Source organism: Phocoena phocoena, chromosome 20 (assembly GCF_963924675.1).
Source record: "Phocoena phocoena chromosome 20, mPhoPho1.1, whole genome shotgun sequence".
In the NCBI taxonomy this organism is placed as follows: domain Eukaryota; kingdom Metazoa; phylum Chordata; class Mammalia; order Artiodactyla; family Phocoenidae; genus Phocoena; species Phocoena phocoena.
The window spans coordinates 11,751,243-11,890,398 of NC_089238.1; the positions used below are offsets into that span (position 1 = coordinate 11,751,243).

General features: G+C 52.3%; 7 protein-coding genes across 9 annotated transcripts in view; 2 read left to right on the forward strand and 5 right to left on the reverse strand.

The window, feature by feature from the left end:
* Positions 1–2,018: 2,018 nt before the first annotated feature.
* On the reverse strand, positions 2,019–4,884 carry TMEM91 (transmembrane protein 91). Its single transcript, XM_065898499.1, has 3 exons — positions 4,675–4,884; positions 2,716–2,865; positions 2,019–2,177 (listed from the first exon to the last, which is right to left on the reverse strand). The coding sequence occupies exons 1-3, from the start codon at positions 4,882–4,884 to the stop codon at positions 2,019–2,021; spliced, it is 519 nt and encodes a 172-aa protein (XP_065754571.1).
* Positions 4,885–14,774: 9,890 nt separating this feature from the next.
* Positions 14,775–21,973, forward strand: B9D2 (B9 domain containing 2). The gene is made up of 4 exons (XM_065899332.1): positions 14,775–14,907; positions 15,392–15,483; positions 18,398–18,523; positions 21,373–21,973. Exons 2-4 carry the CDS (start codon positions 15,396–15,398, stop codon positions 21,684–21,686), a joined length of 528 nt encoding a protein of 175 aa, XP_065755404.1. The 5' UTR covers positions 14,775–14,907; positions 15,392–15,395; the 3' UTR covers positions 21,687–21,973.
* Positions 21,974–23,044: 1,071 nt separating this feature from the next.
* Positions 23,045–37,492, forward strand: TGFB1 (transforming growth factor beta 1). 2 transcript variants are annotated; one of them, XM_065899502.1, is made up of 7 exons: positions 23,045–23,847; positions 26,877–27,037; positions 29,106–29,223; positions 31,028–31,105; positions 31,268–31,418; positions 36,546–36,699; positions 37,203–37,492. In XM_065899502.1, the coding sequence occupies exons 1-7, from the start codon at positions 23,493–23,495 to the stop codon at positions 37,359–37,361; spliced, it is 1,176 nt and encodes a 391-aa protein (XP_065755574.1). In that variant the 5' UTR covers positions 23,045–23,492; the 3' UTR covers positions 37,362–37,492. The 2 variants fall into 2 exon arrangements, with proteins under 2 accessions (XP_065755574.1, XP_065755575.1); XM_065899503.1 differs by having other exon boundaries at positions 23,082–23,847; positions 31,271–31,418.
* A 7,157-nt stretch (positions 37,493–44,649) lies between these two features.
* CCDC97 (coiled-coil domain containing 97) lies at positions 44,650–53,752 on the reverse strand. Its single transcript, XM_065899596.1, has 5 exons — positions 53,695–53,752; positions 49,563–50,020; positions 47,315–47,591; positions 46,723–46,852; positions 44,650–44,770 (listed from the first exon to the last, which is right to left on the reverse strand). The coding sequence occupies exons 1-5, from the start codon at positions 53,750–53,752 to the stop codon at positions 44,650–44,652; spliced, it is 1,044 nt and encodes a 347-aa protein (XP_065755668.1).
* A 2,679-nt stretch (positions 53,753–56,431) lies between these two features.
* Positions 56,432–90,904, reverse strand: HNRNPUL1 (heterogeneous nuclear ribonucleoprotein U like 1). Its single transcript, XM_065899604.1, has 15 exons — positions 90,590–90,904; positions 86,738–86,863; positions 84,572–84,725; positions 82,553–82,626; positions 80,883–81,022; positions 78,725–78,824; positions 76,856–76,968; positions 71,437–71,703; positions 70,186–70,308; positions 69,960–70,088; positions 62,103–62,271; positions 61,192–61,473; positions 59,763–60,052; positions 58,166–58,360; positions 56,432–57,582 (listed from the first exon to the last, which is right to left on the reverse strand). The coding sequence occupies exons 1-15, from the start codon at positions 90,882–90,884 to the stop codon at positions 57,466–57,468; spliced, it is 2,574 nt and encodes an 857-aa protein (XP_065755676.1). The 5' UTR covers positions 90,885–90,904; the 3' UTR covers positions 56,432–57,465.
* A 2,967-nt stretch (positions 90,905–93,871) lies between these two features.
* Positions 93,872–124,008, reverse strand: AXL (AXL receptor tyrosine kinase). Of its 2 annotated transcripts, XM_065898440.1 has the most exons (20): positions 123,945–124,008; positions 122,617–122,839; positions 122,188–122,288; positions 121,438–121,614; positions 116,233–116,313; positions 115,986–116,101; positions 112,031–112,241; positions 111,589–111,728; positions 110,742–110,892; positions 110,501–110,527; positions 108,291–108,423; positions 107,906–107,997; positions 105,312–105,407; positions 105,074–105,151; positions 102,904–102,996; positions 102,398–102,519; positions 101,681–101,790; positions 97,590–97,749; positions 96,930–97,066; positions 93,872–95,176 (listed from the first exon to the last, which is right to left on the reverse strand). In XM_065898440.1, exons 1-20 carry the CDS (start codon positions 124,006–124,008, stop codon positions 94,825–94,827), a joined length of 2,664 nt encoding a protein of 887 aa, XP_065754512.1. In that variant the 3' UTR covers positions 93,872–94,824. The 2 variants fall into 2 exon arrangements, with proteins under 2 accessions (XP_065754512.1, XP_065754513.1); XM_065898441.1 differs by lacking the exon at positions 110,501–110,527.
* A 9,338-nt stretch (positions 124,009–133,346) lies between these two features.
* The window catches only part of LOC136140580 (cytochrome P450 2S1-like), a 12,065-nt gene continuing 6,255 nt past the window's right edge, over positions 133,347–139,156 (reverse strand). Inside the window, exons 6-9 of the mRNA XM_065898737.1 lie at positions 138,238–138,379; positions 136,537–136,724; positions 133,622–133,763; positions 133,347–133,528 (exon numbers count right to left, since the gene is read on the reverse strand). Coding sequence (XP_065754809.1) covers positions 133,347–133,528; positions 133,622–133,763; positions 136,537–136,724; positions 138,238–138,379 — 654 coding nt within the window. The remainder of the gene's footprint in view (positions 133,529–133,621; positions 133,764–136,536; positions 136,725–138,237; positions 138,380–139,156) is intronic.

Consider the following 139,156-nt stretch of genomic DNA (forward strand, 5'->3'; position numbering starts at 1 on the left):
GCAGTGAATGAGGCCCACATCCCAGGTTCGAGGAGCAGTGATGTAATGGACAAATAAAATTGGTGTTTTTTGGATGATGGATGCTATTGAAAAACAAACAGGGAAGATGGGTTTAGGTGAGTCGGGGGAGGGCAGATTTAATACATCAGTCGAGGACACCTCCATGGAGAGGGGAACATCTGAGGGAAGCCCAGGAAGAGGCCAGGGACGAACTCAGGGACTCGTGGACATGTTGGGGGAGGACCCCCTGGCAGAGACGGGCAGAGGTTCAAGGACCAGCAAGGTGGCCAGTGGGAGCAGAGGACTAAGGAGAGTAAGGAGATGGTCAGGGAGGCAGTGGCCTTCGTGGGCCTCAGAGGGGAATCTGGCTCTGAATGCTGCCTTTACCCACACGACAACCCTGTGAGGTGTGGCTGTTGTTACAGTCTGTTTTAAGGTAAGGAAACAAGGGACTTCCCTGGTGGCGCAGTGGTTATGGATCTGCCTGCCAATGCAGGGGACATGGGTTCGAGCCCTGGTCCGGGAAGATCCCACATGCCAAGGAGCACTTAAGCCCGTGCACCACAACTACTGAACCTGTGCTCTACAGCCCTTGAGCCACAACTACTGAGCCCACGTGCCACAGCTGCTGAGCCCACGTGCCTAGAGCCCGTGCTCCACAAGAGTAGCCCCCGCTCGCCGCAACCAGAGAGAGCCTGCGTGTAGTAACGAAGACCCAACGCAGCCAAAAATATAAATAAAATTCAAGAAAGAGGGCTTCCCTGGTGGCGCAGTGGTTGGGGTTCTGCCTGATGATGCAGGGGGCGCGGGTTCGTGCCCTGGTCCGGGAAGATCCCACATGCCGCGGAGCAACTAGGCCCGTGAGCCACGGCCGCTGAGCCTGCGTATCTGGAGCCTGTGCTCTGCGGCGGGGGAGGCCACGGCAGTGAGAGGCCCATGTACCGCAAAAAAGAGAGAAGAATAAGGTAAGGGAACAAGCTCAGAAGCCAGTTAACTGCCAGAGGTCACCAGCTAGTTAAGTGGTGGAGCATGGGCCCCACTCAAGAGTCCAGACCCAGGGACTTCCCTGGCATTAAGTGGAATGACAAAACTAAACCACTCTCTGTTTATTACTTGGTAATATCAGGCTCCATTTACTGTACCTCTGATAAGCTCAGAACCAGGGCTGTTTTGCCTGCCAGAGTGCCAGCACTTTGAGGCCTGAAGGCCCCATCCCTCCCAATCTCAGGCTATGTGATGGGGCTGCCTCCTAGCCCGGGTGGGCCACTGAGAGGGTGCCTGGGGAAGAGGACCTTTGGGGTACCAGAGCTGCCTGCTCCATTTTCCTCCCCCACGAGGCGGAGCCTGTGCAGTGAAGCCAAGAGATGGGGAGACCAGACTATTTTATCTGAGGCCCTCAATCCAGTTCTCCCTCAGCTTCCCTTTTGTTGTGTAAGGCAGTCTGAGTTGGATTCTGCCATTTGCTGGCGAAGGAGCTCTGGGGGAGGCTGCTGTTTACACTGTACGACTCATTTAGTCTTCAGAACTGCTCCAGGTGTGGGATAAATTAGTCCCATTTTGCAGATGAGGAAAAGTGAGGCTCAGGAGGTGCGTGGGCAGAGGTTACACAGTGAACTTGGAGGAGGAAGGCCTTGGAACCTGGCTTTCTCTAATTCCCTACGTATCACCCACGTCGTGAAGAGACTATTTTGCAATTTGGAAGCCCGCCGAGCTTCCTCGGATTCCCTCTTCTCTGGCTCCGAGGTGTCCGGAAGCACCCCGGGGGGCACCCTGTCACTCCGGCCCGTCCCTTCCGCCTTCCCACACAGACAGACACAGGTTTGGCGGCAGGAGTGTCTGGTGTTTAATCGCTGTTTGCGGCCTCCAGGAAGGGTGGTGCGGGGGAGGGGGAGAACCGACTCACTCCCCATTTTTGGACGCTGCTGCCGCCGCCGCCTCATCCACCTGGATTCTCCACTCCGACCGCGGACGCGCTGGGCGGCCGGCCCCTGGGTTCACAGTGGGGACCGCAGGGGCAACTAGGGCGGGTCCCGGCAGGCGAGGTAGGCGGCCAGGGTCACCAGGGCGGCCGCGTACATGCACACGCCCAGCCCGACGGCCAGGACCCCCAGCAGGAAGGCGCGGCGGGAGGCGGCCCCTGCCCCCTGGACGTCCCCCTTGGCCCAAGCCTTGTTGGTCTGTGGAGGCGTTGGGCAGCGGTGACTCAGGTATCCCCTCATCCCACCCTGCTTCCCACAGCCCGACCCTCCCCCACCCAACACACCCATGTATTCATTCATATGTTCCAAAAACATAGGGAGCAGCTACTGTGGGTCAGGCACAGTTGGGCACTGGGGATACTGGGTGATTAATAAAAATAGGCATATATTACTATATGCCACAGTTCTAACTCGCTGAGCCTCACAATGACCCTGAGGCAGGAATTATTCGTTCCCATTTTACAGATGAGGAAAATGAGGCACCAGGAGTTTAAGTGGCTTGCCCACAACCTTACCAGAGGGTGGCAGGCCTAGGATTGGAGCTCAGGTTCTTAACCACCACTCTGGGCTGCCCTCTGTGAAAAATGCCTCATTTTACCCCTGAATGTTTCTATGTAAATCCTTTCTCCATCACTTTTTTTTTCCCCCCAAGTATGCCTCCTCTTTTTTTCTTTTCTTTCGAATGCATTTTTCTCTTCTCTATCCAACCCCCTCCCAGCTCCACCCACAGACTGACCTTCTGGGCCAGGCAGAAGGCGGCAATGCCCACGGGCCAGAAACAGCACAGCATGGAGAAGACAGCCAAGCCAAGGTGGTCGTGGGGTAGGAGTGGGGAGAGAAGGCCGCCCCCATCCCAGTCCGAGTCACTGTCACTGGATGACACATCCTATGGGCAGGAGACAGCCTAAGTGGTCATCTCCACCCATCCTCCTTGCCCCACTGCTCCACTCCCCATGCCCCCAAAGACACCAAGAGAGAAAAATGTTCCAAGACGTAGGCCCTTCACTTGCCCACATCCTGGATCCCTCTGACGGGAAGCTCTGGACCCTGTCTCCAGAGAAAAGCCTCACCCACACTCAAAAGCTTTGAGTTCAATTTCAAGCTCACAGGTCCACTCATGGATACTACAGCTGCTTATAAGCTCTGAGTTAAAAACCGCTGAAGTGGAGACTGGAACCTGCAAAAAGATGGCGATTAGGGGAGCCAGCTCTGGTGGCCTAAATTACTAGGACAAACCTGCCTGCTGAAACTACAGGTTCTAGGTTAAAAATATATATTTTTAAATCTTGCATCAAATAGCTCACAAGACTTTAAGGAGTTACTGTAAAGCCAAAACTGAAGTGAAAATCAAGGTTAATTTAACAGAGAGGTCAAATGAACAGAGAAGGCCCCTTCCGCCCTGCAGGCATTTACCAATCCCTGAATGAAAAATTAACCTTTCATTCAGACCTTGAACTAGATTAAAAATGATCTTTCACTGGTAGTACCCCCAGACAGCTGACAAAAGCAAACCAAATCCTCTCCTGAGGAAGGTACTTTCATTCTCAAAACAATTTTTCAAATACAGTGACCAGCATGCAAAGATAACCAGGCAGACAGGAACCACGGAGGAGAGCTAGGTAATAAGGCCCTCAAGGTCTTCAAATAATGGGATTCTTTGACACAAACCATGTCAAAGTGAAGCTTACTGCCACAGTGGGGCAGACCCGTGTTTCCCAAAATGGCCACACTCATCTCTCCCCTCCCACATGCTCTTCTTACTGATAATCTCATCAGGGGTGAGGTCTATGTCCACTTTCCTTGAGTCTGGGAAGGCTATGATTCATTTGTAATTGATAGAATGTGGTGGAAGTAATGCAGTGCGACTTGCAAGCGTAAGTCAGAAAAGGTGAGGCAGCTTCTGCTTTGCTGAAACACTCCTGCCGGAGGCTGGAGGCACATAAGGAGTCTTGGCTGCCCTGAAGGCGCCGTGCTGTAAGCCCAAACCAGCCCACATGGGGAGACTCCTGCAGAAGCCCTGAGACTACATAAAGAGAGAGTTTAGTCAACCAGACCCCAGCTGCTTCAGACCCTGACTGTTCCAGCTCTAGCCACTGGCTGACCGCAACCTCATGAAAGACCCTGAGGCAGAAACACCCAAGTCCTTCCCAAGTTCCCAACCCGTGGAAACCATGAGCCATGATAATGATTGTTGTTGTTTTAAGCTACTAAGCTTTGGGGTGATTTCTTATGTGGCAATAGCAACTGGAAAACCATGTTTAGCAGATAAAAGACAAGCTTGACAATACGCACAAGGAATAAGAAATTATAAAAAATGACATTAATTGGAAAAGAGAGAAAGAGAGAGAGACCAGGGCAAACAGAGGCACAGAGATGCATCAGCTTTGGAAAGACATGGACTGATAGAGAACAGGGGGGTCAGAAATCAGAGGGAAGACAAACAGACACAAAGGGAACAAAGATGAGAGATGAATCTGGAGAGAAAAAGGTAAAGAAGCCAGGGGGGATGGAGAACAGGAAAAACCACACCTGGAAACCCAGGAAGGCCAAACGCAGTTGCGAAGTGAGACTCCTGGCCAGCAGCTGGCAGCTGGAGTTGGCCAGCAGCCTGCCGGATGTTGGCCACAGCTGGATTCACCTCCAGCCCCTCCCCCAGCTCCCACTAAGGAGCCTACCTTAGTGGTCCTGCTCCTACCTCAAGGTCAGGGAGCCCTGGCTCCCCAAGTACAGCACTCACAGAAGGAAGAGATGGTGGCAGGAACTGCCAATCCCTCAGTGATTCTGCAAAGGCTGTCTCTCGAAAGGGAGGCCCTGGCTCAGGCTCGCCAGGCTTCTGGACAGGGGGCTCACCGCCTACACCCACCAGCAGAGGCTGTTGGAGATCTGGAAGACTGGGGTTGTCCATGGCTCGGGAGAGGCTCCCAGAGGGGCTTCCTGGGAGTAGGGGAAAGAAAAAGACAAGTTGTAAAAGTCTCACTTTTATCCTTCCCCTGACTCCTGGCTTTGGAGAGACTCCAGGCAGAGACTAGGTAGCTGAACCATCCGCAGACCCATTTTACAGATAGTAAAACCGAGGCCCAGAGAGTAACAGAGGTTGGTCTAAGTTGTGACGAGAACTCAGGACTCTGGACATTCAGTTCCAGGGCTTCTCTCTCCTCAGGCAAAAACCACATACCTGTTGCACATTTATTCCAAACCATGCCTTACACACTTACTTGGCCCATGAACTACACACCCATCCTGGGTTGACACTCTCATCCCTCTCCCCCACACCCATCCCCAATGATGCTTAGTTCACACACCGCCTGTGCCCCCAAGCCTGCACACTCTCAATACCTGCCACACATACCCATCCAGACAAGCCCAATCCCCACCTCCACCTGTGCACATTCACATCCCAAGGGACTGTTTGCATACTTGCCCCAAACAACACGAGCTCCCAAAGGTCTTACTCACTCACCCCAAATAACTCCTTGCACATTCATACTAATCCCCCCAGCATCAGATTCTCCCCAGATGCACATATATGTACAGGCTTCCCACACATGCAGCCTGGACACTCTCCCCTGTCCCCATCACTTCCCTTGCACATCTGCCCAAACACCCGGGGCCACACACCCCTCTTTCTCCACCCACATCCATGGCCCACACTCACCCGCTCCGCTACAACCTCCTGTTTTACCAGAATCCACCTTTGCACACTTCCCCCATAACACCACCAACCGACCACACAACTCAACCACGGAGACTATTCTCGCCCTCACAATCCCCCTGCGGGGGTCCCCAAGTCTCCCGCCCTCAGTCCAAACCTGGCTTGAGCCGATTTCCTGGCCAAGGTTTTGCCTCCCTGTCCCCAGCGCCAGGACCCGGGAGAAGAGCGGTACCCCCACCCCCCAGCTGCGCCTCTCACAGCCCACGGCTATAGGCCGGGACCTCCTGGGCTCTCCGCACCGACACCCTCCCCGATCCTGCCGCTCAGGGTGGGGGAACTCAGCGAGCCCCGCGCTCCTAGGGGTCTGGGCCTCGGGGTACGGGGTCTGAGAGCTCCGCTGCGCGCCCCTCTCAGCGCCCCGGGCCCGCGGCGCGCAGGGGCGGGGCGGTGGGCTCCCGGGCTCCGCCCTCAGAGGAGGCCGCGGTGGGCGGGGTGGGGGGAGGGGAATGGGGCCTTGAAGGCCGACGTCAGCGCCCGGCGCTGGCCCTTGCCATCCTGGGTGCGGAGGAGCAGGCGGAGGTCTCCGAGGTCAGCGGGCCCTGACATCCCGAACCTAGACCCAAACGCTGCAGGACGGAGGACGGGGCGCCCCGATTCTCCAGAGCCTTCCTGGCTTGGCCCTGCTTCCATCCCACTGCCCTCCCCCGTCCCCAACAGTAAAAACAGCAACCCCGGCTAACTGTGGGCACGGTTCTTAGTGCTTTACATGTACACATACACGTTTATTCCCGAGAACGACCTAAGAGGCACTATCATTGATTGTCTTGTCGTGCCAGGACGAAACGGGCGCAGAGAGTTAGAACTTGCCTAAAAGCGTGCCGCCGGGTCACTGAGTGCAGACTACGCCCGGCGCGGGGGTTAGATACCCTAAGTTCATCAACGCACGGACTCCTCTCAGTAGCTCTATTTCTATCCCTATTAGGCAGTTAAGGAAACTGAGGCTCAGAGATGTGTGCTCACTTGGCCAAGGTAAACAACTGGTACTAGGACCGACCCGCAGATTGTAACCCAGGGCTGTATTTCTTGCCGGCCCAAGTGGAGGGGAGAAAGCAGAGGCAGAAGGTGTGGCGGGGGCTTCCAGGGAAAGGGGCGGTGCTGGGAGTGGGCCAGGGATGGCTGCTTAGCAGGTGGTACAGGTGGTGGTTATGAGTTAGTGTTTGGACCCACACAGACCTGAGTTCCTTTACAGGCTCTTCAAAGCACTCGCTGTGTGACCTCTGGAAAATGGCATCACCTCTCTGAACCCCAATTTCTTCATCTGTGAAATAGCGTAAATACCCCCTGCCTCTTAGCTGTGATAACATATATAAAGCACTTAGATTAGATGCCATAACAAATGTCCAACATTTGCCCCAAACTAGGCACTCTGAACGTGTTTGATGGTGTTAGGAATATAATTGTTTACATCCGTCTTCAAATTAAGGAACTCTTCTCGCCCGGCAGTCCTCCACCTCCTTCAGGGAGGCCACCCAGCTTGCACTGGCTTCTCTTTCTCGGAAGCCCTCCATCTCACCAGTCCCAGACAGCCAAACTGGAGGATTCCCTTCCTGATGTGGGGCAGGCCAGCGTTCCCTCGCTCCAGGGCTCTGGGGCTCCGTGCCAAGAGTCCAGACGCTGAAGCTGGTACAGGCCCCACTCCTGGGGAGAACAGACAGTGTCTGGAAGTGACCTTGGCTCAGCCAGAGTTTCTGGCAGACAACAGGCAGGGAGACCCACAGGAGCATAGATGAGAAGGAGAGGAGGCAGAACTGTTTAATGGGGAGAGACACACTTGTTACTCTGTATCTCCTTAACCTCGCTCTTATCACTATGAAACATATTACATATTTCTGCTGGTTTGAATCCTCCCACCAGTGCCAGCTCCAGCTTGGCTGGGATTTGATCTCTTTTGTTTACTGCTGTGCCTCAGGGCCTAGAACAGTGCCTGGCCCCAAGCAGGACTTTGATACATATTTGTAGGGTGAGGGCATGAATTCTCACCAGCCTCAGTTTTTTACCAAATCCCTGAGCAATGTGGGTCCCTTCGACCCCCTAGGCCACCGTAGAGATTTATTCACTTCCAACAGATCTCTCTGGCCACCATCAGCCTCGTACAGTCTCCCCACCCCTTCCAGGATGTCACTAGAGGCCCAGGCCTCTTGGGGTTTGTGATGGTCCTGGAATATTAAACACAAAATTCCAGCCAGGATCATCAACAGAAGCCTAAACCACTGAGTGAAAGTTTGATGAGGAACAGGATATTTATTTATCTCAAAATATCCTCCCACAGATTACTTAATTACAAAGGGAAAAAAAATAGTATTAACGGACAACACCAGCAGACACCACCTAAAACCAGGTGATAGAAGTTAACATCACCAGTATCGGGACAAATGAACATCGTGTGCCTCCTGATATGCACCGAAAAGGACACAACATCATCTCTGTGATGTTTTTCTGCCAAAAATGCATCATCCGAATTGAATCATGAGAAAACATGGGTCAAAGCCCAACTGAGGGACACTCTATAAAGTACTTGGTCTGTACACTTTAAAAATGTCAGTGTCATGAAAGCCAAAACAATAACAAAAATTTAAAAGCTGGCAGCCAGTTCTAGATTAAAGGTGACTAAAGAAACATGACAGGGCTGCCCTGGTGGCGCAGTGGTTGAGAGTCGGCCTGCCGATGCAGGGAACGCGGGTTCGTGCCCCGGTCCGGGAAGATCTCACATGCCGCGGAGTGGCTGGGCCCGTGAGCCATGGCCGCTGAGCCTGCGCGTCCGGAGCCTGTGCTCCGCAACGGCAGAGGCCACAACAGTGAGAGGCCCATGTACCGAAAAAAAAAAAAGAAACATGACAACTAAACAAAGTGTGATCCCGGATGGAAAGCAGATGGTGACAAGGTATGTTATTGGGACAATGGGAGAAATTTGAACATAAACTATAAATTAGATGATAGTTTTCTATCAATCTTAAACTGATACTTGGGGAAATGTTAAATTGGTATTATGGTTATATAGGAGGATCCCCTTGTTCTTAGGAGAATTTTACTAATATAATATTATGAATTATATTTACGAATATAATATATGTGTGTGTGTGTGTGTGTGTGTGTGTATGTATGCAGAAAAGCAAGCAAAAGAATTGAACACAACTTCACAGAAAGAGGAAATCCAAGGGAGAGAGGAACATTTAAAAAGTTACTCAAGGGCTTCCCTGGTGGCGCAGTGGTTGAGAATCTGCCTGCCAATGCAGGGGACACGGGTTCAAGCCCTGGTCTGGGAAGATCCCACATGCCACGGAGCGACTGGGCCCGTGAGCCACAACTACTGAGCCTGTGTGTCTGGAGCCTGTGCTCCGCAACAAGAGAGGCCACGACAGTGAGAGGCCCGTGCACGGCGATGAAGAGTGGCCCCCGCTCGCTGCAACTAGAGAAAGCCCTCGCACAGAAACGAAGACCCTACACAGCCAAAAATATAAATAAATAAATGAATTAATTTAAAAAAAAAAAAAAAAAGTTACTCAACTAATCATTAGGGAAATGCAAATTAAAATCACAGTGCGATACCAATATACACCCACCAGAATGGCTAAATGAAAGAAGACACCACCAGGAAGTGTTGGTGAGGATATAGAGTGGGGAAACTCTCATACACTGCTGGTGGGCATCCAAATTGGTCCAACCACTAGGCAAACTGTTGGGCAGTTTCTACTATAGCTGAACGTATCCTATGACCCAGCAATTGCAGTCCAATCAGATATGAACATATGTCCACCAAAAAACAAATTCCCATCAACAGATGGATAAAGTGTAGCATCTTCACACAGAGGAAACTACATAGCAATGAGAATGAAAGAGCTACAGTCACATGCAATAGCATGGGATGAATTTCACAAACAAAACACTGAGCAGGGATTCCCTGGTGGCGCAGTGGTTGAGAGTCCGCCTGCTGATGCAGGGGACACGGGTTCGTGCCCCGGTCTGGGAAGATCTCACATGCCGCGGAGCGGCTGGGACCGTGAGCCATGGCCGCTGAGCCTGCGCGTCCGGAGCCTGTGCTCCACAACGGGAGAGGCCACAACAGTGAGAGGCCCGCGTACCGCAAAAAAAAAAAAAAAAAAAAAAAAGCACCGAGCGAAAGACAGCAGACACAAAACAATGCATATTGCGAGATTTCATTTATATAAAGTACGAAAACATGCAAAGTTAATCCATATTTTTAGAAGTCCAGTTAGTGGTTTCCTTTGGGGGCATCCTGGAACAGGCATGAAGGGCATCCTGGAGGGACTGGTCATGTTGTTTTCATGAACTGAGTTCTGGTTACCAGGTGTGTTCAGTTTATGAAATTTAATTCAGCTGTTCACTTATGATTTGTGCACTTTTCTGTACACTTCAAAATATTTATTTTTGAAAAAGAGCGAGTTAGATCTAAAGATATGGATAACTTTCCAAGATGTATCACTGAGTGAAAAATGCAAGGTGTGGGAATTCCCTGGTGGTCCAGTGGTTAGGACTCAGAGCTTTCACTGCCGAGGGCCTGGGTTCAATCCCTGTCAGGGAACTAAGATCCCACAAGCTGTGCAGCGCCGCCAAAAAAAAAAAAGCAAGATGTAAAAGAATATGAACAGTCACTCTGTTAATCAGTACAGCACTTCCTCAAAAAATTAAAAATAGAATTATCATATGACTCAGCAATTCCACTTCTGGGTGTATACCCAAAAGAACAGAAATCAGGGTCTTTTTTTAAAAAAATAAATTTAATAAAATTTTAAAATAAATTGATTTATTTTTGGCTGTGTTGGGTCTTCGTTGCTGTGTGTGGGCTTTCTCTAGTTGTGGTGAAGGGGGTGTTACTCTTCATTGCAGTGTGCGTGCTTCTCACTGTGGTGGCTTCTCTTGTTGCAGAGATGGGCTCTAGGCGCACAGGTTTCAGTAGTTGTGGCATGCGGGTTCAGTAGTTGTGGCACGCGGGCTTCAGTAGTTGTGGCACGTGGGCTCTAGAATGCAGGCTCAGTAGTTGTGGTGCATGGGCTTAATTACTCTGAGGCATGTGGGATCTTCCCAGACCAGGGATCAAACCCATGTACCCTGCATTGGCAGGACGATTCTTAACCACTGTGCCACCAGGGAAGTCCTGAAAGCATGGTCTTGAAGAGACATGTGTACACCCGTGTTCATAGCAGCGTTATTCACAATAGCCAAAAGGTGGAAGCAACCCAACTATACATCGACAGATGAATGGATAAAGCAAATGGGGTGTATATATACAATGGGATATTATTTAGCCTTAAAAAGGAAGGAAATTCTTTGATGACCATTTTGTAGTGTATAGAAATACTGAATCGTTATGCTGTGCACCTGGAACTAACATGGTGTTGTAGGTCAATCATACTTCAAAATAAATAAATAATTGTCATACACTTAAAAACAACAAAAAGGAAATTCTGACATGCACTACAGCATGGATGATCCTTGAGGACATTATGCTAAATTACTCTAAATGAAATAAGCCGGTAATAAAAGGACAAATAATGATTCTACTCAGATGGGGCACCTAGAGTAGTCAAATTCATAGAAATAGAAAGTAAATAGGTGGTTTCCAGGGGCTAGAGGAAGGGAGGGATGGGGAGTTTTTGTTTAATGGGTACAGAGTTTCAGTTTTGTAAGATGAAAGGAGTTCTAGAGATTGGTTGCACAATTATGTGAACGTACTTAATGCCACTGAATTGTACACGTAAAGATGGTGAAAATGGTAAATTTTATGTTATGTGTATTTTATCACAATTTTTAAAACTTTAAGAATAAAAAGTACAGGGACTTCCCTGGTGGTGCAGTGGTTAAGAATCCGCCTGCCAATGCAGGGGACATGGGTTCCAGCCCTGGTCTGGGAGGATGTCACATGCCGCGGAACAACTAAGCCTGTGCGCCACAACTACTGAGCCTGTGCTCTAGAGCCTGTGAGCCACGACTACTGAAGCCCGTGCGTCTAGAGCCCGTGCTCGGCAACAAGAGAAGCCACCACAATGAGAGGCCTGCGCACTGCAACTAAGAGTAGCCCCCGCTCACCGCAACTAGAGAAAGCCCGCGCGCAGCAACGAAGACCCAACACAGCCAAAAATAAATAATTAAGATCAATAAATTTTTTAAAAAAGCATAAAAAGTACATATTCAGTGTGCTCGTAAAAAAAATGTAAAATATGCCATTTCAGTAACAACAACATAAACAATAAAAACCATCAATAATAACAAACATTTATAGTGCCTCTTATGTGCCAGGCCCTGCTCTAATTTCATTAGGCATTTGTATTCGTTATTATTTCTGCATAACAAATTATCCCCCAAAACTTAGTGGCTTAAAACAACAAACAGGGACTTCCCGGGTGGCGCAGTGGTTAAGAATCCTCCTACCAATGCAGGGGACAGGGGTTCGATCCCTGGTCCAGGAAGATCCCACATGCCGCGGAGTGACTAAGCCTGTGTGCCACAACTACTGAGCCTGCGCTCTAGGCCTGTGCTGTAGAGCCCGCGAGCCACAGCTACTGAAGCCTGCACGCCCTAGAGCCCGTGCTCCGCAACAGGAGAAGCCACCCCTCGCCGCACCTAGAGAAAGCCCGCACGCAGCAAAGAAGACCCAACACAGCCTAAATAAATAAATAAATAAACAAACATTTACCGTCAGACAGTTTCTGTTGGTTAGGAATCTGTTGATGGCTTACCTGGCTGGTTCTCGCTCAGGGTGTCGTGAAGCTACAGTCAGCATGTTGGCCGGGTGCAACAGTCACTGGAAGATTTGATGTGGCTGAAAGATGTCCTTCCAAGATGGGTCACTCACAGGGTGCTGGTTTGTTGGCAAGGGGCCTCGGTTGTTCTCCATTTGGGTCTCTCCGCTGGCTGCTTCACTGCTGTCACAAATGGTGGCTGGTCTCTCTCAAAGTGAGCCATTCAATAGAGAGGTGGATGAAGAAGCCTCAATGCCTTTTATGGCTTAGTCTAAGAAGTCACACAGCAACACTTCTACCATATTCTGCTGGTTAGAAGCAAGTTACAAAGTGCAGCCTATACTCAAGAGGAGGGAAATTAGGCTCCATCTAGTGAAAGAAGGAGTGTCAAAGAATCTGTGGACATATTTTAAAACAGCTTCATACATTCATTAAATCCTGACAATAATCTAACAAGGTGGGTACCATCACTCATTCTCACGTTACAGATGAGGAAACTAAGGTACAGAGAGGCTAAAGGTCACACAGAAGAGCTAGAGCTAAGACTTAAATCCAGGTAGTTGAACTGGGAAGCATTGTCTTAATCACTAATGTCAACCAGTGGGAAAGAAAACAACTGAAGAAAAAAATATTTAAGAAGGAGCATGGTGTGAGACTTTTGTTTGTTTTTTGGCCATGCCACGTGGTATGCAGGATCTTAGTTCCCCAACCAGGGATCGAACTCCATGCCCGCTGAAGTGGAAGCGTGGAGTCTTATCCACTAGACCACCAGGGAAGTCCCATGTACGGGACTTTGATGACTGGTTGGACGTGGTAAGTGATGGAGTTGAGGATGACACCCATAACCTCCATATTCCTTTGATACTGGGAGATGTGTATCCAAGAGAGGCAGGACAGCAGGAAGTTAAGAACATAAGGTGTGGGGACGGAGTGAGACAGAGCTATAATCAATTTGGGTTTTTTAAAAATAAATTTATTTTTTATTTATTTTAATTTTGGCTGCGTTGGGTCTTCGTTGCTGCGCGTGGGCTTTCTCTAATTGCGGCGAGCGGGGGCTACTCTTCGTTGCGGCGCGCCGGCTTCTCATCGCCGGTGGCTTCTCTTGCTGCCGAGCTCAGGCTCTAGGCACGTGCGGGCTTCAGTAGTTGTGGCTCAAGGGCTCTAGAGCGCAGGCTCAGTAGTGTGGTGCAGGAGCTTAGTTGCTCCGCGGCATGTGGGATATTCCTGGACCAGGGCTTGAACCCGTGTCCCCTGCAGGGGGATTCTTAACCACTGCGCCACCAGGGAAGCCCATCAATTTGGTTTAAGGCAAACGATTTTGCCCTAATTTCTTCATCTTAAGTAAGGCTGATAATTACCCACCCTGTGGGATATCTGTGAGGATTAAAGGAGATCATGCATGCAAAACAATCAATTTACAGCTGCTGGCACGGAGAAATCACTCGATAAATGGTAGCTTTCAAATATACCTATTAGTGAAATATTATTGAATTGTATACCTATTGAATTATTTTATCTATATAAATACCATCCTACTGAAACGTTGCCCTCTCCCTATAATTTTCAGCTGGTGACTCTAACTTTTGCAGTCCCCGTTTTGCAAAAAGGAGAGGAATAAGTTCCTTTTGGACTCCCGGTCTGGGCTGGAGGAATAAGGCACGAACTACGGTGGGGAAGGCACCGGCTCAGGAAATCACAATGTGTGAGTGCCTCTGACTCAGTCATTCCCCTTGTGTCCATTACATGGATGCGATAACTGAGACCTAGAGCTGTGCAAGGTCACAAGTCACTGACAGAGTCCAGTCTTCAAAAACAGGATTTTTTGCAGATAAAGAGGCCTCAGTTCCTCGTTTCTCATACCCCTTCCCCCAACCCACCCCCTGCTTGCTCAGAATCAGCACCAACAGTGAAGGGAGTTAAATTTATCAGTTCTTGAGGAGCTTGGAGGAATTCTAAAAAGGAACCCCCTCCCCAACTTCTCTGAATGAGGGTTTTTTTTTTCCAGTTATGAGGCAGGGGGATGCACACAATGACGTGAGGGAGATTTCCCCCCTGGCTCTGGCTCAAGTCTCTGACTTGTGGCCCCGATTGAGAGAGAGTTTTAGGGGGGCACGGGACATCGATGGATTTGCTTATTCTGTTATGAGAGTGTCTGGGACAAACAGTTGGTGCACAAACTTCCTCAGCCACGCTCAAGATGGCCACATAAGGCCACGCCGCAAATGGCTGAACCGTGGTTCGCGGTTGGAGAGACGCCTTTCCCAAAATGGAGAGGGGGGAGATAAAGTGTCCATCACAGGTTAGCCCCGCCCCCACAGATTGCTAGGGCCAATTAGCGACCCGCAGGGCGGGGACAAGGCCAGGGGAGGAGGCTGCCGTTGCCCCAGCAACAACCAGGGAGCCGGGAGGCGGGCGCGGCTTCGGAGGGATTGGCGTCTCAGCAATCTTGCTGCCGGGAAGGTCCTGCGAGAGGCGCGAGCTAGGCCTGGGAAGTCAGCGCCTGCGGAGAGAGGGACAGGTCAGGTCCATGAACTCCAATCCCCGCTTTCGCCTCTCCTAACCGTTAGACGCTCTGAGGTAGGAATAACGCATGCGCGGGCTCAGAGGTGGAGCTAAGGCGCCCTGCACTTAGAACGCATGCGCCTCATGGCGGTGGGGGGCGGAAATCTGACCCGAGGAGGCGGTGCTTTGTGTTGTGGGCGGAGCCATGTGCCCCTGGGGCGGGACTTTCTGCTGCAATGAGCGGGATGAAAAGGTTTCTTTAGAGGCAGGCAGAGTTAGATGCCAGCTCCTTGGAGCGTCCGTTTCTCGCCCCTCATTTTTCTGCGGCTCTCCTGGAGAGGCAGTTAGTATCATGGTTAAGACCGCAGCCTCAGTGGTTTGACGAAACTAGCTTGGAATCCCAAGTACTGCTCCTTACTTGGTGGGCCTCAGTTTTCCCATCTATTAGGTGGAGATAATTGTACACTTTTCTCATAAGGCTGTGATTATATTTTCCCCAGGGCCATGGCTGAGGTGCACGTGATTGGGCAGATCATGGGGGCCACCGGTTTCTCGGAAAGTAGCCTCTTCTGCAAGTGGGGCATCCACACAGGTATTCCCGGGCATGGTTCATTTCCCCACCAAGACCCCGCAGCCTAGACGCCTCCACCTACTTTCCTTGATCCCCTGACCTCAGTCCCTGATCCTCAGCTTCCATGGGCTCTCAGGACTCCTAACCCTGACCACGCTTTGTTCATGTGAGTCTCAGGCTCCCTTCTTCTAATCCCTTCCCATCCCATCTCTGGGGACTCAGACTCCCACTCTCTCAACACACATTCCCTAAGGATATGAGACTATAGGCTGGACCCACCCAGCTACCCCAGCACACACTCCCTGTCCTCAAAACACTTGACAGCGGTAGCGACACTGCTTGGACTTCATTCACTGTCTTAGGGCTGCTCTGGTGCCTCCCCCATCTTAACTCTTTGCTTAACCATCTCCATGTATTGAGCTCTTAATGTAAAATGGAAGTTTCCATGTTGAAATGAAGAGGAGAGGCCACCTTCCTGTATTCCTATTTCTCTGTGAGAATGTAGGAACCCTGTTCTGACAGTTATCCAAGTCCATCCACACAGGCCCAGGAGGGACCTTGGAGGTCTCAATGTTCATGCCTCTCCATCAGAGGCAGTATAGTGTGGTGGGTGGTGTGACGGCTAGGGCCACAGGCCACCAGGTGGCCACCAGGTCTGGGCTCAAATACGTACTCCCTTGCCTATTGATTGGAAGCCTTTGGGCTTGACCTCTCTGAGCCTCAGTTTCCTTGTCTGAAAATAAAGCTAATGGCGGCCGAGGCAGCAGAGTGCCGAGGTTAAGAGCACAGACTGCCTGGGCTTCAAAACCAGCTCTTGCTTATTAATTATGTGACCCTGGCCACTTGTCTCTGCCTCGATTTCCCTGTCTATGAAATGGGAATAATAGCACTACCTCATGGGGTTGCTGTGAGGACTAAATGAATATCAGTAGCACTTAGAAGAGGGCCTAGACTTGTAAGTCCTCAGTAAGTGTTTGCCTGGCTTGTGTAAGAATTGGATGGGCTCTTGTTCCTAAAGCCCTAGGTATGTTGCCTAGCACAGATAAATGCCCAAGAAATGAGTGTGGCCATTGCCATCGTCATCTTTTCAGGCCTGGGGTTCTTTGCGATTTCACTGGTGGGTAGGTTGGTGGTTGAGAAGCAAGGCCTGGAATCAGACTTGGTTTCCAGTGCCCTCCTCCACTCACCTGCGCTGTGACCCTGGCAAGTGCTATTCCCTCTCGCAGCCTCAGTTTTCTTATCTGTAAAGCGTGACCATTTGTCCTTCATAGGGGTGTTAGGAAGTCTTGTATGTGAGGACCCTGACTCAAGGCTTGGTGCTTTCCTCACCTGGCCCGCAAGGGAGCAGTAACCGACGTGATTTTTATTATTTCAGGGGGCTCTCGGTCAGGGAGAAGCGGGGTAGGGGGCAGTTAATCCAATAGAGAGCCAAGGCGCGGTCAGACAAAGGGCTTGGTCTCTGCCGTCAGTCAGAGCTCCATTTGAGGGATTTCCCAGGCGGTCCAGTGGTTAAGACTCCGAGCTTCCCCTGCAGGGGACACGGGTTCGAGCCCTGGTCGGGGAACTAAGATCCCACATGCGGCGTGGCACAGCCAAAAAAAAAAAAAAAATAACGAAAACCTAAAAACGAAAGCAGAGCTCCATTTGAATCAGCTCCACCATGGGACCTTGGTCTGCTGCGGTCCTGCTGTAGCCCCAGCATGGAGAACAGTGCTTGGCACAGAGTAGGTGTTCAGTAAAGGTTTGTGGAATGAAAGGTAAAGGTTTCTTTACCTGCAAAATGGGGATTGTATTGGCCCCCACCTCCTAGGATCATTTATTTGTCCAAAACAAACATTTATTGAACACCTTCTGTGTACCAAGATCTGGGTTTGAGGTTCTAGGGATCCAGTAGTTTACAACATCCCTGCTCTCTCGGGGCTCACAGCAGAGGAGACAGAAAAGAAATAAGCAGGTAAAGACGTGAGTGCAATGATTACAGGTAGTGTACTAGGTACTAGGAAGAAATGAGATGAGAGATGATGTGAGAGGGACTGGTTAGTTTTGGGATAGGAGGGTGAGGGAGAACCCCTCTGTGAAAGTGGCACTTGAGCTGATCCCTGAAGGATGAAAAAAAGCCAGGCATAGGGACATCCAGGAGCTGAGTTTTCTGGGCAGAGGGAACAGCCAGTGCAAAGGCCCTGAGGAGGGGAAAGAAATAGGACCATTGAGGCTAGAGGGTGGTGAGGAATGGGGAAAGTGATGGGAGATGAGTTCAGGAAGGGGTTGGGGGGGGCACAGGCCGGGCCATGTAAGGCCTTGTAGACTCTCCTGTGGAGGAGAGTCTGTAAACTGGGGGTGGGGTGGGGATTAAGAGTCCCAGAGGGTGGATTAAATGAATTCATTACTAAAGCGCTTAGCGCAGCGTCTGGCATTTAGTACGCAGTCGGTGCATTTTTGCTATTATTATCACCCTCAGTAGGATTGCTATTACGACGCACCGTTCACGATTTGCTCTGTGCTTCTGCTTGTGAAGGACTGCCTCAGCTCCATCTTAGTCCTTGGACTAGGCCTCTAAACGTGGGGTGAGAATTGTAGTAGAATGATCCCCAGCACTCATCCGGCACTCACTGTGTCCCAGACACTGTTCCCAGTGCCTCGTGTGTATTAACTCATTTAATCTTCTCACAAGCCTGGGAGGAATGCATTATTATTACACCCACCTTACAGATGGGAAGACGGAGGCAGAGAAAGGTAACTGGCCCAAGGTTGCATGGGCAGGAAGAAATAGTGCCAGGATTTGTACCCAGACATTTGGCTCCAGGGTCCATGCTTTGCAACCCTCCACTCCCCAGTGCCAGGGAGAAATGGGGTCCTATAGCCACAGTGGGATCCCCTTCCTGATGGCTGCCTCCCACCCCGCCCTGCCTCATCCGTGTCCTGGCTCTCACTGCAGGGGCAGCATGGAAGCTCCTGTCAGGCGTGCGGGAGGGCCAGACACAGGTGGACACCCCCCAGATAGGGGACATGGCCTACTGGTCCCATCCCATCGACCTGCACTTTGCCACCAAAGGCCTACAAGGTGAGTTCCCGGCCTGGGCCCCAGGCTAGACTAAGGGGAGGTGGGTTAGAGGCACTCAGTGCTGCGGAGACTGGAAACATCAAGTGCTGTTCCTGCCCCCATGCCGTTTGGGTTCCTTTCCTGACCAGGCTTGGCCCTGGAGAGGGTGAGCTGAGGCCTCCCCAGGCCGGCTCTAGAGTGCATTAGGAGTGGGGCAGAGGCAGGGGTGGACGGGGCAAGGTCAAGGGGAGAGCCAGGGGGAGAGGGAGGTGGCTTTCACAGAGACAAAGCAAGAGAGTCTTCAATCAGCAGGAAGCTGGGAGGGGTTATGAGAGAGAGAGGTGAGGGCTGGTGGCTATTCTGCAGGTAGGGCCCCTCAGCTGCTCAGAGGGGAGGTGAATACGTGGGGGAGGAGGGGTCAGAACACCTCTTCTGGCAGAACATTTGGGTCATTAAAGAGGGTGGGGCTTCCCTGGTGGCGCAGTGGTTGAGAGTCCACCTGCCGATGCAGGGGACGCGGGTTCGTGCCCCGGTCCGGGAAGATCCCACGTGCCGCGGAGCGGCTGGGCCCGTGAGCCATGGCCGCTGAGGCTGCGCGTCCGGAGCCTGTGCTCCACAACGGGAGAGGCCACAACAGTGAGAGGCCCGCGTACCGCAAAAAAAAAAAAAAAAAAAAAAAAAAAAGAGGGGTGGATTCCAGGAAATAGCCTAGGTAAATATGCCATATATTTTTACCATATAAATAATAGTTACTGAGTGCCTGCCCTGTGTCAGGTGATGCCAGGGAGATATCAGTGATTGAGACAGCTCCCCAGCCCTATCCCCACACAGTTCATCATCCCTTGGGAGAGACAGAGCTGCCCTCAGACAGTGGTAACCCAGAGTGGGCAGGACTGGGATGGGGGATCTTGAAGGGCTATGGGAGGCCAGCGGAGGTGCCTGACCCTGCTGGGGGGTTCAGGGAGGGCTTCCTGGAGGAAGGGGATGTTTGAGCTTTGCTGTGAAAGGAGAGTAGGAGCTATTAAAACAGAAAGATGAAAGAGGGTTCTGGGCAGAAAACCATGTGCGGAAGCCTCAAGGGGGAAAGTGAGCCAGGGGCGTTTGGAGGACCCGCGGAGAGCAGGAGGACTGCGGGGGGTGAGGTGGCAGGGGACAGGGGACAGGGGACAGGCCATTGCAAGGCCTTGAATGCCAGGCCGCATAGTGGAGGCCATATCCTGAAGGCACTGGGGAGCCAGAGCAGGTGATTGACAAGTCAGGTTTTGCTTTTAAGAGATCCCTCTGGCTGCCTGTGGGTTATGGATTGGAAAGTGAGGCAGGCAACAGTCCTTTCAGCTCTTAAGGACCCCGAGTCTCTGAATGTGGGCATCATCCTTGCCTCCTCTTTTCTCCTACCCGCCCCAATTTTGTCCATCAGGAAATCCCATTAGCCCCACCGTTGAAATGAATCCTAAATCCCACCACTCCCCCTGCCCTCTTCCCAGCACCCTGATCTGTCCACCCTCACCTCTCACTGGGCTATTACAGTAGCCTCTTTACCGGTATTCCCACCTCACCCCGTAAGTCTGTCCCCCCGTGAACACCTAAGTTAGGTAACATTCCTCCTCTGCTCAGAACCCTCTGTGGTCCCCATCTCACTCAGGGTAAAAGGCAAAACCTTACCATGGATCACAAGGCCCTGCTCAATCTGATTCTGTCACCTCCTCCCCCTCTCCGCCATCTCACTCTGCTCCAGCCACATCGGCCCCACCAGGCAGCTCCTACCTCAGGGCTTTTGCACTAGCTATTCCCTCTGCTGGGAGCGTTCTTCCCTAGATATCCACATAGCCCCCACTCCCTCTCCTCCTTTAAACATTCACCCAGATGTCACCTCAGGAAAGTTTTGCTTGATCACCCCCTTTCTAAAACTGCATGCCAGGACTTCCCTGGTGGCCCAGTGGTTAAGACTCCACGCTCCCACTGCAGGGGGCCCGGGTTTGATCCCTGGTCAGGGAACTAGATCCCACATGCATGCCGCAACTAAGAGTTCGCATGCCACGACTAAGGAGCCTGCCTGCTGCAACTAAGACCCAGTGCAACCAAATAAATAAATATTAAAAAAACAAAAACTGCATGCCTACCCCAACCGTACCCAGCTTGTTTGTCTTCAGAGCAGTTATCACCATCTGACGTACCCTATAATTTGTGTATTTACTGTGTTCGTTGTTTAAGACGTCAGCTGCACAAGGGCAGGAATTTTTGTCTGCTCTGTTCACTGCTGTGTCTCCAGCTTCTAGAACAGGGCTTAGCACAGAGGGACTCAGAAAGGAGGGTGAAATGGAGCTGGGTCTCCAAGGGCTTTGCCTACGGGCTGAGGAGCTGAATTATATTCTGAGTGAGGACACTGGGAAACCTATGGAAGGGAGAGAAAGATGCTTCCAGCTGCCAGGTGAAAGTTGGATTGGAGGGAGCAGGAAAAAAGGCCCTGAGGCCAGAAAAGAGGACAGGGTGTGGCCACGGGGAGGGAAGGAGGGAGGCATCGAGGGAGGCATCGAGGGCAAGGCCCAACATACTCACCTGGGGACTGGGCTCCCCTGAGATGGGGACACAGAGGAAGAGGCCACGGAGAGGGAAGTCAACAGATGCCAGACCTAAATGGCGTTGAATGTTCAGGTCGGACTTTATACTGAGTGCACTGGGGAATCATAGAAGGGTTTTGAGCAGGGGAGGAATACGGATTCAGAAGGATCCCTTTGGTTGCTCTGTGGGGGTAGGAGTCCAGAGAGGAGGCTGGGGCAGAAACCTGGCGGGGAAGGACGGGCCTGGGATCTTCAGGAGCTCCTGCTGGGCTGTACCCATCCCACTTTGCCTCCCTTCCTCCTATGCTGCAGGTTGGCCCCGACTCCATCTCCAGGTATGGTCCCAGGACAGCTTCGGCCGCTGCCAGCTTGCAGGCTACGGCTTTTGCCATGTGCCCAGCAGTCCAGGCACCCACCAGCTGGACTGCCCCACATGGCGGCCCCTAGGCAGCTGGCGGGAGCAGCTGGCAAGGGCCTTCGTGGGTGGCGGGCCTCAGCTGCTGCATGGAGATGCCATCTACAGTGGGGCTGACCGCTATCGCCTGCACACTGCTGCCGGTGGCACCGTGCACCTTGAGCTGGGCCTGCTGCTGCGCCACTTCGATCGTTATGGCGTCGAATGCTGAAGGACCCTGTATGGACCGCTGGCCCCCAGCCATATCTCTGGACACCCGGTGAGGGGCAGGATGGCACAGGGGTCAGAAGCATGGGCTCTGGAGACTGTCAGACCTGACCCCAGCCAAGACTGGTGTGGCTTCTATCCTGACTAGCATCTCAAGCCCAGTGGCTGCCCCTCCCAGGTCCAGTTTCCCCATCTGTAAAATGGGGGCAGTAAATGTGTGGGCTCACAGGGGTTGGGTGCAGAGAAGCTGTTGGCACATGGAAGGGCTCAGTAAAGGAGAGCAGTTCTTTCAGATGTGAGTGCTTTTCTGACCATCTGTTGGATGTCCAGTGCCCCATCCTCTCACTGTCACCCTCCTTCCTCAGGCCCCCTTCCCCTGTCCTCTGCCTCAACCTCTGACCCGCTCCACACTCTGGGTGATGCTCTTATGGCCCCCACTCCTTGGGGGTCCCCCTCCTCTGTGCCCCTCTCCCCACTGGCTCCCTGTCTTCTGGCTGACCCTCTCCCCCACTGCCCCAGCTTCCCACTCTCCACTCGGGGTGGTCGTCCTCGGAGTCCCTGTACCCTGCGTCCCCATCCTCTGATTGAGCCCTCCCCGCCGGGTCTTTATTCCCTCGGTGACCCTCGCACAGTCCTCAAAGCCACACGCAGCACAGCCGCCCGCTTTGGTAGCGCTCAGCCGCCAGGAGGCAGCACCCTGTTGGTGGGGCGGAGCCGGGTGCCCGCCCCCTCCCCCCAGGGCTTAAGGGACCCCCCTCGGAGCCCGCCCACGCGAGATGAGGACTGTGGACCGGCCCCCCCCATGCCCTCCCCCTGAGGGCCGCCTCCGCCCCGCGCGCTTCCTGGGTGGGGCCGGGGCGGCTTCAAAAACCCCCCGCCGCCCCAGCCGGTCGCCGCCGCCGCCGCCCTTCGCGCCCCAGGCCGTCCCACTCCCTTCCTCCCGCCGCGGATCCGCCAGACAGCGAGGCCCCCGGCCGGGGGCAGGGGGGACGCCCCCTCCGGGGCACCCCCCGGCTCGAAGCCGCCCGCGGGGCCGGCCTCAGCCGGGAACGGAGGAAGGAGCCGCCGAGGAGCAGCCCAAGGCCCCAGAGTCTGAGACGAGCCGCCGCCGCCGCCCCCGCCGCCGCCGCCGCCGCCACTGCGGGGAGGAGGGGGAGGAGGAGCGGGAGGAGGGACGAGCTGGTTGGGAGAAGAGGAAAAAAGTTTTGAGACTTTTCCGCTGCCGCTGGGAGCCAAAGGCGCGGGGACCTTCGCGCAGCGCTGCTCCGCGAGGCAGGACTGGGGGACCCCAGACCGCACCTCCGCCCTGCACCACCTCGGACGCTTGCTCCCTTCCTTCCCCCCACACGCCGTTCCCCGGGCGCCCCCATTCCGGACCAGCCCTCAGGAGCCTCATACCCGACTCCCGCGAGGACTCGACCCCAGACATCGGTCGCACCCTTCCGCACGGCCCCCAACTCCTAGCCTCTCTCTTGAGCCCCCGCGCATCCAAGGACCCTTCTCCTCCGGGATCCAGGAGACGGGATTAATCTCAGACCTGCCTCAGCTTTCCTATTCAAGACCACCCACCTTTGGTACTAGATCTCGCTCATCTCGGTTTTTGCCGTGGGATACCGAGAACACACCCATCAGAGCCGCCCCTCCAGCTCCGCTCCGTCCTCCCTGAGGGCCTCAACTCCCTCCCTCCCCAGACCCTCCTACCTTTCCTCGGGAGACCCCCCCCCCCCCAGCCCCTGTAGGGGCTGGGCCTCCCTCTTCCCACCCCAGCCCGGCTCGCGCTCTCGGCTGTGCCGGGGGCGCCGCCTCCCCCATGCCGCCCTCGGGGCTGCGGCTGCTGCCGCTGCTGCTGCCGCTGCTGTGGCTACTAGTGCTGCCGCCTGGCCGGCCGGCCGCCGGACTGTCCACCTGCAAGACCATCGACATGGAGCTGGTGAAGCGAAAGCGCATCGAGGCCATCCGCGGCCAGATTCTGTCCAAGCTTCGGCTCGCCAGCCCCCCGAGCCAGGGGGAGGTGCCGCCCGGTCCGCTGCCCGAGGCCGTACTGGCCCTTTACAACAGTACCCGTGACCGGGTGGCCGGGGAAAGTGCCGAACCTGAGCCTGAGCCAGAGGCGGACTACTACGCCAAGGAGGTCACCCGCGTGCTAATGGTGGAAAACAGCAACGGTGAGCTCGGAGGGGCAGGGGACAGGGGGCGCCGGAGTGCAGGGGTCACGGGGAGGAAATTACCGGTAGAGGAAACTGGCTGGGGGAAGAGGACCCCCGGGGGCGCCGGGAACTTGGGAGGGGGAGTCTCAAAGAGGATAGGGCTGAGCTCCCTACCCCCCAGGTATCTGGTCTTGAAGAGGAGATAGTGAGCGGAGTGGACCGCTTTTGGAGGGCTACAGGAACATGCGAGATCGTGGGCGGGGGGAGTCCCTAAGAGGGAGAGAAGCGAAGCAGTTACGGGGTGGGAGTGTAGAAAAAGACTTCCCCTTGCAGGGTGCACTAGAGTGCAGGGGTCGTGGGTGGGGCCCGCAGAGAGGGAGCTCGCTTTGGGAGAAGCGAGGACCCCGGCATTGGGGAGAGGAGAGGTAGTGGGGAAAGCTGACCCAGAGCTCAGGGGTCATGAGGCAGGAAGATTCAAGAAGGACAGAAAAACTAGGTGAAGCGAACCCCAGAGGTTCCAGAAAGTGGAGAGTGGACGCATTTGCACACGGTGCGAAGAACACGCGGGATTGGGGAAGGGCTTAGAGAGAGAGGCGGGGAGGGGGTGATCAATGCGAGGTCAAAAGGGGGCGCGAGGTCGTAGGGTGGGGGAAACTGGCGGGAGAGAAGCGGAGACCAGACCCCAGGGGGATGCCAGGGATGCGCCGGGAGGTGCTCTATTTCGCAGACGGACGTGAGAGGAGGAAGCCCAGCGGAGGAAGCGAGCCCCCAGGAAACCTAGAATACTGGGTCGTGGGAAGGGGTATACAGAGCGGAGAGACAAGCGTGGGAAAGGTGGACCTGGGAGCGGGCAGAGGAGAGATGGACGGTGCCATGCTGGGAGCAGCGAGCCTCCGCCACGCCGCGGGATGGAAGGGAGAGGGCTGAGTGAGGAGTCGAGCCGTAGAGGGAGAGGTGGGTGGGTGCGACTCTACAATACCCGGGTGAGAAAACCGAGCTGGTAGGGGTGAGGAAGCCCCACGTGTGTGCCACGCGCGGGGGGAGGAGCCTGCGCTTCCGGAAGGGGACAGGAGAACCCCAGCAGAGCTGAATGCTGAGAGCCTGGACCCCAAACTCCTAGTTCCTCTCTAGGAGGCTGGGGAAACCCCAGCGTCCGGCCGCCTAGCCCTCCCTCCCTTCCTTTCCTTCCCGTGCCTCGGGGGGCGGGGATCGCGCGCGGAGCCTGGGGCGAGACGAGGCAGGTCCGGTCCCCGCCCTCGCGGTGGCAGCGGCGCCTCCCGCCCCCTTCACCCCCAGCTCAGGGCGGCACTACCGCTGGGCCCGCCCCATCGGCGCCCGCGGAGACCCAGGCGTCCCGCGTGGCCCAGAGGCTTGGGGGCGACCCCCCTGCTTTCACTTTCCCTCTTGGGCATTAGACTTGTGGGTCTCTGGCCCATTTGTGTACCCAGTTGTCGCTTCAGCCGAATGACACCCCTACCCTCCCACATCTCCGTCTCACCTTTTCCGTCGTAGCTTCATACATAACTTCTAGAAAGTGATAACTCGGGGCTTGGTTGTAGAGATTTTTCCAACACTGATACCTTCAATCTCTCTTCATTCCTCTTCTGCCTCCATCTCGCTCCCAAACCCTGTGTCTCTCTTCCCCGTGTGTCTGTCTCCCATCTCTGCCTTTCCATCTCTCCCGCATCACCGTTACTCTCTCTGTCCCAGTCTGGGTCTCCCAGTTTCTGTCTCTCCATCTCTTCCCTCTCTCTCGCTTTTTCTCCTCCATACCCTACTCTCCATCTCTCCCTCTGACTGTTCCTGCCCCTTCTATCTCTCTTCTTCCCTATCTGTCTCCCAGGCCTGGGCTCTACCCTTCCTTTGGGGTCTGCTGAGTAACTCCTGGGCCAAGATAGGGCTTTTTTTTTTTGTGCGGGGCAGGGGCTGGCCCGGCTAGAGAGGGGAGGAGTAGGGGAAGGAGACCCACAGAAGGGGCTTCCTCTGTCCTTTCTCATCGGATGTCTCCACCATTTCCATGCCCCCACTGCAGAGGCCTAAAGCAGCTGTCCCAGTTGATCCAGGAGTTCATGGCTTGCCCCGCTCTTTCCCAACCCCCACCTTTTCCTAGACTAGAAAACTTCCTAATTTTCTCTGTTCCCCTTCCCCCGCCCCCGCAGCCATTCTTACCTAGAATGAACTTTGTCTTTTCTAACCAGCTGGGGAAGGAAACAATAATAATACAACAAGAGTAATGTCTCATTAGCAGGGAGGCAGCATAACCTAGGGCTTAAGAGCACAGTCTCTGGAATCAGACTGGCTGAGTTTGAATCCCCACTCTGCAGCTTCCTGGCTGCGTGATCTTGGGGCAAATTGTTTCATCTCTTTGCCTCAGTTTTCCCATCTATAAAACGGGTATACTAGTAGTATCTTCCTCATGGGGTTGGTGAACACACACATTAGAGTAAGCATTGTATGCAGACTCTGTGCGACATACTTTATCTGCATCATCTCGCTTATTTCACACTAGCGACCTGTAATCAGTCCTTGTCTTACAGGTGAGAATCTGGCACACAGAGAGGAATTCACTTGCCCAAAGTTCCCGCGCTTCAGTTAGGAGAGCCTGGGTTGGGAGGCAGAGGACTTGATGTCAGGTTGATCTTTCCCCAAAGAATAGGAAACTGAGGCTCCGAGAGGGCTTGTGACTTGCCCAAGAAAGAAGGCAGTAGAGGCACAGTCCGATTCAAATGCCCTTGATCCCTGTGCTGTGACATAACTTGCGTTTGAGGCTCCAAGTGCTGGGGAGGCCTAAGCAGGTAGAGCAGTGCCCAGCCCGGTGCCAGCTTTGTACTGAGGGGGCACTTCCCAGTTGATGGGAGGGAAGGGTGGATAAGATCCCGTTTAAAGAGGTGGAAACAAACCCAGAGAGGAGAAGCCAGTCACCTAAGGTCACACAGCTAAAATGTGTCAGGGTTAGACTCCAACCCAGGGCTCTTTGACTTGGGGTGCGCCAGCTCCCCTGCCCCTGTCAAACCCTGACATCCCCCCTCTCGGCTCCTTCTGCCTAGAAATCTATGGGAAAATCAAGCGTAGCCCACACAGCATGTATATGCTCTTCAACACGTCGGAGCTCCGGGAAGCGGTGCCCGAACCTGTGTTGCTCTCTCGGGCAGAGCTGCGCCTGCTGAGGCTCAAGTTAAAAGTGGAGCAGCACGTGGAGCTGTACCAGGTGGGGGCGAGGGCCCCAGAGGTGGCCTGGGCTGGGGCGGCTGGAAGGCTGGTGGCTTCAGGGTCCACAGTGACGGATCCTGAAGGCACAGACTGTGGACTCACAGGACTCTGAAGCTTTCAGACTCCTAGAGCCCTAGAAGGTTAAACGTTTAAAAGGCCGGAATCTTAGGAGTTGGATTCTAAGAACTCAGGACTTTTTTTTTTTTTTTGCGTTACGCGGGCCTCTCACTGCTGTGGCCTCTCCCGTTGCGGAGCACAGGTTCCGGACGCGCAGGCTCAGCGGCCATGGCTCACGGGCCCAGCCGCTCCGCGGCATGTGGGATCTTCCCGGACCGGGGCACGAACCCGCGTCCCCTGCATTGGCAGGCGGACTCTCAACCACTGCGCCACCAGGGAAGCCCAGAACTCAGGACTTTTGAAAGTTTGAATCTCTGTAAAGGTTGCAGACTTTCAAAGTGCTCTGTCCCCACACAGTAGCCACTAGCCACATATGGCCATTTAAGTTGATCAAAATTAAATAAAAGAAAAAATTCAGTTCCTCAGTCTCACTGACCATAGTTCAAGTGGCCTGTAGTCACATGGGGTTAGCAGCCGCTATTTTGGACACCACAGATAAAGAACTTTTCCATCATCACAGAAAGTTCTCTTGGTTAACTCTTTTCTAGAAGAGTCTCCAGGAAGATTGGAGCCTCAAGAAGTTCTGGATTCTCTTGAAGGTTATGTGACCCAGAATCCTTGTCATGTGGAACGTTAGATTCAGTAGTAGGTGTTAGACTCTTACAACAAGGGAACTTTGGGCTTCCCTGGTGGCGCAGTGGTTGAGAGTCTGCCTGCCGATGCGGGGAACACGGGTTCGTGCCCCGGTCCGGGGGGATCCCGTGTGCTGCGGAGCGGCTGGGCCCGTGAGCCATGGCCGCTGGGCCTGCGCATCCGGAGCCTGTGCTCCACAGCGGGACAGGCCACAGCAGTGAGAGGCCCGCATACAGCAACAAAAAAAAAAACCAAAACAAGGGAACTTTGTCTGATGTTAACTTCTTGGAGTCTAGAGAATTGGCTTTTATCCTGCCAGCTCCCAGGGGATCATTCCACATGGATGTCAGGCGTCTGCAAGGTCTAGGTTTGTGGCATGTCAGACTCGTGGGTTTGTAGAACATGAGTCCTCTGGAATGTCTCAGGCTCATTGAATGTGTAATTCTTGGGGTGCCACTGAGCACTGGCGTTACGGAATGACTTCTAACATAACTTCTAGAAAGTGATAACTCGGGACTTCCCTGGTGGCGCAGTGGTTAAGAATCTGCCTGCCAACGCAGGGGACACGGGTTCGAGCCCTGGTCCGGGAAGATCCCACATGCCACAGAGCAACTAAGCCCATGTGCCACAACTACTGAGCCTGCACTCTGGAGCCCGCGAGCCACAACTACTGAGCCCATGTGCCACAACTACTGAAGCCCGTGCGCCTAGAGCCCGTGCTCCGCAACAGGAGAGGCCACCGCAATGAGAAGCCCGCGCACCGCAACGTAGAGTAGCCCCCGCTCGCCGCAACTAGAGAAAGCCCGCGCGTAGCAACGAAGACCCAAAGCAGCCAAAAATAAATAAATAAAAAATAAATACATTTTTTTCAAAAAAGAAGGAACGTGATAGACTCTCAGAATTTGGGGGGCCAAATTTGCAGAACTGTCTATAGTCAGTGACCCCTGCGATGTCAGTAGGAGAATTGTGGCATCGTGGGCTGTCCAAGCTGAAAGGGGCCGCCTGGCATTTCATCAGTTAGGAAACCAAGGACAAAAGGGGAGAGGAATTTTCCATGGCCACGCCGGGGTCAGGCATAGAGGATGAGCTGCCCAGGTGCCTTGACCCCCCCAGCCTGGGGTTCTCTCTCCCCTCTGGGCTGCTGTGGGGTGGGTGGCTCCTGTGGGCCCCTCGGTTTGGGTGTCTGGGAGGGGACAGTCTGCAGGACTGTGTGGAAGCCCTTTTCGGGGAGGAGATGGATTCAGGGGTGCAGTGTACATGAGGGGTGTGTGGCAGCATCTACCCACTGTCTCTCCCCCCAATTCATTATCCCCCAGAAATACAGCAATGATTCCTGGCGCTACCTCAGCAACCGGCTACTGGCCCCCAGCGACTCGCCGGAGTGGCTGTCCTTTGACGTCACTGGAGTTGTGCGGCAGTGGCTGACCCACGGAGGTGAGGACTGCTTGTCTGCCCCACCCCTATTTTTTTTGTGTTTTCTGGCCGCACTGCGTGGCATGTGGGATCTTAGCTCCCCGACCAGGGGTCGAACCTGCAGTGGAAGCGTGGACTGTTAACCATTGGACCACCAGGGAAGTCCCCCCCAACCCCTGTTTTGTAATGGGGTTGACCCCATTGTTTGTCCTGGGGCTCCCCTGCCTAGCACCGCCCACCCCGTGTTGGTGCCAAAGAGCCCAGACCTGGGCCTCCTTCCAGGCACTCAAACCTGAGTGATTAATGGTAAATCCATTTCCTGAGCACCTGCCCTGTGCTGGGTGATGCTGGGGACACAACAGTAACCAAAACAGCACCATACTTGCCCTCATGAAGCTTATCATCCATTGCTCGGGTTAAGGGATTTGGGGGAAAGACCTGAAAACCAGGTAATAATGTCCCAGAGTGGGCAGGGTTGGGAGGGGGAGCCCAGAGGCGGTGCCTGACCCAGCCTGGGAAATCAGGGAGGGCTTCCTGGAAGAGGGGACATTAGAGCAGTTGTCTGAGGGATCAGTGGAGCCAGCCTGGGAAAGACGGAGGGGCAAGAGTGTTCAAGGCGGAGTGATAGGCTGTGCAGAGCCCTCAAGTCCAGGGAGAGCCTGACACACCTGATCTGTCCAGAATAGGACTGTCTGTCCTGTCCCATCTGAGTCCACAGTACCCACATCTCCCTTCCTAGTCTCCCTCTCATTCATTCCTTCACTCAGTAGGCTCCTGCTATGTGCCTGGCCCTGTGCGGGTGGTGTAGGGGACACAGTGGTAACCATGACAACTTCTAGGCCTGCCCTCGTGGGGCCCACAGTCACTTCTAGACACCTAGGAAATCTTGCTAAAGCCCTAGCAGGGAGCCCGCCTGACTCCCATTGTGATGGCCACAATGACCAGGGCCGGGATGGGGGAGGCCATAAGTGCTGTGGGAGCCGAGAGTGGGCATCCAAACCCATCTGGAGGGGTCCAGGAGGGCTTCCTGGATGAGGATGATGGTGTTGAGACTCATGAGATAAGTGATGGTTTGGCTAGAGGAAAAGATGGGGGTTAGGGAGCAGATGAGCGCTGGGACAAGTGTCCTGGGCTGATTGCTGAGTCCAGAGCCCCCAGCACAGGGTCCAACACATAGTGGGAGCTTAGAAAGGCATTCACTCATTCATTCAAGAAAACTTTCTTCCACACCGGCCCTGGGACAAGAGCCCAGGCACTTGCATCCCAGCCCTGCCTTTTCCCACTTTGGGCAAGTCACCCCCTCTCCGTGGGCCTTGGCTTCTTCATCTGTAAAATGGGGAGCTTTGGTGAGGATTAAAGGAAATAACGCACAAAAAGTGTTTAGAACAGGGTCTGGCACCCAGTGCGAACTCAGGAGATGTTTGTTTTTACGACTGTGGGCCAGGCCCAGTGGGGAACAAGAAAACAAGGATCCCTGCCCCCACGTATCCTGCTTTGCCACTGAGAACAAAGAGGGGAATAAATAGCCAGATACAAACGTCAGGGTAAGTGCTATGGAGAAAATGAAGTGCTGTCATAGTGGGGGAGGGGCTGTGTCCTGGAGGGCTTCCAGGAGGAGGTGGCCTTTGAGCTGAGACCTGGAGGAGGAGGAGGCTGCAAGGCAAAGGACTGGAGCACGAGGGTGCAGTGAGAGGCCAGGCAGGGGAAGGGGCAGGAAGGAGGTCCCCCCACCCCCCACTCCGGGGGTTTGCTACTTCCTTTCTCCTCCCCCAGGGGCTGGGTGAGCCGCCCCCTCACACTGGCTTCCCTCTCTCCACTCCCACAGAGGAAATAGAGGGCTTTCGCCTCAGTGCCCACTGTTCCTGTGACAGCAAAGATAACACACTCCAAGTGGACATTAACGGTGAGGCCCACCTCCCCGGCCCGGCCCCATGCCCACCAGTGATGTGTGTGTGTGTGTGTGTGTGTGTGTGTGTTTCTTCCCCTTGACCATCTCCCATTCATCCATCTGAGAGTGTGTGTATGTCTTCCCGACCCTCCCTACCTCCTGACTCCCAAACCAAAGCAGGGTTCAGTTCCGGCCGCCGGGGTGACCTCGCCACCATTCATGGCATGAACCGGCCCTTCCTGCTCCTCATGGCCACCCCGCTGGAGAGGGCCCAGCACCTGCACAGCCCCCGGCACCGCCGAGCCCTGGACACCAACTACTGCTTCAGGTGAACCTTGCAGCCTTTCCCTGACGCCTTCTGGGCTGGGGGCCTCCTTGCCGTCTGCTGTGCAGGCACCGCAAATTGGGCACCTGGCTGGTGCTATGCTTGGGCTGGCATCTCCTTCAGCCTGGAGCGTTCAGGGGATGAGGTGTGAGGCCTAGGATGCTGGGATGTGGGAACTGGGAGTCCTCGAATGCTGAGATCAGGTGGCTCTCTTGCTGGTGGGTTGCAATCAGAGACTATTAGAATGTTGAACACTGAGAATGTGAGAATTCAATATTGGAAGGTCGCCACGTTAGATTCCCGTCCTGCTGGCAGGTTGGGGTTCGAGCATGTGGGGATTCTAGGATGTGAGAATCGGTATTCATTACTGAAATCTGAGAATGTTGGACTCAAGGGACGTTGGGATCCTAGAACTTGGGAATTCAGAACTGGAAGATTGCCCATGTTGGATTCCTATACTGTTGACAGACTAGAGTCTCCCGTATCGGCAGATTGGAGTCCTTGACTATTGGGCCCAGAATAGTGGAATCCTGTGTTAAAATATTTGCATCCACAAATGTTGGAGTTGGAGAAAGCCAGAGTCTCGGTAACCTAGAATGTTGGGACTCAGGGCTGGAATCTTGTGAGAATCTTGGAAGGCTGTGATCTTAGAAAGTGGCAGCTTGGACCTCTTGAGTGACAGGCTCAGAATTGTGGAATGTTGGAATGCAGGTTTTTTTGTTTGTTTGTTTGTTTGTTTTGCCGTACGCCGGCCTCTCACTGTTGTGGCCTCTCCCGTTGCGGAACACAGGCTCCGTTGGCACAGGCTCAGCGGCCATGGCTCACGGGCCCAGCCGCTCCGCGGCATGCGGGATCTTCCCGGACCGGGGCACGAACCCGCGTCCCCTGCATCGGCAGGCGGACTCCCAACCACTGCGCCACCGGGGAAGCCCTGGAATGCAGTTTTGAAATATTGGAATTCAAGAATGCCAAGATCTTGGAGAGCTGGAATGTGGGAATCCTAGAAAGCTGGAAAGCTGTTGGTGTGTTAGAATCTTGAGAGGCTGGTGTATTGCAGTCTAAGAAAACTGAAAAGCTGTAGTCCTAGAATGTTGAAGTTCAGAGTTAGAATGTTGCCGAGGGTAGAGTGATAATGTGACCTTGGCCCTCCCCTGCTTGATATTTTGATGGTGCCTTTGGGCTTTGTTACATGCAGTTCTCCTGCTGGAAAGTCAGCTCTGCTCCCAAACTCCTTCACCACCAGATCCCACCCTCTGCCCAGCAATCCTGTGGATGAATGAATGGATTGAGGTCTTGAGTGCCAGCAGCTTATACTATTACAGTGAGAGAGTGCCAGCCACATGAGGGACACAACGTCACTCAGGAAGTCTTCCCAGAAAATCAAACCTGAAGCTGATCAGTGTGGTAGATCCAATTTTCCAGAAATATGAGAACAGGGAAACATGTTAGACAACACCATGGTCGTGCAGTCAGCAACATCTAGATCGTGGGAAACCTGACCCAGTTTCTTCAACAAATACAATACAAAGTGGGGAAACAGAGAGATGGTTCTGTAGACTTTAAAATAGAATATTAAAATACGTATCAAATAATTGCCGCGTATAGACCATATTTGGCTCTTTTTTTTTTTTTTTTTTTTTCTTCTTTTTTGACCCGAGCCACGCAGCATGTGGGATCTGAGTTGTTCCCTGACTGGGGATCAAACTGTTGCCCCCTGCAGTGGAAGTGCAGAGTCTTAACCACTGGACTGCCAGGCAAGTCCCCCAAGTGGGTTTCTTTTACTCGTCAGGCCCTGTTGGGTCCTGGTAGACTGGAGGGCAGAGTTGCAAGGGCCTGGGCTGCGTGTATCACAGGACCTGGAAAGCAGCAGGCCCCAGGCATGCACCTCAGGGTCACCTGGAGGACTTGTTAAATGTGGCCTGCTGTCTCTCACCCATCCCCACCCCCAGTTTCTGATTCAGTGGGTCTGGGGTGGGGCCTGAGAATTTGCATTTCCCACAATTTCCCAGGCGGTGCTGCTGCTCCAGGGACCCTACAGGGAGAACAGTTGAGTTGGATAATAGAATCACACACTTCAAGTCTTAGGACCTCAGCACCCTGGCACAGTTGGACCAGAAATGAAAGATTATTCTGGACAGTGGTTCTTCCCCTTTTGTGAGTCCGGGAACCCCTTGAGAAGTCGAAAGCCAGGAACCTTTTTTCCCCAGAATATGCCTATACATACACACGTAGGTGCATATGGTTTGGGGGGCTCAGGCCCCTCCCTCAGCCCATCCATGGATTTCCTGACGCCTCCTGGGCCCTTAACAACATCTTATTTGATCCAACATCCCTTGCATCTTTGTACAGATGAGGGAACTGCGGCCCAGCCAGACTGGGGAGGCGCCAGGCTGAACTCACAGGAATCTAAGTTTCCTAACTTCCTTCTCAACGTCCTGTGGCTCTTGGGAGAGGCCTGCCTTGCCCTGGGTGATCCTGTCACATTGCCTCTTCCCCCTCTGCTTAAGCTGACATGGTTGCCCTGGGCAGATGAGGCCACAGACTCCAGGGCCGCACAGAGTTAGCTGTGAACCTGGCCCCAAACTCCACCACGTGTAGGCTACAAGTGAACAGACAACATCCCCCTTTCTCTGAGGCTCAATTTCTTCATCCTGCAAATGGGAATAATAATAAGACCTGCCTTGTAGGGAATTCTCTATTGATATTTTTTTTTGGCCGCACCACACACATGCGGAATCTTAGTTCCCTGACCAGGGATCGAACCCGTGCCCCCTGCAGTGGAATCATGGAGTCTTAACCAGTGGACCGCCAGGGAATTCCCGCTATTGATTTTTTTTTTTTCCTCTATTGATTCTTGAGTAGGAAAATGCATGCACTTGGATCAAACCCAGAAAGGATACTCAGAGACCCTCCAGCTCCGGCCCCCAGCCCCTCTATGAGGAGGCTTTTATTGTATTTCTGTCTCCTCCCAGAGAGTCTCTGTATGAGACACTTACACATAACCATGTATATGTTTTTTATTTTGTCCAAATGGTATAGTCTTTTTTTTGGGGGGGGGGGTACTGCATTTTCTTTCTTTAAATTTTATTTTCTGATTCTAAAAGTAACACATACCCACTATCGAGAATTTGGAAAACACAGAACGATATCCCCCATCACATTGCCACATATGAAATGTCACTGTCAACATTTTAATATATTGCCCTCCAGTCCTTCTATTCAAAACAGAATTTGGATCATACTGTAGCTGTAACTTTGCATAGTGTTTCTTTCATATGTTATGAACACGGAATTTAAAGTGTTCTCAGCTGCCCATGAGTCAAGCTTTTTAGTTAAGTTCCCAGCCCATCTCAACCATGGCCCCAGGGGCCAGCACAGAAAATGCCCCATTTCCTTCCAGACATGAAGGAGCCAGGGCCGCAGACTGGGGAGGACTGACTTTTGCATCCGAGCCTGGGACAGAGATCATGAGTCCAGGGCAGTAGAGTCTTACATACCACCGCTCTCCAATGTGCTTTTATTTTTTATTTTGTTTTGTTTTTTAAAAAGTATTTATTTTTTTTAGCTGCATTGGATTTTAGTTGCGGCACACGGGCTCTTTGTTGCGGTGAGCGGGCTCTTCGTTGTGGTGCGTGGGCTGTCTTCTCTCTAGTTGTGGCGCCTCAGTAGGCTCTAGAGTGTGTGGCCTCAGTAGTTGCGGCGTGCAGGCTTAGTTGCCCCGCAGGATGTGGGATCTTATTTCCCCGACCAGGGATCGGACCCACGTCCCCTGCATTGGGAGGAGGATTCTTAACCACTGGACCACCAGGGAAGTGCCTCCAATGTGCTTTTAAAAGACCTAACATATTGATCAATTATTTTATACAGCCAGTACTTGCTAAGCACCTGCTATATGCCAGGCAGTGTTGCAGGGACACATTTAGGGACAAAATAGACAAAAAGTCCTGTCCTCAGAGGAAGACAGCAAACGAACAGATAAATAAATCAGTATCTAATAAAAGAGTAGGTGGCAAGAAGGAAAACAAATCTGAGGAAGGGGAAAGAAAGAAGTCATTGTGATGATTTATTTTTCCTCTTCTGATTGAAATTTTTTTTATTAGGGGAAACTTTAAATGTATTCATAAGCAACCAGGATGGTACAAGGAACCCCCGTGAACTCTCATCCAGCATCAACAAGTATTAAGATTTGCCCCATTTCAGCTGCAGTCATTTTCATGTTTTCTCACATAACTGAATGCGGTTAATACACTGTATGGAATTAACAAACATTTGGATTGGTATTTTGGGTAGGATGGTCCAGGAAGGACTCTGAGGTGACGACATTCATTTGTTTGACTGATACTTATTGAGCACCTACTGCATGCCAGGCAGTGTTCTAGGAGTTAAGGGTCCCTGAGTGAGGGATATTTGAGCGTACATACAAACGGAGTGAAGAAACAGAGCCAGAGTGGGTATCTGTGGGAACAGCAAGCCAGGCAGAGGGAACAGCACGTGCAAATGTCCTGAGCTGGGACTCAGGAACGGCGAGGATGGTAATGTGGCCGAAGGAGAGTGGGAGTGGGGAGGGAGTTGAGATCAGCCAGATCTGGTAGCGCCTTGTGGTCCATGACGAGGGCTTGGGCATTTGCCTTGTTCAGAGCAGAGCGACAGACAGTCTCTAGTATGTGGCCCCATAAGGCAGGGATTTCTGTCTGTTTTGTTTGTACTGCGTCCCCAGTAGACCACAGCCCAGCACATGGTAGTAGCTCAGTGAACATTTGTTGCACACGTAGAACATATCGGTACACGTGGAGCTGCATTGTGTTTTTTATGTTCCAGTGTGTGGATGTGCTGTGGTTGGTGTAGCCCCCTCTGGACGTTCATTTGGCTTCTTACAGGCTTGAGCATTGCCTGAGATAATGTTTATGAGGATGCCCTTAGCGCAGTGCTGGACCAGAGGAAGTGCTTTATCAGTGTTAGTGATGATCAGTACTATTACTGTTAATGCTGTTAGCATCACAGGGGTTGCAAGGGAGACCAAGATGGAGACCGTGCTGGCGGGCAACCAGGGTGAAACACATGCACAGCCGGGGGAGGGGGGGCATCCCTCTGCTCTCCTGACTCGGGTTCCTCCCTCCCTCCGGCCTGCAGCTCTACGGAAAAGAACTGCTGCGTTCGGCAGCTCTACATTGACTTCCGCAAGGACCTGGGCTGGAAGTGGATTCACGAACCCAAGGGCTACCACGCCAATTTCTGCCTGGGGCCCTGCCCCTACATCTGGAGCCTGGACACGCAGTACAGCAAGGTGCGTCTGGAGCCCTGGCTGGGGGTGGGATGAGGGTAGCAGGAACCGAGGGAGGAGAGGGAGAAAAAGAGGTAAAACCAGATGAACTGGCGAGATAGTAGTCAGAAAGAGAGGAGACAGGGAGATTGGCGGGGAGGTGGCAAAGGGATGGGAGAGAAACTAGAGGCAGGGTCTGAGCAGTTAAAGACGCGAGGCAGAGGGAGACAGAGATACGGGGAGACCCATGGAGATGCATAACTTGGGCTTGGGAAGAGGTGGGGAGATGGAAGGAGAAAGAGAGAAACGGAGGGACGCAATGAGAGAGAAAAAGGCAGGAGGATAGAGAATTAGGAAGATGGAAGGAGAAAGACAATGAGACACAAGCCAAGAGTGGAAACTGGGGAGAGGCAGAGAAACAGAAAGAAACGGAATGAGATAAGACAGAGGGAGATGGGGAGAGGCTGGCGGGGTGGGGGTACCCTCCCCATGACCCCCGACCCTGACCCCGCCCACCCGCCCCGCAGGTCCTGGCCCTGTACAACCAGCACAACCCGGGCGCGTCGGCGGCGCCGTGCTGCGTGCCGCAGGCGCTGGAGCCGCTGCCCATCGTGTACTACGTGGGCCGCAAGCCCAAGGTGGAGCAGCTGTCCAACATGATCGTGCGCTCCTGCAAGTGCAGCTGAGGCCCCGCCCCTCCCGACAGGTCCCGCCCACCCCGGCAGGCCCGGCCCCGCCCCCCGCCCGCCTCATCAGGGTTCTATTTAAGGACACCGCGCCCAAGCCCACCTGGGGTCCATTAAAGGTGGAGAGAGGACTGGGTCTCTGTGTCGTTGGGTGCCTAACTAGGGTTTCTCTTCCGACGTTCCCCGACCTCCCCCCCCAATGCCCCCCCGCATCTCCTTACATTTACACTTACATCTGCCTCCTCCTGTCTCTGCCCATCATTCATTTGCCCCTCCTCACACAAACACTTCTTAGCGCTTGTTATGTTTCTTACTCCTGGTGAACAAGGGTTAGATTTACTTATTGAGCACCTTGGACCCTTATGTTAATTAACTCATTTAACCACCATAACAAAGCTCTGAGATAGACTCTGATAACACCCACTTTAAATGTAAGGAAATGGAAGCCCAGAGAGGTTAAGGGAATAGTTCCTGCCTACCAGGAACCTACTTTCTGGGGAGGAGACAGACATAGTAAAGTTGTGCGAAAACAAGAAAGCAGGATGGGTAAGAGATGGCTTTGGGGAGGAGGGAGGGCTTCTTGGATGAGGTGGCATTTGGGACTTGAAGGAAGCCAAGAAGGCAGCGTGGGGGAGGGTGTTCTTGGTAGGAAGACAAAAGCAAAGGCCTGGAAGTAAAGATGAACTTGGGGTGAGCTACACAGGCAGGAAAGAGGCCAGTGCGTTTGGAAGGGAGGGGCAAGGGGAAGGGTGTTAAGATCTGAGTCAGAAAGTAACACAGGCCAGAGAATAATAACAATTCTCCACTCCAGGTATGGAGCTACTAGCTCACGGCATTCTCCCCACAGCCCAAGAGAGCATGGGTTGGCAAACTATTGCCTGCAGGCAAATTCTGACTTGCTGCCTGTTTCTGTAAATAAAGTTTTTTTTTTTTTTTTCCTTTGCGGTAAGCGGGCCTCGCACCGTTGTGGCCTCTCCCGTTGTGGAGCACAGGCTCCGGACACGCAGGCCCAGCGACCGTGGCTAATGGGCCCAGCCGCTCCACGGCATGCGGGATCCTCCCGGACCGGGGCACGAACCCGTGTCCCCTGCATCGGCAGGCGGACTCTCAACCACCGCGCCACCAGGGAAGCCCTGTCAATAAAGTTTTATTGGAGCACAGCCATGCTCACTTGGTACTGTACTGTCTGTGGCTGTTTTAGTGCTACTGGGGCAGAGTTGAGTAGAAACGGTGCAAAGTCAAAAATATTTACTATCTGACCCTTGACAGAAAATGTCTGCCAACTCCTGCTTTGGAGATCATTTGCTCCCCACTCCACAGATGGGAATACTGAGGCACAGAGAGGTTAACTTATTTGTTATGGTCACATAGTTAGCAAACGGCACAGCTGGGATTCAAACCCAGGCAGCTAGAGTTGAGGGCTTATGCCCACAATTTCTGCACTGGTCCTGCCTTCCAGACCACATCAGGCCTGTGGGGACCTGTGAGAACTTGTACTCTGAGAGAGGAAGGCACCATGACAGGGTTTGGAACAGAAGAGGGATGTGATTTGACTTAAGTGCTCAGAGGGTCCCTCTGGTTGATGGTTGAGAGTAGACTGAACGGGTGTGAGGGTGACTGCAGGGAGACCAGTTGTCCAGGAGAGAAATGACAGCACCCTGAGCTGGGGTGAGTTTCCCTCTGCTGTGTTTCTTCCCATCTGCTGGGGTCTTGCTGATGAACTCTCTCCCGCTTCCTCTTTCTCTGGCTTCTCAGTTTCCCCTCTTCCTCCCTGGTTTCAGTTCCCCCTCTCTCTCCCCGGCCCTTCAGGTCCAGGTCCGGGGCCTTGACCTGCTTTGCTCAGTGACTGCCCTGGGGGAGGATGGTGTGAGTGCTGAGCTTCCTTTGCAGGTGGGTCAGTGGCACCAGGTCTGGATGAGTGGGCCCCGGGGCCTGCCCAGCCCAGCCCAGCGGTAGAAATGTGGTCACTCCTCCTGGCCCAGGTCTGGGAGCCACAGAGGGCTGGGGGTGAGGTGGGGGCCGGAGGAGTTCCCTATCCAAGGATGTGCTTCCATTGTCACCAGCCGCCCCATCACGTGCACACAGCCCAGCCTCGGAGCTTGGCTGGGACACAACATAAGCAGAGACTTCCATAGGGACGCAGCAAGATGGAATCACACAAATACATCCTGTAGGATCCTAGGCGCAACCACCACACTGCGGACACAGATGCAGAGGCCGTGCCATGCACAGACACACTCCTCACAGCATCAGAGCCCCGTCAGGAAATGAAACAGAGACTCCGGCCCCGACCCACCGACAGTTATACAAACATCCTCCATGGTGTCACGGTCACAAACAGGCACCGTGTGCACGCACAGGGCCTGACACGTCACAGTCCCACCCAGACACATACCACACACGGAGATCTGACACGTCAGTATCTCGCAGACCGCCAGGCGGTCGTGCCCACTCGGCCTGACATCGGCTGGCCCCACACGCTCAGGCCTGGGGAGTCCCACACGGCCCTACGGACGGTAGCCGACCCGTCATACTTAGACGCACTGTCACACCCCAGGTCCCAGACGGAGAGTCCCGCACACCCAGACACACCCCCGGGGCCGTGGCCCTCACACGCCCAGCTCGCGCCTCGGCCCGGGACAAGTCCCGGCCGCACACCGGGCCGCGCGCTCCCGCGGTCGCCGAGCCCAGGCCACGCCCTCGGGCCACACCCCGCCCACTCGCCCGGGCGCCGGGGACGGGGAAAGCCGCGGGCTCAGCACCTTCCCGGCCGCGGGGGCGGCTCCTGCCCCGCCCCTCCCGGCACCTGGCCCCGCGGGAAGGCCGGGCCCGGCCCCCAGCCAGCCGCAGGGGCAGGCCCGGGGGTTCGGGGCGCCCCGCTCCCCTCCCCCGCCTCTGCAGGCAGGCCGGGCGGCGAGGGAAGTCGTTGGGGGGAGCCTGGGTTCCGGCTGGAGCCTCGGCTTCCCGTCCTGCCCCCAAGGGGCAGGAAGCAGGGCCGGGGGTAGGCCAGCTCAGGCCTTCCTGCCCCCTCCCTCAGACAGGCCTGGGACCTGGGACGGGGTCAGCGTGAGAGGGCGAAAGGGAGGGGGGAGCTGGGGGGAGGGAGAGAAAGCCCCCTTCCCCCTAGATCTCTGGACATCCAGCGCGTTGGTGTCTTTCGTGTTTCTAATGTGAATGTGTGTGTGTGTCCCAGCAAGCTTTGTGGTGTGAATTTTGTGTGTCCAGCATAGGGGTCTCTAACACACGGCTGGGTGCCTGACGGCTGTGTTGGATACGGACCAAGGGGGATTTTCACCCGGTGTCCCCGCACGGGTTCAGCTGTGAGACTGCTGCATTTGCTGTGCCTGCACCTGTGTTTTGTGTTTCTGCTGCACAAGCCAGTGTGCACGCTGGGTTCCGTGTCCGGACACCGCGTGACTCGGCTGGTCTGCGTGTGAGTTGGTTGTATCCCTGGGGCGTGTTATGTGTCTGGACTTTTTCTCAGCACACTTGCTCTTATTTTCTGGGTGTAAATTTGCAATTAGCATAAGCTTGATGAGAAGTGTGGGTGTTTTCCGTGCATGTTTACGGGTCTGTGAGAAGTGTGTTTCCAGGAGGTACTGTGTGTGTGCGTGTACATTGTGTTTCCTACTCAGGATGTTCTCACTGCCTGTGTGTGGCGGTTCCCAGTGTTTGTGTCTGTGGGTGAGTAGCTTCTGGGTTACGTTTCGTGATCAGTGTGTGCGTCGCTGGTATTCCGAGCATGTTTGTGTGTCTACGGGGTGTGTCTCCCACATGCTTGCTGTCCTCCTCCCAGTGTGTCCATCTCCGGGACTGGTGTTCGCAGCCTCTAGGGGTGTCTGTGAGCAGGTGGTGTCTGCATTTTGTGTCCCCACGCGTGGGCTGATGACTTCAGTGTGTGAGCAGTCGTGTGGGTCTCTATTTTGCTCTATCACTCTCGAGTTTTCAGTGGGGTGAGTGTGTTCACGTTCACAAGCAGCTGCACGTGTGGGGCTGCACTTGTGCTGGTGTTTCCAGGGATGGGGGGCATCCTGTGTCCCTAGTGAAGCCGCTGGCATCCCAAGTGATGCGGCCTCCATGCTGAGTGCAGGCTGTGCCTGCGGCGCGTCCCCTTGCCGGCTGGTGCCACGTTGGCTCGGGGCTGGCCGTGGCGGGCAGGGCAGGGCAGGGGCTGTGGTGGGCACTGGACCCACGCCCGGACCTCAGTATAAATATCTTGGGCTGCCGGCGGCTGTGTTTACTTGGCCCCAGCCCGGGGGCGGCAGCAGCCGGGCAGGTCTTGGGGGTGGGGGTGACCAGGCCACAGCACAGTCACTTCCTTCTGGCCAGACAGGCCGCAGCCTCCCTGCCCCCTTTCTGGGTGGGGGCGAGGTGGTGACCCCTAATTCTGGGCTCCCAGGGGCCACCAGTGAAGCCCTGACCCCGACACCCCCACTGGGCTTCCCAGGATCTGGGAGAGAGACCAGCAGAGATGGGACAAGGGCGGTGGGCCAGGAGACAGCGGAGAGAGGGGTAGGAAAAAATGAGGGTGAAGACGAGGCGGTGGGGGGGCTCTGACAGAAAGGCATGGGGACGCGGAGACAGAGAGGGAGGGAATGACAAGGAGGGAGAGGAGAGAAGAGGAGGCAGAGGCCCGGGCACAACGAGGGGGAAGAGAAGGGGCTGAGAGAGGGGAGACGAGAAGCGATGGGGAGACGATGACAGAGAGCTGCAGAGACAGACCGAAAAGGAAGACGGAGCTAGGGGAGAGGCAGAGGAAGGAGACAGCAGCAGCAGGGAGAAGGGACAGCGAGGCAGATGGTTGGAGGGGATGAGGAGAGGGGCAGGACGCAAAGAGGTGTCAGACATGGGGGGTGGGGTGGCAGCCAGCAGAGCCTGGCCAGGACAGACAGGAGACACGGGGGTGGGGGCCGGATGCCCTCGGAGGGGCTCTCCCTTCCCTGACTCAGACTCTCCGCCCACCCCAACCCTAGAACCAGGAGTGGAGGGGCAGGCGCCTCTCTGGGCACCTCCAGGTCTCAGCGGGTCTGAGGCTGTGATGGGGGAGTGCCTCTGGGCTCCACCTCGGTCTCTGAGACAGACGCTCCTTCTCTACCATCTGACTAACCCTAATTCTGACTCAATTGCCGTCTCTCATCACTTAGAAAATGTATGTAACAAATTTAGGTACGGCACAGTGTATCACAGATTTAATGATCAAATGACAGACCGCTGAAAAATGCGCCCATCACCCAGGGCTGATGCCTGTATTATGAAAGACCTCTCACAACTTGAGGGCAGCAACACAAGCACCCGAGACAAACATCTCTCCCAACCGTGAGCCTAGCTGGCTGGCTGGCCTTGGGCCTCCTCTGGGAGACACCCTATCAGTACTGACAGTTTATACTGCATGGGACCTCTGTGATGACCTTCAGTGATGACCTTCAGTGACTCAGGTACTAAACACTAGATGATGCTGTCCATCTGTGCACAGGAAGGACAGTGCCTAGCGCGCCAGGAGGGCCCCAAAGGTGTTAGCTGCTGTTATCCTCAACAGCTAACTCTCCTTCAGTCGTTACCCCTGAAGAAGTCTGCGTCTGTCTACTCTGTGTGGCCCTGAGAGCGGACAGGCAGGCCAGGAGGTGGTCTCCAGGACTTACGATTCTACACCCGGGCTTCCATCTCTGATGGCCACGTGGCCTTGAGTACGTGACATCTCCTTTCTGGGCCTCCTGTGACCCACATACGGAATGGAGCTGAGCCCCTCGTTCGCGGGGCTGTGTGGAGGATTCAGTGCAGCATCGGGCACCTTGCTGGGGCCTGGCACAGGACAGAACTGCTCAGTAACCAGAAGTTTCCTTATTTAATAGTCTGTCTGAACATCCCTTGGCCTCTGTCTAGCTCTCCCTTTCTGTGTCTGGCTCTAATTCCAGTTGAGCCAGAGGGCAGAGGCGAGGCCTGGGGGTCAAAAGCTGTGGCCCCTGGAGTCCGTGGGGTCTCCCCGGCACTCTGGGCCCCATGCTGGAGAAGGCAGTTTTGAGGGTCCTTCAGGCCTGGCTCACGGGAGTGAGGGGTCCCCGGGCCCCACCTCTCCAACACATGGCCTGTGTCCTCCCCCGCTAGCAGCTGGCCCCTTCCCTGCGTATGTCTACTGGGGGAGCGTGAGCTGGGTATGGGGGCATGGGAAGGCGGGATGCCTGGGTTCCCACAGGCCAGTGGCTGAGTCACCAGGCAGCCATCTGGCTCCCATTAGCCCAGGGCGGCAGGGGGCTCGGTGGGGCCAGCTTGGGGCAGGGATGCTGGGGCCGGCTGTGTGTGTGTGTGTGTGTGTGTGTGTGTGTGTGTGTGTGTGATGACTCAGGACCCATGATAACAGCCTGTGCATATTTTGGAAGTGTAAACAGGAGAGGGAGGTGGAGGAAGTGAAGGAAGGGAAAATTGTGGCTGGGCAGAGGGGGGCTGGTGGGGTTGGGAGGGGAAAGTCCCTCCTCTCCCTCTATACCCGACCTGGCAGGCCCACGATCCCACGCTGCCCCTGCACACCTCTCCCAAACCTGGGTCCTGAGGGAGAGGTGAGAGCCGGTGGCCACCCCCAAGGTCTCCCCACTGCCCACAGCGAGGCCCGATTACTCCGCAGTCAGGCTCTGTGGCCCACAGCAGCCAGGATGGGGGATGCTCAGGGCCTTGCGGGGGGGTACTGAAATCCAGAGATAAAGGCTGAGAGACAGAGGGACAGACCCAGCACAGAGGCTGCGAAAGATGGAGGGAGGCCGAAGGAGATGGAACGTAACAGAGGCAAGGAGGTGCGAGTGTGAGACTGAGCCTCAAGCACAGAGGGGCAGGAGAGCAGAGGCGGGGCTGGGGAGGGAGAGGCGGAGCTCCGCCCTGGGTTCAACCTGGCCAGCTCCAGCGACAAAGGGCCCCACTGGCCTAGGTCAAGGGGAGGGTGTTCATCCTGGGCCCTGCTGTGGGGACAGAGGCCGAGGCACAGAGAGAGGGGGAGAAAGAGAAAGACAGAAAGGAAAAAGAGGGAGGTGGAGAAAGAGCGAGAGACACAGAAAGCAGGAGACAGAAAGGTGGTGAGAAAAAGACTGAGAGAGAGGAGAGAGGAAGGAGAGAGGCACCAGGGTTCAGGGGGAGAAGGAAATGGAGAGCAAGGGGGAGGGGGCCGCGGAGATGGGACCAGACCTAGCGAGGCTTGGTGGTATAGGGCAGCCACCCTGCTGTCGCCTAGAGAAAGTCACTGAGCCGGCCTGGCCTGTAACCAGCAGCCTCGTTGGGGCGGGGGACGGGGTGGGCGCAGCAGCCATCAGTCCCCGTCCAGCTCTGGGCTGGGTGCGTCCTCGGGCTCCTCCTCGTCGAAGTACCTCTCCTCTTCATCCCGGGCCACGATGTCCAGGTTGTCGAAGTCAGGGTTGTCGTCCACGGTGCTGCAGGGGGAGGGAGCTGTCAGGGGCTGGCTCTGCCTGCACCCCAGCCTCCCCGCTTCTGTGGAGAGGAGCTGGGGCCTGGGGCCCCCTGAAGTGAAAGGCCATAGGCTGGCAGCTGTAAGTCAGAGCGAACTTACAGCTGGGTTATGTTGCCTCTCTCAGGGCTTCAAACAAAAGGCAACATTTTCCAAAGCAGAGATTTTACATGAAAACTTCTGGTTTCTCTTAAAAAGCCAGAAGATGTGGTGACACATGGGCCCACATCTGGGCCCTGAGGCAGTGGTTCTCAACCAGGAAGATTCTGCCCCCCCCCCGCCCGCAAGGAACATTTGTGATAACTGGAGACATTTTGGTGGTTACAAGTTGGGGGGCTGCTACTGGCATCCAGTGGTGGACGTCAGGGATGCTGCTCGACACCTGCCACACACAGGACAAAGGGTTATCCAGCCCCAAAGGTCCACAGTGCTGAAGTTGAGAAACCTTGCCCTCAGGCAACAAGTGATCCTAAGTTGTGAGGAGGACCCCCGGTTGTGCTCCAAACCCTACCAGGCTCCCTCACACTCTCTTTGGTGCAGGAAGCCCTGTCCAATCCAGCCCCGCCACCCCCTGATGAGACGGCCTCCCCCTCACCCCTCGCATACCGTGCTGTTCCTCTGTGCCCCTCAAGGCTCTTGCACCTGCTGCCCCCCCCGCCAGGAACACTCTTCCCCAGGGTATTGATGTCGCCTACCCCTCACTTCCTGCAGGTCTTTGCTCCAATGTCACCTGCTCAGAGAGCCTTCCCCGGCCACCTCATCACCCTGCTTCCACCCCCAATGCTGGGACCCTGCTCTGTCTTTCTTCCTGGCCCCATCGCCACTAGATGTTTCGCACCTCCAGCACCTCCATTCCGCTCCTTGCTGCCTTCCTCGCCAGAATGGGACTCCTTCAGGGCAGGGAACCCTTCCATCGGTTTTGTTCCCTGCTTCGTCCCCAGTGTGGACCCAGCAGCGCCGAGCACCTGGTGGCTGAATGCAGCTCAGCAGCTGCCCCTCGGAGAGGGGACAGGCTTCAGTCCCCACCGCGCCCCATTCCTCACACCAGGGCCGACTTCCTCGTGGGCACCTGGCTTTATGACAGCAGTGGTGCCCTTACGAGGGCTCCCCACAGCCCAGGGACTCTCCTCACTGCCTTGTGTGGAACACTGAGATCAGTCAATGGAATAGTGCATCAGCCAGACTCGCCTCTGGAGCTGGGGATCCCGGACTGGACCAGTGAGGCTCTGGTACCAGGCGCTGCTGTAGCTGTGGCAATCATGACACCACCCGCCGCGCCCCTGCCGCCATTCTACTGACGAGGCTCTGCGGCTCTGCTTGTTCGTATGTCATGGGGGCTGGGTTTGAAACCAGGGCCCTCTGCTGCCACACCTGATGTTCCAGACCACAAGGCGAGGCTGCCTCCGTCGACAAAACCATTTATCTTTTACTCTGATACTTCACTCGCCTGTGTCCTTTTCCCTGATGGCAGAATCCTTTTCCAAAGCAGGTGGCCCAGGTATCTTATCCCTGGGGTTCTACTGGAGAAATGAACAACCAGCACTGCAGGGGCACCCACCACAGGCCCCTCCACGCCAGGCATTACGCTGCCAGGGATTACTTCCTGCAGCATGAGGAAGTCCGGGGTCCTGGGGGACACTTAGGAAGCTTGGAGTACTGGCATCCTGCCAGGCCACCACCACCACCTACCCAAACGGGAATGTTCCAGTGTTCTATCAATACGGAGCTGAATGTCAGCCCTGCTCACTCCCCTCCTTCAGGTGAGGGGACAGGCTCGGGGAGAGGGACAAAGCTACTCCAAGGTCACCCACTGATCTCTGATCTGAAACCCTTAGGCTGTGTGACCCCAGAGCCCATGTCCTGTGGGGTGCCGGGCTGGGGGACTGGTGGGGGGGTGCGGGGGGGGCACGGGAGCACCTGTAGTCAAAGTCCCCATCCTTGCCGTCCAGGAAGTGCTGGTGCATCCGGCTGGTGAACTCTTCCCGCAGGATCAGCCTCTCTTCCGAGTCGGGGACCCAGGCCTCCAAGTCTTTGTCAGGCCTCTGGTCTGTAGGGGGAGACACCCAGGGTGGGGTGTGTGAGGACTGTGCTCAACACACCTCCACAGAGAGCTGCATCCTTCGTGCTGGGTGGCACTGGGAACACAGCAGTGACCAAGACGGCCCCGTCCCTACCTTCCTGGGGCACACACTGAACACGTGACGACACAGTGCTCTGGAGGCCACAGAGCAGGGTTGGGACCTGACGCCTGAAGGGTGGCAAAGGGAAGGCACTCCTGGCAGAGGGAACGGCATGAGCAAAGGCCTGGAGGTGAGGGACTGCTTGGTGTCTTCGAGGAGCAGGGACAGGGATGCTGGAGAGGACGGGAAGGGCCAGGGCACTCAGGCCAGGTAGGGCAGGGCTGTGATCTGCTCCCGCAGGTGGGCCTGGCCTAGTGCTGTGGAGCTGAGACACACCAGCCTGGGGCCGGGCTGTGCGACACCGGGGCCTCCCCACCGCCGGGCCTCACCTTCCTCGTCGCTGTCCTCCTCCTCCTCCTCCTCCTCCAAGCAGGCCTCCTCCTCCTCCTGCTGCTGGAGCAGCCGCTGCTGCAGCTCCCGCTCCTGGTAGGACTGGAGCAGCAGGTCAGAGAGCGGGCAGGCGGGAGTGCCGGGGGGGCCGGGCTTGGGTGGCCGCTGGGCCGGGGTGCGGGCGCTGAGCTCCTCTAGGGTCAGGTACTGCCCGATGTACTGCTCATACAGCAGCGGGGCCCGAAACCGCATCTGCTCGTCGCTGAAGTACTCGCCCTCTGCATGGAGGAGACAGGGTGGGCGTGGGGGCAAGGGCCTGCGGGCCAGGCGCGGGGCTGGGCGGAGGGTGAGCGGGCCTGCGCAGACCTGTGTCCGCCCAGGCGTGGGACTGCGCTGACAGGAAGCCGTAGACACACAAGTGTGAGTGTGATCGTCCACAGTCAGCAATGTATACAAACACACGCAGATGCCTGAGGTCGTGACTACGAGAACTCATGCACGTGTCTAAGCAAGTGTGCGCGACCAGGCCTGTATCTACGTGTGGACTCATGTGTCCAAACATGTAGGGTACACAGGTTGCTGGACATCCTGGCCTGAGGCACTGCTGGCCTAGGGCCCGTGTACGACTGTGCCTGGGCAGGATTCGTGTGTGTGTGTGTGTGTGTGTGTCTGCGTACACTGCTGTGGGTCCCTGCATCTGGGAGCTGGTGTGCAGGACATTGCGGGCAGGTATACTGTGCATGGAAGCCAGTATGCAGACTGTGTGTGCCTGTCTGCTGAGCCCTGTTCTGGCTGTTGGTGCACACACCTGGACACGCCTGCACTGCCGGGCACGTAAGTGTACATCTTCATGGAGCAGACGTGTGCGTGCACAGCGTCAGGTCTAGCAGGGCATCTGCCCAGGTGTGGGTGTCCCTGTTGGTCTTCCAGACCCCAGATCTCACCTCTACCCAGAGCGTTCCTCTCTGCAACCACCCCTTCTGAGGGCCTGGCTTCCCCACTCCCCAAACCCAGGGCCTTCGTATGTCTCCTGTCCCTCAGATAACAGCTAAGCCTGCCCAGCCCCTCCCGCCGCTGGTCCTAGCCCCGCCCTCAGAGCCCAGGAATCCTGGGACCATCCCTGTCCTGCCCTCCATCTTGCCTTCTCTCTCTTACCCGCCTTTCTCTGTTCCCCATGTTTCCCACCACATTCTGTTTCTCTCCCTCCTTCTCCCTATCTTTCACTGTCACTCTCTCTGGGTCTCAGTTTCTCCCTCCCCTCCTCTGCCCCTCTGTCTCCACCCATCTCTGTCTCTCTGGCTTTCTCAGTTTCTGTCACCTAACCCCACTTCTTTCATTCACTCATCCTCCCTCCTCTCTTCATCCCTGCTCCTCATCGGTCACTGTGCTCCACTCTCTCCGGATCCCTTTCTCTACAGCCTGTGCCTTCTCCCTAACTAGAATCTTAACTCACTCTCTCCTTCATTTGCTCTCATCTTTTTTTTTTTTTTTGCGGTACGCGGGCCTCTCATTGTTGTGGCCTCTCCCGTTGTGGAGCACAGGCTCCGGACGCGCAGGCTCAGCGGCCATGGCTCACGGGCCCAGCCGCTCCGCGGCATGTGGGATCTTTCCGGACCGGGGCACGAACCCATGTCCCCTGCATCGGCAGGCGGACTCTCAACCACTGCGCCACCAGGGAAGCCCCTGCTCTCATCTTTTAACTTTAGTTCTGGTGTCTTTGGTCACAAAGCTGCTTGTAACTACATCATGGTCAAAAAGGTACCAATCTTACAAAAATAATAAATAAGTAAACAAATAAAAAAGAGAAATGTACCAATGTTTTCCTTCATGCTTTTCACATGTGTTTTTTTTCAAGAGGCCTTTGCCTCTCCTGGGTCAGGAACATATTCCCCTAGGTTTCTGTCAATGCCTCTGTGTACAGTGTGAGGTAGGGATCTAGTTTCCCTGAGGGGTAACCAATTCTCACAGTGCTGGATACTGTGTCCTTGGCCTGCTGGTCTGAAATGGCACTTCTGTTATCTACTAAATTCTGACCCTTCTCACTGCCTGTCCCATTCTCTTCCCTTGGGTCCCTGTTTGTCTCTCCCTATCTCACCCTGTCACCTCACATTTCTGTCTCCGTCTCTCCCCGGGTCCCTGTCTTAAAACTTATCTCCCAGGATCTCTGTCTGCGTTTCTGTTCCTGCATCCTTGTTTCTTACTTCCTCTGCTTCAGTCTCCCCTCCCACCCAACCTGCCCGCCCCCACACCTTGGATGAGCTCACGCAGGGCAGCATAGCGCCGGTTACGCAGGCGGGTGCGCAAGGTGCGGGGTCGGGTGCTGCCTTGCCGGGCCACTTCGGCACAGTAGAAGTCCGCGCGGTGGTCGCCGCGCAAGTGGCCAAAGCAGGCCAGGTGCTCCTCCCGGAGGCCCGTGCGGAAGCGCTCCAGGAACACCAGTGGCTTCTCATGGTACAGCTGGCCCAGGATGGCCACCTTCTCCTGCTCGGTCAGGTCGGGCTCGCCCTGCTGCTGGCTGCACACGGGCAGGCGGCTGGCAGCCACGGCGTGTAGCATAGCACTCACCGCCGCGTCCCCGACCTCTGAGGGGTCAGTGTCTAGGGCCCTTGGCGCTCCTTCTGCTGCTTCTGCCTTGTCCTGGGGTCTGGATGGGACCGGCGTCCAGCTCAGCTCCCCCCAGTGCCCAGGACTGGGCTCCGTGCAGCCTGTGGGGAGAGGGAAGATCAGTCAGTCCGGGGATGGGAAAGCGGATGGGGCAGTGGGTGAAAGGGACTGGGTGCTCACTCACTCATTTCACATTTATTGAGCACCTACTATATTCCGGGCACCCTTCTAGGCCCTAGAGATACCACAGTAAGCAAGAGACTGACAGTTTAGTGGGGAACGCAGGCATGTGAAAACATAGTTAGTGAAAACATACAGTGCGTTAGGTGGTTCCAAAAGCTGTGTAGGAAAATAAAAAGGGAAGGAGGAGGGAATGGGGGTGAGGCTGCAATTTTAAATGGACAGTCAGAGAAGGCCTTGCCAAAAAGGTGACATTTCAGTAGAGACGTGAGGTGGTGAGGGACTGAGCCACGAGATTTCTGTGGGAACTGGCAGAGGGAACAGCCAGTGCAAAGGCCCTGAGATAGTGTGCTTGGTGTATTTACTTGGTCCTTGACCACTTCATTCATTGATTCACTCAATTTTGCCTTTTCCCTTGCTCACGAAATCATCAATACATTCACTAACGGATTCACTCACTCACTCATTCATTCTCTCCTACTCATTTGCATACCCATCCAACCACTCTTCAGCAACTCTAAATCTATGCCGGGCCCTGAGCTGGGCAATGCTGAGGACCCCCGGAGGGATCCAGTTCAGCTCCCAGGGAGCACCCTGTCTGATGGGGGAAGACAGGCAAGGTCAAAGACAGCACAGGCACTAGTAACAGAAAAGCTGAGCGCTGGGCAAACCCTGGTGCAAGCTGCTTCTCAAAAGTGGTGGCAACTGGAGCAAGGCTACAGCAAGCAGGAAATAAATGAAGACAGGAGGTACAGACAACTCCTTCAGCTTGGCTGGGGTGGGGAAGAGAAAGAGGGTGGTGGTTATAGGCACAACGGGTTTCAGGGAGGGTTTTTTTTTTTTTTTTTTTTCCCGGTACGCAGGCCTCTCACTGTGTGGCCTCTCCCATTGCGGAGCACAGGCTCTGGACGCGCAGGCTCAGCGGCCATGGCTCATGGGTCCAGCCGCTCCGCGGCACGTGGGATCCTCCTGGACCAGGGCACGAACCTGCGTCCCCTGCATCGGCAGGCGGGCTCCCAACCACTGCGCCACCAGGGAAGCCCCTCAGGGAGGGTTTTAATGACTGAGGCAAGAGAAGACTGGGCTGGACCAGGTAAAGGGGCTGTGGAGGAGGGGACAGGAGGGGGTCGTGGTTAAAAAGATGCTTGGGAGGCCGAGTAGGACAAGTCATTGGAATGAAGGGCTGGGAGGTGAGGGAGGTATCCAGTTAAGGTACAGGGCTCTGGCCAGGGGACTGGTCAAATTGTCCCTGACACAGAGACATGGATGAGGAGCAAGCCTGGGGGAAGATGCTGAGGCCGGTTTGGGGCATGGACGGTATGACAGGCCCAGGAGACATCCAAGGGGAGGCATTTACAAGTCTGCTGGTACATGGGAGACTTCTCAGGGTAGAAGTGTTGTGCTGGGGACTGAGTTATGGGAGTCGTCAGAGCAAAGAACAGAAGTAAAGCTGAAGGAAATAAGAAGTCGCGGGGAGGGTGGGGGGAGTGTGTAAGGTATGGAAAGAGAAGAGGGGCCAAGAAACAGTCCTGACTGGATGGGGAGAAGACATGTCTGTGAAGGAGGCTGTGAGAGGCTAAAAAATGGCCCCCAAAAGATAGTCACGTCTTAATTCCTGGAACCCGTGAATGTTACCTTACATGGCCAAAAAAAAAAAAAAAAAAAAAAAAGGGGTCTTGGCATATATGATTAAATTATGGATCTTGAGATAGGGGGATTATCTTGGATTATCCAGGTGGGCCCTAAACGCCATTACAAGTGTCCTATAAGAGGGAGATTTGACACACACAGAGGAGAACCCAAGGTGAAGACAGACAGAAGCAGAGATTGGAGTGATGTGGCCACAAACCAAGGAATGCCAGGAGCCACCAGAAGCTGGAAAAGGTGAGGAATGGGTTCTCCCTTAGAGCCTCTGAGGGAGCTCTCCATGGCCCTGCTGACACCTTGATTTCAACCCAGTGATACTGACTTCAGACTTCTGGCTTCCAGAACCGTGAGAGAATAAATTTCTGTTGTTTTAAGCCAGCCAGTTTGTGGTCGTTTGTTACAACAGCCCCAGGAAACTAATACTGGCTGAGCAGGAGCCCGAGATAGGAAGGATATCAGAAGGAGTGGTGTCACAGAAACCAAGGGAATATTTTCAAGGAGGATGGAGGGGTCAATGGCATTGAATTCTCCAAGTAGTCTAATAAGGAAAAAACTGAACAGAGTGACTCAGTCTAATTACACAGGGAGGTCACTGCGGGGTGCAGTTTCTGAAGGTAAAAGCCAGACTGCAGTGGGTGGGTAGTGAGGAAATGGAGGCAAGTGTGCATGACTCTTTGGAGAAGATTAATGGTATCTGGAAGGCAGCATGGAATCAAGGGATAGATTTTCTTTTTAGGTTAAAGCTTTTTTCTTATTATGGAAACTTTCAAACATGCACATAAGTAGAAAGTACAATGACCACCCCCCCTCCACCATATATCCATCATCCAGCTTCAAAAATGACCAATTCTTGTCCAGTGATGTTTCAACCAACCTCTCAACCGCACCTCACCCCACACGGGATTACTCTGAAGCACCAGGATAGAATTTTTTTTTTTTTTTTCTGTGGTAGGTACGCGGGCCTCTCACTGTTGTGGCCTCTCCCGTTGCGGAGCACGGGCTCCGGACGCGCAGGCTCAGCGGCCATGGCTCACGGGCCCAGCCGCTCCGCGGCATGTGGGATCCTCCCGGACCGGGGCACGAACCCGTGTCCCCTGCATCGGCAGGCGGACTCTCAACCACTGCGCCACCAGGGAAACCCCCAGGATAGAATTTTAAGATGAGCAAAACAAAAGCATTTTAGGTACTGATGGGGAGGCATCAGGAGAAATAAAGAGACTGAAAATGCAAAAGAGAGAGATGGGGGAGCATAGAAATGGATTAATGACCCTGAGGAAGCAGATGGGACTGTGGACTTTCGGAGAACGGGAATTAGAATGAAATGGGGGGAGCCGTTAGTATGGTCTAAGTAGAGTTTGCATGGGACAGGAGGAAGCAAGGGAAGGAGGTAACTTGAGAAGCACGGTTGGCTGGGACAATGGAAGAGCCCAGGACAGAGACGTTTATGTTAGCCTGAGAGCTTGGTAAGGAACTAGATTAGCCTAGGACACGGAAAGAGCCGGCTGGAACTTGGAAGAGGTTAATTTCGGGGGAGGGGATGGGGTAAAGAGGTCAGCCTGCAACGAACGGGGTTAATCTGACAAAGTGGTGAAGGGAACAGTTAGGGCCGAGGGCAGGTGTCCCCCTTTTTTGGTTGTTTTTTTGTTTTTTTTGCGGTACGCGGGCCTCTCACTGTTGTGGCCTCTCCCGTTGCGGAGCACAGGCTCCGGACGCGCAGGCTCAGTGGCCATGGCTCACGGGCCCAGCCGCTCCGCGGCACGTGGGATCTTCCCGGACCGGGGCACGAGCCCGTGTCCTCTGCATCGGAAGGCAGACTCTCAACCACTGCGCCACCAGGGAAGCCCAGGTGTCCCCTTTTAAAGAGTCCTCCTTCGCCTTCACAGGGAATCATTTCCCAGTGACACCGCAACTCCACCCTCCCGCCGCCTCCGCGTGGCCAGGACCTCACCTTCACCGGGTTCCGCCGCCGCCGTCGCAGTCGCAGTCGCTGTCGCTACGGCCTCCATCCCGATTCTCTACGACTTGTTACCTGCTGTGGCAGGCTCCGCACACCATACCCGCCCCGGTCCTCAGCGGCCACTTCCGGCCGAGCACACTCCCGGGGCCGGGTGCCCCGCAGCACCAGGAACCAAAGTTCCGGGACGAAGTTGGATTTTCCTGTGCGCATGCGTGCTTCCGCCCGGCCCCGCCCACCCCAGGCAGGAAAAGGGCACCAGGGTCAGATAGATTCTTCCGGCACGCCGCACCCCCGCAATTTGAACCGCTGCGAAACTGGACTCTCAAGAGCGAAGGCTTGTTCACCCTGTGACTGCTGTGACTCCAGGGCCCAGCATGCTTAATTTGGGGATGAATGGTTTGAATGACCACCCTCCAGGGCCTCTGAGGGCTTGGGCTCTGGTTTAGACCCCAGGCTATCTTATTTCTTCACCACCTCAAGAATATTTACTAAGCCTTGTCGCTTGCTTCTGTCATCACACCCAGTCCCTGCTTAGCATGAGATAGGTGGTGAGATCAGAGACTCAACTTCCCACTTTGTGCTCCCAGGACCTGAAGAATCTTCAGGTGTGGAGAGACCTTGGTCCTGATTTGCCCTACGTGACGGGTAGGGACTCACATTCAAGTGTTACCAGTGCCCTGAGTGGGCAGGGCTGATGGACCCAGAGGTCCAGCTAAGGGAGCTGCCCACCCAAGCCTGGAGGGCCATGGGAAGGTTCTTTTCTGAGAGTAAAGGACACCCAAACTGAGACCGGAAAAATGATCAGGAATCAGGATAAGAGAGAGGTAGAGAAGCGTCTCATGTAGGAGGATGGGCAAGGCAAACCCCTGGAGAGGAAGGCAGGCATCAATAGTTCTGGTTGCTTCTGTATGGCCAGGTAATAGGAAAGGAGTTCTAACTTGAAGGTCATGATTGGGCTGCAAGGATTGGAAAACCTCACAAATCTTTATGCAAAATTCCACGTACACATGTATTTCCAAGGCAGAAGTTCATGGCATTTAGATTCTAAAAGGGATTTGTGATTCCCCTAGAACAAACTAGTGATCTTAAGTTTGAAAGGGTAGTGGTAAAAGGTAATGCCAGTGAGGTCACCAGGGGCCAGGCATGTGGAGCCTGTAAGCCATAAGTAGCTTGAGCTCCTTTATCCTGTGGGGAGTGAGCAGGGGGGTATCAGGGTAAGGGACTGGAGGTCAGAGAGATCTGTGAGGAGGCTGATGCAGTAACCCAGATATTAAGGCCAAAGGCAGAGGAATAACCTCCCGTTTGCATTCCCAGGATAAGGGATCTGGAGAAAAGTGGCTCATTTGTCACTTGGGATAGATGGGGACTGACTACACTTAAGACATATTGCCAGGAGAGGCCAGCAGAGGGCACTGTTGCCCAACACATGGACCTGCAGGGAAGGGGACTTTCCAGCCTAGAGGACCTGAGGCCCTCCCTAGGGAGAGGCCGCTCTAGGATTCCCTTTAGCCCAACTAGCCATCAACCTTGGCTCCTCAAAAGTAGTCAACCTTCTTCCTCCCTGTTTTGTAGCCTGTGTTCCCTTCACAAGGCTCTGAGATAGTTCCTGTGAGGGAAGAGACGGAGCTGAACTGGCTGCTCCTGTGCCCCAGCCTTGTCCCTCACAAGGGGCCCGGAGTACAGCATGCCTAAGGGGATTGAAGAAATGACTCAAGTTGCTGGGGAAGGAGGATAGGCTGTGGGGATGCAATCAGAAAGTCCTTTTTTTTTTTGCGGTACGCGGGCCTCACTGTTGTGGCCTCTCCTGTTGCGGAGCATGGGCTCCGGACACGCAGGCTCAGTGGCCATGGCTCACGGGCCCAGCCACTCCGCGGCATGTGGGATCCTCCCGGACCGGGGCACGAACCCGTGTCCCCTGCATCGGCAGGTGGACTCTCAACCACTGCGCCACCAGGGAAGCCCCAGAAGGTCTTTTGTCGCAGCTCATTCCTCTTTAAAAAATTTCCCTTCTCCACGAAGGCCTCACCTCACCACCCCCCTCCACCCCAAGCTCTCACAGCTGACCTTGGCGCTGCCACCATTCCATGACAGGTCCGTGTTACCTCTGGACTGAGAGCCCCATGAGGGCAGGGTCCAGGACTGCCTTGGTCATGCTGTGTCCTCAGCACTGTCCAGAGTGGGTGTGGGTAAGGAACAGAGCAAGTACCTAACACTGGCTAGATAAAGAAGCTCCTGGAATCCCCACTAGCCTGGATCCAGGAGCACGGTCAAGAACCATCCTAAGTCCAACACAGAGGCCAGGCCTAATGTGGACGGGCAGTCACACCAAGGGATGACCCCAACAGTCCAGCCCTAGTTTCCAACCATCACCCTACCTTGCTCTCTGCCTAGGGACTTGTTCCATCCTTTTCTACTCACAAATTCCGGGAGGGATCTGGGATTGTGGGTGAACTGGAAAGGGCAGAGACCAGAAAACCACGTTAAAAATGAACTAGTGGATTTTAAACTGAGGGCCCCAGGTTTAAGGGGGCATCCCCAGCACCAAAAATGGGGACAGGCACACAAATCCCACAATAAGTGTTTAATGAGTGAGTAAATAATGTCCCCTTGAAAAGACCCCCGCCCCAATTAAAGGCCAACTGCAGTAACACTTCAGGGTTGAAACCTTGCTTCCTTCCTGCTAGGAGGTGCCATGTCATTTATTGAAACAAAACAAAAACAAAACAAAACAGGGCAAACACATTTCTTAATAAGTGCAGTTTGTTAAAGTCCTATTAAAACATATGGGGTCAAGGGGAAGTAAAAATAATCAGAGGATCACTGTAGGAAAAACCTTTAGGTCTGGCACCTGGGAGACCTTTGGAGAGGAGGCAGTGGGAGAAACTTCATGTTCTGAAAGGAAGGAGCCCCCCCAACTCCCTTCTTCCCTCTCACCCGATTAATCCCACCAGAAACTACCAAGACGCCCGGAATAAAAGGTTTCAAGTTCAATAGTCACACTCTCTCCAAATACAAAAGGCAGGTACAATTCAACTGAACACAGAAGCTTGTGTGCAAAGTTACCGGAAACTGAGACACTGTATAAAAAGTTAGGTTAAAGATGATTCTGTGGTTTTGTTTTGTGTGTGTTTTGTTTTGAGGGTGTGGCTCTTCCTCGGTCACCTGAACTCAGCAAAGAAATGGTTATCCTGATGGAATATCAACAGCCGACCCACAGTAAAAAGGGACAAATTCTAAAAATTAAAAAAAAAGCATAATTACCAAAAAAATATGTCACTTCTTCCTCCCTCTGCATTTTGCTTTTTTAAACTTGTGTGTTTTTAAGTTTTTGATTTTTTTTTTTTAAATTCTGAAAAGTAGACAGTAAAACAGCTCCTGGAAGAATTTACAACCAACTGCATGAGAATCTGGGAAGCTGACGGGCTGGAGCAGGGCTGGGACCAGAGGACAGGATGGGGCACCCCCCACAGCCCTGTAGCCTCACTGTACGACCAAGGGAGGGGGGGGGTCTTTAGTCAAAAAGGAGGAAGGGAGGAAGAGGAAGAGGAGGGGGGTGGGGGGACAAACAAAATAAATGGTCATTGTTGCCTGTTTGAATCCGGAGGAAAATGCCCGGCCCTGTGTGGGGGAAGAGCCCCTTGGAGGAGAGGCAGCCCTGGGAGGACCCGTCCCCCAGCACCACGTGACCCGGAGGGGGTGGACAAGGGGGGCCAAGGTGGGCGCTGGTGGAGGAAGCCGGCAGGGGCCTCCAGGACACACTGGCTACTGTGTGCTCGTGCCCCCCTGTGTGTTCCCGGAGTAGCTCCCGTAGTCATAGTTCCCGTAGTACGGTGGCCACTGGCCCTGGTTCTGATAGTACTGGTTCCACTGCTGGGCATACTGGGGAGAGAGAAACCAAGAGCACCAGGTTGTCGTTCATCCAGACCCACATCTGGCTTCTCCCCTGACCCCACCCTCACCCATGGTGGAGATGGGTACGGTGATGACAGTCAACACATAGGTCTGACAGAGAAATCAAGGTACCTTGGGAGGATAAGTGAATGATCTAATGTCACATGGGTGGGCAGTTAGAGACTGAAGCCCAGGTCTCCCGGGTTGCCAACCTAATGCCCTTTCAGGTATAGCTAGATACCATGTTCAAAATACTCAAAAGCAGGTATGGGGCCTAGCATGAACCAATCAGAATGGACACTGGCCATGGTACTGAATCAGGGTTTGAGGCCCCCTGCTAAGCCCTCTGCTTGCTGCACTGGGGAGAGGAACTAGGACGGCAGTTACTTAGCAGCCAGTGTAGAAGTGTTCAACAAACGGCATGGCTATACTGTACTAGATGGACACCAGCCCAAGGCCAGAGAGCTGCCCATCTTTTTAGGGATAAGCAGGGACACAGGTCTGGGAATACACACCCCTGTGGGGCCCCTAGAAGTCTCCCCATTCTCCCCCCTCTGCTTGTGGCACTTACCTGTTGGTACTGGTTATAGCTGGGCTGAGGGTAGGTCTGTGCGGTAGGGGGCGGTGGAGGGGTGTAAGGGGCTGGGTTGTAGCCGCCGTAGCTCCCATAGTTGTAGGCAGGTGGTGGCGGAGGTGGAGGTGGTGGAGCTGTGTAGCCCTGGCTGTAACCTCCCTGGTTGTAGGGAGGTGGCTGGCTGTAACTCGGCTGGGAAGTGGAGGGAAAAAAACAAGTCTCTGTGAAACAGCCAGCTCAGCTGGGATGGAGGAAGGGCCTTTGTAAGCAGTGGGTCCACAAAGGAACTTCCCTGGTGGACGCTGTTTCAGGGCTGAGAAGGAGGTGGGTCAGCTCTGTGACATGGCAGGACAGGGTAGGATCAAGAGCTAAATTCTGGACTCTAATCCCAGCTATGAGACCCTGGAGGAGCAAGGCACACAGCAGCTCTTGAAATCCCAGTGTTTTCTTTTTTCTCTGTAAAATGAGAATTACAACAGAACCACCCCTTTGGATTGCCTTGCGTATTCACTAAGCTTACGTGCACCATCCATTGGGCACAATAAATGGTGGTATTTGTTATTGGAAGACCTGCTAAGAAAAACTGTAGTGGCAATTTCCTAAGTGCTTCCCATGTCCAGGCTGGATCCTCAACTCCTCTAATCCCCCCATCAACTCTCTGAGGCAGGCTCCATTGGCTTCGTTTTACAGAGAAGGAAGGTGAGGCTCAGGAAGGTGAAATCATTAGGCCCAAGCCACACAGGTAAGAAGTGGCAGAGCTGTGACTTGCCCCCAGGTCCGCCTAGTTCCAGAGCCTTACCTGCAAAGATATGATGTCATCTTCCCCTCACAACAAACCGTGGAAGTAAGTTCTACTACTAACTCTAGTCCTTTATGAGGAAAACGAGGTCCCAAGAGGTGAAGCTGTTTGTCCAAGGTCACAAAACCAGAACACTGTGGGGCTGGGGTTTGAACTTGTGTCTGCCCAACTCCTGTTCTAGGAAGTATTCTGGTTAGCCCAGGACTAGAACCATTCACCTGTGTCTCCTGGCAGCTGCCTCCAGGCCTGAAGTGTGGAAGGTGCTCAGTAAACGGGGACTGCTCTGGTTAAGGGGCCTGTGTGCACCAGAGCTGAGCACTGGCTCACTGAGAACTCAAACTGAGCCTGGAGCTGCTCCGCAGTGAAGCTCTCAGGGCAGAGGTCAAGTCCTCACCAACCTTAGAGTCTGTCCCTACATCTAAAGACAAGGGGATCAGCCCCTTCAAGCCTAGGTTGAAGGGGTAACTCCAATTGAGTGCTTTCTTGGGGATTCAGTGAGGCCAGTGACACAGCCAAGAGAACGCAGCCAAGAGAAATGCACTTGCTTGTGGGACCAACACATACAGCCCGCCCTGAGAGGGATGACAGAACAGGTAGGTTCCCCGATTTACTCTGTGTCTGGAAGGCATCTGGGAATATCTAGCGTCTGTCTCAGCCAAAAGCACTGGCAGGGAAGGGAGAAAGGGCAGGGCTGGAGGCAAGAGTGAAGACCTGTGGCTGGAGCACATGTTGGTGATTTCCCTGGACCCACCTCCTCTCACCTGTTCACACACACACGCACGCTTATCCTCTCACCTGTGGAGGGCTGTAGCTGCTGACAGTAGGGGTGCTGGTATTGGCGCTCGAGCCAGGGATGTTGCTGTTCTTAGCGTAGCTGCTGGCCCCTGGGGGGTTCCGAGCAGGGCTGTAGCTGGGTGGTGGTGGAGGCTGCTGTGGCGGTGGCTGCGGTGGCGGTGGCTGCTGTGGTGGCGGCTGTTGCTGGGGAGCCCGGTTGTAGCTGCCTCGGGTGTTGGAGTTGTTGTTATCCCGGCTGTTGTTACCCCAGCGGTTCTGGTTGTAGCCACCACCTCCACTGCGGTTGAAACCTGCATTGGAGAATCAGGTGAGAGGCCCCACTGTTCTCAGTTTGGGACCCTCAGGAGCTGGGCTGTCTTGAAGACTGCTGTAGCTCCAGTGTGACCAGGCACAGAGCAGGAGCCCAGTCCCAGTGAACAAGTAAAGCACCCCCTCCGGCCTTCCCCAGAGCCCTGGGAGCACCCCCCGCATGCCGCCCTGGTAACACTCAGTTGTTAGGGCCTGCTGACAGGTTTGTCTTGCCCACTGGACTGTAAGCCTGGGACCACGGCTGTCTTAGTCTCTACTGTGTCCCCAAAATCTAAGCACTGGGGACAGTCCTTTTCAGGCTTGGCCAAATGGGCTGGCCTCTTCTGAGCCTTTGTGCAGTTTTCATGAGCCCAGAACCCTTCCCCCAGCCAATTCCTACTGGCTTCTGGACCTCAGCTTAGATATCAGCATTTCAAGAGGCCTTTCCTGAGCCCTGCTCCCCTGCAGGCTGGATCAGGTATCACTGGAGCTCAAAGTACCCCCAGGCTGTGCCATTCAGCCCAGAATCCTTCTGGACTGTCACTACAGGATGATATAGTGTCTGGGTCAAGGCTCTGTCTCCAAAACCACCCAGCACAAGACTGAAACAGAGTAGGGCATGCTTATTAAATCATGATCATACACTTCAGAGATAGCATAACTTAGTAAGAACCTGGGCTCTGGATCCATCATCACTTGATCCCAACTATGGATTCAGCTGGGTGAATCTTGGGCAAATTAACCTCTCCAAGCCTGTTTCTCCATGCGTTTCAGAAGCAAAACCATTCCTAATATTTGCCCTGTGTCAGGTCCTGAGGTGGGACCCAGGACTGGCAGTAAACTCGGTCTGGCCGCTCTTCTCAAGAAGCTCATGGTCAGATGAGGGGTGGGAAAGATTCATAAAAATAATAGCAATGCGACATACAAATGGGCAAGGGCTTCAGGAGCAATGTCCAGGGGGAGCATGACAGTGGGAGAGTTTCCCTGAGGCCCCAGACTCTGATTTATCTTAGTTCTCTACCAGAGTTCAGCCCACTGCGGGTGACAGGGAAATGTCATCTGCTGACTGAGGAAGCATTCACAAAATGCAACCCTGAACCAGGAACCAAAAGCAGGGACAGCTCAGTGTGAGATGCCTCACCTCCTCGGTAGCTGCCTCCTCCGCTGCCTCCTCCCCGATTCTGGAAGCCTCCTCGGTTGCCCCCAGGGGGACCTCGGTTGTCATAGCGCTGGAAACCGCCGCCACCTCCACGGCCCCGGAAGCCGCCACCGCCTCGGTTGTCAAAGCGCTTTTCAGGGGGTGGCCCAGCCTTGCGGCCTTCCTCATTGTATTGCCTCACCAGCTTGTCTGCTTCCTCTCGCTGCAGCTCAATGAACAGCACCTCGTCCAGGAAGTCCCCAACATCTGGCAACGTGAAGTTGGCTAGGAGGAAGGGAGGGCCCCAGAGGGAACAAGAAGAGGCGGTCAGCACCTTCAGAGGTCTGGTCTCCTTCACCCCCAGGACACTGGCCTGCCAGAAGGGAGGAGGAGGAGGGGACTGCAGTATGAGTGACAGAGGAGAGACAGGGTCCCAAGCTCGGCCTCCCTGACAACAGTAAGGGGCTAACAAAGACCCTCTCCTCCCTTTCCTGAAGAGGTGGCTAAGCCCCACCAAACCAATGTTTTATAACCCAGGGAGTGAGCCTGGCAGGTAAAATCATCTTCCTTATTTTTACAGAGAAGCAAACTGAGGCTTGCTCAGCTAGCCCACCCAGTGGGTGCCAGAGGCGGACGGCCAACCATGCAGGTCTCTCAGCCCCTGTTCCCACACATCCTCTCCCTCATCCTGCCGCAGCCCCATCTAGTCTGAAAACCCTGCCCCAGGAGGGATACAGGCAGCTTTTCCATTCACAGCTGTACTAGACGGGGAAGGGACAAAGCAGAAGCACAAAAAGAATGAACGAGATAAAAAAAAGAATAATCAAGAAGCTGGGGAGGGAAAAACTGTGCAAAGCCCTTTTTCTCTTAAGGACCCTGCTGCGATGTCCCTCGGGGAACCGCTCATTTCCTACCTTTCATTTCTAAGACCGCGTGATCGGGGACATCCTTCCCTTCTTCGTCGGTTCGCTTTATTGTTCGGTCTTTTAGGTCCTCATCAGTGGGACAAATTACAATAGCTTTGCGCTGGAAGCCTTCAAATGGTCTCATTTTTCGTCTCTGGGCTGACCCATAAACATTTGTCTAGGGGTAGGTAACAGAAGAGGCAAGAGATGGTCATTACAAGTTGGTCTTTTCCTCTGTGGGGTATTATGTAGGCCAGGGACTGAGAAAGGGATACTAGTTCTCCAAGCAGAGAAACTCAGGAAACTGCTCTTCACTTTTAAGATTCTTGAGACTACCCTCAGAAAATGAACTGACTTGGGAAAGTGGCTGCTGACAGTAACAGGACAAGGGATTCCTAAAGTTTGAGCTTTGCTTTTTTAATCCAATTTGTTCATGGTATTGTGCATTACAGCCCCCTCAGCCCCCATTCTAAAAGTAACATGCTCACAGTAAAAAAATTCAGAGTACAAGCTATAAAGTTTAGAGTAAGAATCCTTTCATCCACCTACTGCCATTCCTACCTCCCAGAGATGACCTGTATTGAATTTATGTATTTCTAGAAATATCTGTGTGATTTTTTTTTCTTCTTCTTTTTTTTTGGTATGCGGGCCTCTCACTGTTGTGGCCTCTCCCGTTGCGGAGCACAGGCTCCGGATGTGCAGGCTCAGCGGCCATGGCTCACGGGCCCAGCCGCTCCGCGGCATGTGGGATCTTCCTGGACCGGGGCATAAACCCGTGTCCCTTGCATCGGCAGGCGGACTCTCAACCACTGCACCACCAGGGAAGCCCTGCGTGATTTTTAACACTAATGGAATCAAACAACACACACTCTTCTGAAGTCTTTTTTTCACTTAATGTTTCCCTGTCATTTTTCTGTGCTGGTGTTTTCCTTTTTTTCCTTTTGGGCTGCACCACGCAGCTTGCGGGATCTTAGTTCCGACCAGGGATTGAACCTGTGCCCTCGGCAGTGAAAGTGCAGAGTCTTAACCACTGGACCTTTACGGAATTCCGTGGTATTCTCCTTTAATAATATTTATAGAATGGATGCCATAATTAACCAGCCCCTTTGACAGTTGTATAGATCATTTTCATCAACACCGTGGTTCTTTTATTCCCTTAGTCCTGCTCTAAAACACCAGACTCACCCACAAGCTTCTAACCAGGGAGCTTGACAAGGCGATAACTTGTGCTTTTAGCAAGTGCAGTTTTGCTACTTTCTCTTCCCTTCTTCTAGATGATGGTTAGGTGCTTCCTGGGCTGGTGCTGGCATAGAGCAGTGCTCTATGACACATCTGATTGACATCCGTAGTAAAGATAGCTTCCGTTCCTTGAATACCTCCCACATGCTGGGCCCTTTGGGACTGGCGCCCAGATCTGTCAAACCCCAGTGCTCCACGGACTCAGCCTGTGTACCCGAATCACTCAGACACTACTGAAAAAGAGAGTGGCTCAAACCCCACCAGAGTATTCCCCAACCCGTCTCTGGAGGTGGGACCCAGGCACCTGTATGGGTATCTTTTCCCATTCAGACACTCAACAGAACTGGAGTAATAAGTAATGTTGCATTTAAACAACTTTTAGTAGCTCTGAAAGGTACTCAAGGGAGAAGCCACAGAGGGGAAGAGATCTGTAAAGGGGCATGCACAAACAGACAAAAAAATGTTGTATTTTGAAGATGCAGCCTGGCAGGGTGGAAAAAGCCCAGCATCAAGTCCTAGTGTGGCCACTCACTCACCGTGGCCAGTCCTTGTAGTTGCTTCATCTGTTAAAATGGAGGGAAAAAAGCCTCCCTCCTGGGCCTGGTGAGGACTGAGCGGGAAAAGGACCACAAAGCAACTGACCAAGTGTGAGGAACTCCTGGACTGGGGGCTACATTGTGGCCTCCAGGGTGGAAGCTGCCTTGACAGAGGCAGGTAGTGCAGGGGGAATGGCTCAGCACACCCTCGCTCTAAGGCGACTTGGTCAAGTCACACTGTGTGGCCCTGAGTGAGTGACTTCCACTCAGAGCCTCAGTCTGCATACCTACTAAGTCTCAAGCCCTGAAAGTGGAAAACAATAGGAAGATCATATGGTCACTATTAAGACTGAAGGAGCTCATGTGAGTAAAAGCCTTTGGTTAGCCCAGGGTCTGGCTCACAGCCAACACTCAACAAATGGAGGTCACGGTTGATATGATGTGGCCGTCATTGGGTGGGGTACACTGGATCTTCTTACTGTAAGGTTGAGTTGAAGCAACTCAGACCAAGGAACGTCAAGCTATAGTGACTTCCCATCAGAAAGGCAGGGATGGTGAGACAGGGTGGAAGGAACACAGGCTCTGAGGTTGAAATCGCAGCTGTGCCCTCTATTTGTGAGGCTGTAGACAAGTCACTTAATTAGTCTGAGTCTCAAATTTCTACATCTGTAAGACAGAGATCGTATCACCCTCCTCCTGGCTCTGGTGAGGATTTATAGATGTGAAAATGGCAGGGAAAGAAGTCTGCAAATATGTCCAACAGGACTGACACTGTCCTAGGAGAGGCTTCCCAATGGAAAGGACCAAGGAAAGCTAAGTTTGAGGAAAAGATGAGGCACAAGAGAGCCTATTCCAAAACACAAGGAACAGGAAGCTGGGTTATGGGTCAGCCAGAGGCCAGGGACGCCAGTGCACACCTGTTGGGAGATGTGGGCTGTGGGTACAGCTGTTTTCTAAACCAACCCAACTCTGTGGCCCTGACACACACAGCAGGCAAAGATGGTCTTCCCTGTTCCCCAGGGAAAATGTCTCAACATTAACTGGGGGTGGGGGCCCTCAAAGTGGGTGTGTGTGGTGGGCATACACGTGTTATAATCTGTGCCTTGAGCACTGGGCCAAGGAGAGGTCTTGAGCCACAAATGGTTAAAAAGCACACAGGTTACAAAGGAAAAGTCAAGTCCTTCTCCTCACTGCTCTTCCTAGACTCCATTCCTAAAAGCAAATCAGGTGGCATCTGGTCACAGGAAGACAGAATTTGCTTTCCTCTAGCTAAATAATGAGGTTTTCTCCTGGCACAAAACCCAGAGTAGGCGGGTGCCAGGGGTGACTGTAGCCCCAGCCACTCTGTGGACCCATTCTACTGTTGGCTTGCCCGTAAGAAGTGATCCTATTTTGATTCCTTTGAACCCCAAGGACATGGATAAACACCCCTTGGTGGTTTTCTATGGATGAGACCTACTCCGTCAATGTCCTGATGAGGGAATAGAGAAGAGAAGCATCACTGCCAAGAGGGCTAGTCCCTGCAGCTTCACAGTGGGAGGGATGGGGGCAGAGCAGACAGGACTCATAAACAGCTGGTCTCTGTCCTGGGAAGTGGCTAGACTCTGAGGAATGGCTCCTCAGACATTTTGGAACTGAGGTGCTGAGAACCCTCTTGGTGACAATTTTCAAGACCGCGCCTCCCTCCCCTCCCTCCTCGGCTTGAGGAAGGAAAGAAGAGCAACTAGGCCAGCCAGCAGAAATGCAAATGCTTGGCTTCGCTGGAGGAAAGGGAGTTAGCTGTTGGTGCCGTTGCCACAGCAAACACAGTGAGGTCAGAGCCCCTGGGCTGGCCCGGCACTGCTGTGGTCGCTGGGGGATGCTGCTAAGAGACCAGCACAACGGCAGGTCAGCTTTTCCCGCTGTGCAGGCTCCCTTGGCCTAGCTCCTGCTTCTCCCAGCCCCACCCTGCTTGAAGATGCTGATTCTGAGGAGGTCGGGGGCCGCCTGTGTTCCCTGGCCCCAGGCTACTTCCATTGCCCCGTGATGTGGGCCGGAAGGACAGGGGCTGGGTTTCTCAGAGCAGCTGCGGGGGTACTTTTGGTGTGTGACAGTCTGGGGGAGTAGGGAGGAACACAGCAGGCTGTGAGCAGCCTGAGGTCTCTAAGAGCCCCTCTGTCCCCTGTCAACTCTTGTCCCCCACCCACAACTCAACAAGGTCAGGCTGGCAGCAGGAGACAGGGTTGGATCCCAGGGGAGCAAACGTAAAGCTGGTGACGCAAGAGTTCACGCTAGCCTCAGCGTGAGATGAACCCAGTAGAACGAACCACTTGTGAGGTAAGAGACTTGGCCAGAGTGTCAACAATGGAATGGGCTGAGGCTCTGGGGGTGGGGAGGAGAGAGGAAAGAAACATCCTCTTCTCCAACGCCTGCCAACAAGAGGCAGTTTACTTTGGGTCTCCACTGTAGCCCTGGGTTTCTGTTTCAGGCAAAGGCGTGGCTCTTGCCAACAGGGATGCAAAGCAGGACTACAATCATTTGTTCTGAGGGCTGAGGCAAGGTCAGCGATGTTGTCATATCCAGCCCTGACTCTGATCACTGCCTGGCCTAGCTCTGGGCTGTTAGAATCCTAAGAGAACTCCTAGCCTGCAGACGTCAACCCAGGGGGTGGTTTGGGCCCTCACATTGGCCCTGCAGGGGCCTTCTCAGAAGCCTCCAGGAAGGCAAGTTTGCTGCCTCACAGAGGCCAGCTCCTACTCTGCACCTTGGTAGGCAAGGGACAGGCCAGGCAGGGTTTCATTCCAGAGGATTTCCACTGGCAGCAGAGCCACCTGAAGCAATGTGGCCTACCTCTTCTTTCTTTTCTTTTTCTCCTCGGCTGTTCCACTGCTCTAACACCCACATGATCTGAAGAGAGTACTCAGGTCACCATGGAATGTAAGTAAAAGCCCCAACTACACGGTTCACTTGGCCTAGCTTGGCTTCTGTAGCTACGTTCTCCTCCCCTCTCAAGGAGGGGCATTTCTGAGGTCAAACTACCAACAGGAGGCCCAGAAGAGCCAAATGTGAGGAGGTCTGACCACTCAGGAAAAACCAGAGAAGAAAAAAGATGGTGCTGGGCTGAGATCCAGGGACCGCAGGGACTTTGCCTGTAGTACCAGTTTCTGCTCTGGGAATCCCATCTAACTCAGGAGACAGCTAAGCATCAACTTACCCCTCACTGCCAACGCTGGTGGGGTAGGAAATGCCAGGGTCTGGCCTGGGGCCTGCTCTGTATCTCCTACACACACGCTCACCCACCCAGGGTTTTCTGGAACACACTTTTTGGGGTTTAAGCCAAAACAGGTCGAACCACTGGCTTCAGACCTCTTCCCAGGCCTCAGTAATCTCCAGTTTCGGGCCCCAAGTCAATCCTCCAATCTGTGGCCAACCAGAGAACCCTGCTCCCCCACCTTCAGAGTTTACGTTTTTTGGCCTCACTGTTGGCCTAGAACACTTGGCCTGATCTGCATGTTTCTCCACCAGGAGGCCAGCAGCCCTGAAGACCACAGGTGCATCTGGAACAGCCCTGGACCCTGTGCCTGAACAAGGCAGCATACGCTGAGAGGGCCAACGGCAAGTCTTTACTGTGCTCAACTGTTCTGTGCCTGGCTGAGGGGCTGGGGCCCTGACCTCTAGAGAAAGCCCACTTTGAAATGCTGGACAGAGATGTTAAGACAATTATAACCTCTAGGATTATAAACTTTCTCCATGGGCCACATATTTGAAATGGGTTTCACAGCTGATTTAACTAGTAAACTGAGAAAAAGACAGGCAGGGAATACTTGCTGGGGTATCCAAAAAAGGAATTCTCAAGGTATTAAAACACCACTGCTCTATCTTTCAGGACAGAATCCCACTGAGGCCAAGCTGGACTATAGCTCCAAAATGCCCTGACAAGAAAAATGGGGCAAAGTGAGGCTAGGGTTAACAAACAAACAAAGTCTTCAACGGGGAAGAAGGCTGGCTGTACGCATTATTGATGGGGCTGAGCTGGGGCAGCAACCCTGAGTAGCTCTTGGACTACCTTGTGCCCAACCGTCCCCTTCCCCCACAAATATATTCTAAACATTAGCCCAATTAGTAGTTTTTTATCAAAATTTACTATTATGGGATCATGTCCTGTCTTCTTCACAAATGTGAGTCTTCAGGGCTCAATCCCATGGTTGCGGCATTGGTCACTGGATAAAAGTAGTACACCTTTTCATGTCTACTTTCCAGAAAAGCAGAACCCAGAGTAAATCTCACATCTCCACCAGCACAGAAGAATGCCAATTGCATTGCATAGCCTTGGCCAACTGAGCATAACTGTTTCATCAGCAAACCAGATTTCTACTCTCAGTACCTAACTGCTTGGCAAGATCATTTAATTTGTCTGTCATAAAGAACTATCACCAGCCAGTAGCCATTTCTTTTGTCTTTAAGAATAAGTTCTTTGTACTCCTTTCAAAGGTTGGATATCGAGGCATCAATTTTTCAACTCTAAAGACTAGATTACCAATATATTATAAAAGGATATAATGCAGGAACAGCCAGATGGAACAAACACAAAGGGCAAGCTATGTGGGAAGGGGCACAGAACTTCCATGCTCTTCTGAAGAGCACTTGTCCACTTGTTCACCAACCCAGAAGCTCCTGCTTAATTGTTTAATTGTTTTGTGTAAGATGCTCACTCCTATGCAAAAGCACCTTGATCCCCTGGAGTTTCCAACCATGTTTCCTTCTTCCTTTTTTTTTTTTTAAAAAGGTTGGAAGTTGGCTTTAATTTAACTTACTTATTTATTTTTGGCCTCTCCATGCGGCTTGTGGGATCCTAGTTCCCTGACCAGGGATTGAACCTGGGCCCCCTGCAGTGGGAGCGTGGAGTCCTAACCACTGGACCGCCAGGGAAGTCCTTCCAACCACCTTTCTGATCAACCACTAAAACCAGCTCCACCCTCATCAGAAGCCCTTTGAACTCATGGTAACCAAGTATCTAGGACTACACATACGGAAGGCACTCCAGTTAAGGCTGCCAGGCTGGGGGTGCTACTTAGTTTACATATTTGCACACTTTCAGGTTTTTAAGAAAACACAAATACAAGGCTGAGGGGGAAGAGAGGCTTGTTTGTACATCCTCTAATACAAAATCTGCTACTTGAGAAAGCCTTCAGGACAAACGTCAAGGAGGTCTCATAGGTGGTAAACACGAAGCACTCATTACTCTGAGACAGGGATCTTTAACCACGTTTGGGTCACTCATACTTTTGAGAATGCCGAAAGCCACGGACGATCTTCCTATCCCAACTCAAAACTTTTTAGTTAAAAAAAGATCATATCTGGGACTTTCCTGGCAGTCCAGTGGTTAAAACTCCACGCTTCCAACGCAGCGGGCATGGGATCCCTGGTCAGGGAACTAAGATCCCACACGCCATGCAGTGAGGCCAAAAAACAAAACAAACAAACAAACAAACATATCTGCATCTTCATACAAAATTCTGTGTTTAATTTCAGAAGTTCCCAAATTGCCTAATGTTAAGAACCTTGCTCTTCATTGAAATGCAGGTAAAAAATACGTGACATATAGGTACCTGACAGTCATAAAAACATGCTAAGAGAAGCTGGGACACACCTATTCTGTAGGTTAACAACCACCTCCAGCTTGTTCAGTTCCCATGTTAGGTGTGCGGGCACCATTTTGAGCTGTGTTTCACAGACCAGGAGACTCAGAGGATAAAGTCAGCTGCCCACAGGCACGCAGCTAGGAGGCAGCAGAGCTGGGATTCAAGCCCAGGTTTGTCTGGCTCAGAAATCCATGCCTTTCCATTTCACAAAATTTGCTCTCACAAAATGTTCTTTTGTGCTGCTTGTGGCCTGAGCTAGGCCTGGATTGCTGCTCCAGACCCCTGCTTGCAGACCAGACTCAGAAAGCTGTGTTAAGAGTCTGGGACTGTGCCATCATGTATGGCTGACCTCTAACCAGTACTGCAGTCTAAGAGCATTATGGGGAAAAAAATACAAGGACCAGAGAGGACTTCCCAGGCACCCAATGGCCCCTTCCCTCTCCTGGGGCGTGACAGTCACCAGTAAGTACCTGATCTAGGATATAGTTGCGTTTCTTTCGGGCAGCGATCTGGATGAGGCGGTTGAGGCACTGGGTGGCCTGCTGGATCAGGACGTCCCAGCGGCCGGCGTAGTTCCTCTGACGGCGTAGGCCCATCACCTGTGGGCAGGGGGTGGTGAGGGGTGGGTGGTCCTGTTTGCTGAGCAGTAATCAGGGAGTGGGAGGTGGAAGAGGAGAGACCAGGGGCTATCCTTACCCGCATCTTATCCATGATGGCATTGGTACCCAGGATGTTGTACTTCTTGGAGGGGTTGGAGGCTGCATGTTTGATGGCCCATGTGGTCTTACCGGCGGCAGGCAGGCCCACCATCATCAGAATCTATAAGAACAGGACCAGGAGTGACACTGTGAACCAGAAACAGTGTGTGGCATGGCAGCCTGGCATCACCCTGACTTGATGGTGACCGTGAGGGTGACTCTAAACCTCATGGCCACCTCTAGGAAATGGAAGCAGTAACAGCGTCTACCTCATAGTACTGTTGTTGGGATTCAAAGAGATGAGGGTTGTCAGACTCTCAGCAGAGGGCCTGCTCTTATGAGTATTTACACTTTTGTTTAGGCAGGATTCAGGGGCCTCTGAAAGGGAAAGATCCACGGAATAGGCACAAGGAGTGGTATAACCTTCCTGGAGTCTCAGATGGGGACAGACTGTATGCATAAGGACGAGCATCATTTCTAATCAGTACGTTTACAATCTGGCAAACACTGGATGTAACCAAAATGCCCAAAAAGAGGAAAATAGTGAGGCTAATAACAATGAGTTTCAAAAGAGGTGTCCATGTGGTGGGACAAAGCTCACAAAATAACATTAAGTGAAAGGGCATGATATCAAAATGCTTATACCATAAGATCTCAACTGTAAGTGTGTGTGTATAAATGGCACCTAGCACAGCAAAAGGCATAGGATAAGCTCCAAAACTTTCAAAGGAAACTTATTTGTGGATGGTGGAATTAAAGGGAACTTTAATTTTCTTTATGTTTCTTAATTTTCTAGAATAAACACAAAATCACTTATATATCAGAAAGAAACATTATTTGAGGACAAAGACCACCAGCACAGCTTCTGCAACCAAATCAGCTCTAAGTCCAGTTGCCGTTTTTGCTCTCGGAGAGCCTTGGATGGGAGCATGGAGCTGCACAACCTCCTCCAAGGACTCGCTCACCAGGAACTGCCTTCACACCCTCTTCCGCTGGGAGGAAAGCCTCCTTTTCCAAGATTCTGACCACACCCAAGGAGCAGTGTGGCAACTTCCTTTTGGAATCTTTCTGACATTTAGGTGTCTTACCTTGGCCCCTCCCTCTTTGGACTAAGTCACACACGCACAGCCCTCACCTCACTCTCACAGCAGCTTTCACCACACTCAGCTACTGAATGTCTCCCCTCTGTCTTGGCAGCAACGTGGCTCTGGAGAGGCGGCCACCAATTCAGGCTTCCAGGCCCACTCACCTCACACTCTGCCTTGCTCTTTGGTCCGACAGTGCCCCGGATTCGCTCACTCAGGGGAAGGTGCTGGATGAAGGTGAAGCCTGGCAGGACAGAACAGTAGGGCTCTGCCCTCTGCCCGAAGTTGAACTCCACTGCACAATTCTTCACCAGGACATGAGGGTAGAGGGCCTGACCCCCTAAGGCTTCCTTCTGGATTCGGAAGGCAATGCCCATCCACTTCCCATTTTTGGTGAAGGAAAGTTCCACGTCATTTCCACATTCAAAGTCCTAGGAAATAAAGCCAGAGAAAGATAACTGCCAATGTTCTGCTTAAGGCACTGGGAGGCACAAGTCAGAGCAGACGCAGGGAATGGAAACAGAGCTGGCCTCCCAGATTCAAGTGCGTCCCTCCTCAATGTACAGATGCATCGGGAAGCACCAGGGAACAGCTCAGACAACATGCAGCCCAAAGCCCTCCTTGCCCAAGACCAAAAAGCTGGTGGATGTGAAGTGTGTAATTTTAGGAAGCTCCAAGTATTAGAGTCTTGTGCCTAGCCTGAGATGGAGAGGAAGGCAAAAGCGGTCCTGTCCATTCTCATCCCCAGCAAGATAACAGATGGAAAGAAAGCCACAGCAGGGCCTTTTAAGTCAGGCCCAGCTCTACACGTGCATTCATTTATATGCTCTTCTTGATGCTTATGTCTACAGTGATCTGGGCCTGACACAGCTCAGAGCCTAGTGGGGAATTAGACAAGGACACCATCCTAACTAATTCAGTTAAGAGCACCTACACAGAACAAAATTCTCTGAGGAGGAAGTCAAGTCCTGAACAGTAAACGGGAAGGAGCCAAGTCTGGAGTGAGAGGAGAGAGTCCTAAAGAGAAGTGTTGTTTGTGTACAAATCTGGCAGTGAGAAAACATAGGGTCAGACTGGCTGAAGCATAAAGGATTGGGGGTTGGGGAGTGATTTCGGGTACAGCTGGAGAGCCAGGAAGGGACCATATTCTCTAATTCAACAATTTATTGAGTCCTTATTGATCAGTTGAAGTTTAGTGGTTAATATCCTGTTTTGGAAGGCAGGCTGCTTCAGCTCTACCATTTACTCCATCTTCAGTTTCCTTATCAAAGAAGAGGGGCCAGGAACTTCCCTGGTGGTCCAGTGGCTAAGACTCTGAGCTCCCAATGCAGGAGGCCTGGGTTCGATCCCTGGTCAGGGAACTAGATCCCACACACTTCAACTAAGAGCCCTCACGCGGCAACAAAGATCCCGTGTGCCACAACTAAGACCCAGCACAAATAAATAAATAAATTTTAGTTATTAAAAAAAAAAAGAGGGGCCATGATAAGATTCTACACTCTATAGAGTTGTTCTGAGGATTTAACAGGTGAATGTGCTTACTACAGAGTGAGTGCATAATGAATGCGTGCTCTCATTCCAAGATGCCAGGCACTGCTCTGGGCTAAAGTGGTGGGGAGGAGACATGGTCCCTGTTCTCAGCGAGGAAGGGGCTCTCTGTTACCTCAGAAGTTTGGATTCGTGCTGACAGCAGCAGAGCAGAGCTCCTGACTTGTTTCGAATAGGGGAATGGCCTGGTCAAAACTGTGTTTCAGAAAGATCACTCTGGCTGCATGGTAAAGGTTTACAATTAAGGGAGACTCAAAACTTGGGATCATATGGAAGACGGAAGCACAGGTCGGGTTCCTGACAGAAAAGTACAAGACGTGGTATTCCCTCCCTTTTGCATGCGGAGACCACCTTGGGACTTGCCCTTTGAGAAGCTGTGAAAGCCCCTTTCCCTAAGGAGCCTCCTCACTACCCTCCTCAGTGCTCACAGGGCACAGTTCTACACAGTCCTTTATATTTTAAGTGTCCGTAAGCGCCCACACAGGTCGAGACCACGCAGGGCAGACACGCAAACATCTGTTGGACTAAATCCTGCCTCGATCCTCACAGCATGGTCCCTGCCATGTCTTCTCACCTGAGCAAGAGTGGCCCAGGTCACCTTTGCTCTACCACGGAAATGAACATCGTGGGGGTTAGCCTTCCTTACGTCCACCTGCTTCACTAAAGGAACTTACCATGTTGTACACAAACCAGCACCCACAACTGACAAACCCACCACCGACGGCGCCAACTGTCAAAGACGCAAGGGTAGCTGTGTCACTTCTGCAAAACCATTCCTGAGTGCCACACCAGGGCCTAAGGACCCAAAGTCCTTAAGCCTCGCATTATTCAAAGTGTGCCATTTTTGCAGCCTTACCTCTCACATCTCCTAGTGTCGTCCCTGAGGCTCCAAGTATTTTACTCCTTACGGTTTGCTGAAGTGAGTTACACTGTTCTCTCTACCTGAAAGGCCATTTTGTCCTTTCTGTTTTGTGAATGTTGAGAACTCAAGTTCTGACACAAATGTCCTCCCCACCAGTTCCTTCAGGCCACTGATTTTTCACAACCCTTCTAACCCTTCACTCTGAGTCTTTTAAAGTGATGGCATTCTCTAAACAAAGGAAACTGAACATAGAATCTTAAAAGTAGAAGTAAAAATGAACAGGCTGAAGCAAGAGTCAGGCCTAAAGTTCCAAACTGCCACACACTCACAGAACCTCGGGGAACCCAGTCACACACTGATGAAACATTGAATTGTTACAAGCTCCCTGGAGTACAGTCTTGATGGTAGCTATCAAAGATTAAAAATACACCTTTGACTCAGAAGTTATACTTTCAGAGGTAAATATTACAACCATATTCCCATAAGAACGCAAAGATGTGCAAATTGCTCACACCAGCACTGCTAAATGTGCTCCAAAGGGAAAGTGGGAGAGACTAAATCACACAGGATATCCATGTATGGGAACACGAAAAGCCCTCCAAGATACTCTGATAAGTGGGAAAAAGATAAGCTGTCACTGCAGCACTGACTTCCAGCAAGTAATTTTCAGGTCCACCAGGGGAAACTGACACCTGCATCAGAATACTAGGCAGCTACTAAGTAAAAAGGTGAGAAACTAACCAAATGTTCATTAATAGAGGATTGATTATATAAATATGGTAGATCAACACAATGACTATGGACTATATAAAAGAACAAAGAAATCCTCTGTGAAGCGATATATTAAAAAAAAAAAACTCTAAGATACATAGTTAAACAAAAAAAGATATAAAATAACATGTATAACATGCTACCTTTTGTGTAAAAGAAGAAAAATAACAATCATCTTTCTTGTACTTTGATAAAGAAATCCTGAATACCAGTAGGCTTATGTGTAGGGGAGGGCATATGTGAACCATGGGTGGAGTGGGAAGGTCTCAAGAAGACTTTATACCTTTCTGTATTTCTGGATATTTTTGGAAACCACAGGAATTTATTAACTACTCAACAATGTTTTAAATTGAGCTAGATCTATACTATCTGTGCATACAGGGAAAGATAGCTGAGATTTACTTTTTTTTTTTTAAGAGATTTACTTTTTTTTTTTTTTTTTTTTTTTTAATTTTTTAAATTTATTTATGGCTGTGTTGGGTCTTCGTTTCTGTGCGAGGGCTTTCTCTAGTTGTGGCAAGTGCGGGCCACTCTTCATCACGGTGCACGGGCCTCTCACTATCGCGGCCTCTCTTGTTGCGGAGCACAGGCTCCAGATGTGCAGGCTCAGTAATTGTGGCTCACGGGCCTAGTCGCTCTGCGGCATGTGGGATCTTCCCAGACCAGGGCTCGAACCCGTGTCCCCTGCATTGGCAGGCAGATTCTCAACCACTGCGCCACCAGGGAAGCCCAAGAGATTTACTTTTAAGTGGAAAAAAATGCAAGGTTTGGAACAATGTGCAGAATATAAACATGGTTAATTTTTGTTTAAGAAAACATGCTTTTTATTAAAAAGATAATGAGGTTGTGAAAGACAAAGAAAGACTGAGAAACTGTTTCAGACTAAAAAAGACATGACAACAGAATGCAATTCGTGATCCTGAACTAGAAACCAAATTGCTCTAAAGGATGTTGTTGGGACAGCTGACAAAATTTAAATGTGGACTATGGAGTGGGCAATAGCATTAAATCAATGTTAAATTTGATAAATGTACTGTGATTAAGATAACAGCTCTATTCTTAAGAAATGTATGCTAAAGTATTAAGGAATAAAGACACAATGTAGGCAACCTACTCTCAAACAGGTCAGATAAAAATCATATACATATATGTACATATATTTGGGAAACATGGTAAAGCAAATGTTAGAGTCTGGACAGGGCTCTATGAGAATTCCATGGCTTTTCCTTAAGTTTGAAATTATTTCAAAGAGGGGAAAGGGCTTCCCTGGTGGCGCAGTGGTTGAGAGTCCGCCTGCCGATGCAGGGGACACAGGTTCGTGCCCCGGTCTGGGAAGATCCCACATGCCACGGAGCGGCTGGGCCCATGAGCCGTGGTCGCTGAGCCTGCACACCCGGAGCCTGTGCTCCGCAACGGGAGAGGCCACAACAGTGAGAGGCCCGCGCACCGCGAAAAAAAAAAGAGGGGAAAAAAAAGAAAGAAAGAAAAAAAAAAGAGTACCTGTGTACAAATATGAGGATGGAGAGGGAACAAAACCAAGAAGAAGCATCCACCTGGGTAGTCACTCCTCCCTGGGGCTTCATGGCACATTTTACAAACATTTAACTTCTAGTGATAATAGTGTTAAGTAGTATTTACTGAGCATTTATTATGTGCCAGACGTTGTTGTAAGTGCTTCTAATGGGTTAACTTAGTGACTCCACATGAAATTCTAGAGTAGATACAAACATTCTCATCGAGAAGAAACTGAAATACAGGGAGGGTAGTCCAGGGCTGTGAGAGGAAGAGCAGGGACTGGGTCTGGGTCTAGGGATTCTGGACCCAGAGGCAACAGCCACACTCCACAGCACTGTGAGTGCTGGTCACTGCTCTTGGGGACTGAAGTTCAGCAGCAGTTCAGGCATCCTCTATCTTGTTCTGCTTTGCATCCATCCCCACCGTCCTCAAAGGCAACGCACTATTGGAAGCCTGGCTTAACCAATGTGAGGTGAAGGAAGGAAGAAGTTTTGGGATGAGATGATGCTAAAGTGGGACAAGAGTCAACATCACTGCCTTTGAGAACGGATAGGCTATTCTGTAGCAAAGGAAGATAAGAAATTCCCGAGTCTGTTTAGAAAATGTAACTCTGGTATGTAGGAAGGGAGGAAGGTTGTGCACACCCAAACTCAGGGTTGCCACCTGACGGCTTTGCACAAAAGACCTGAAGGGGTAGAATGGGAGAATTTTGCACAAAATGACTGCAAACATTCCAGTGCGTCAAAGAGAGACAAAGAGGTATGGCAAGAGTGGCTGGACACAGGGCAGACAATGGACAGAGGTATTCTGAAAAAGAAAAGTCTGCAGGTTGACCTGACAGGACCAACATTTGGTTCTGCCAATTCCCACAGGCTGCCAGCACTCACCGCAAAGCAGCCAATCACATCATTCTCTGCAAACTTGTCTCCGTAGTTTTCAAACCGGCTACTGGTGGACTTCTTCCCAGTGCCTCCATAGCCATAGGAGAAAGGCTCTTCGCCTGATGGAAGAAACAGGCAAAGGCAGGTTAAACCTGCGATGGTCACAACAGCCTTTATGGCTGTCATGTAGTTTTAAATAAAAAAATCATTTTCTTTACTAGTTTACTAATCAGATGCTTTTGGCAGGGAAGGTAAGAAAGGTTCCGTTGAAAGGAAGCCCCTCATTATGCAGAACTTCTGAGGGCTTGATGGCTTTAGATGTTAAGTCTGGGAGTAGGAGCTGAACTGAACTGCTTTGCACAGAAAGGGAGAATTTGGAAAAATAAAGGGAGGAGGGAAGAGAGGAGCTGGGATAGAGGAAGGTTGTATGCTGAGATGCATCCCTTTGCTGTGACATTCAATATTCAGTTAAGTCTCCTAATGGCGTCAATTTTTGGTGCCAACGAGTTTTGGTCAGAAATCAGTAAAAGGATTTTGCTTCTGCAGACCGTGAGGTCTAATACCTAGGAAAGGTACTGGATTGCCTTAGGCTACAGAACTGGGTGCCGATGCAATATGACGGAGACCCCAGGGGCCCTGGCTGACATCTGGGTTATAGAGAGATCCTAGGCCAGGAACCCAAGGCGCACCCTGCCAGTAAAGCAGGAGCCAACAGCATGAACTCCAGGCCCAGTTCTAGTATGAATCAGCTGTGTAACCCTGGACATCTGCTCCACTGTTCTGGGCTTTGTATCTTTATCTGTATCAACTACTTTCCACTTATACCTCAAAAGTGAAAGAAATATAAAAGGAGATGACACATGAGTCTTAAATAAAAACTGCTAATACGTATCAAAATGAAAAGTATTCACTGTTTTTAACCTAGCATTTCTACTTTTAAAGATCAGACTAACACAAGGGCAGCTCAAGCGTTTAACAGCAAAAATTTGCAATCAACTTAAATGACCTACAAAACATTGATAAATAAGTGATACAACTGTAAAGTGAAAAATTATGCAGTGGTCAAAAAAGCTATACTTATTTACAAAAATATACCCATGGATATTAAGTGGGAAAAAGCAATCAGGTTACAGTAATCCGTATAACGTGCCCCATCTGAGAAACACAAAGGACAAAACACAAACTGTCTGGAAGGTTACAGATGAAAATGTTAACATTGGTCATTATCTCACAGGTTTAGAAGGATTTTCATTTTTCTCCTCTGTAATGGCACAAATTATTTTCATTTTTTTCTTTACATGTTATTTTCATAATCAGAATGTTTTTATGACCAAGGAAGAAGGTCTCAGCATTGGTCACTGAAATCAGTCACTTGGGGTCAGAAGGTCACTGAGGCCTGGGGTTCTGTGAAAATTCAAAACCTCTCAAGGCAGCCCCTGCCCCTCTCCACCAGCCAGCCCTGGACCCATTGGTCTCTGCTTTCTCTTTTACTCTGGGTTAAGCTCTGGACAGAAAATTCCAGATAGGACTTAATGGGACCTGAGGAACTTACTACTTTCAGCTTGGTTTGAGAACAGGAGACAACTGGTCTTTTTTTTAAGAAAGGGAACAGTTTTCTAAAGAGGACTTTGGACCCTCTCCTTAAAGATGCAGGATAAATTTTTGTAGAAAAGTTGTTATCACTGTGGTCCTTCCAACTGAATCCTGTATGTCTGAAGATGGGAAGCGGCACAAGCCTAATCCTTGTTGTCTGTTCCATCCCAGGGTGGTTCTGTTCTGGGTCCAATGCGGGAAAGAGAAACTTAGGAAGCTTGAGAATCCAGGGACAGAGGCACCTGCTCTACTCTCTGGATTGCTTGGCTGACCTCCTCTTACCTAGCTGAGTGCTGCAGGAGTCCAGGGACCAACCAATACGGACAACGTGTGGGTCGGGCTCTGTAGATGGAAGGTGCTTCACAGAGATTTCCTCATTGATCTGGGAACAGAGAACAAGAGGGCTCAGAAGTGATTCTCTGGAGGCTGATGGGTTACAAGGCAATACAGGAGGGAAGTGGGCAGATGTTAAAAAAAAACAAGCAAACAAACAAACAAACAAACAAAAAAAGCAGCAGGCTTTTGCTGCTGGGGAAAAGGTATCTACACTGCTCTGAAGGGCCTGTTGTACTGAAACCAGGGCCTCTAAAGGGCTTAGGAGAGTTCAGGGCCACAGAGAAGGGAATTTCAGAAACAGTTATGTTTTAGTTTTAACACTTGCTGCAGGGGAAACAGGGACTCTCATATCATTTGGTGTAGAAACATAAACTGGTACAATGTCTTTGGAGGGCAACTTAGCAGTCTTTATTAACTACAAATGCACATGCTCTATAACCAAGCAATTCAACTTCCAGTTTATCCTATAGATACATACACACAAAAATATTCAGTGAGGCAGTGTTTATGTTGAAAAGGAAGGGAGGGAGGGAGGGAGAAAGCAAGTAGAAACCACCTATAAGGCACTGGTCACATTATGGCACATTCCTGCCACAGAATATGATGCAGCGGTTGGAAAGAATGAGGCAGGGCTGATACACTGGGGTATGGAAAAATGTCCAAGACACAGTATTAAGTAAAAGCAGCAGAAAGAATAAAAGGTACCTTCTGGGGACTTCGCTGGTGGCGCAGTCATTAAAAATCTGCCTGCCAATGCAGGGGACACAGGTTCGATCCCTGGTCCGGGAAGGTCTCACATGCCGCGGAGCAACTAAGCCCGTGCGTCACAACTACTGAGCCTGCGCTCTAGAGCCCGCGAGTCACAACTACTGAGCCCACGTGCCACAACTACTGGAGCCCACGTGCCTAGAGCCCCTGCTCTGCAACAAGGGAAGCCACCGCAATGAGAAGCCCGTGCAACCGCAACTAAGAGTAGCCCCTGCTCGCCGCAACTAGAGAGAGTCTGCATGCAGCAATGAAGACCCAATGCAGCCAAAAATAAATAAAAATTAAAAAGAAAAAAAAAGGTATATTCTGACTTAACCTTTAATTAAATCAGAGGTTAGACTGTCTAATAACCAATATCTATCTGCATTAGATTGTGGCTTTCAGAAAGTTACCCTATGTCACTGACTTTTGCACACACATTTTTCACATTTTAACATCTCCAAAGTCAGGATATATCTTACAGTTGATGTATGAAAGCCCTGTCAGTATAATTGGCAGTGTTTCTCTACGAGCAGCACAAAACAATGCACAACTTAGAATCAACGTCTTAGCCAAGCAAATACAATAACCCTTGGTCTTAGCTTCCACCTCTAAAAACAGTATGTATTTCAACAGTATGTATTTCATGATGATACTGTGAGGATTAATGGAGATATCCATGAAAAGAACTTGGCACTGTATCTAGCACATGCCATGTGTTTTGTAAGTATTACCTATCATAAATAAGTTTGGATATGCAAAGGATACACAAGAAATTGTTAACACATAAGGTATCTCTGGAGGGCAGGATGGGGATTGGGAGGATGTGAGTATAACTCTGGTTTTCACCCTATAGTCTTTTGTGCCTTCTGAACTTTATTAAACACGAGCACATATTATTTTCATAAACATAACCGGACGTGGAACTGTGGAGAGATGATGGTAGATGACCTGATGGCAGAACCTTTCTTTTTCTTGCTCTTCCCTGTCCTCCCTTTAACTGGTGATGAGCAATTCTTTCTAGCTCACTGTTTTTCCAAACAACTCCTTTTCCTAGTTCTACAAATACGTCATCCTTAGAATGGTTGGCTATACAATACCTGGGTCAAACCCCATCAAGGGAAAATCTGTTTGAAGAAGCAATGTATGGTCAGCCTGCTTTCCCCATATATTATTTAGCAATGACATAGTTCTTCTGAGTTCATTTTACTTTTTTTTTTTTTTTTTGCTGGGACACAGTCTATGCTCAATCAAATCTCTTTTGCAATCATGGCTCTGACCAAGGTGGTTGGTGACAGGTTATTCCAAAGGATGGACCTATTTTCTGTCCCTATCCCGTCTGGTTGCTCCCACTCACCTTCATCTCAAAGCACACACGGCCCCTTCTGACCCCATAGCTGGCGCGGGCTCCTGACCACAGGTATGCAAAACCTTCAATTGTGAGTGGGTAGCCACTACTCCGGTCTCGGGCCACCTTGAAGTGGAGGTCGCAGTTATCTGTGGAGGAAAAAGCCTGTATTTGGCTGATGTTTTAATGGTCCCGAGAGGGACAGGCACAGGCAGAGGTAAGTTCCCCAAGAGTGTTAACCAGGAGTACACAAGCTGACACATCACGGGGGCAGGTTCATGAGAAGCCAGCCGCATCGCCTAACCAGTCTCCCTTTTAGCACAAAGGCCCTGGACTACTGCAAACTGGCCTGCACAGGATGAAAACAGCCACTCTACATAGGAACGAGGGTTTTCACCTGGCTGAGGTCCCAGGAAGGCTGTCAGGGGGCGCCCCTGGAAATAATACACACATGCTTCTAATGGGGATGTACACTTGCTAGGGAGAGGGTCCATATTCTTACCAGTTTCAAGGGATTTTAGAATTTAAAAAGGTTAATCCCCACTGCCATACACTTCAACCATCTCCCATGCTAACTCTATCAGTGTGGAAGCCAGACTCCTGCACAAACATCTGACCCTGATCCACACCCACCACCCAGGACCACTGTCAGGTGCACCACAGACTCCCACCTCCTCGAGTGGGCCTAGGACTCTGCTGCTTGGACGCTCCCCCGTCTTCAAGTCGTTTCTGACCATCTCACCCAGTAGGCTCTCTCCGCTCTCTAAAGGCTGAGTGCCATGGCCTGTACAACTGGCATTTGATCAGATACTGCTTCATGGACCACTGCCACCCAATACTTTAAAAAATGTTTAGCTTTACTCTGGGTATACTGTCTTTGAGATCTTGCGATAGAAGGGACTGTGTACGAGATGCCTTTATCTCTTCCAAAGCATGTAGCCACTGGTCTATAAACATGAGCTACGTAAAGAAGTACACGAATGAACTTCCGTTAACTTTCCGCTCTGTTGAAAAGTGCAGTCCTCAGACTTGATTGGGCTTCTGGGTGTGTTTAAAAATTCGGATTCACAGGCTCTACCACTTAGAATTTGTCTTAGGAGGTCTGAGGAGGAACAGGACCTTTATATTCATTCCCCCAAGTGTTTAGCTGCACAGTCAAGGGGAAAACCACTTATCCAGAGGAAAGAAAACTGAACTGGAGGACAGACCAGGTTAATGCCTGAGAAGACAAAACGGCATTGGTTTCACCAGGAACGTGAGCAGCTGATGGAAACTGGGGAAAAGGCCGTCAAAGAGTTAAGTTTCCCCAGCAGCACTCAGGTTCCCTTCCCGCTTAAATGACAACCCTCCGTGTTTACAGGGTGCTAGGGTTTTCCAACTTGCTCTGGTATCCACTCTCTGATGAATGTCACTCAAAGTCCTCTGAGGTATTAGGGCAGGATTATTCCTCCCTGAAGAGAAGCTCAGAGAAGTAGAATGACTTGCCCAGAATCTCACAGTTAGAGCTGAGAGCAGATCTTCTGTCTCCAAACCAGCACCCTCATTCTAGAGCTCTGCTGTTTCTCACATCTGAACTAACACTGGCTCTGGATGGTGCCGGGCAGGAATTCTGTGAAGGTTAAGGCAGCCTCCCAATACTGAGTGGAAGGCAGTATCAAACAGGCATTCCAAAGACTCACATGTGTCAATGGCAACAAGGGTGTCATCAAAGTCATCTTCATCCTCTTCAGCAGGAGGCTGAGGAGAGCGGCCCCTGTGTCATAAAGAGGTATCACGTTACATGAGAATGGACAGACAAGGGAAGAAGGGAACTGAAGGTTCTGCTTGAATTTACAAGTGGCCTCCAAGCTGCTTCCTGGATTTCAAGTTCTTGCCACAGAGGTTAGCAAAAGAACTCTGGAACCTTATATCCTTGCAGTGAGAGCAATGACTGTTAACTCCTAGGGCAGGGTCAGGGACTGAAGAGGGCCGGCTCTGCTAACAAGGGCCATCGGCATCATTTAGGAAGCTTTTCCAAGAAGACTCTTCTCTCACACCCCCAGATTCTGATCCACCCCTTTACACGCTGAGAATTACCTCCATGCTGAACTCTGGGAGCCTATGGTAGCCCAAAGAGTACTGGGCCAGGAGTGGGAATCTGTAAGAATTTAGATAAACCTTTTATTACAATTTGTCCATATTCCAGGCTTCCTAAAACTCCACATCTGAAAGGATTTGAAATGAACCATGTTTTTCAGTCTCTTTCTCTTTAAAAGTGTCCTAGGGCTTTCCCTGGTGGCACAGTGGTTGAGAGTCCGCCTGCCGATGCAGGGGACACGGGTTCATGCTCCGGTCCGGGAAGATCCCACATGTCGCGGAGCGGCTGGCCCCGTGAGCCATGGCCGCTGAGCCTGCGCGTCCGGAGCCCGTGCTCCGCAACGGGAGAGGCCACAACAGTGAGAGGCCCGCGTACAGGAAAAAAAAAAAAAAAAAAAAAGTGTCCTAAATTATGAACAAGAGTCCCTCCTACCAAAATACTAAAAGGGACTATGTGAAAATACTGGTGGTTTCCAACATATGGGAATAAGGGAAAGGGGTGGAAGTGGGGAGTCTAATGTTCAGCGTCCTGCCTGGGCCAGGCTGGATGACCTCAGTCCACCATATGCTCAGACCAGGTACACTGTGCCCATCTAGTTCCTGGCACTCCCCCAGCAGCAGGCTTCCCTCTGGTGGAGTGCCCTTCTGACCCTGCCAGTCCAAGGCTAGCACAGAGCCTGGTAGGAAGAAAGAGATCATCACATGGTAAGTCTATCCTAGGAAGCTTTCTCTTGTCACCCCTGGATGAAAGCAAGTGCTCTTCCTCTGCCTCCATCAGCAAGTAGCTCTAGGCCTCTGTTCTATGGGGGGTAGTAGGAGAAACTCATAAGAGGTGGGTTCCATCTCCTGACTTCAGTCACAGCCATGAGACCCAGGCCCTGTCTTAAACAGTCACAAGCTAATTGGAGGATGGACTCCACCAGATAGGAAATAAGATGTGTCAGATGACCAGCCAAGATGAACAGAGAAGGAGTGATCATTCCTAGTTTCCCTGATTGGAAAAGGCTTCACACAGGAGCTGAAGGAAGGAAGGAGGAAGGGGTAGGTCTGGGCCTGGGGGCGAAGGGAGGGGGAAGGCTTGTCAGGGAAGGGAAAAGGAAATGACCAGGGGGGAGGCCACTCCCACCCATGAGCTCCTGACCCTCACACAAAACCCACTGTCCAAATCACCTGTGCCTCCACGGACTACCCCAAGGGCGGGCCCGTGTGAAAGCACTACGAGTGCCGATAATGAATGAATGAACAGATGGATGGAAGGGGTGTGTTTCGGAGTAGGTCAGGAAATAAATCTTTCTTTCAACTGAGGGATATCAAGCAACCGTTAAGAACAGAACACTGTGCTGGACTGCAGGGCAGTGGGGCAAAGGACTGAAAAGGCAGGCTGGCATCTCACATGTGTTTGAACTTTACCCTGAAAGTAATGGGAAGGGAAGAACTGAGGGAAGGACCAAATATTTAGCAAAGCTGAATCTGGTAGTGAGTGCAGGAAGAACTGGGGGAGAGTGTGAGGGAGGGAGAACTCTGCTCTGCCCCTCCAGGCTAGTACGAAGGTCCCAGCGGGCACCAGGCTACAGACATAGAGACCTACTGGAAAAAGGGTGACCACTGCCTCACAGACCCACCTCCTATCCTCTCGGTGCTCGAAATACCCCCGTCCCCGGTTTTCTTCATAAGGCCTCTTGCGACTCTGGAACTGCTGTCTGTCTGGTTTGGGTTGAGATGCTTCAGGCGGGAGGAAGCTCGCGGGTGCTTCTTGCTTCATCTCTGTCTTCACTTCTACTGTCAGGACAAATCCAGATGGTCAAGACACTCAGAAACTCCTCAGTTATCACTTTTCTGGTCCCCTTTACCTCAGGAGATACTGGAAGGACCCTGACTATGGTGATGAGGTCTGGGCACAGGCAGCTTGCCGAGTTCAACAGAAGCCTGCTGAGGGAGCCAAGACGGCTGTCCTGGAGAACAGGGCTAGAATAAAGGGAGGCTGGGGATGGCCATCCAGGCACATCAGCACCAGCGGTTGATGGGGTGACAGATGTCAGTCAGATAACTCTCAGCCTTCGTGGGGAGGGAGAGGGGACTTCAGCACTAAACAAGGACAAGCTCGCTAAGGGCCTACCCAAAGGCGAATGACTGCCTTGGCTATCTTGCCAAAGGCCCCATGAAAGTTGGCAGCTACCTTGGCCTGCACCAAGTGGGAGGGAGCCCCCAAAACTTTTAAGATTCCACAGTTCCACATTCTCTAATTTCTCCTCCCCAAGAATCTCTTCACTTCAGTTCTTACGAAGTTTCTTCAGTCTAACAATGGAGGGGAGAAAGGCAATTCAACAGTGTTGTTGTCCCACAGCTAACTCTACCGGCTTTAATCACTCTATTACAAAGCCCAGAATCATTCCAGCAGGGAGGGCCTGCAGTTAAGCCAGCCCACAGGTGTGATGGCCTCATTAAGTCACACCGCGAATAGGAAGTCAGGATGGGATAACATGCTGCGGACCACAGGAAAATCCCAGTCTCGGGCAGACTCCAGGAATCCGTGCCTACCAAGAGGAACCCATGGATTCAGTCTAGCCTCATCTCTCTCACAGCACCTATGGATGCTGTGGATCACTCACATCTACACATTTCAGCATTCAACTCAAGACCACCTTGGGTCACTCCCTGGCTTTGGCATGCAGACCAAACCTCTCAGGGAAGGCTCCTCGCTTGCTAGGGCAGAGATGGTGCTCACTCACCTGAAGAGAACTTCCATGGTTCCCAGCACAGAGCTGGGCTCACAGGAGGCCTTGATAAATGTCTGCACGGAGAATACTCTCCTTGGGCCAAATGATCCCACAAGTCTCACAGAGCCTGACACAAATCTGCGGTTTAACCTACATTCATTAAAATCCTGAGCCACCCACAAGAAATGTCTGGGGATTTCACTTTGTGGATGAACCAGAATGGAATCAGAACCAGCTAGATTCACTAAGAAAAGGCACTGGGGCCACAGCACAGTGAAAGGAGCACAAGACTGGGAGCCAGTCCTGGCTCTGTCATTACTCAACGGTAAGACCCTGCTTCCCCAATACTAGGACACTACTGGTGAGGAGTGCTGCTTACTGACCAAGAGCAATGGCCCAGAAGCCAGTTTCCTGGTTCCAACCCCAGCCCTGCCACCTCCCCCATCTGTAAAATTGGGAGACAGCTACATTACAATTGTGTTTCCCAAACTGGCACTACAGGGAACTTTTTTCTACAAAGACACATTTACATGTTTGGGAAATCCTGGGTTTAAACAATGTGACACAGAGCTTTTCCCAATCCAGGACTTCTCAGCATCTTTAATGATCTAATAAGCACAGTGACTCTCCCAGAAGCGGTATAGAATACGCTGCATTTTTCAGATGTGTTTGTCCAAGGAACCTTTTCCTGAGGAGTCCCTAATAAATATCTCCTGGAAAGATATTCTTCAGAACGTGGGCAACACTGGACTAGATTTAGAAGGTCCTTTCTGGCTTCCACATTCTAAGATTCTAAGTAGGACTCAAATATTGGCCTCCAGGTCTCAACTCTCTAGGATGTTGGTACTAACATCTGAAAACATACCTTGAAGACTCCCCTCTCCTAACACTTGGGAGAGGGACTAAGTTCTTTCCTTCAAAAAGACCTTGCCAGAGTGACAAAGCCCAAGTGGAATGCCCAAGAGAAAGATGCAAAGTCTCTGGGAAGATAGGCACTAGGCAGAAGGTAAGGGCTACCCACACACAGATTCTATTTCCTTCAAGACAGAGAGATCATGTGCGTTTTCCTACCTGGGCGATAGGCCTGCTGCTGCTGGTCCATTTCCAGCGTTCTCCTCTCGTAGCCTGACTCGTTCTCTTTCTTGATGACCTGCGTCTCATAGAATTGGTTCTGCATGGTAATATTGTCCATGACATCTTAAAACAAAAAATGGCCAGTTAGAAGGGTGTTTCTTGGGACGAGAGGTAGCTTTTTAATGCAAAACGACGCCATCCCCACTGGGGACAATTAGTCTGCCAGAGGCTAAAAGGTGTGATAACACCCTCAGATGGAAACCCACCTGGGAAATCAGGGGCCCCAGCTGCCTGAGGACATGCTTTTTTGCCCCTCAAAAGGTTGGAGATCTATCTGTGATTGGGTTCTACAGAATCCCAACATACAAAACCAAATGAAGCAGAACTGCTCTGGTTGAAGCAAGGAGATGGGAGAGTCAGAGAAGGGGTCCAGCTTGACCTCGCCCTCTAAGTGCCCACTAGGGTGGGGGGTAACTCCACAGACACCTGGGATTCCATGGAGCACAGTTTAAAAATTACCAGCCTAGCTGTTCTCTGATGTGGTATAATGCTTAGAGAGTTACCTTTAGGGTACAACCTTAAAAACTGTTCAGAGCACAAACCAGTCCTCTGTTCGACCCAAGTCACTATTCCCACCTGCATAGCCAACCCTCTTTAAGAATCACTTCCACCCTGCAATAACTGTAAAGATCAGGGGTAACCATCTCAGTTGAAGAGGAAATGGGGGAGGAAGGAAAGGAACTGTTAAGAAAACAGGAGTCATGATAATAGTGGCCTTCAGACTCATTAGGGATAAATCCTAAAATATTTGGAGTTAGGTGGGAAGGGTTCCAGAAAGGTCTCTTGTGGGTCCAGGACGAACTCAACTGAAGGGTGGCAAGAATAACAATATCAGGGAATTCCCTGGAGGTCCAGTGGTTAGGACTCGGCACTTTCACTGCCAGGGCCAGGGTTCAATCCCTGGTTGGGGAACTAAGATCCCACAAACTATGCGGCACGGCCAAAAAAACAAGAAAGACAGACAGAAAGACAGACAGAAAGAAAGAAAGGAAAAAGAATAATAACATCAACTATTTATGGAGTACATACTACATACCAGATGCTGGGATACAGCTGAGAATAAGCTTGCCCCACTAAAACCTTCAGTTTAGTAAGACACACGTTAAACAAATACGTAAGCACAAAAATTATGATTGGGTTAAGGGCTATGAAGAAGTACCAAGGGCTAAGATCAGGGACCCAGAAAGTAAGAGATAAGCCTTGACTCAAAGGATACATAGGTGATGATAATTCAGTGACGAGAATGGAGAAAACATTCCTGGGGTTGGGATGACACATGTGAGAGCTCAGAGGTGGAACTAAAACCTGAAACTCCCTCAAGAACCTTGTAGGCAAACCCAGAGAGAACTCTGGAAACCTAGGGTTAGTAGTAAGCAGGTTCTCCACCCCAGGGGCAAGCTTTGCTAGGTGCCTCCAGAGCCCTACTAGTGGCAGTGCCAGGCCTAGTGAGGCAGGACTACAGGGAAGGGCAGACTACTCTGCTGCTTGCTAACTGATTGGATCCTTTCTCAGAGGACAAATATATCTGGGCACAAACCAGGTGCGGCCAAAGGGAGGAAAGTCACAGATCACGTGGTCTGCTACAGGTCTGTTTACCAGGGTTGAAGGAAGGGTTGGAGGGGGGCATAAAAAGGGACCCAAAGGATTTTGTTGTAAGGGGTAGGGGAGAAAGGAAGACACAGAATAACCCCTTAAGTAGAACACAAGGGACCCTTTCAAACCACTTTCTTTCTTCCAGGCTCCAAGCACAGTGTTCTTCTCGCCACGGAAGCCTCACATCTCTGAGAATCTCCTGTGCTCACAGAGGAAGCCTTGCTCAGAGAAGCTATGGTTCTGGGGCCCTTCTCCGCTCTCTAAAACGTCCACCTCCTAATAATAGACAGGTCCAGTGCTAAGCCCCTTACGAACATAATCTCATTCATAACAACCCTGGGGGGTGGGGACACTATTATTATCCCAATTTTACACACAAGGGAACCAGGGCTCACAGAGGTGAAGTGACTTGCCCAAGACAAAATCTGAGTCTAGAGTCTATGCTCCAAAGCACATCACTTTTCTTTGGAACCACCTCCAGCCATTGGCCCTTCTTCCTAGGCATTCCTGCCAGGGTCTTGCCTGCCCTAGGCAGGCACACTGGGCCACTCCTTCCTTCCTTCACAGGTCTCTGCAATGGGAAGTACTTTTCCCAGCATCTGAGTCCTAGACAATCGCTCTCCACCCCAAATCTACCCTCAGATTGCCCTGCTCCAGGAGGTTCCATCTCTCTTCAACAAGTAAATACCCAATGCCAACCCCAAATCCAGTCTCTTCTCTGACCCCCTTGCTCTCCCCATTTCCTTAGCCCTATGGCTGAGAATACCCTCTTTTCAGAGAAATAACACAAACTCTGAACGCCAGAGTCCTTTCTACTTACTCTTCAACCTCTCCGATCCCTGTCCTGCTAGAAAGCCACCCTTTTCTAACTCCAGATTTAGTCCCTTCCATACCGGGGTCGCCTCCCTTCAGAAAGTAACAGATCTACTTCATCCCCTCTCCTTCAGAGTCACACCTTCTGGCTGATGCACAGGTTCCCAGCTACCCCTTGAGGCCCCTCCAATCCCTGGGCACAAAAATAACTGCTTCTGGGGACCAAGGAGCCCTCCTGTGGAGATGCTCAGCCCCAGAAACACTCCTCCCTACTCCACCCTGAGGTCCCCAGCCAAGTCAACAGGTTTTCTTTCACCCTCCACATGCTACACACTCTCTCCTCCCCTATATTTGACAGACCAGCTACACACGCCTGTGCTGGACACAAGAATCCTCTATCCCCTAGATACTCCATCGAGTATCTACTTGTTATCTACCCCACCCACCCCCAGCTACCCTTGTTCTCCAAACATCCCATACTGTTAATCTAAGACCATTCAGCAGTAGCCACTGCGTTATTTGTTCTCAGAGCCTTCCCAGCTCTAGCCCTCCAGGTCCCTCACCCAGTGAAGCATCCTTCTCTCCTCCACCAGCTTCTGGACACCAAGGTTCCATATACCTCCTCTATAAGTCAACCAGAAGGTCCCCAGATTGCCAGCATCAAATGCCCAGGTTCCCCATGCCTCAAGGTTGGCCTTTCAGCCCCGGATCTGAGTCTCCTAGGCCATCCTCAGCCAGATGGAAGTCCCCCCCTAGTACAATCACGTGGTGGTCTCCCACATCCCCTAACTGCTCCCCAGTCAAACACCAGAACACACAGTCCATCAGACCCTCCCCGGTCAGACGCCAGCACTCCATTTTAATCAACCCATAAGAATTCTCGGTACCCCATCCAGCAGCAAACTCCAGGACCCTCCATCCTCAAAACTCTCCCAGCCCTGAAAACACGGCTCCCAACGCCCAGCCCATAGACTGGGCTAGCATAGCTCCCAAGCCTACCCAGCTGTAAACCCTAAGATCACCATTTCCAAGATCCTCCTCAGCCCGCCGATAGAAAACCTCCTGTTCTTCCGACTGTCTCCGGCTCCAGAAACCACGGCTTCCGGTTTCCGAGCCCTAGGCTCCGGAATCCTCTACACCCCCGGACCTTCCTCATCTCCGAAACCGAGAGCCCCCACTCCAGTATCTCCCCTGCACCGAACGCCAGGATCCACCCTCCGGTCGTCCCAAGGGCCTTGTCCCCAGATCCTTTTCAGCGGCGGATGGCGCGATCCCCCGATCCTCAGATCGTCTCCCCGACCTCAGGAGCCGGGATCCCGCGTCCCACAGCCCTTCCTCGGCCCGGACTCCGGGCTCCCCGGCCCTCGCCCCGCGCACTCTCACAATGTCCGTCCGGCCCCGAGTAGCCGCCGGGCTCCGGGTGCGGCTGCAGCCCGGGCGGCGGTGGCTGCGCGGTCCCCTCCAGCTCGGAGCCCCCCTCGGTCTCGACCTCCTCGTTGTTGTGCCCGGTTCGCCCCGGTTCGTCGTCGGCCTCGAGCTCCCGCTCGTCGTCGGGCTCCTCGGCCTCCAGCGCCGCCTGCAGCCGCTCAGCAAGCTCGGCCTTGAGGCCGCGAGTGTCCAGGCCGCGGCGCTGCAGTTCCTCGCGAAGTTCGTTCACCTTCAGACGGCGTACATCCATGGCCCGGGCCCCCGGGGCGGCCCCCGAGCCCGGCCCGGCCTCCCAGGGCTCAGTCCCCCTTAAACCTTTCCTGTCAGGAGGCGAAGGGGGAAAGGGGGGGGCCCCCACTCCAATGGCGGCGGCGGCGGCTCAAAATGGCCGCCGCCACCGCCTCCCCCCTCCTCCGTGGCCCCGTGCGATGCAACACGGGTGCCAATTGGCCATCGCATGAGGGCAATGGGCGCGGGCCCAGGAGCTCAGCCAATTAGAGCGCGTCTTTCAAAAGAACGTCAATGAAAGGGCTTAGGAGCTGCCGGGGAGGAAGCGTTGGCCTACGTCGGTACTGGGACCGAAGCGGGAGGGCGGGAAAAGGAGGGAGGAGGAGCGCGCGGTGATTGGGTAGTGCCCGCGCGCCCGCTCCCGTAGGGTCAAATGAGGGAAAGGGAGTAAAGATTTGGACCAATCAGTGATGAGATCTCAGAATGAGCGGGGCCACCCCCCCCAAGGCCTTTCCTGTGCGGTCCTTTCATCAAACTACTGTCTCTGTAACACATATCTTGATTGGTCTAAATCTCCCGCCCCTAGAGGAGTCCAAGCGGGTAAAACCACTAGAAACCAATCAAATGGAGGGTCGGCAGACACCCCCGCCCCCCCTTTCACGATTGCCTTTAGGAAACCGGAAAGAGATGAATTCATTAAGGACCTGCCCCTTGCCGTTAGGGCGGTTTCAAAACAGTCTGTCCACCAATCTCAGTTACTGTCTTATCTCACTAAAGCTAGTACAGTTGCATCGTTTTAGGAAAACCTACCCAGATTGGCCATTCTGCTTACTGTCGGCCTTACGAATATTGCTGTAGAGGGAAGTATACGAAATCGAGATTAAGTAAATAAATTATTCTTAATGTGGAAGAAACTCAGTTGCCTTTATGAAAAGCAACCCTTTGACTTCAGAGAATCCTGAAGGTTTGAAAATAGAGGCTAGACTAACAGCGGGAGAAAAGTTGTAAAGGGAATCACACTCTCTCCCCTTTGATAGTACATCTCACGGGGCGCCTCTTTATAGCTGCGCTACCGTCTTTCTCTATGGTTGGTATCTTACGTGGAATGGGCACTCTGCACGCGATCATAGAGCCTTCCCCTCCGGAAAGACCTCCACAATTTCAAGGGTCTCTACCCCACATCCTCTAAACTGCTGTTCAGTAGATCCGCCTTTTCGGTATCTATATTGACAAGCTCAAACACACAGGTCCGTAGTTAAGCCTCACTCTACTAAGCTCCACAGAGTTTCACAATGTCTAACACTACACCACCTGTCGCCTCTAACTCAAAAGACACAAAGCTTCTGTAAGGTACACTATCGAGATACACAATGCAAACGCCCGCTGCCCACTGAGCCGTACCTAAAGCCCACAAAAGCCACACAAAACCTCTACTTAGACAAAGGCGCACACACAATACAGATAAACAAATGGCGTGTGTGGGATCAGAAGCATCAATTCAGGGGATAATACACCAAACTTCGGTGTAGATGAGCCCACTAAGGTCGCCACAGGCAGGCGGCTTCAAATGATAAAGACACACAGGACAGTTACACTACAAGCTTACACCACGGCAAAACCTAGACACACAGCACCCACTCAGAAGCGGGACAGACACTCACGTGGGCCCGTAGGTTCCAGTCCAGACACCCCGCCCCTCGCCCACGTCCGACTTCCTCTTTCCTCCCAGCTTCCCACAATGATTTGTTCTAAAAAAGTTTGTGGCCCGGATTGAACTGTTTTCGGTTCGCAGGAGCCACCACCGGGGGGCGTCCGGGCGCTGCCAAGGATTTCTCCATCTGCTGCTGGACACACCCAGGAACTTATGCCTGCGATGCTTGCAAAACACAGTGGGCTTGCCTTGGCAGGAGTCCATTTGTGGGCTCGTGATTATCGGAGGTGCTCTGGGCCTGTGTTTCTATGTGAATCTGAACGTTTGGGTCTGTGAGTGCCCTATACGTACTCTATATGTCTGAGTATTTGTGTCTGTATCTGTTACTCTAGTTTCTTCCTATTCCTGGTGACTGCCTGCCTGTGCATGTTTGTAAACGTGTTTGTATCTGAGTAATTTTGTGTTTCTCTGTGTCTGAATTTGTGTCTCTGTATTTGTGACCAGGTGTGCTTGAGTATGTCCATTAATTCATGGGTCTGTTACTTTGGAGAGGGGTAGGGTCTCTGTGTGACCCTGTGAATATCTATGTGCCTATTCCTCACTAGGGGTTTCAGTGATTCTGCTTTTGTTTGCCTGTCTTTTTGTCTATGTATATGTTCATTTCTATCGTCTTTAGTGAGGGGAGAACTCCAAGACCCCACCAAACCCTCCTTTTTACTGGGGAAACTGAGTTGCCAGGGAGAGGGGCCATATGACAGCTAAGTGGAGACAAGAGGAGACAAGCATGGTTACAAAGTTTTATGTGATCTGAGCCCCTCTGGAGGTTTCAGAATCCACACTCTGTTCAGGGGCATAAGGGACTGGCTCAGGGGGGCAGCATGGCCCCAAAGGAGGGAGTTTGTCCTTTGGGGAAAGGAGGCATCCTTAATGCATTGCACAGGCTTGAGGGGGCACACCCCACATGAGGGGAAGAGGAAGCAGAGGTGGCTAAGAAGGGAGGGATAAAACTATCCCCAAAAGGATAAAACTATAAGTTTAAAACCTTGGAATTGTATCTTAGAATTCTAGACCTGTAGACTTTTGGAATCTTACAACATGTGAATCTTAGAACTATAGTGCCTAGAATCTTAAGACTTAAAACTGTGAATTCTTGGCTCCTTAACTAAAATCCTAGAAAGACAGAATGCAGCATAGAACTTAAAGCTGTCTAACATTAAAAATGATTTAAAAAAAATGATTAAAACGTTGGCATCTGGTTAGTCACCACCAGCTGTAGAATCTTATACCATAGATGCTGAGGATCCAGAATCTTGGACCAATAGAATCTAGAGTGCCTTGGAACACAGAACAGAACAACATTAGAATCTTAGAGTTTAATAATCTAGAACCTTGAAGCATATGATCCGGAATCTTAGACACAGAGAATCTAGGTTCTTAGACTAGGTCTTGGAACATTGCATCTTAGAACATTAGACCTTAGAACCTCCATCTTTAGGCTCTCAGAACTTTCTAATTGCAGATTCTAGCATTTCAGATCTTTAGGATCCAGAATCTCATAACAAAAGTTTCGAGGATCATAAAGCCTTAGAACCTATAACTGACCAGCATTAGAATCTTAGAACTTGAGAAGATCAAATCTTGAAGCTTTATGATCTAGAGTTTCACAGCCAGAGAAATTATGCTCTATGAGGCTCGGAACATCCAATTTTAGAACATCAGACCTTAGAACCTCCATGTCTAGAATTGTAGAATTTTTACAATTGTAGAATCTTACACCCTAGGGATTCAGAACCCTAGAAAAATAAAATCTAGAATCATAGAGCCTTAGATCCTAGAATTAGAATCTTAGGGCTTTAGAACCTAAAATCTTGTGGGCTTTATTAAGAATCTTAGAACCAGAAAAGTCTAGAGCCATAGAATCTCACAGCCTTAGAATATAGGCCTTAGAACTTCCATGTCTAGAACCTTAGCACTTTAGAATTAGAGACTTTGGAATTTCAGGTCCTTAGAATCAGACTCATCTTTGAAACTCAGAACCTCTGAATCTAGACTCTTTAAACCTTAGAATCTAGAATCTTGGAATGTTAGACCTGGGAGGACCCTTAGGGATTGTAGTCCAATCCCTTCCTTTTACACATGGGGACACTAAGGTGTGGAAAAGGGAGAGGATCTGTCTGGGATGGAAGTGGAATGGGTAGGAGGAGAGGGCTAAGGTTGGGGGTAAAGCCTGGAGTGGGAAAGTGAGGGGGGGGTCCCCCAGTGGCAGTGCCTAGCTTGGGTCCTGAGAGGGAGTCCCGAGTGGAGGGTTGTCTCAGGCGCCATCCTCCTGCCCTGGGGGTGCTGGGGAGCTCCTGTCAGCAGGCAGGGCGGGGCCAGGAGCTGTAGAAGGGCAGAGGACATAGCGTCCAGCAGGATGGACTTCAGCGGCAGTGAGGCAGCTGCAGGAATCCTTGGGGTCAGGCTGAGTTGGGGGCTCAGCTCCTCCAGCAGCTCCAAGTGGTTCAGGATGACCCCCACCCTCATCCATGTTGACATAGAGGATTTCGTCTGGCTCCTGGGCAGGGGGCAGGGCCTTCAGCGTATTCTCCAGATCTTCCCGAAGCTCTGCAAAACTCGGCCGGTCTCGGGGGTTTAGCTCCCAGCACCGGGACATCAGGGCATACCTAGGGTAGCAAAATGAGGAGTGGGAGACTGAACAGGGGAGCATTCTGGGAGTTTGGGGGCATTTTAGGACACTCAGAGGACTGAGGGTATTACAAGGGAGTGGAGGGAACTGTAGCAGTTCGGGGGGCATCTATGGGGACTTGGGAATTCTCAAGAGTTTCTGAGGTGGGTCCTGGGACAGACACTCAGGAAATGGAAAAAGTCTTGGGAAATCTCTCTGGGTAGGGGGTGATGTTCTAGTGAGGGTTTGCTAGAGTAAAGCTTCCCAGTGTGGTTCCCCAGAACAGACCATAGCATCAAAGCTTTGAAAGCTGTATTGGTTTAAAATATGTACTCAGGGACTTCCCTGGCGGTCCAGTGGTTAAGACTCTGTGCTCTCACTGCAGGGGGCACGGGTTCGGCCCCTGGTCTGGGAACTAAGATCCCGCATGCCACACGGCGTGGCCAAAAACAAACAGACAAACAAATAAATAAATAAATTAAATTAAATACGTACTCAAATTCTTTGCCATTCCTCCCTTCAAAAGATGGAGGCTACCCTCCCTCCCCTTGAGTGTGGGTTGGATTTAGTCACTGGATTCTGACTCGGCAGCAATGATAGTGTGTGTGATTCTGAGACTAGGTTGGAAAGGTCTTGTGGATTCCTCCTTGTTCTCTCTCTTGGAATGCTCATCTGGGGGAGGCCAGCCACCATGTCATGAGGAAACTCAAGCAGCGCTATAGAGGGGTCCACGTGGCAAGGAACTGAGGCCTTCTGCCACAGCCATGTGAGTGAGCCACCTTGCAAGAGATCTTCCAGTCTTAAACTTCAGATGGCTTCAGCCCCAGCTGACATCTTGACTGTAACCTCATTAGAAACCCTGATCCAGAATTACCCTGCCAAGCAGTTCCCAGACTCCTGACCTTCAGAAACCATGCGAGGTAATAAATGCTTGTTATTTTAAGCTACTGGATTTGGGGGATATAGATAACTAATACACCAGCTATGCAGCCTTTGGGAAACGATCTTCCCTTGACGTGGGCCTCAGTTGTGCATCACCTGCATATGGGAATAATAAGGGTGCCAACCCACTTCATATGGCTGTAGTAAGGACCAAATGACTTAATGCACGCAAAGCACTTAAAACCATACCTTCTAGTAAGTTCTATAGAAATGTTAGCTATTCTTACTGCCCTCAGCTCTTGGAGCACCCAAGGAGGACCTGGAGAGTCTGAAGCCCCAGGCTCTCCCCTCCCGATCCAAGCAACATCTTCTCTTTACCCCCAAAGTGCTCTTCTCTGTGTGTTCCATGGGATGGCAAAACTTGATAAGCACCACCCTAAAGGATTCTGAGAACATCTCAGAGGAGCCTGGAGAGTTTGGAGAAGCTCATTATAAGGGTTTGGCAGAGGGCTCGTGTTGAAGAGCACGTGGGGGGAGTGTGGGTACTCAGGAGTCTGGGAGGAATTAGAATTCTTTGTGAGTGGGGACGTGTCATTATTCATCGCCCACGGATACCTGGCCAGGGTAGGGGTGCTGCTCTAGCCTGTATTCCACACACAAAGCAAAGGAGGAAAGGGCACTTTTGCTAATTCATACCTCATGGGCTAATGGTGGTTCTGTGGAGCATGGGTGAGGGGGCAGGTGGGTTCCTCAACAGTCTGAGGGATTCTGTGGTTTTAGGGGGTCCTGGATATGTCAGGGCCATGTGGGGTGCTCAGAGTTTTGGTGTAAAATCTGAGATGGGGGGAGGGGATCCTAAGGGTCCTCACAATCCATCCAGACAGTCCACAGGCTGCTTCAGGCGGTTTCCCTGGCGCAGGTAGTCATAAATCTCGCTGTTCTCCACTCCTGGATATGGGGTTTGGCCTCGAGTGGCAATCTCCCACATTGTCACCCCAAAGGACCACTGTGGTGGGGTAGAAGGGAGAGAATTTAGGGGGTCTCTCCTGCACAGATGCCCTCACCCAACATACAGATTCATGGGTATCCCCACACTTATGTGTACACAGCTATCTTTGTGGGTGCATCACAGCTATTCACAGAAACACTTTGGTACAGGTACACACTTACGGAGGCAACTTGTGTGCACACATAGACCTGCCCACCCGTGCAAACAATTATACACTTCATGGACACGTGGTCTCGGGTCACCCTCCACACCCTGGCTATACACATGTATACACTTACCACTGCCTCTCCCAACCTAAACTGTCTACATATCCCATGTAGCAACCTGTCACCATGCACCCATGGGCCTATGCATACCCCCAGCATGTCCACACCACCGTTCACAGATGCCCACCACACGTGGTCCATGTGGCGGACCCCTGCGCAGGGAAGCCCTCACGTCCCTGTGAGCCCAGGTCTGGTGTAAGATGATCAGGCCACGCCCTCCTCCTGCTCCCTACTCCTGCCAGGGGTGCACGTACCACATCGCTCTTGCTGGTGTAGACGCGGTCAGCCAGGCTCTCGATGGCGATCCACTTGACCGGCATCTTGGCGATGCGTCCCTGGCGGTAGTAGTCCCCGTTGTAGATCTTCTTGGAGAGCCCAAAGTCCGCCACACACACCGACATGTTCTCGTTCAGCCTACCAGATTGGGGAGAGGAATGGGGTCACGGCATCAGCCCCCTCAACCAGGAAGCCTGCCCTTACTCTCAGACACGTCTCCATCTCTTGCCCTGGCTGTCCTGCTTGGGGCTGGGGATCAGTTTCCCCGCCTTGCCCCAGACTGGGAGGGAACCGTGTTACTTCTCATACCCTCTGTAAAAGGTGGGTGGGAAAAGGGCTGCTATGGGCCTTCCCAGCTCTGGCTTTTTGCCAGATTCTAAGGTCCTTCCTAGACTCCTTGGGTTGGAGTCTCTGATTTTTTTTTAACTGTGTTTTTGAAGTATACTATATACACAGAAACATGCACAAATCTTAAATGAAGAGCTCACTGAATTTTTTTAAATAAATTTATTTATTTATTTTTGGCTGAGTTGGATCTTTGTTACTGCACGCGGGCTTTCTCTAGCTGCAGTGAGCGGGGACTACTCTTTGTTGTGGTGCACGGGCTTCTGATTGCAGTGGCTTCTCTTGTTGCTGAGCACGGGCTGTAGGCGCACGGGCTTCAGCAGTTTGGCTCGTGGGCTCCAGAGTGCAGGCTCAGTAGTTGTGGCGCACGGGCCCAGTAGCTGTGGCACACAGGCTCAGTAGTTGTGGCTCGCAGGCTCTAGAGCACAGGCTCAGTAGTTGTGGCGCACGGGCTTAGTTGCTCCGCAGCATGTGGGATCTTCCTGGACCAGGGCTTGAACCCGTGTCCCCTGCACTGGCAGGCGGATCCTTAACCACTGCGTCACCAGGGAAGCCCGAGCTCACTGAATTTTCATAAACACACCCAGGTAACCAGAAACTAGATTAAGAAACAGAACATCGTGGGGCATCTGTGCAATGGAATACCACACAGCAAAGAAAAAGAACTACCGATACGTCCAATGACATGGACTAATCTCAAAACTTCATGCTGAGCAAAATAAGCTAGACACAAAGGAGTCAAAATTGCGATTCCACTTACGTGACATTTAAGAAGAGGTGACAGAAGTTGATGGGGACAAAAGTACAGAATAGTGGTTACCCCTTGGGGGCAGTGACTGGGAAGGGCAGGTGACAGCCTGCCAAGGGCCTAGAAATGTTCTTGATCTTGATCTAGTGGTGGTTGTTTCCATGGGTCTATAGACACGTAAACATTCATTGAACTGCATGCATAAAATGTGCATATTTTAGTGTATGTAGAATAGACATCGATTTTTTAAAATGAGAAAGAAAGGTTACCGGTCCTTCCTTCCTAGCGTATAACTACCCCTCCTAGGTGATCAAGATCTTCACTTCTAGCAGCATGGATTACTTGTGCTTGTTTTTGTGCTTTATATAAATAGAAGATTCCCTGATTCTTGCATCTGAGTTTCTGGGATTCGGTTTTTTTAAGAATTGATGGGCTTCCCTGGTGGCACAGTGGTTGAGAGTCCGCCTGCCGATGCAGGGGACATGGGTTCGTGCCCCGGTCCGGGAAGATCCCACATGCCGCAGAGTGGCTGGGCCCGTGAGCCATGGCCGCTGAGCCTGCGCGTCCGCAGCCTGTGCTCCACAACGGGAGAGGCCACAGCAGTGAGAGGCCTGCGTACCGCAAAAAAAAAAAAAAAAAAGAATTGATGATTTCGGGGACTTCCCTGGTGGCTCAGTGGTTAAGAATCCACCTGCCGATGCAGGAGACACGGGTTCGAGCCCTGGGCTGGGAAGATCCCACATGCCACGGAGCAACTAAGCCCATGCGCCACAACTACTGAGCCTGCGCCCTAGAGCCCGCAAGCCACAACTACTGAAGCCCGCGTGACTAGAGCCCGTGCTCCAGAACGAGAGAGGCCACCGCGATGAGAGGCTCACGTGCAGCAACGAAGACCCAACGCAGCCAAAAATAAATATTAATTAATTAATTAATTTTAAAAAAAAGAATTGATTATTTCTACCCAGGGTGATGGACTTGGGTAATGACCAACCAGAACAGACCCCGGAGGCCCCTAATATGCTAGGAGTTAACCTTTAACTGCTGTGTCTGGGGGGAGGGGGCTGGAGATGGGTGATACTCAGGCATCTAAGCTGGGGGCTGTGGAGCACATGGGAAGCTTGGGGAAGTGGCCAGTTGCCAACTGGTAAGGAAGTATTTTAATATTTTAACAACTTAACAGAAAATGTGACAGGTGCATAACAATTGATTGTCCGCTCTCATTTGTGATGTCACTGTTACATTGTGGGCTTAACTAGGATCAGCCCACGTTACAGAAATAAAAGAACTTCCATTTTGACTGAGTCTATTCACGCCTTTAGACCTCCTTTCCAGTTTATAGGAAATAAAGGGAACACAGGAACAAGGCAAATGCCACCACAAGGAAACACACACATCTTATACATGGGACATCCTACAAGACAACTGGCCTGATCTCTTCCAAAAGAATATGCCACAAAACTATACACAGGGCTTCCCTGGTGGCGCAGTGGTTGAGAGTCCGCCTGCCGATGCAAGGGACACGGGTTCGTGCCCCAGTCCGGGAAGATCCCACATGCCGCTGAGCGGCTGGACCCGTGAGCCATGGCCGCTGAGCCTGCGCGTCTGGAGCCTGTGCTCCGCAACGGGAGAGGCCACAGCAGTGAGAGGCCCGCGTACCGCAAAAAAATATATATATACACAGGTAATGGTGGTGGAAGGTAATTCTAGATTAAAAGGGACCAAGGGGTACAACAACCAAACGCAATCCGGGAACTTTACGTAGATCCTGGTTTTGGGGGAAAAAATATCCCGAAAAGACATTTTGAAGGACAATCGGAGGAACTGGAACGTGGATTGGATAGTAGGTTGTGTTACAGAATTATTGTTAATCTTCTTAGGTGTGATAACAGAATTGTGATCGTTTAGGCATAAGTCCTGATTTTAGGAGATACCTACTGAAGATTTAGGGGTGGAATGTCACCATCTGGGCAACTTACTTTCAAATGGTTGAGGGGAGAGAGAGAATGAGAAGAGAGGACAAATGTGGCAACATCTCAACAAGGAGGAGATATGGGTGTTCATTGCACAATTCTTTCAACTTTTCTGCAGATTTGGAATTTTTCAAAGTAAAAAGTTGGGGGGGGGATTCCCTGGCGGTCCAGTGGTTAGGACTCCGCACTTCCACTGCAGGGGACACGGGTTTGATCCCTGGTCTGGGAACTAAGATCCCGTATGCCCTCGTAGTATGGCCAAAAAAAAAAAAAACTGGGGGGGGGGGTGGGAATAAAGACATTTGTGAACATTTGCATGTCTTATAGAAGATTCTCTGATTCTCTTTTTTTTTTGGGCCATGCTGCGTGGTTTGTGGGATCTTAGCTCCCCGACCAGGGATCGAACCTGGGTCCTCAGCAGTGATGGTGCAGAGTCCTAACTACTGGACCACCAGCGAATTCCCAAAGATTCTCTGATTCTCCAGCTCCTATTTCTGAGTCCAAGAGTGTAATGAGACTAATATTCTAAGCCTGTGTGTACACACACACATACACACACACACACCTCGCCCTCACTTTAGCCCTGGTTCTGGCCTATTTTCCGCTTGTCCCTTGGCAGGGGGTGTGGTCTCTTTATCCAGTGTGGCCCCTCCCCAAGGGTAGCCCGGGGTAAGACACTCAGCATGGAGGGGGACAAAGATGAAGCTTAAATGTCACCACCCTGATCGGTCACCTCTGCCCTTTTGCTCACCACATGCTACCCACAGAGCCCTCACTCTTGTCACTTTTCTTCACATCTCAGTACTCCTTCAGGATCTCGGTTCAGGGCCCCCCTCCTCCAGAAAGCCGGCCCCAGCCTCCCTGCTCACCTCTCTATTCCACTCCTGAGCTCTGACCTGCCTGAAGGCTGTGTGTTTCTAGCGCCCTCTTCCATCCTGGGAAGGAGGGTGGGGCGGGGGGCAGTGTCCCGGAAGGAGGGGGGATTCCTGGAAGGGTGGAAACTCACATGCAGTTCCTGGCGGCCAAGTCCCGGTGTATGAATCTCTTGGTACTCAGATACTCCATGCCACTGGCAATGTCTGCCATGAACTTCACCAGCATCTGAGTGGGCAAGAACTGGGGGGGCCGGGGCAGGAGGGAGTAGAGGTCAGAAGAGTCCCCGAGATCTATCCCTCCTCCCTTCCTCTCTCCTAGCTCTGCCCTGCGATGCTTTCCCAGGGCCCCAAGAATTAAATCCCACCCCTTTCTAACACGGCCCTATGTCATCCCCTCCTGCCTTCCTCTGTCTTGATCTCCTATTGTTCTTGTCCTTGACATATGCTCCAGCAGGGAGCCCCCTTTCTGGTCTTTAAACAAGCCATGCTTGTTCCCACCTCTGAGCCTTTGCACATGCTGTGCCCTCTGCTGGGACTGCTTTCTCCCAGATCTCCCCACCTCCCACCAGCTGCCTCCTCCTTCAAGTTCCCCTCCTCAGTGAGACCTTCCCTGTTCACCCAAATTAACTGCCTGGCCTCCCTGTCACTCATCCTGCTCTATTTCCTTCCTAGCACTTAAATTATCTTGCTTATTTGTTTAACTTATTTATTGTCTGGTTCCCCCACTGGCAGACAGCTCCATGCAAGCAGGCTCCTGGTCACCTTGGCCTTCCCAGTGTCTGAGCGGCTCTGGGTACCTGGTAGGTGCTCGATTAACACTTGTGGGCCAGACAATAAAATGCTCTCACCACTGGCTGGTCCCCAAGCCGGGAATAGAGAAGGAAACTGTGTAGGTCTCCGTGTTTCATGAAGGGTAAGATGACCACGGGTGCCGGGAAGCCCTCTCGTTCGGAACCCTGGAAACAGACACCTGAGTGCCCCCAGGCAGCCCTGTCACTGGAGTTGGGCAGAAGGGGAAGCCACCCCATCTCTCAGCTCTGTCTCTCCCTCCCCCTCAAGTCTGGCCTCCAAATTGTTGAGGAGGGGGGTGATGGACCAAGCTTCAGAGAAGCCATTTCCAGCACTGTTCCCAGGGTTGTTTCTCCAGCCCTCCTGGGGACCTCAGCTATTTCTGGGAAAGGTCAGATGTCACATTCCAAGCTGAGGGAGAGAGGAAGGGGGGAACTTGCTGACTCTCAGGGAGCGGGGAGGAGGAAGCCTGGAGGTTTGATTTTCTCAGTGCCCAAGGGAGGGGTCTTCCCTCTGCTGCGGCCTCCACGGGGCCTGTCGACCCCCTAAATCTGCCCTCCCTCACCGATGAGCCTCATGACGTTGGGGTGGTCGAATTCTTTCATGCAGACGGCTTCACTCAGGAAATCCTCCAGCTCTGACCTTGTGCAGATGGCAACTTGGGGGAGAGAGGAAGGTGTATGAGGAGGAGGGGTGGGGAGGGAGGACTCTTTCCCTCCTCCTCCTCGGCCTCATCACCATCATCATCCTCTTCTTCTTTATCAAACGTGATTTGTAAGTACCAGGTGCTGTATTCAGCACTCTACATCTATTAACTCATTTAATCCTCTGAGGAGCTTCTATTACTTTCCCCATTTTTTCTGTTTTTTGTGCGGTACGCGGGCCTCTCACCGTTGTGGCCTCTCCCGTTGCGGAGCACAGGCTCCGGTCGCGCAGGCTCAGCGGCCATGGCTCACGGGCCCAGCCGCTCCGTGGCACGTGGGATCCTCCCGGACCGGGGCACGAACCCGCGTCCCCTGCATCGGCAGGCGGACTCCCAACCACTGCGCCACCAGGGAAGCCCTACTTTCCCCATTTTAAAGATGGGGAGGGGCTTCTCTGGTGGCGCAGCGGATCTGCCTGCCAGCGCAGGGGACGTGGGTTCGAGCCCTGGTCCGGGAAGACCTCACTTGCTGCGGAGCAACTAGGGCCGTGCACCACAACTACTGAGCCTGCGCTCTAGAGCCCGGGAGGCACAACTACTGAGTCAGCGTGCCGCAACTACTGAAGCCCGCGTGCCTAGAGCCCGTGCTCCGCCACAAGAGAAGCCACCGCAATGTGGAGCCCGCGCACCGCTACGAAGAGTAGTCCCCCCCGCCCCCCCCGCCACAACTAGAGAAAGCCCGCGCGCAGCAACAAAGACCCAACGCAGCTAAAAATAAATAAAATAAAAATAAATAAATTAAAAAACAAAAGATGGGGGAGACCAAGGCACAGAATGGTTAAGAAACCTGCTTAAGGGCACACACAGCTAGCAAGAGGACTAGACAGAGCTCAAACGCAGGCAGTCTGGCTCCGGGGTCCATGTGCAGCTCTGTGCTAGGCTGCTTCCCAGCACAGTCGCAGCAGCCCTGGGATCCCTACCATTGTCCCTGTTTTGCAACTCAGGACACTGGCTCATAGAGGCAAAGTGACTTGCTCAGCGTCACACAGCTGGGATTCAAACCCAGGTCAGGAACATAACCTGGTATGCAAGAGGCACTCAGTAATGAATGAGGGAATGAGTTATAACTCCATAACCCAAGCTTTTAGCCGCTGTGACTTTGAAAGGATCATTTCTCCCTTACCTCCGGCCTGAGCCTCTAAGTTTCATCCCTATGTAGAAAGGACTTGGCCCTGGACTTCCTGTGCTGTGTGAACCTGGACTGGCTCCCACCCTCTCTGATGATGTAAATAATATGGTTTTAGTCCACATTAATTGTGAGTTCAATGTGCCAACCCCCGCATTAAGTGCTTTGCCACACAACACCCTAGGAGGTAGGGACGTTATGATCCTTTCCTCCAGATGAGGAAGGGGAGGCTCGGAGAGGGATAGTCACTAACCTGAGATCACACAGCGAGTAAATGATGAAGCCAGGTGTGCCTCATTCTCGACCTGACCCTGCTCTGCTCTGCATCACAGGGGGCTGGGCCCTTTGAAAACTACATTTCCCAGGCTCCCTTTCCTGCTGTTTCCTGTTGGAGTCTGCCAATGGGAAGCACTGATGGGAGATTGACAGGTGGGCGAGTGGAGGGGAGAAGTCAGGGCATTTCATCCTCTCTCTTTCTGCTTCCAGTATTGCCTTGGTGGTGGCTGTGTCTCCTTTGTGTTTCGAGCTCCCACCAGGTAGCCCCTAACTCTGTGGTTCCTAAATCCCATCAGGGAGCTCTGGCTGTGGACTCTGGTAACACCACTTCCTGCCTCTGCCCTTCGGGCCTGGGGGTGGAAGTGACGTAGTGCTGCTGCTAATTGTCTCACTGCTCCCAGCTGTTCCTTCAGTTTTCCCTACACCTTTGAGTAATCTCCCTGTATTAAGTTCCCTCTGTTGAAGGACCTGGCAGGGACTCCATTTCCTGTCTGGAAACACTGAGGTTCTGTGGTTGGGCTAAATTGCTCTTACCTTTCCTGTTCTTCTGCTTCGTTAGGGGAACAGGGAAGGGACCTGAGATTAAGGGATGGGGATCCCACATGTGTGCACATGCATGTACAGACTCACTCTTCATCGTCTTCACAGCCACCTTGAGGATGGAGTCATCCTGGTTGAGCTGGCCTTCCATCACAGCTCCAAACTCTCCTGCGGGGGACCAGAGAGAGATGCTGACCTCAGGGGGGCGTCGTAGAGACTGCATTTCCTGTGGCTGGGCGGGGGTGGGGAGGACTTCATGGTTCAGGGAGATGTGTGTGTGTGTGTGTGTGTGTGTGTGTGTGTGTGTGTGTGTTATGGGGGGACTCACCTTCTCCCAGGGTCTTCCCCAGGGCCACCTTATGCCGGTCCACCATCACGTCCCGCAGCTTCTCCTTCAGCTCTTCACTGATGCCCAGGCTGTTCACTGCATGGGAGGTAGGGGTAGACAGAGCCATGGAGCGGGGCTGACATCCAGACGACACTCTCCCATAGGGATACAGGCGTGCTCATTTTGTTGCACTTTGCGGATACTGTGTTTTTTACACACTGAAGACCCGTGGCAACCTTGTGTCGAGCGAGTCTGTCAGCGCCATTTTCCCAATAGCATTTGCTTGCCCCGTGTCTCCGTGTCACATTTTGGTAATTCTGGCAATATTTCAAAACTTTTCATTATTTTTATATTTGTTATGATGACCCGTGATCAGTGATCTTTGATGGTACTACTACAATTCACTGAAGGCTCGGATGGTGGTTGGCATTTTTCAGGAATAAAGCAACTTAAAATTAAGGTATGTACGTTGCTTTTAAAGACATAATGCTACTGCACACTTAGTAGACTGCAGTATAGTGTAAACATAACTTTTATAGGCACTGGGAAACCCAAAAATGCATGTGACTCGCTTTATTGCGTTAGTTGCTTTATCGTGGTGTTCTGGAATCAAACCCACCATATCTCTGAGGTATGCCTGTATACCCATTGTTAAAATGCTGAAATACTTCTGCATTCATTCAAAGTTAGCTAATGCCCAGAGCACACCCCAGCCCCACCCTAGCTTCTCCTCTAAAACCCCCTGAATCTTCCCCCAGAGCAGCAACTAAAGGGTTAGAGCCTGGCACATAATCTTGCACTAGTGGGCACCCTGATTGGTTAGCGTCCTGCCGTACCAGTTGTTAGAAATATTTCTTAACTGTTTATTGAAGTATAAACTGCAAAAATCATAAGTGAGCAGCTCAGTGGATTTTCACAAACCAAACACAACAGTGTAACTAGCGCCCAGGTGAAGAACAGACCATGACCTGCCCTCTCAGGGGAGTCCACTTCCCTGACTTTTCCTACCCCAGATGAGTCTTTTCTGTTTTGGGATGTTATAAACGTGGAATCACATAATATGTTCTTTTGTGTCTGGCTTCTTTCACTCAACACAATGTCTATGAGATCATTGTAATGTAGTTGTTGTGTGTAGTCGGATTTATTATTTTCACTGCTGTGTAGCAATCGTTTTCCAACTTATTGGCCTCAGGACCCCTTCCCGTTCTTAAAATTATTGAGGCCTGAAAAGAGCTTTCTTTTATGTGGGTCATCTATACACCAGTATTTATTGTGTTCAAAATGAAAACGGAAAGATTTTCTTTTTCTTTTTTTTTTTGGTCTCGTGGCACAGCATACAGGATCTTAGTTCCCCGTCCAGGAATCAAACCCGCGCCCCCTGCAGTGGAAGCACGGAGTCTTAACCACTGGACCGCCACTGCCAGGGAAGTCCCACGGGTAGATTTCCCAAACACAAGGATACATAAGCACATGTTCAATCAATCAACAGAACGATGACATCATCACATATTAGGAAGCCTCTGGGAAACTCCATGGAGTGCTTGCGAGACAATGAGAGTGCCAAAGGGCAAAAGATGTCTTGGTGTTAATATGAAAATAATTTTGACCTCGTGGACCTCCTGCGAGGGTCTCGGGTACTCCCGGGGACTCAGGTCACACTTCGAGAACTGCCGCTGCGTGTTATTCCATTAGATTGCTGTGACCCCGTCACTTCCGCTTCCTTCTCCTTTTCAATAAATGTCTTTCCCAGCCCCTTCTGGTGTCTCCCTGGGGCCCTGGCAGTCTTCTCACTGTGTGCTAGGAAGATACCTAAGTCTGTCCCTTTTCTTTCTGGATCTGTTTCCCCAAATGGAGAGATTAAGAGATTGGACTGGATGGCCTCTGAGGTCCCTCCTTAGCTGGGACCCTCCATAACGCTACAATCCTCTGAGTGTCTATAGTTCTAAGAGTCTATGATTTTTAAGATCCTAAGGGTCTATAGCCCTGGATTATAATTCTTTAGGCCAAGATCTATTCTACCTGTCTCACATTCTTTAATTCCAAGAGGCAGGTAAGAGGATGGACTTGAGAGCAAAACTGCCTGGGTTTGAATCCCAACTCTCCAGCTTACAAGCTGTGTGGCCTCCAGCAAGTTACTTAACCTCTCTATGCTGCAGCCTCCTCGTCTTTGAAGTGGGGCGGGGGGATAACGTACCTAACTCATTGGGTTGTTGTGAGGATTAAATTAAGGGACATGCGTAGGGCACTTAGAACAGCACCTGTCACAGAGGAAGTGCTAGGGTTGGCTGTTATCATCGGCATCGTAATCATCTCATCATCATCATCTTTATCATTATTACGTTGTTCTAAGGTCCTATGGCTCTAAGCTTGGTCTTTCTAAGATCTACTATGTCTAAGATTCAATTATTCTAAGGTTGATTCTAAGGTTGTGTGTGGTTCCACAATTCTGTTGCTCTTAGGGTCTGTGGTTCCAACATCCTAGTATTCCAAGGCCTTCAGACACTTTTGGTTCATGCATCTGCAGAAGCCCAGCAGGCCCAAAGCTCTATACTTCTTATCCCAAACCCAGGCAGGGAGGCATGGGGTTCACTTACAGGTGGCTTCAGTGGTCCGACGGCTGTAGGATTTGCGAACACGGTACCTGACCACCAGCTCGCCCCTCTCCATTGTTGGTTCGAACACCTCTCTGGGGGGAATAGAGAGGAGACGAGGGCGGGGCAGAACAACGTGGAACCTCCTCCTTCCACCAACAGTGAAAGCGAGCGCCATCCCCACCCCCAGGCCTGCCTGCCCTCTCCTCCAGTGTTTGCTGAGCGCGTCTTGGACGGCTTTCCGCCTTCCATTCACTCCCCAGAGCCTTGCCCTCATTCTGATTCTTGGTAACCTCTCCTCCTGCACCAGCCTCCTCATGGTCTCCCCACCTCCGGCCCCTCCATCCCAGTCCATGTTGGCCTTCCAACCCACGTGGCTCCAACTCACCCATAGCGGGTCTCTTTCTTCCGCCGGTGGACGAGGAACAGGGCCAGAATGAGGACACAGGCAGCAGCCACCACTGCTCCCAGCAGTACATACCACCAGGGCCATGAGAAGGCAGGGACTGGGGGTTCACTCACTGTCAGGGGGTACGCAGGACAGGTCATGGTTGAGGTCTTGGTTCCAGCTCCCTGAGCCCCAAGGGGGTGATGTTGAAAGGAGGCAGGTGTGGATATATTTGATGAGGCATGTGACAGGTGCGTTCCCCTATCTGGGGAGACTGGGCTGGGCTGGACAGGGCATGCAGTGGATACGATAGATAGGAGTGGATGTTAAAGGAAGAGTGTGAAACTTGTAGGATGAGTATGGTAAGTTAAGAGTGGGATGGATAGGGACTTCCCTGGTGGCGCAGTGGATGATAAGACTCCACGCTCCCAATGCAGGGCGCCCGGGTTCGATCCCTGGTCAGGGAACTAGATCCCACATGCATGCCACAACTAAGAGAGTCCGCATGCCGCAACTAAAAAGCCCGCACGCCTCAACTAAAGATCCCGCATGCCGCAGCTAAGATCTGGCGCAGCCAAGATAAAAAAATAAATAATAATAAATAAATAACTATTAACAAAAAGAATGGGATGGACACTGGGGGATTGTGTGATGTGCGTGGAAGGAGTGTGGGATGGGAGTGAGAGACCTGTGCAAGGTGGGCTGTGCGATGTAATGTGAGCACGGGATGGTTGTGAGTAAATCTCAAGTGGTCTATGGGTGTGTGATATGTGTGATGGTCATGCAAGGAGGGGGGACTTGGGTGTGGAAAACAGATGAGTAGGGAGAGAACGCATACAGTGTAGGACAGGTGCACGAGGCATGTGCAATGAATGTGCAAGGAGTTTGAGGCTCCAGGGACCAATGGCCAAGGAATATTTTTGAGGAGGAGTGTGTGATGGCTATGGACGGGTTTTATTTTTATTTTTATTTTTGGCCTCCCTGCGCCTTCTGAGATCTTAGTTTCCCAACCAAGGATCGAACCCAGGCCCTTGGGAGTGAAAGTGCCGAGTCTTAACCACTGGACCGCCAGGGAATTCCCTGGAAGGGTTTTCGTAAAGCAAGGGATGTGAGTAAAATAAATGTGTAAAGGGGCATAGTGTGCAAAGGAGTGTGTGAAGAGTGTCAGATAAGTACTGGAGGAACTGGGATATGTGAGGATTCAGGGAGTATTCAAGGAGTTTTAGATACAAGGAAGAGCAGTATTCGTAAGGATGTAACTTTGATGTGAGGTGAGTGTGCAACAAGCGTGCAAAGGACGTGGGAAGGGAAGATGAGAAGCACGGGATGAATGGAAGGGGTGTGCAAAAAGGTGGGAGTGAGTGTGTAAGGAATGGAGGATGGGTATGTGAGTGTACCAGGAGTTTGGTGTGTGTGCAGAAAGCGGGCATGGGTTAGGATCGGCTTGGGGTGAGGGAATAATGTGTAAGGAGTGAGTGTGCAAGGAGAGTTGCAGAATGTGGGATCGTATGGACTGAAAGTTTTACAGTGCTTGCAATATTGGAGGTACGGTGAGTGTGTAAAAAGTATGCAGAGTGTGTGAATGAGAAGTGTGGGTGTGCATTGGGTTTGGGAGGCACGTGTGACGAATGAAGGGTTATAATGGGATGAACGTGAGAGGAGGGTGGGATTAATGTGGAAAGGTATGCAAAGAAATGCAGGAAGGCATGTAAGGAATGTAGGTTGAGTTACAAGAGGGGCTGTAATAGTGCTTGGAGGGTACAATGGGTGTAGGGGGAATGTTTGAGAATTGTTGGAGAAATATTTGAGAAGGATAGATATGAGGGGGATAACTCACCTGTCTGTTCATTTATCCATCCATCCACCCACCCACCTACTAATTGACTCATCTACCCAACTACCCATCCATTCATCCATCCATCCATCCATCCATCCATCCACCACCCACCCACCAATTCATTCATTCATCCATCTACACATACACTGATCCACCATTCCATCCATCCATCCATCCATCCACCATTCACTGAGTACCTACAATGCACTGGGTCATTCCAGCCACCTCCATCAAGGACCACACAAACCCAAGAAGTAGAGGATTAGAGTGATGAGTTTGAGAAATATGAAAGGGATGTGCAAAGAGTGTGTGTGGTGATGGGGTCCTCACTGGACAATGAGGGAAGGGAGGGAGAAGAGGCGAAAGTCCTTACCCAGCTGGTGGATTGGCTGTCCTTGTCCTGTGAGGAGAAAGGACAGAGGGAAGACATGCTCAGAGAGGGCAAGACTGGTGAGACACAGGTGAGGGAGTGAGGCTCTCAGTAAGGTTCCAGGTAGGAACAGAGCCTAGACTGGGGTAATGCTCAAAGGTACAGCAAGCAAGTCACAGGCATCTGGGAGAGACGAGGTCCCTGTGGGCAGGTTGAAGGGGGCTGAGCACGGCTTTGGAGTTACCTGGGCGCCAGAGCACCAGGGGCACAGGGAGGCTCCAGGGTCCATCCCCAGCAGCGGTGTAGGCTGCCACGCACACCGTCAGGTTGGGAACAGACCTGTCTCCCCGCAGCTCCAAGGTCACTTCTCGCCTTAGCCCTACGTCCATTAGCACCTAGGACGTCCAGACGTGGCATCAGAGTAGAGCTCCAGCCCCTAACGCTTAAGCCTTCACCCTCAGCCTCAACTTCCCATCTTTCTCAAAGCCCTCTCCTCTCTCCTCATCTGCAGTCCCTCATCCCCTACCTCTTCCTACCCTTCATTTCTCATCCCCCATCCCGTCCTCTCCTTTCCATTCTCCATCTCTACACCCACTAAAATAACAGCTCCACCAGGACTGGGACTTTGTCTCATTCACTCCCACGTCTTCAAGTCCTAGCACGATGTGTGGAACACGGTACTTGTGTTGAAGAACTGAATTCTCATCTTTTCACCCTCATCGCTCCAGACCCTTCTAACTCCCCACCCTCTCTCCCGCCCCATCTCTCCACCCCAGGGTGCTGCTTGCTCAGGTAGTACCTTTGTGCCAATTAGGAAGAGGCACCCCTTCCTCAAGATGTTATGCCACTATCTGCTGTAAAACTGTCCTGGTACATATAGGTCTACTGAAACGCTTTGTACGTGATTCATGAATAGCCATCCCTAACCCTCTCCCGGACCCCTTTAACTGTCCCACAATGTGCCCTCCTAGCACAGTGTGATGGCATCCTACCCAACCTGCTCAACTGTCCATGTCTGCCCTGTCGTCTTCTCCCCACCACTCCTCGCTCCTCCACAGCCCCTCCACCCCAACCTAGCCAGCAGCACCCACCTCGGGGGTATCCTGACCTCGATAGGCCAGTCGGTACCCTAGCAGGGTGCCCTGCAGGGGCGCCCTTGGTTCCTGCCAATGCACGAGGGCTTGGCTTCCATTCCGCATGGCGCTAACGTTCTCAGGAGGGCCCAGGGGCACTGGAGGACAGGGAAGAGGGGAAGCTGGCATCCCCACCTCTTCCTGACCCCCACCCCTGTTCCCAGGAAGTAGGGCCAGGGTACAGAGGGCATGCACATGGGCACCTCGTGCAGGCCTCCCATGAGCAGAAGCACAGGGGAGAGATGCCAGTGTGCCGTGCTGAGGAGTCGGGGACGAGGCAGGAAGGAGTCTGAAGCCACATGGGTTAAACGGGCGAGAGGAGATGCCGGGGATTATACTGATGTGTGCAAGGGTCAGTGGGGCAGTGAGCGACGTCTCCTGGCCACCAGCCCCTTCTTACCTCCCTCCGGTGTCTCCACAGGAAGCCAGTGGGTCCAGGGTGAGGGGCCCTGGCTACTGACACACGCCACCCGGATGTGGTAAGGGGTGTGAGGATGGAGGTTGCCCAGCCGCAGTTGGTGAGGCGGAACAGATGCTTGTAAGGTGAGGGGTTCCTCTGGGGGGTCCGGCTCTCCCAGCCAGGTGCCCACCCCATCGTCTGACAGCACAGCCTGGGGAGAGAGGGGCGCGTGAGGACAGGGTGGCCACGCAATCACTGGACGTGCTCACACAACTCTCAGTGGTGGTGATCCTGCTGTGATGGCACAATTTTGCGAGGATGTGTGTGTGTGTCACAACTCCATGTTAGTGCAACACGGGCACCTGAGTTTGCAAAACGAGGAGACCACCCAGCTGCGCAACGTGGCTCTGCCATCACTTACAAATGTCACTTCTGACAAGCCTTTCCCTCTCTGAGCCTCAGTTTCCTCATCTGGAAAATGGGGGCTTAGAGGAGCAAATGCCTTCTGGGGCTGCTTAAAGATTCAATGTAGGACAGTTGCATAGTGCATGGCAGGCGGTCAGCATCAACAATAATGACAGTGACAGTCAACCACAGGCAAAAGAAACGTCCCACAATAGAAGTCAGAAGAGGGAATTCCCTGGTGGTCCGGTGGTCAGGACTCCGTGCTTTCACTGCCGTGGGCCCGGGTTCAATCCCTGGTGAGGGAACTAAGATCCTGCAAGCCGAGCGGCTCAGCCAAAAAAAAAAAAAAGTCCGAAGGGTGGGCATCTCTGGGGGCTGAGGGAGCCTTCAAGGGAGCTGAGAAGTGTCTGCATCTTGATTCAGAGGGAGGTCACATAGGTTAAGCACACCAAAGGGTATGCACATTATATATGTTATACCTTAATTAAAAAAAACAAAAGCCTTGGGACTTCCCTGGTGGCACTGTGGTTAAGACTCCACGCTCCCAATGCAGGGGGCCTGGATTCGATCCCTGGTCAGGGAACTAGATCCCACATGCCGCAACTAAGAGTCCGCATGCCACAATTAAGGAGCCAGCGAGCCGCAACTAACACCCGGTGTAACCAAATAACTAACTAAATAAATAAGAAAAGCCTTTTACAGATCTGAACTCATTTGATCCTCACCTCAGCTTTGCGCTGTAAACATGTGCTGTGTTTGTGCCCGTTATACGGATGGGGACACTGAGGCTCAGAGAGATGAAATCACTGGCCCAAGGACACCAGCTTGTCACTGATGAAGCTGGAACCTGAACCCCAGCCTGTCTTCAAAACCTTTGCCCTACTGACAACAAGAATGTCCATTTAAGAACATCAGTAATAGTAACAATACTTCTCTTCTGTTCAGAGAGGCAATGCAGCTTAGTGCTGAAGAGCAGGGATACTGCATCTGGATCCAGCCTCTACCACTCCCTAGCTCTGCACCTCGGTTTCCTCATCTGTAAAATGGGATAACAACGGTGTTTCCCTACTTCGCAGGGTTAACTGAATTGACTCCCGTAAGTGTGTAGAAGAGTGTTTGTGCATGTCGAGAGTTTGTCATTATCATTTTGTGTGTGTGAGGTTGTCTGGCCATGAGTGTCAAACCCTGCACACCCTGCACAGCGGTACAGGCTGCTACACCCACCTGGTCGCCAGGAGTGGCACCATCAGGATGGCAGGGGCCACGGCTGGGGAAGACGTCTGTACAGCCCTTCCCCACAGAACCACAACCCGCCACAGCCACACAACCCACAGCCACACAGCTCAGGGGTGCTGCCTTCACCCTGGGGAGCAATCAGGCGATGTAACCACACCACACAGTGTGTTGGGAAGTTTACTGCTTAAGGCTCTAAAGCCAGATTCCTTTGGGTCCAAATCTTGGCTTGGATATTATTTGCTGTGTGATTTAGAGTGAGTGTCTTAACCTCCCTGGGTCTCAGTTCCTGTCTCTGGAAAATGGGCTTCCAAGAGTCCCTCCCTCTCAAGGTGCGAGGTTTAATGAAATGAGGCTCATGAACTGGCTTGCCATCCTGTCAACAGCTAACATTTTCTGAGCGCCAGCTGTGTCCCAAGCACCTTGCCAAACACATTCCTGGTTGAGCAAATTGCCTTCTTACCATCACCCTATGGGGTCAATTTCTTTTTTCATTCCCATTTTACAGGTGAGGAAACAGAGGCCCAGATTCAGCAGCTTGCCCAAAGTCACACAGCCCCCATGTGGGGAGACAACAGCATTGCAAGGCGTGGGGAGGAGCTGAGCAGAAGGTGGGTAGCAGGATGGGGGACGTAGGTCTCCATGCCTGATCTCTGACCCACAGTGACTGACCAGAAGGGGAACCTCTTCTGGGACAAAGGGGACGTGGGTGCAGACAGTCAGGCTCCCCCTGCCAACTCCACTTCTCTTTTCCCCGGGACGGCTGTGACCTCCCACTTGAACCCTTAGCCCATGCACAGCAGGAAGTGAGACCTGGAGAGGGAAGAGGGTACACTTCTGCTTTCTTGGGGACACTGGATGGATGTGGGTTGTGGGTACAGTTGGTGCCTGACCTGGCATTTGAGGTCTTCCCAAATCAGCCTGGCCTCTGGGATTGAAATGGTTTTATCCTTTTTAGCCATTGGGGAAGGAAGGTCACTTCCCCTCTCTGGGCCTCAGTTTCTTATCTTGAAAATGGGAAGATGAACAGCCACTACTTTCTGGGGTTAAAATGTCAATTCAATGTGAGGTTGTCTCCAGGGCCAGAGTCTTTCTTATAAGAAAGGCAACTCCCGTTCAATCAAGCACTGGCTCTAAATGGTCTTTAGGAGGTCAGGAGTGCCCTTTGGGTTTGGCGAGACAAGGGTTCAAATTCCACATCTGCCACTTCCTGTCTGTGACTTTGGGCAAGTTGCTTAACTACCCTGAGCCTTAGTTACTTCATCTGGAAAATGGGTGTATCCATAGACCCTACTTCACAAACACTTGAGAGGCTGTGTGAAAAGCTGTAACGCAAGGCGCAGCACATAGGTGACATTCAATAAAAGTTGGTCATTTTCCATTATTGTCATCTCCCATCACAGACACTGTGCCATCCTCACTTAAACTCTCAAATCTCAGAGAACATCAGGCCAGAACTGGATCTCATATTCAGAGATGTGTGTTGCTTTGTTTTTCTTATTCTAGAGCAGGAACAACTTCAGTGCCGAAGGCTGGGTCTAGCTCATCTCAATTGTTAGCTATTCTTCCAGCAAACATTCCCTAGTCGATGTCTGGCCTTGCGCTGGGCAATAAGTAATAGGGACCCAGTGGTGGCTAAACCAGGCCAGCCCTGCCCTCCCAGAGCTCACAGTCCAGGGGGAGACAGACTCACCCCCAGACAGTGACAACCCAGGGTGGTCAGGGCTGGGACAGGAGAAGTACAGGGCTGTGGGTACCCAGTGATGATGGGCCCTGCTGTCTCAGGGCTCCCATTCCAGCTAGAGTCAATATCACTAACACTAAAAAAATGAAAACAGCCAATAGTGTTTTTTTTGGCAGTGCCACATGGCTTGCGGGATCTTAGTTCTCCAACCAGGGGCTGAACCCACGCCCTCGGCAGTGAAAGCACAGAGTCCTAACCACTGGACCACCAGGGAATTCCCAAAAGCAGCCAATAGTTTATTACACATTCCCAAAGGTCCAGATACTATTTTGTTAATTGCATTCACTCATTGAATCCCCACAGCCAGCCTATCAGGTAGGTACCACCATTATGCCCATTTTATAGATGAGAGAACTGAGACCCAGGGAGGTTGTGTCACCTGCCCAAGCTCATGTGGCCAGCAGCTGGTGGAGTCAGGATTTGAACCCAGGACATCTGGCTTAACCCAAGGCTCTACTGCTTCTCAACACACGAATGGGTGGGAAGGGCTGGTTTCCCAGGGAGAGGATGAGGGCCTGTGGCTGTGGATGGAAGGAGGGCTGAGACGGAGGTGAGGAAAGCCTGAGGTCTCACCTGCAGGGTGCAGTGGGTGAGGGGATAAATGCCGCTCAGGCCTGGGGTCCAAGCCACCTCCAGCTCCGTCGGCTGGCTGGAAACCAAGTGGAGGTCGCGGGGCCGCTGGGGGAGCACTGTGGACAGAAGAGGGGAGGAGCTGACCCCTTGCCCAAAGCTCCCCACCCTGCCCTCAATTCCAGCTCTGACCTTTGACCCCAATGCCCCACCCTCTGACACCCAGCTCTCCAGCTCCCTTTCCTGTCACCTGTGATGGTGGCCGTGCGGGATGTGGTGACCCCCTTGGCGTTATGGGCTTCACAGGAGAAAGAAGCAGTCTTGTTCAGGCCTGGGGAGTCATATGAGGGAGGGGTCCAGTCAGAAAGGGGAAGGAGGGGCTCCCGGGCCACGCTGAGCATCCCTTCCACCACGCCCTACCCGACAGGGTCAGTCTGGCACCCAGGGCCACCTGCTTGAAGGGAGATTGTGGGAAAGGGAGATAATACATTGGGAACACAGGTCTCCATCCCCAAACACAAGGCCAGCTAACACCCCACCCCACAGACACGCACACAGATAGAAACACATGCACACGTACACACACAGACATATATACTCAGAACCACATACATAGACGCACACAGGCACACACACTCATACACACGCTTATGCACAGAGATACACATACATACACAGATATACAGACGCACAGAAACACTCATACTCACACATAGACACACCAGACGCAGGCACCAGTTACACACACAGACGCACACAGAAACACACACTCACATACAGAAACGCACATACTCGGGGACTTCCCTGTTGGCACAGTGGTTAAGAATCCGCCTGCCAATGCAGGGGACACGGGTTCCATCCCTGGTCCGGGAAGATCCCACATGCCGCAGAGCAACTAAGCTCGGGCGCCACATTTACTGAGCCTGTGCTCTAGAGCCCGCGAGCCACAGCTACTAAAGTCTGCACGCCATAACTACTGAAGCCTGCGCGCCTAGAGCCTGTGCTCCGCAACAAGAGAAGCCACCGCAGTGAGAAGCCCGCTCAGCGCTTCGAAGAGTAGCCCCCACTCGCCGCAACTAGAGAAAGCCTGCGCACAACAATGAAGACCCAACGCAGCCAAAAATAAACAAACAATAAATTAATTTAAAAAGAACAAGGTAATCAAAAAAAAAAGAAACGCACATACTCATACCTAGACACACACAAACACACAGACGAACACACACTCACATATACACACAAAAATAGACACAATCACACTGAGCCACACAGACACCTGTCTCGAAGTGTACACATCTAATAGATACACACTTAAGAAACAGGCCCTCATGGCGGTGTGGAAATGTAGAGGTGTTTGCTCATCGACAAGCTTAGCTGCTACCAATCCCTCTACCCCGCACTCACTCACTCTAGCTCCACTGGCCTCCTGATGTTTCTAGAAGGTACTATGCATGCTCCCACCTCGGGAAATCTGCGCTTCCGTTCCCTCTGCTTGGAAAAGCATTCCCACAGACATCCACGTGGCTCCCTCCTGCCCACCTTCACATTTGTTACTCAGATTCCACCTTCCAGTCGCCTCTGTCCCCAACCACCTTGTTGAAAATTGGAACCTCCCCTCCACAACTAGCCTCTTCCCTGCTTTACTTTCTCTTTGATTCTTCTCATCACAGCATCCTTTACACAGTCCTACATATCCTGTTCACTGTGTGTTGACCCCACTAGCACGTCAGCCCAGGACGGTAGGGGTTTCTGTCTGTTTTGCCCCCTGCTGTATCCCCCCAGGGGCCTAAGACGGCCTGGCACACAGTAGGTTCTCCGTAAATGTTTGTTGAATGAGTGGATGAATTTATGTACTTATGAGCACTTCCGGGTGTGTACGTAGCGACGTGAGCATGTGTAATTCCGTGGGTGAGTTCGTGTGTTTTTGAGTGCCTGGGGGTGGATTGCCTCCCCTTTCTCAGTGTGGTGGTGGTGGGAATATACACACACATGCACGCACACAGAGGCACGTACAAGTACACAAACACAAGAGACGCAGACACACAAACACAGAGATACACAACACACAGAGCTATACAACATACACAGATTCACACACACGGCAACAGAGACACGCACACCCATAATCTCTGGGTGATAGGAGGTAAGGAGGACCAAGTCTTCAGTCTATGTGTGACTGCAGATCTGTATCTGCCTGTGTTTCTCTGCGTGTCTGTGGATGCTATACGCGTGCGTCTCCTGCGTTTGTTCCGCGCTGTGCTGTGTTCCCACCACCACCAGCTACGCGCACACACAAAGTTTCCTTTTCTCAGTTAGCAGAGGGAGTAGAAGGAGGGAAAGGCGGCGAGGCCGGAAGGGGGGTGGGCAGGGAAGTTCCCCAGCTCCGCTGCCCAGGCCGCAGTTCCCAGCCAAGGTCAGGTGCCCGGCCCGCAGCCCCCGGCTGCCCTGGGGAGGGACAGGACAGCCCCGGGCGAGCTGCCCGAGGGGGCGGGGAACCTGGGTCCCGTCCAGCCACCTGGCACGTGGGGGTCCGCCAGGGTCACCGCGCGGGAGCCCGCGCTGCCCGCCGCCGTTGGAGCCCTGGGGCGGGAGGGGGGTCTGGAGCCCGGTCCAGTTCCGACCGCAGCATTCCTGCCCCCGCGTGAGTCACCGGGGCGCCCCCACCCCGGCACTTCCGGCCGGACTGGGATCCCCCTTCCCGGGGCCCCAGCGGCCCGCACCTTGAGGGAGGGGGAGACAGGGGCGAAAGGGCCTAGGACCCCCTCCCCTCCGGCGGGCTCTCCCTCTACGACCGACTCCAGATGTGCTTTCCAGATGTACCGTCCCTCTCCCCCTCGGCGCCCGGCGCCACCCTCCCCCACCCCAGAGCGCAGTTTGCTTTTTCCGAGGGAATTGGAGGGATGGAAGGAGAGAAGGGGCACGCCCTGAGTCAGATCCAGGGACAGACACACACAAACGGACGAAATTCCTTGATCCAGAACACACCACGAATTCCTACACACACACAGTGAATCACACTTAACATACAGGGGCCTACAGGGCACGTTACGGGCCCTAAAACAGAAAACTGGTTAACTATACAGGAGGATGCTGTCGCAGACACGCGGTGACACAAAAACATTCTCTATGACTGACACGTATACACAAGGGGCTGACACCGACGCACATACACAAAGAGAGACACACACATACACGAACACAAACACGCAATCGAACGAGCACACACTGACTACAAACACCTAGCAACACAATACACACCTAGGCTGAAGCTGACAGACGCACAAACCTCCCCGCAGTTCGAGATACACCCACCAAGCAACAAACGTACGTTGAGGTTGAAGTGGACAAACGGATACACAACAGGACACAAATCAGGTTGATGTTAACTGGCTCACACAGAAACACAGCCAAGCCTTCAAAACACAGCTGGACACACTCAGGTTGCTTCAGACACATTCCTCAAGATGCAGGCTGATACGGAAACACACACTTGCTTCGACACACAGGGTTGCTGCAGACACACAAACGTGGAGATGCTGCCTTGTGCATATAGGTGGCACAGACACATATATACACACTGGCTGGTGAGTACCTCAAGTTCATCCACCAAGAGGCAGTCAGGGCTGGGACCGACATACCAGGAGAGCAGACAGAAGCAGAAGGGTGTTGTTACTACCTGCTGTGAATCACACACACACACACACACACACACACATGTCTATAGGGGTCCATGGGACAGAGTTACATACCAACATGCTCACCCTGTGACATATACACAGATATCACAGAGCCATCCATACACAGCCACAGGCAGTGGAACCACACCAAGAAACACACCAAGTTGTCCAATGACACATCCTGAGTCCACAAAGAAACAGAAGCTCCCACTAAGACACACCGACACCTAAAGGCACACGCCTGTAAGCTGGCATTGTCTCTATACAGGGAGGTATGGAAAATAGCCACAAGGCGCACTGCCATCCATCACTCTGCCATCTCTCCTCACACACACATGTGCACTCCACCCTCTCACAGAGAGTCACCGCTGTGAACACACAAACACAAAGAAGGACAGATAGCAGGCCGACACTGGAGTACTTAGTCACACACATACACACACACACACACACACACACACACACACACACACACTGACAGCCCCTGAGAAACTTACAGAAACATGCCATAAAGACCCAAACACAGTGGGACAGACACCTAAGGCGACAGAAACATACCTAGTCTCACACACACACACACGCACACACACGCACGCACACACACACACACACACACACTCTGAGACATACACAGAAGCCAGCCCTCACTCAGGTACACCCTCGTACAAACAGGTAGATGCACTGAGACACAGATCGAGAGGGACAGGGACACACCCAGACCTCCCACCCCGCCTCACACACAGAGACACACACAGAGATCCCCACCTGGCAGCTCCCTCACACGCTGATACACACACAGATCCTCTCACACCTGCGTCCCCCATTTCTCCCTCTTCCTGGGATGGGGTGGGGGAACCATCCCGCTCTCCCTCCCCTTTGCCTGGGTCCTGCCAGGCTGACTCAGGCCCCAGAGCTGTGGGCCTGAGTCACCCCTCTGGAGGCGGCATGCTCACCCCTGATTCCTCGTACACTCAGGGCCCCCGGAATGCTGGGAATGTGAGCACCTCCTCCCACCCTAAGAGACTCTCTTGTCAGGAGTCCCCTCCCCATGCCAGCAGATGGAAGCAGCAGGTTGGGGATGCTGGAAGCCGATGCCCTCCAAGGTCCAGCCGCCTCCCTCTGACTGACTCAGCCTCCCCCATCTGTGTTCCTCTGCCTCTCCTTCCTCAGTGAGGGGAACCCCCTGTGCTCAGGGTCCCCCAACTCTGGCTGACCGCTGTGTGACCCCAAACTAGGTCCTGCCCCATCTGTGAGGTGTGGAAGGGGATGGTCACCCTGAGGCTGGGAGGGTTTCTCCTGTCACTCAGACCTGTCGTGTCTCTCTCCATCTTGGGTTACTTCTGTAAGGAGCTAGGGGAGAGGAAGGCCCAGTTGATTCCGGTGCCCTGCTTAGGGTCAAGGGCTGACACAAGGGGCATCAGACCCCCACACACTTGGCCATGGAGCAGCTCAGAGGAAACCCAGGACAAAGAATTCTCTGCAGAGAGGCTGGCATGAATGGAGGGGGAAAGAGCAGAGAGACAGGGAGACACACAGAGCAACAGAGAGAGATGGAGAACAGAGACAGAAAGAAAACATACAGAGGGAAACGAGATAGATGGGGACAGAAATGCAGAGACAGAGATACTCAGAGACAAAGAGAAAAGACTAGAGGGAGACTCAGAGACAGACAGAGAAGGACAGCGGGATGAGCAGACCCTCACACAGAGGCATGAAGGGCTCCCCACTTCCATCCTGTCTGGCCCTCTACACTGAGCTGACCACATCCCTGGACTCACCTGGAACACGGAGTGTGTGCTGGGCACTGTGGTCCACGGTTGCAGCTAGGGAGACAGCATCCTGGAGCCAGAGTAGGTCCACGGGCTCTGGGGGTCCCTGGGCCCGGCAGCTCAGGTTGAAGGGAGTGTTGGCAGACACAGTCCTGTCCTCAGGCTCCTCCAGGAAGTAAGGCAGACCTGGGCGGGGGGCAGTGGTGAAGGCTGGGGTCCCTCTGAGCCCCCTAGGTGTCTGACTCACCACTAGGATGTTGTAGGGTGCAGGGTCTTTGACCCCTATGTCTGACCCCTCAGGACACCTCTACCCCCAGGAAACATGATCCCAATATCCGACTCTCCCCACCAATGTCTGAGCTCCAGGACATCTGAGCCTCTCATGTCTCTTTTCCAGAATGTCTTACTCCTTCCTGCTCTTCATGCCACTTTGTCTATGAGGAAAGTGAGGCCCCCTGGGGGGTGAGGGAGAGGGTTAAGTTGTGCCTCAGACCCTTGATCTGACCCCCGAATGTCCTGCCCCAACCATGTGTGACCTCAGGACAACTGACAGACCCAAAGATATCTCCCCCCCCGCCCAAAACATATAATCTTGTGCAGGCCTGCCCCCAATAATTTATAGACCCCTCCAGCTGCCTGACCCTCCAAGATCTCTGACATTCTTAGGTTGTACGTCCCCAATGCACGCCGCGAATCCTCCAGCACCCTCTGACCCCTCAGGATTCTTGGTCTCCCACGACCTCTGAGCCCAGGGCTCACCCTCCAGCCCGACGTAGCCAGGCTGGGACACGAAGGTCTTTCTGCCCAGGACCACGGCACACTGGTACCATCCAGCGTCTGAGAGCTGCAGGGACGAGATTCTGACAGGGCAAGAGGAGGGACAGAGAGGTTCAGGGTCAAAGCTGTACCCGGGGAGGGGGTCCTCAGAACTGAAAGAGGAGAGTCTGGGCTGGAAACTCGTAAGACCGAATAAGTGGGTACTATTATTAACTCATTTTACAGAAGAGGAAAGTGAAAGCCAGGTTTAGTTACGTCACATGCTCAAAGCCATGCAGCTAGCGAGTGGCCACACTGGGGTCCAACCCAGGTGGGCTCCTGCGAGTGACTCTGCAGCCACCATGTGATGGAGGTGGGGACACAGGGGTCAGGAGGGATGCGGGTCGTGTCTGGTTAGGGGAGGCCGGGCACCTGAGTTGGCTGACCACTTTCCAGTCATCCTGCCCGTCTTCGCCCAGGGGCACCTGGGTCTGGGTGCTGTCTGCCAGCTCTAGGACCTGTCCATCCCGAAGCCAGGTCACCTCGGGGGGCTCCCCCTGAACCTGGAGCTCACACCGAAGGGCCCCCATGAGTCCTCGGGCACCAGTGATGTTCCCCGGACTCCCCACGAAGGGGTGCCGCTCAGCCTGTGGGCCTGCAGGGAGATGGGGAAGAATTCACTCAGGAAACCCTGCTCCCCTCCAACTCCTTGGTTCCACCCGTGCCGGCCTGCCTACTGCCAGGACCCCGCCAGGCCCTTAGGCCCACATAGTTGCAGAGTGACCTCAGCAGGGGGTGTGGAGGGTAGAGGCTTTGAGGGGAAGATGGGAGCCTTCCCAGGGGACTGGGGTCCGGCCTCCAGCCTCCGTCCGTTGGGAGTAGGCCCGGGGTCTGGCAGCCTCCCACGCCCTGACTGCCCGGCAGGCCTGCCCTCCCTTAGTGTCTCTAGAGACTTGACAGATTAGGCTGGTGGACGGTGGGGAAGAAAAGGGAATGGGAGGGAGAGGAGAGAGAGAGAAACAGGGAAGGAGAGTCAGAGAGAGGAACCAGAGAACGTCAGGCAGACAGAGGGACAGAAACCCGGAGCGACAGAGGATAAGAGATGGAGAGAGACACCCCAGAGGGGAAAAAGTGGTAGGAGAGACACACAGAGGGAAATGGACAGAAAGAGATAAAAACAGACGGACAGAGACAGTGATAGAGACACTTAGGGCACAGGGAGAGATAAAGACAGAGACTGGAGAGAGAGAGAGAAATGGAGACCCACAGAGATGGTAGGATTGGAGGCAGAGTCCCTGGCCCCAGAGGTGGAACGCGCAGACAAACAGCCATAGGGTAAGGAGAAGTGGGGGTGACAGTGACAAGGGACTTCCCCTAGGGCTCTGGAGCCTCCTCATCCCGCTGCCTGACTTGGGGTCCTTTCTGGAAGCTTCCTTTCCGGGCAGCCCCCAGCTCAGCCCCTCTCCCCAAGGCCCCCAACTCAAGTCCAGCCCCTACCCTTGCCCTCAGCTTCTCCTGTCTGTCTGTCTGTGTCCATCTCTTCCCATCTCTGACCCTCTTAGTTTCTGTTTCTTGCCCTTCTGCTCTCTCAAGAGTCCCTTTTTCCTTCCCTCTCTTGGTTTGTCTCTGTGTATACCCTCCCCCTCTGTTGTCCCAAGGAAACTCCCTGAGCCAGACCAGGACTCCCGACTCACCCCCCTCAAACACCTGCCATCCATCCCTCTCCTTTCCCTCCTCCCCCAGCGCCCCCCATCACTCACCCTTGGGAGCCACGCACCCCCAGCAGCACAGCGCCCAGCACCAGGCCAGCAGGACCCTGCCCATCCTCGGGGCACCACGCAATCAATGCCAAACTTTCCTCAGAAGTTGCTGGGCACCCCGTGGGGGAGGGGGCAGGGCCGGGTTGTGCCCGGCCCTCCCCCCAGCTCCGGGCTCCCCGGATTTGGCACTGCCCGCCTGGCACAGCGGAGCGGGGGGCGCCCTCACCCGGCTCTGCTCAGCGGCGCCTTCCCAGCTCCCCTGCCTCCTTCTCTCCCTCCCAGATTTCGGGCAACGCTTTCCCCGCCCCTGGCTCCCCCCGCCTCCGCCCACCGGCGGGAGCCCAAGGGGCCACCCGGACTTCAAGGGGTTAACGCGGAGAGAAGAGGACCAGCTCTTTCTTAAAGGGGCCCTGGAGGGAGGCTGAGGAGGGGGAAGGGGGCCCCAGGTGGCTATGCCCCTAATCGTGGGCCAGCGAGGCAGGGAAGCTGTGCGTCTCCCTATCCCGGCTCTGGGCGCTGTCCCTCTGGGCTCTCTCAATGTCTGGTAAACATTCCTCCAGAACTCCTCTCCCCTCTGCGATGCCCCCCTCCCCTGCCTCCACCCCCAGCCCAGCCCAGCCAGGCACTCCCCCTCTCACTCACAGCTCCTCAGACAAGGACACACACACACACACACACACACACACACACACACACACACACTCTCACAGATGTCATCCACACACAGAGGCTGGGACAGGAGGAGACACGCAGGGGCACGCCACCGGCTCACACTCAGACAAGCCAGGTCAGGAGCTCCTCCATTCGTGGAGAAACCTCAGAAACCAGAAACGGGAGGACACTGCTGCGTGGGCATCCCCGGGGGGAGACTTGGGGAGACGTGGATCCTCATACAAAAGAGATCCACATGGGCACGGAAACAGGACATCAGTGGATGGGCACTCACAGGGGTGCCCAAAGACCTGGGTGGGAATCCCGCCTCTACCACTAACCCTGTGACCTTACGAGTGACTGGCCTCCCCGAGCCTCGCTTTGTCCATCTGTAAGGTGGGAACAGCAGCAGAACCCACTTAGCAGGCTGCGGGGAAGCTGTCCTGGGTCAGTGCACGTGCAGTTTTTTGCACGTGGTGACGACAGCTGACAAGGTGCCCTTGATTTTTTGCATCTCATCTGTATGTCTCTCTGTGCACTTGCATGGCTGTCTCCCTCTGGTGGATTGTGTATCCTGATCCTTGTAGATCCAGGGCCTGTGTGCTGGTTCTCCTGCTTGTCCGTTTACTTCCCACCATGTGTTTTGCACGTGGTGGAGGTGGGGGGGGGGGTCTCTGCAAGCCTGAGTGTCTGTGTAGGAGGGGACTGGCCACCCATCTCTCTGCTCTTGGCTGTTCTGTTTGTGTATTGGCATCCCTACAGCTCCTTATAAACTCCTCTCCTTTCAGCCTCCCGATGTCTCTCCCACCTGCCTCTTCTCACTCCGAGGAGTCCAGCCCCATCCTTTCCCACAAGGACCCTGCCTTGGCCTCCTCCCTGGCCTCCCCCCAGGCCTCCTTGCCTCCACTCTTACTCCCTCCAGCCCATCATCTCCCATTCATAAGCAGAGGGATGTTTCTGAAACTCAAATCTGACCCTGTCCCCTCCCTGCTTAACCTTGGCTCCCCACTGCCCTCTGGGCGAGCTCCCGGCTCCACAACCTGGCACTCAGGGCTCTTCTCCATCAGCTTTCCTGAGCTGTGTCATTTGTGTCCCATTTCAGTGACAGCCTCAGCATCTATTCTGCCACCCAAGCCCGACCCTCAGGGTCCTCTTGGACAGCCCCCACCCTCAATAAGTTTCCAAGTGCCAAGGAGGATTCGATTTAGCTCCACAAACCTTTCTCCTGCCTGGCCTTGCTGTCCTCCCCGTGGTCTCACCCTGGTCCAGCCCCATCTTCTCCCACCTGGACCCCTGCTCTGGCCTCCTCCCTGGTCTCCTGGCCTCCACTCTCTCTCCCTCTAACCTGTCAACAGCAAGAAGAATGTCTCTCAATCCCAAATCAAACCCTTTTCCACCTTTGCCCCAAACCTTCCAAGATAAACCCCCAAACTGCTTGCCTTGACCACTCATGCCCACCTGGCTCCTTTCTCTTGTTCACAAGCTTTAGGCCCTCCTCCTGAAGCTCTATGCCCCCAACTCCTACACACCCTCAGCCCCATCTCAATTGTCCCTTCTCCTTGGCATCACTGCCTGGTCCTTCCCAGTCAACTCTAGGTCCCCGTGTTGTTCACTCCTAACACTTTGTCCTTTTCTTTGGCTTGGGTTGTCACAATATATTTATTGGTGTGACCGTGTGTCTCATGGTCTGTGGGCTCTGGGAGTGTGGGCTCTGGGAGTGTAGGCACTGGGTATATCTTTGGTACCACTGTGTCCGCACCACCATGTAAAAGACCTTTCATAAAGGGGTCAGTTAATTATTGTGGCATTTTGGGGGGACGCAAATATGTGCAAAGGTCTGCCCACTTGTCTGAATACGCTGGGTGGCCCTACACACCTAGGACACGGTGGACCCAGCTGTGTGCGTGGCCAACTTGAACCTGTGTTCGTTCTTTCAAGAACTATTTGCTGAGTATCAAATATGTGTTTGCAATTGGCTTTCAAATGCATTTTATTTATTTATTTTTTTATACATAGTATTTTAATTTTAATTTTATTATGGTCCCGCTGTGCGGCATGTGGGATCTTAATTCCCCCACCAGGGATGGAACCCTAGCCCTACAGGGGAAGCACAGAGTCTTTTAAACGACTGGACCCCCAGGGAAGTCCCTCAAATGCATTTTAAAAATGAGATGGGGGCTTCCCTGGTGGCGCAGTGGTTGAGAGTCCGCCTGCCGATGCAGGGGACACGGGTTCGTGCCCCAGTCCGGGAAGATCCCACATGCCGTGGAGCGGCTGGGCCCGTGAGCCATGGCCGCTGAGCCTGCACGTCCGGAGCCTGTGCTCCGCAATGGGAGACGCCACAACAGTGAGAGGCCCGCGTAGCTAAAAAAAAAAAAAAAAAAAAATGAGATGGGGGAATTCCCTGGCGGTCCAGTGGTTAGGACTCGGTGCTTTCATTGCTGAACCGCTGAAGGTGCTGGCTCCGATCCCTGGTCGGGGAACTAAGATCCTGAAAGTCGTGTGGCGTGGCCAAAAAAAAAAGGTGAGATGGACAGGTGGATAGAAATGTTCCCTGTGCCAGAGGCGGGGATTCCACAGTGAGCAAGACTGCCCTCATGGAGCTCATATTCCAAGTGGAAGAGGGAGAAGAGCCAGAGAAATATTTATCAGATTGCAACACGGGAAGTGAAGAAAAATAAATTTGGGGAAGGGATATCAAGGGGAGCGGGGGGAGTGCCATTTTAGAGAAAGTAGTCAGGGAAGTGCTCTCTGAGGTTATGATCAAGTTCTGAAGTAAATTAGCAAGTGAGTCATATAGGAAAGGGCATTCCAGGCAGAGGGAACAGCCGGTGCAAAGGCCTGGGGGCAGGCCTGCAGGGAACTTCAAGGAGAAGACCCGTGTGGCTGGAATGGATGGGGGTCAGGGAGTAGGTGAGATCAGGGAGGGCATTGGCCTGGGGAGGAGGACTTTGGCTTTTATTCTAAATATGACAGCATGCACTAAGGGGCTATTCCCCCCACCCAGCTTTACTGAGGGATAATTGGCCAAAATGTATAAATTTAATGGGGAATTCCCGGTGGTCCAGGGGTTAGGACTTGGCCCTTTCACTGCTGAGGGCCCAGGTTCGATCCCTGGTTGGGGAACTGGGGAACTAAGATTCCACAAGCCATGCAGCGTGGCAAAATAAATAGATAGATAGATAGATAGATAGATAGACAAATAAATAAATAATAAATTTAAGGCGTACAACATGATTTACTACATGTATATATTGCAAAGGGATTACCACAATAAAGTTAATTAACCCATCCACTACCTCACATAGTTACCATTTTTTGGTGTGTATAGTGAGAACATTTAAGATCTACTCTCTCAGTAAATTTCAAGTATACAATACAATATTAGCTATAGTCACCATGCTGTACATTAGGTCCCCAGAACTTATTCATCTTGTAACTGAAAATCTGTACCCTTTGATCAACATCTCCCCATTTCTCCCCCACCCCCAGCCTCTGGCAACAACAATTCTTTTACTTAAGTAATTATTAATTAATTTTTATTGCGAGACAATTGACATATAACACTATATTAGTTTCGGATTGCACAGTGATTCTATATTTGTATATGTTGTGAAATGATCACCACAGTAAGTCTACTTGACATCCATCACTACGTGGTTACAATTTGTTTTCGTTATGAAACTTTTAAGATTTACTCTCTTAGCAACTTTCCAATGTATAATACGGTTTTATTAACTATAGTCACCATGCTACCTGACATCTTTCTGTTTCTATGAATTCAGCTTTTTTAGATTCCACATGTAAGTGAGATCATACAGTATTTGTCTTTCTCTGTCTGACTTATTTCACTTAGCATAATGACTTCAAGGTCTATCCATGTTTGTCACAAATGGCAGGGTTTCCTTTTTTTTATGGCTGAATAATATTCTGTTATGTATCTATATCACATTTTCTTTTTTTTAATTTTTTTTTTTTTAATTTTGTCTGCGTTGGGTCTTCGTTGCTGCACGTGGGCTTTCCCTAGTTGCGGCGAGCGGGGGCTACTCTTTGTTGTGGTGTGCAGTCTTCTCATTGCAGTGGCTTCTCTTGTTGGGCGGAGCATGGGCTCTAGGCACGTGGGCTTCAGTAGCTGAGGCTCGTGGGCTCTAGAGCGCAGGCTCAGTAGTTGTGGCACACAGGTTTAGCTGCTCCGTGGCATGTGGGATCCTCCCAGACCAGGGCTTGAACCCATGTCACCTGCATTGGCAGGCAGATTCCTAACCACTGTACCACCAGGGAAGCCTGTCACATTTTCTTTATCCACTCATCTGCTGACACTTAGATTGCTTCTGTATCTTGGCTATCGTGAATAATACTGCCGTGGACACAGGGGTGCAGATATCTCTTTTGGGATACTGATTTTGTTTCCTTTGGATATATACCAAGAAGTGGGACTGCTGGATCCTATGACAATTCTATTTTTAATTTTTTGAGGAACCTCCATATTGTTTTCCATAGTGGCTGCACCAATTTACATTCCCACCAACGGTGCACAAGGGTTGCCCACTGGGGGGCAGAGCAGGGGAGAGACCTGATTTGATTTGCTATTTTTTTTGCGGTACGCGGGCCTCTCACTGTTGTGGCCTCTCCCGTTGTGGAGCACAGGCTCCGGATGCGCAGGCTCAGCGGCCATGGCTCACTGGCCTAGCCGCTCCGTGGCATGTGGGATCTTCCCGGACCGTGGCAGGAACCCGTGTCCCCTGCATCGGCAGGTGGACTCTCAACCACTGCGCCACCAGGGAAGCCCTGTTTTGGTTTTAAAGGCCAGTAAGTGAAAAGTTGATGGGAAACTTTCTAACAGAGGGATCAGGACCTGGACACACTATATGGGAACATTTACTATTGAGGTATGATGTGCCTGGAAGGGGCCCAGCCTACCCAGTGAGGAGCTCTTGGGCCAGAATGAGCCCAAATCTGATCTAACTTCCAGTTTACAGAGAATTCCTGGCAATGGAAAGACATCTTGAGTAGCACCCTAAAGATGCCATCAGCCAAATGTGGGATGTGAAAAATGACACAGGGCAAATGACCTGTGTGACTAGTTTCTTGAAGAAATTAGTGGCATTACCAAAGGGGAAAGGCGGGGAGGGATAAATTAGCAGTTTGGACTTAAAATATACACCCTACTATATATAAAATAGATAACCAGCAAGGACCTACTGTATAGCACAGGGAACTACTCAATATCTTGTAATAGCCTATAATGGAAGAGAATATAAAAAATAGAATTATATATATTTATGTATATGTATAATTGAATCCCTGTGCTGTACATCTGAAACTAACACAACATTGTAAATCAACTATATTTCAATAAAAATTAAAAAAATAAGTGGCATACAAAAGGTTGGGGAATGGTTACAGCTTTAGAAGACCTAAGCATCCAAATGAGGCACTGAATGATGAGCCTTTGGATGTAGACTTGAACAAACACGCCTATGAAGTACATTTCTGCAACCATCAGGGAAACGTGAACACTAACACAGCAAAATTGCTAACTGTGATAGGTGTGAAAATGGGTATCTTGGTTGTGACTCTTCTTTTTTTTTTTTTTTTTTTTTTTTTTTTTTTTGCGGTACGCGGGCCTCTCACTGTCATGGCCTTTCCCGTTGCGGAGCGCAGGCTCAGCGGCCATGGCTCACGGGCCCAGCCGCTCCGCAGCGTGTGGGATTTTCCCGGACCGGGGCACGAACCCACGTCCCCTGCATCGGCAGGCGGACTCTCAACCACTGTGCCACCAGGGAAGCCCGGTTATGACTCTTAAAAAGTGGATTTTAGGGAATTCCCTGGTGGCCCAATGGTTAGGACTCTATGCTTTCACGGCTGTGGGTTCAGTCAGGGAACTAAGATCCTGCAAGCCATGTGGCCAAAAAAAAAAAAAAAAAAAAGAGTGGATTTTAAAGGGGAGTTATTTTCTTAATAAGTTAGGAGTCTTTGTTGGGCATAATGAAAGTTTTGGGTATATAGTGTGAAGGTTATACATTGTGAATATATTTAATGCCACTGAATCGTACACTTACAAGTGGTGAAAATGATAAATATTATGTTATGTATATTTTACACCCCCCCGAAAAAAAACAAACTGAACACCACACTGATTGGTCCAATAATTATTGTTTAAGACATTTTTGTTTTTCTTTTGCCTGCTACTGGAATCATCCTAATTCATGTCAACTTTCATATTGATGCAGTACAAGGTCCATCCTTCCTCAAGTAAATGAATTTGCTGGTATTTCTGATCCCAAGCTTCCCTGAATGTGAATTTTGAGTGCAAAAGAAAGCAAGTCATTGCCTTAATTTAAAAGGAGGAAACCTCAAACCTCATTCATTCCTTTTCATATCACACTGACATAAAAAGTAGTAATAATAAATCCAAGAACTTAGCACGTATTTTGTTCCTATTAAGTTCCAGAATTTCTCACACCTCTTCTTTTACGTTTGGCAAGTCTTTTAGACGCTAAATCCTCAGTGAAGGTGTCATCAACTAGAAGGTGGCAAAGTTAGGATCTGATCCCCATCGCATCTTTCTATTTTCCATCATATCACTGTTTTGTGCTACCTCTGTAGAATTTAAGCCAAAAAACAAAGTGGTAACATCATGGAAAATTTTTTTTAAAAAAAGGAAACTTTAGCTAACGATCTATGCATTGCTGAAGCATTCAGAGGTCGAGGTCTGCGATTTACTTTTTGGTTTGTTCTCGGCCATGCGGCGTGGCACGCGGGATCTTAGTTCCCTGATCAGAGATTGAACCTGCGCCTCCACGGTGGAAGTGTGGAGTCCTAACCACTGGACCGCCAGGGAATTCCCTGCAATTTATTCTGAAATGCCTAAAAAAATGAGCTGGCTGGGCAGGTGGAAAGAAATATGCTAATGCAGCATGGCAACCGAAGTGGGAGAGCCTAGGTGGTAGCCCATGGGTATTCCCATATAATCCCCTTAACTTTGCTGCATGTTTGAAAATTGTCATAATAAAATGTTGGGGGGAAAAATGTCCTTTACTATTAGAAATGTGTAGTCAATTATTTTCTGAGATTTGCTTTAAAATCACTGTAAGAGAGTGATAGATGAAATAAAATTAGCCGAAAGTTGATGATTATCGAATAAGGCCCGGTCATGGGCCCACGGGTTCATTGTACTATTCTCTCTACTGGTGTGTGTTTGAAAACTTCCTTACTAGATAATTGACAAAGAAAAAGATACTTCTGGCTCTCTAGTGAAGAGAAGGGAGGAGGGAAAGGGTGGCAGGAGAGGCCAGAGTGAGGGTAGGGTTTGTGTTTCGGCGTCTGCTTTCAGTTTGGGAGGGTGCCCAGGGTGGGAAGTGGTCACCTTCGGTTTTTCCCTAACTGAGGCCCCCCAACTCCCCTACCCGCACGCCTCCCACCCCCTGCCCTAGGCCTGCAGTTCTGCCCACCCTCCAACATCAGCCTCACCGGAAGTGAGGCCCAGGACAGCTCCCCCCTCCCCGCACGCACCCCCCCTCCCCCCCCCCTCCGCCACCTCCACATCTGCTACTGATGTCAACAGCCAGGGTAGGCGGGGGCCATGTTTTTCGGTTCCCGCCTAGCCTCCAGGGAGGGGTGGACCCCCTCATCCCCACTCCTTACTCACAATGATGGACACTGTCACACACATACTAGGCCCTGCCCTGGGCCAGAGACAAAATTTTATTGCAAAACGGGGACCTTCGAGTCACAAGGACGTCAGACCTGGCCTCTTCCCTGAAACGGGGAGTTGGAATCTGGCTCCATCCACTGGGTCTAACTGGAGGCGGGTGGGGGGAGCAGGGGAGGTTTTCAACATGGTTATATAAGCTGGAGTGTGTGTGTGTGTGTGTGTGTGTGTGTGTGTGTGTGTGTGTGTGTGGTGTGTTCCCCTGATCTGAGTTTCCACGTATGTCCAAGTTTACTTTGTCCCCAGGCTTGTGCACAAATGCACACTGGGGTCTGTCTGTATTTGGGAGCATTTGGGGGATCAGGCTGCCTGGAAAGGGGTGCCCTTGAGGGCTGAAGGTGCGGAGGAGGCCAGGGCTGGGCCTCCGCAGGAGTCGTATATCTTAGCGGGAAGATACCCCGGAGGCGGGCGGGTGTCCCACATGGGCTGGCTGTGTGGTTCAGTGGTTGGGGGCAGGTGGATGACGACAGTCTTATGCCTGGATAACGGTACGGTCACTTGAGGGCTGAGGACAGAGATGGTCTCTGTGTGGTGACATGAGGTGGCATGGGGCATGTTCTCTGCTCTAGGCTCCCAGAGATGGTGGCCCTGGTTAAGTCTGATGAGTTAAGAGGGCGCGTGGGCTGCAAACACTGTGGCTGTTTCCGTGGCTTGTGAAGGCGGCAGCTGAATCCCCACGTGTGCGTTGTGGGTCCGGGGGAGCTGTGCTGTGTATGAGTTGGTGGGTTACCCGGGCATGTGGTTGTGATTCCAGACGGACTAGGTTTGTCAGTAGAAAGCTGCGTGGCCGAGTTGCCTTGTGGCCCTCGTGGGTGTGTCTGGGTGTGTGGTTGCGTGGTCTGATGACCCTGTGGATGTGTGTAGGCTGAATATATGCGTGACCGACTCTAGAAAACAGCTACAGGTGTGCGAAAGTGGCTGCCCGTGGTGTAGGCGTGTGGCTCAGGAGACACAGCCATGTCCATGGCAACCGCCAAGGCTGCTACCTCCCAAGTTTCCCTTCTTCATCCGGTCCACACGGTGGAGTGGGGTGGAGGTCAGCGGGGCCGGAATTGCAGCTGGAAGGCTGGGGGGATGTTGAAAAGGCCACTGACGGCCGGCTGGAGGTTCAGGGCACCCGGTGGACACGGGTTCCCCAGCGAGAAGGCCTGCAGGATGGTGGTGAACAGGAGGAAGAGCTCGGTCCGAGCCAGGCCCTCCCCGAGGCAGACACGCTTACCTGGAGGGGAGACAGATGGCGCTGTGCCAACCGTCCTCACACCCAGGCCTGTGGGAGGACCAGTGGGTAGACAGGGGCGGACCCAGCAGATACCTAAGGAGAAGGGCAGGAAGGCCTCGTGCTTTTTGAACTTTCCGTCTGCATCCAGGAATCGTCCTGGGTTGAACTCCTCGGGCTGTTTGAAGACCTCAGGGTCATGCAGGATGGAACCAAGGAGGGGGAAGACCTCCGTGCCCTGAGGGGAGATCATAACAAAACTACAAACATCCCTCACCCCGCAGGCCTTCAGTCCTCGAGGGTGGAGCACAAGAGTCTGGTGTGTTGGGGAGACCGGTTCACGGAATCACAGTTTATCGAGTGCTTGCTATGTGTCAGGCACTTTATTAATCAGTACATATGTATCGCCTCATATGTAATAGGTACATGTATTATACTCACACAACACACTCACAAACATACACACAAACTCACTAAATCTTTTTAACAAGTCTAGGGAACAGTTAGTAATATGATCCCATTTTAAAGATGGGGGAGGGACTTCCCTGGTGGTCCAGTGGCCTAAGACTCCGCGCTCCCAATGCAGGGGACTCAGGGTTCGATCCCTGGCCGGGGAACTAGATCCCACATGCATACCACAACTAAGAGTTCGCATGCCACAACTAAGGAGCCCTCTTGCCGCAACTAAGACCCGGCACAACCAAATAAATAAATAAATAAAATATCTAAAAAAACCAAACCAACTAAAGATAATGTCTTAGAGGCTGCTTATAAGGCGGGGAAGATAACTGTCCACTGGTTAAACAGGGTGCTAGGAACAGTCAGGTCTGTAACTCGGTAGTACAAATGGATTAAAGGATAGGGCTAACACTGATGCAACAGTGTGGAATATTAAAAAAAAAAAAAAAAAAAAGATGGACTTCCCTGGTGGTCCAGTGGTTAAGACTCCGTGCTCCCACTATAGGGGGCACGGGTTCGATCCCTGGTCAGGGAACTAAGATCCTGCAAGTCGCGTGGTGCAGCCAAAACAAACAAAAAGTGGGAAAACAGAGGCCCAGAGAACGTAAGCAACTTGCCCAAAGCAACATTTGGACGTGGCAGAGCTTGTTATTTTTATGTTTGTTTTTAAACTTTGGGGCTATGTTGTGATTCAGCTGTGGCTGTCCTAAGGCACTTGGCTAAGAGTCCAGCTTTCTGCCACTATGATCTTCTGGAGGTGAAGGGTGGGTGGATGGGGGCTGCCCGTGAAGGCTTCCCCTGCCCAGGTTTGGGGAGAGGGGCAGCCCCTTCCGCTGAGATCAGAGTCCCCATGTTCCCAGGACTGTGGTGGAGGGTGAAGGAAGGTAGGGAGTATGAGGAGAGGGCGAGGGATCTCCTTTGTTAGGGATTCTGGCTAATGGGGCTCCGAGTTGGGAAGGTGAGTGAGGCTTCAGGAAAAGGTCAGGCTAATGTTAAAATAAGAGAAAGGCAGATAGCAGTGTTTAACCACTGCTAAAGCATAGGCTCTGGGTTCAAATCCTGCCCCTACCGCTTGTAGGCTGGGAGAGCTTGCCAAGTCTTCTAACCTATCAAGGCCTCAGTTTCCTCATTTGTAAAATGGGTGTGATAATGATGTGATAATGATGTAGCGCTGCTCTGAAGATTAAATAAGGTAATACATGTAAAGCATTTAGAATAATACCGGGCACAGAGCAGATCCTCGATCACAGATGCCTGTTATTGCTATTACCATTATCAGTAGTTGCTGTAGTTGCAAGAGTCATTGCTTTAGCAATAGTCGCTGCTGTGGTGTACATAGGAGCCCCACCCCCAGCACAAAGAGTTCATTCGGTGTTTAACAAGCATCATTTCACAGATTACTTACAATCCCAAGATGATACTATTATTACTCCCAATTTAGAAGAGGGGGGACTTCTCCAGTGGCACAGTGGTTAAGAATCCACCTGCTTGGGGCTTCCCTGGTGGCGCAGTGGTTGAGAGTCCGCCTGCCGATGCAGGCGACACGGGTTCGTGCCCCGGTCCGGGAAGATCCCACATGCCGCGGAGCAACTAAGCCTGTGCACCACAACTACTGAGCCTGCGCTCTAGAGCCCGTGAGCCACAACTACTGAGCCTGTGTGCCACAACTACTGAAGCCCGCGCGCCTAGAGCCCGGGCTCCGCAACAAGAGAAGCCACCGCAAAGAGAAGCCCACACACGGCAACAAAGTGTAGCCCGTGCTCGCCGCAACTAGAGAAAGCCTGTGTGCAACGGAGACCCAACGCAGCCAAAAATATATAAATAAATTAATTAATTTAAAAGAAAAAAAAAAAAGAAGAGGAGTAGATGGAGTTTCAGAGGGTGAAGTGATTTGCCCAAGGTCTCAGCTAGAAAACAGCAGGACTGGATTCTAACTGCTATGAACTGGATTCTACAATGAAGCTCAAGGAGGGAGCAGCTTGCCCGGAAGGCACCTTCGGTTTCCAGGGAGAGGTCGCCCCCTGGTGGTGCTGGTTCTGAGTTGCTCTGGAATGAAGGGGCAGGAACTGAGAGAGAGAGAGAGAGAGAGAGAGAGAGAGAGAGGGAGAGAGAGAGAGGGAGAGAGAGATTGTGTGTGTGTGTGTGTTGGGAAGGAGGGAGAGCCTGATCGTGTTTGCAGCCAGGTGGAGGGTGAGGGCTTCCGTCGGCCCTCAGTTCTCAAATTGCTTCCCTGCCTGTCACGTTATCTGATTGTCCCCACCACGATTGGAAGGAGGTAGAATTAGGATCCATTGGACACATGGGAGAAACCGAGGCTCAGAGACAGAGTCAAAAGGCAAGAAAAATGTACACAGAAAGAAACAAAGAGAGATGCAGACACAGGGACACAGAAAAAGAAAGGAAGATGTCAGCCAGAGAGGAGAGAGAAAGAGGAAGAAGATGCAGAGACAAACTGACCAAGATTCAGAAGAAGAGACAAAGATAGCAACGGACTCAGGCCCTCAGGTCCGAGACAGAGACAGCTGCTGGGCCTGGCTGACCCACACACCCACCTGGGGCAGGGTGTACCCCCGGAAGCGGGTGGTCTTGACGAGGGTTCGGGGCACTCCCATGGGTACAAGCGCCAGCAGCCGCTGCGCCTCATGCAGAACCGCGTCCGTGTAGGGGAGGCGGGCTCGGTCCCCCAGGCTTGGCGCCTGGCCAGGCCCCAGCTCCCGCGTCAGCTCCGCCTGCACTCGCTCTGCACCCAAGAAGAGGAGAGTAGGAGGTCAAAGGTGGGGCGGGGCCCTACGATCCTCCCCTCCGAGGCCCCATCTTCTTTATTTTTTAAGGTTTATTTATTTGGCCATGCCACACGGACCTTAGTTCCCCAAGCAGGGATTGAACCCGGGCCCTCGGCAGTGAAAGTGCGGAGTCCCAGCCACTGGACCGCCAGGGAGTTCCCGGACGCTCCATCTTCCCGAGCAGCTGTGGTTAGGGGTGAGGCTGGCAGGCAGGGAGGAAGAGTCCTCCAGCCCTCTGCAGACCGGGTCCCACACATCCCGTGTGGTGGACATCACATCTCTCCTCTTTTTTTTTTTTTTTTTTTTAACAGTACGCGGGCCTCTCACTATTGCGGCCTCTCCCGCTGCGGAGCACAGGCTCCGGATGCGCAGGCCCAGCGGCCATGGCTCACGGGCCCAGCCACTCCACGGCATGTGGGATCCTCCCGGACTGGGGCACGAACCCGTGTCCCCTGCATTGGCAGGTGGACTCTCAACCACTGCGCCACCAGGGAAGCCTACATCTCTCCTCTTTCAATTCCCATAGCCATCCTGTGAGGTGGGGGAACATAATCTAGCCCCATGTCCCAGGTAAGGACAGAGGCCTAGTGAGCTGAAATAGCAGCTGACATCTTCCAGGTCAGCCCACCCCCCTGGCTCGACAGCACTGAATGCAGCTGCGTGACCCTGAAATGCTGGAGTTCCTTGGGGCACATTCCCAGCCCTGCCTCACCCACTTACCCTCCCTCACCAACACAGCTTCAGGTCTTGCCTGTGCCCTGATAACCCCAATCTGTTTCTTATCTCCAGTCCTGATGCAGGTGTCTCGTGGCCTTCTGGATGTCCCCCCACCCCCGGTGGTTCCAGGTCCCTCACACTCAAATTGTCCCCAAATGGCTTCAGCATCTCCCCTGAAATAGCTCCTTATCCCTTCTGTCCCCATCTCAGGATGGCCTCATGGTCCCCTGGTCCCCTGGCCAGAGCCCTGGGCCTGTCCCTGGATGCCTCCCTCCCTTGTCATTCTCCACCACCTGCCTACTTGGACCCCCCTCTCCTCCCCACAGCTTGGCCCAGCCCTGTTTGTTCTCTCCGGCCTAGGTCCCTACCTTGTCCTCTGCCCTGGGCTCCTGGCATCCTCTTCCAGACCCTACAACTTACCTCTTCATGACAGACCAAAGGATTTTTCTAAAATGGTCATTTGTCCCTGCCCTCCCCTGCTCAACGACCTTCCATGGCTCCCCATGGCTCAGGATTAGGTGCACAACGTACCGCCAAGGCGGCAAGGCCGGAGACGCCTCCTGCCTCATTTCTCATTTTACTAGACCTCTCACTGCAGCCGGCAGTCCGCACGCTTCTTGCTTTTCAGACGCACCGGATGCCAGTTCATTCTCGCCTCCAGGCTCTGGCTCAGGCTGTCCACTCCCCTAAACATCCTTCCTCTCGAGCCCTCCCTCCTGTTCCCAGGGCCTGGCTGGTGGAGAAGCTTCCTACCTTGGACCTGAGGGTATTTCAGCAGGAGCAGGAGAGTGTAGCGAATCGTGGTGCTGACTGTCACCGTCCCGGCGAACAACAGATAAACGACCGTCATCAGCAAGTTCTTGTCAGTGAACTCTGTGTTAGGGTCTTGCTTCTCCTGGGGGAAACCAGGCAGAGGGGCTCAGAGAACACAGGCTGCCGGGAGGAGAGACCCAGCACAGCCAGGTTTGGGGTGCCGCACAGCAAGTTATAACTTTGTCAGGGAGTTTAAATAAATGTGTGAGAAAGTTGGGAAGTAGGCTCTTGATATTAGTCCTCTCGGGGTGAAATGTTTTAAAAATAAAAGAGAGGGGCTTCCCTGGTGGCGCAGTGGTTGAGAGTCCGCCTGCCGATGCAGGGGACACGGGTTCGTGCCCCGGTCCGGGAAGATCCCACGTGCCGCGGAGCGGCTGGGCCCATGAGCCATGGCCACTGAGCCTGCGCGTCCAGAGCCGGTGCTCCGCAGCGGGAGAGGCCACAACAGTGAGAGGCCCGCGTACCGCAAAACAAAAACAAAAACAAAAACAAAACAAAAAATAAAAATGAAAGAGAGTGGCCACTATAAAACGAACAAACAAACAGAAAATGACAAGTGTTGGTGGAGACACGGAGAAACCGGAACCCCTGTCGCCAAGGGGGTATATAAAAGGGTGCAGCTGTTATGGCAAATGGTACCGCGATTCCTCAAAAAAGTAAAATAGATTTACCATGTGATCCAGCAGTTCCACTTCTGGGGATTTATCCAGAAGAGTAGAAAGCAGGATCTTGAAGAACATTTGTATACCTATGTTCATAGCAGCATTATTCATAATAGCCAAAAGGTGAAAGCAACCCCAAGTGTCCACTGATAGATGAATGTGCTATATCCACACAGTGGAATATGATTCAGCCTTAA

Excerpts from the sequence above, each read along its gene's own strand:
- TMEM91 (XM_065898499.1), bottom strand. The coding sequence starts at position 4,884 with ATGGACAACCCCAGTCTTCCAGATCTCCAACAGCCTCTGCTGGTGGGT. Across the intron at positions 2,866-4,674 it reads CAGGGCTCCCTGACCTTGAG|GATGTGTCATCCAGTGACAG; the intron begins GTAGGAGCAGGA and ends TCCTGCCCATAG. Across the intron at positions 2,178-2,715 it reads CCTTCTGCCTGGCCCAGAAG|ACCAACAAGGCTTGGGCCAA; the intron begins GTCAGTCTGTGG and ends ACGCCTCCACAG.
- CCDC97 (XM_065899596.1), bottom strand. The coding sequence starts at position 53,752 with ATGGAGGCCGTAGCGACAGCGACTGCGACTGCGACGGCGGCGGCGGAA. Across the intron at positions 50,021-53,694 it reads GGCGGCGGAACCCGGTGAAG|GCTGCACGGAGCCCAGTCCT; the intron begins GTGAGGTCCTGG and ends CTCTCCCCACAG. Across the intron at positions 47,592-49,562 it reads TGCGTGAGCTCATCCAAGGT|GGCGAGTACTTCAGCGACGA; the intron begins GTGGGGGCGGGC and ends CTCCATGCAGAG.
- TGFB1 (XM_065899502.1), top strand. The coding sequence starts at position 23,493 with ATGCCGCCCTCGGGGCTGCGGCTGCTGCCGCTGCTGCTGCCGCTGCTG. Across the intron at positions 23,848-26,876 it reads AATGGTGGAAAACAGCAACG|AAATCTATGGGAAAATCAAG; the intron begins GTGAGCTCGGAG and ends CCTTCTGCCTAG. Across the intron at positions 31,106-31,267 it reads ACTCCAAGTGGACATTAACG|CAGGGTTCAGTTCCGGCCGC; the intron begins GTGAGGCCCACC and ends CCCAAACCAAAG.
- HNRNPUL1 (XM_065899604.1), bottom strand. The coding sequence starts at position 90,884 with ATGGATGTACGCCGTCTGAAGGTGAACGAACTTCGCGAGGAACTGCAG. Across the intron at positions 76,969-78,724 it reads CTCCTGCAGCACTCAGCTAG|GCGAAGAGCCTTTCTCCTAT; the intron begins GTAAGAGGAGGT and ends TTCTTCCATCAG. Across the intron at positions 58,361-59,762 it reads GCAGCTACAGCCCTCCACAG|CCGAGTTACAGCCAGCCACC; the intron begins GTGAGAGGATAA and ends TCCACTTCCCAG.
- AXL (XM_065898440.1), bottom strand. The coding sequence starts at position 124,008 with ATGGGCAGGGTCCTGCTGGCCTGGTGCTGGGCGCTGTGCTGCTGGGGG. Across the intron at positions 121,615-122,187 it reads TGGCTACGTCGGGCTGGAGG|GTCTGCCTTACTTCCTGGAG; the intron begins GTGAGCCCTGGG and ends CCCCCCGCCCAG. Across the intron at positions 105,152-105,311 it reads GGGGAAGACCCTGGGAGAAG|GAGAGTTTGGAGCTGTGATG; the intron begins GTGAGTCCCCCC and ends GGTCCCCCGCAG.
- B9D2 (XM_065899332.1), top strand. The coding sequence starts at position 15,396 with ATGGCTGAGGTGCACGTGATTGGGCAGATCATGGGGGCCACCGGTTTC. Across the intron at positions 15,484-18,397 it reads CAAGTGGGGCATCCACACAG|GGGCAGCATGGAAGCTCCTG; the intron begins GTATTCCCGGGC and ends CTCTCACTGCAG. Across the intron at positions 18,524-21,372 it reads TGCCACCAAAGGCCTACAAG|GTTGGCCCCGACTCCATCTC; the intron begins GTGAGTTCCCGG and ends CCTATGCTGCAG.